General features: G+C 35.4%; 1 pseudogene; it reads left to right on the forward strand.

The window, feature by feature from the left end:
- Window positions 1-82,942: 82,942 nt before the first annotated feature.
- Window positions 82,943-83,436, forward strand: LOC120201996 (annotated as a pseudogene).
- Window positions 83,437-144,179: the final 60,743 nt, after the last annotated feature.

A 144,179-nucleotide genomic window follows, 5' to 3' on the forward strand; every position in this document is an offset into this window, starting at 1 on the left:
TACCTCTTAAGAAACAAATTAACATTCTTTCCTTAACGAGATCGGGATGGATTAAGGATAAGGAAACCGGGGAATGGGTTCGAACTTCTGCAACTACTCCGGGAGCTAGTTCTTCACAAGCTCCACCCGAAGCTGACGAAGATCTCGAGCTTGAGCAACTAATGCGAGACATTGATGAAGCTGAAGATGAACCTGAGCAGGCCGAGGAGTAGCCCGAAGAGCAAGCACAACAATCGACTCAAATGCCTTCATATTTTCAATCTTTTATGGAGACATTTGATTACCGATATGCGACCATGGATTCGCGCTTTAATTCTATAGAGTCCCATTTATCCACAATGGGAGCTCAACAATTAGAAATTCTTCGGGAAATGCGTGCAAATAATGAAGCAACCAACGCACGTATTAATGACCTCACTAACGAAATGGCCGCTATGCGAGCTCGTTTTCCTCCTCCTGATCCGGATATATGATTAAATGTTTTACTTTGTTTTCCAAACCTATTGTTTTAACATTTTGAATATTTTGGAATGTTTGAATTTATGGATGGTGTGAACTTATATGTTTGGTGTGATTTATTCATTATTGCATCATTTACATCATTATTAGCAATATGACCAATTTTACCATATCACATTGTTTATGAATATTGATTATGGAACTAATGGCTAACAGTTCTTGATTGTGATCTTAGCAGCTTATGCATACATATACCTAATCAATTGGCTTAATATTTTTCACGTTTATTTGAATCTTTTTGATTTAAAAAGGGGGAGAAGTGTGTTTTAAGTGTGTGTTTTTAAAATGATAAATAGGAGAAAAGTGTTAAAGTAAGGGGGAGTAATTTCAAAACTTGATTTCAAAATCTTAAAATTACTAAAATGTTTTTATATCAAAAGGGGGAGATTGTTGAAAACTTTTTGATATTTCGATATAACAAATTAAGTTAAATGAATTTAAGATTTTCCAAAATGATCTTCTAAGTATATTCGATATAATTATTCGAATATCAAAACATTACTCCAAATATTTCAAAAATCATTTTTAATCCTTACTTAAGTGTAAAATTAAGTTTTAATCTTAAAACAATTTCAAAATAATCTTTCAAAGTATTTCGAACCATTTCAAGTCAAAAATTCCAGATTGCTCAGAGGGAACCGATTCCCCCCCAAGGGGGTACCGATTCCCCTGAATGGTTTGGCTCCGAGATTTCCAGAATGCTCGGAGGGAACCGATTCCCCCATAGGGGGTATCGATTCCCCCTGTTCAACGGTCGAAATATTTGAATTTTACTTAAGGAACCGATTCCCCATAGGGGGTACCGATTCCCCCCACGCCAAACTGTTTTATTAATTGTTTTCACACTAAAACGGCTATATGATCTTCACTAATCACCCCAACGTTCAGAAGTGATTCAAGGTGTATTTAAACAAGTTCTGAAGCCCTTGATCAACAAGAAATCATAGAGAAACAAGAGAGAAAGCATCAAACACCAAGTTTGTGCAAAGCAAGCCAATTTTCCTTTCAATATTCATTTTGCTTTCAAGAACACCATTTGTGCTCATTTGTAATTATCTTTGAGTGTTCTTTTCTTGTTCTAGAATTGTGCAAACATCTTACCTTGTGAGGTTTTCCTTGTAGTTTGCAAATTTGTAATCTTCTCTTTGGGAAAAGAGTGTTCTCAAGAATTGGGGTATATTCTTGAGGGTGTTGTAAGGTTATCTCTTTGGCCTCAAAAGAAAGAACAAATTAGTGAATTTGTTCGAAAATCCTTAGCGTGGATAGCTAAGGTAGTGGACGTAGACTTTGATTGAGAAAGTCGAACCACTCTAAATCGATGTGCAAATCTTTTCAATTTTCTGCAAAAGCTTCCACCGAATTTTTAATTGCCAATTCACCCCCCTCTTGGCTAATTCCGTCGATCGATTAACTCAACATTGTTGTTTGAGGATTGTCAAGTTATGTTATTCAAAGTCCAATGTTTATATTTTGTTTTGCTTTTACATTCTGAATTGATTTCATTATACAAAATTCTATTTTTCCACGGCATCTCTATTTGCTACCACATTTCCTATCATTCCATCACAACATACATTTGACATTGCCTCAACATTTTCATTGGTACATACCATCACACTAACTATACTTAGATAAAGTAGTTCTTTGTTGTGATTAAACTTATAAATTTCCTCCAATCCCTGTGGATACAGTACTCACTCATCACCGTATTACTTGTTCGATTGTGTATACTTAGACATATTTCGCGTCCATATTTAGTACTCTCAATCGTGAAAAGTTATATATTATAACTCGGTTTGAACTTGAATTTTTTTTAGTCGAGTTAGGTTTATGAGATTACAACTCGAAGTTAATTCGAGTCAAGTTTTCAAGAGTCTAGTAAAAAAATTAGTTCTTCGAGTCGAGTCAAATTTCTCACCCCTAAAGCCATGTGTCACCGTTTGGTTCGAAGATTAACTCTCATAAAACGAATTGACTCGAAAAAAATTCAATTTCAAACCGATTTGTAAAATACAACTCGAATAACTCGAAAATTTTATTAATTAGTTGATTGATTTTCAAGTTTGAGTTAAGTCTCTAGACTTTGTATCATAAATGTATATCACACATGATTTTTTTGAAGAAATACACATGAATTGTATATGGTTATAAAAGATCATTTAAATTGGAATAAAATAATATCATAATATTATAAATATTTATAATTAAATTTAAACAGAAACTCGAAAATTTGACTCGACTCAACTCAAAAAATTTGACTATGCTCAACTCGAAAAATTCTACGTCAACTCCAAGTTGTAAAACAGGACTCGTCAACTCAAATAACTCAAATTTTTTTACTCGACTTGACTTGGCTCGATCGAATGCTCACCCCTACGTGGCATGACATGTGGCATCATTCGATTAGAGGACTAATTTATTATAATTTATTAAAAGTAGGACTAAATTGAGAGAATATATAAATAACAGGGACCAAATGTGTCATTATATCAAAATATTTAACTGTTGTTAATGGAAGTCAACTCGGGGTGACCACATTTTAGTTAAATAAAAACGAAAGTGACAAAGTCTTATTTAAATAAAAATGAAAGTGATCATATCTTATGTTTTATAAAATCAGTGACCAAAAGTGGACAAAACATAAACATAAGTGATTTTTCATGTAGTTAGCCCTAAATTTAATTAAAAATAACGCATTAAAGTGGACAATTTCCTAAATAACGCATTAAAGTTTATTAATTAATCAAATAATTTTAAATTATATAAGGACAAAACATAAACATAAGTGATTTTCCATGTAGTTAGCCCTAAATTTAATAAAAAAATAACACATTAGTTAGCCACTAATTTTATTTAAAATAGAAAATATTTTAAATTACAATAAAAATTTACAATTATAATAGTAAATTAAGAATATAATTAGGGCAATTTCCTATAATCATTGAAACAAAACTAGTAACTTAAAGATCACATAAGGACTGTACAAGGAAATATGAAAATCTAACTAAGAAACTCGTACAAAGATATATACAAACGGATATAATTGTATCGACAAACAAACCACAAAAAGAGATCAAACTACTGAAAGATCATTATATTTGAGCGACGTGAAAAGCTATCCACAAATGTATAATATATATCTAAATCCAATCTGAAGGTCCAAAGTAGAGAAGATCAACAATATAACAGATAAGAGTCATCTTGATAAGTTGTGGCTATGTCAAATCAACCCTTATAAAAAGATAGTGAAAATAATGGTCAAATGATCGAAAAGCGTACAAAAAATCAGAAGAAAATGTACCATAAAGGTAGATGAAAATGTGTCATACATGCGTACTTATTGAAAATAAAAAAATAAAAGAAAATAAAGATGTGATATGAAAAAATAAAAAGACAATAAAGAATACCGACAATCGATTACCAACAATAAAATTGATGTCGCATTCCATCAACAAATATGAAAATAAAAAGAAATGAGAAGTGTACTAATGAGAGAAAACTAAGTGAAAAAATGATAAAATTTTATTGATTTAATTGATCAAATAAATAAAGATAATTATATTATTTTATATTGTATGACTTCAAACAATAACAATTGTTTTGAGAATATAATATTTTTCTAGCCAATAAAAAATATAACATATTAAATATAATTTGAGAAATTATATTTGAATTCACAAAATTATATTTTATTATCATTTTGATATTTGAAGATTTTTTTATTTAATTTAATTTTTAAACTTTTTAATTGTTGTACATATTATTTTAACTCATTTTTTCCATTATAAAAATTATGTAATATTCTAGAAATATGATATATGACACATAATATATATTAAATCGGTAAAATCTCAAAATGTTCATAGAAATCCAAAATTTCTCATATTTAAAAAATGACATTTTTTTCATTCTAAATATTTTATGAGTATTTAAAAAAATGAAATTAGCATATATTTCTAGAGGGTAATATAGCTTTTTGTAAGGAAACAATTGGTTGAAATAATGTAATTCGCAATTGGAAAAGTTAGGATCTAAATTGAACGATTTTTTAAATACTAAATTATAATGAGAATCAATGTATCGTTTAACACTATCATTTTAGTTCATTTCATTTTTTTGTTGTATGTCCTATGGGTTGTTTTGTTACATAAAAAAAGATATCTTACTTGCGATGATCAAACCATTCTGTATTATGTAGAAGATACATTGGACTGATGATGTTTCAAGTTCGATTTATTATGTGTAAAATGTTGTACATTAATTAGTTTGATTATGCTTTCTATTTGTTAATTTTAGGGTTGTATAAATTTTACAGATTTGTGAATCAGGGTTGTATAAATTTTAGGATGTTTTGTGAAATTCGATAAAGTCAGTTTTTTTAAAAATATGAATTTTATTTAAAAAATTTAAAATTAGATTATGTGTCAAATATTGATTGGTTGATTAATTTTTAATAAACTTTTTAGCAATCATAATAGAATTAACCTTAAAATGATAATTTTGAAAACGTTGACAAACAAACTTTAAATACATAAAATAAATAAATAAAAATATAATTTAGACAATTATTTTTCAATTAAACATTTTAAAAAATATCAAGAAATACCCCTTTGGGGTCTCATCTTTATTATTATTTTCTTTAATTTTGGGCTATTTGAATATCAAAATTAACTAGATAACGATGATATTTATTATAGATCAACATGTTTTTTTCAATACAAAAGAGGAACAAGCAAGTTCAAGACACAATGATCATTCTCAGGTCTTAACGCAGTTGAGAGTACACCTGCAGGCTACTGGAAATAATGGATCGTAAATCCATGAGACCTTTGTCACTCTATTGCCCTTGCGTAGAACCTGAGAAATCTGCAGTTGCCAATTGCGAGAGAGCATTTCAACCATGTGTGGAACCATATGGGAGACCCCTTCCACACAGACACCTTGTTGGAGTAAGTGCATACACATCCTTACAATTCGTTTCTACCACAAAATTTTGCAAGCCCAACTCTTAGGCAACATTCAAACCCTCGTAAATGCCCCAGAGTTTCGCATCTAAGATAGAATAACACCCCAAGGCTTTTGTAGAACTCATCTCCTATCGAACATTAGAATCTCGAATGACATCTCCACAAGTCGCAAGCCTCGTTGACGACTTTCGGGCTCCTTCAGAATTAAGCTTTGCCCATCCAATCAGAGGCGATCTTCAAGCAACATTATTTCGATTTGCTCCTAGAAGCTCAGACTGGTGTGATCTTTGCTGAGCTAATGTATGGGGAGCCTCAGTGTACATCAGTCGACCATGTTGAACAACACTCTCCAAATCTAAGAACTCATGTTCAAAAATAAATTTGTTTCTCCGATCCCATAGGTACCAAAGAATTGATTAAAAAGAATATCTAAATCTTCCCCATTAATTTGAAAGTACTACGGGTCTTGGATATTGTTTGAACCCAGTCTTACAAATTTATGTGAAGGAAATCATCAAGCAACCCCTGCTTGTTAAGCTCAGACCATGTCAAGCTGACAACAGTACACTCACTGAGAATGTTAGACATGATCTCTAATGTTGACCCGCAATAGTTACACTTGAAACTATCTGAAATATGACGACAAACTCGCTTTCATTAGTCATAAGTAGATTATTGCAGATTAACCAAAGAAGCATTTTAACCCTGGAGATCCCCTAAAGTGTGATATGGTCATCCACAACCTAGTCTACATGGTATTCGAAACATCCAATCACAAAATATAAGCATTTGCGTGGAGAATCTATGATTTTTGTCCCACCTCTAGCCCGGATGATCGTCCCAGCCCGTCATCAGTGGAGGTTTCACTTCAGCAAGAGAGAGAAGTAAAAAATCCAATAGTAAATCATGAATATCCTCCCACTGCCAATCTTCATCTGAACCCACCGTAATTAGTGCTCGACTTAAGGGTCAACGTCACCCAACCAATTATCCTTCTAAAAATCAACATTTGCCCAATTTTCAAGGTTCCAAATAAGGTCAAAACGAACCTCTGGCCACACTACATCCAGCCCCTGACAAATGCGAGAACAACCATTTTGAAGTAGGAGTCTAGTAATTTATCGCTCAATTTATATTTAAAATGAAACGCCCGCACCCGAAGTTAGACTTTATAGAAATAAGTCGATAAGCTAACTTCGTAATGTTAAACCATGATTTGAGATTTAAATATAACAAAAGTAAATAAGTTTAAAGAAATTTTAAGATTATTTTTAATTCGGATTTTAAAATTATATTCGATTCAACCATTCAAAAATAGAAATTCTTTTTAAAGTAAAAAACTCTATATTTACTCCTTACTCTTTTTGAAAATTCAAGTCATATACTGGAAATAATTTTCAAACATTTTTACAAAGGGTTTCAGATCTTAATCGAGAAAAAATACAGATACCGCATCGACACCCGTTTTTGTCCGGATCGAAACTAATTTTTATTTATTTATTATTATTAACATTTATTTCAATTCCTTTGCAGGCCATTACAACAAGCCCAACCGGCCCCAAATTACATCAATAGGCCCAATCAGGCCAAACCAAAACAGAGAAGCACAATTCAACCGGCCCATACCAAGAGCCCAACAAGAAATATGGTCCAAACCCGGATTTTGCCCACTGCTAACACCATACCCCATCACTGTGCTGCCATACCCTGCCAATGTTGTTGCAACCCCGTATCATCACCAGCCGCCTACAACAACCATTCCCTGTCATCCCAACACTCCACGCAACAACAAAAATCAGCAAAAATATTTCTTTTTTATTTCTATCATGTAATGTGTATATAGCCCAAAGGAACCAAGATAAAAGGAGAGGAGGGCAGATTCGAATCGAAAAAATAGGGGGCAATTTCGAATCAAGGAAAAATCGGGCGAAGGGCCTTTGGATTCGAAACAAAAACAAATTGTAACAGGAGTTTTCCCCCACTCTTTTCGAGCAATGAAACAACAACAAATTTTTTTCTCTAATAATTTTTTTTCACATTTTCGAGCAATGAAACAACAACAAATTTTTTCTCTAATAATTTTTTTTCACAAATTAAAAACCTATATATATATATATATATATATATATATATATATATATTTGAATGAATGCGAAATAAATAAATAAAAAGAAGAAAAGAGATATGTTACCTTCGATGGAAGCCTCACTGGCATTAGGGGATCCCATTCGAAGATCCGAACGGTGAAGATGCGAAAAAAAAGATGGCGACCAACATACTTCAAAATGACGACGATCCAACGACAGAGATCGGAGCCCGAGAAAGCCGAACGTCCTTTGGCCATTTTGCGACGTTTGGAGTATCCCCTGGCAAAATGGACCCCAGATCTTGACTACCCGCATCAAGGCAAGAAAAATGGTGAAATTTAGTGGCCAACGACAATTGGCGGAGGCCCGGACAGTGGCGCAACGACCGACGACAACCAAACGACCAACAAAGTGACCAGAGTTCTAGAGAGAAACAAGAGATTCTCTCTCTAAAAAAATAAAATGAAAAATGAAAAAAATAAAAAAGGAAAAAAGATGATATTTACAGAAAAGTTTAGGGGAAATTTCACTTAGGTCCCCCTAAATTATGCATGTCTTTACAAAATGAACACCTATAGGGACTATTTTTGTAATTTACCTATTTCTTATGCATGTTATATATTTTTGGTTTAATTTATGTTTAGTTCCTATATGTTTAGGCGTGTTTTACATTTTGGTCATGTGTAGTAATTGTTTAATTTTTTAAAAAATATTTAGGGATTGATTTAGTATTTTCCCTTTTTATTGCCCAACAATAACTTTTTGGTTTATTTTATTCCAAGTCCCTCTACTTTACTCGTGTTTTTCCATTTCAGTCACTGATCATCTATTTAATTTATTTCTTTAATTTTGTGCTATAATTTGTGCTTGTTTTAATTTAGTCATTTTTATTATTCAAGTTTTTTCGAAATTAGTCATTGTTTTTTCATTATTTTTATTCTGGTCACTGTTTTGATTCTGTTTATTATTTTATTATGATTTAGATATGATATCTTCAATTTATGCTTTTTAGTCACCAATTGATTATGATTTGGCTATTTTTTTTTATTTCATTTTAGTCCCTTTCTCCTTGTTATCTTATTTTTATGATTATTTTAATTTGAGTGCCTTACTTTAATAATTTTCATTGTAGTCATGAATGATTGAAGTTGGTTTATTTACAATCAAAGTGTCTAGTTTGTAAAATATTTGCAATGATTGCCTTGATTACTTGTTGGTTTTATAGTTTAATCCCTGAAGTCACCATATTTATTATTTTGACTCATCATTTACATATTCACTAATTTCTTGCTAGTTGCAATATTTTCAAATATTATTTTACTTGAGGAATTTATAGAAGCACACCTTAACTAACAAGGAGTGTGTTTCTAAGAATTGTTCGAATAAAATAATACATTTTATATTTGAATGAATTTTTTATATAATATATATATTTGGTCAATATTATTTTGTATGTGGAATCCATGGAAATGCCCCCCTTAACTAACAAGAAATGTATTTCGAGAATTTTTTAAATGTATATTCGAATTTACTAATTTCAATATTTAGATGACGTATAATTGCTTAAGTGTCGATTTCAACCGTAGTGGGGGTGTTAATCCTTCCCCACGCGTAATTGACTCCCGAACATTTTTCAAAATGAATTTCTGGTTAAACGCAGATCATTTTTTATGTTTGAAAATTTTTTAAAAGGTATTTTTAGGTATTCGACTTACCTAACCCAAAGGTCGATGGCGACTCCAAATCCATTTATTTATGAATTTATTTTAAAAAATGACATTTTTCAAGATTAAGTTGGATCACTCCCCGCAATGAGCCCTAAAAAGCTTAAGGAAATTCCGAAAGCTTGGTGACTCCACTGGGGAATTAGAGAGTCAGGCCATAATTGATTATACGTCATCTTTGTGATTGAAAATGGTAAATCTGAAGGATATTTAAATTTTGATCCTTATATTTTGTTTACATCACATCATATTATACAACTTTTTTTACTATTATTGTACTAATGTGTGATATCCATTGTTTCAGATTCTGACTTTTTTTAGATAGTTTGTTTTTGGATCGAGGCGAAGGATTGTGAGTTTCCCCTCACACACGTTATAACCATTTGAATATTTAGGGCCTTCTAACTGTGCTCTGTCCCGTTAGGTAGGGGTGATCGCTACGCTTACTTGAGGAAAATTATTTTTCTCCGCATGGGCTTTAGCAAATAACCTTTGGGGTACATATGCCTTATGTTTACGAGCAAAAAATTGTGTTTCCTCAAATGGATATAGGGAAATGAATCCTGTCGAATTGAACTTGACCCGTTTAAACCTATAATGGGTGAGAATCGAGGGTCTGGCAGGCGCAATGGGGCACCGACAAAGGACAATTCGAGGACCCTTTTAGTAGTATCAAAACTCTGCCAGTTTCATACTGAAATTCTATATGTTGTTCTTCAAAAGTCACAAGAGGGAAACTCACTTTAACCTTTTCCTCGAATTTATTTTGCAAAAAACATGAGAATTAGAAGAGTATGCAGTTAGGTTCATTTTTTTCCAAATAATCCTGTGAACTAGATGGCATGAGGATAGGATTTATAGGGGTAGAAAACATGTATGGGTAGAAGTGTTATAAAAACATGTCAGGGTAAATACCATGTTGGGTAAGATCTTTTCCTGTCATAAATATTTATTCTATTTTTTGGTTAAGTGGTACTAACAATTTCTTTTGTTTTATCTTAATTTTATCTTCTTTATGTTTGCATTTGCACATCGTAACCAAATAAGGTGTTAATTCACAAGGGATTGATCGAATCAGAAGGCTTTCATATCGACATAAGAGTTCAATAACTAGATAATCAAGTTGATCGACAGGGGAAGAGCTCAAAGTTGATCGAAGAGTCCTATTTAATGAACGAATATCGGGATGATATCAAATAGCCAGACGATAGTTGAGTCAAGAGTAAGAAGATCCTTCGTGGGATATCAAGGCCGTTTTCTCTAGGAGAATATCACAGAAATGGAAGTCTAGAGATCCCATAATCACAATGGGTGAATTAAAACGAAGAAATGTGGGTCAAAACTTTGAGGAGTCCATAAACGACTACAGAGACAACATCAAATCGTAGGAAAGGCCTAGATCGAGTAAATAAAGAAAATGAAGTTTGTCTGTCTAGTATAAAGAGCACTTATGGTCTGATGAATGTTATTCTATGGTGGTCGTTTTTTGGGAATTAACACCTTGTGTATTTGTATTTGCATTCTCGTTTTGCATTAGCTTATTAATTTTACTATTTGCTTCTATAATAATCTTGTTATCTTATTTGTACTACCTTGTTTTTATGTTGCTTTTCTTTGCGCTTGCATCTCGTGATCATGACATAATCAAAGTGTTGATTTGTGAGTGGTCGTCAGAGTAAAAGGTTTTCATGATGGACAAAGGGTTTCAAAATCAAGTAGACTATAATACAGCTAGGGAATGACATCTTGAGGAAATTCTGAGGATAGTGGAAAGCTATGCATCCAAAGATCACATGTCTAACGAAGACTAAGAGGAGATAAGAGAGCAAATATCCAAGATGATGGATAAAATAGTGGCTTTGGCCAAAGGAAAAGAGACATCTACAAAAGAAAAAAAGAGCTCGATGAAAACAATCATGTGATGTCACATACACAAGGGACTACTTTAGAACAAGTTGAGTTTAGCCGATCTGAAAAATCACGCATAATCACTATTCACATCAACAAGTTATCTAGAGACACCAAGAAAATGGTGACAACTGTAGAAGTTAAGAAAGATGAAAAGAAGCCATGAAATCAAAACTCGTGGGCATTTGAGAGTATACTTACAACGTCAGGAGAAATAAACCTGAAGACTCCAATTCAATACAAATCCAACATCTTTTAGATCATGGAATCTTGGAGTTCAAGATGAAAGCTAACCTGCTTTGGTAACTGATTGTCTTGTTAGGTTGGAGCCAAAAGTGTTCAAAGGTAAGGATATCAGTGGGGGCATCCAGAAGGAAGAAGATTTACTAGGGTACGAAGTTCAAATGCGTCCCTTGAGGAGTATACAAAAGGGGTCACTAAATCGAAAAATGGTGCTGAACAATGGAGAAAAAATTGCAAGGTGCATGAAGGTCGAGCCAAGAAGTCCTCTCATGTTTTACAGGTTGCAGAAAAAAGACACAATACAACCATGGATGATTTGGAAAGATGGAAAATCGAGAATCAAGCGTTGGATATGTCCATAGCCAACATAAAAGCTTCATATCTGCATCACAAGTATGAGAATGATGCCAAACTAGAAGCCACTAGAGCCAATAACAAGGCATTGATGAGGATAAAAAAGGATAATGGAGATATTGGACGAGAACTTTTAACCACAAAGACTTTCTTACAAGAAAATATGAACAACATTGTCTACAGCTCTGAACGTTGACACAAAAGATGAAGGAAGAAGACGACGCCATGCAAGAAGATGTTGCCCAAGCAAGAAATATGGCTCACAAGTTGATTGATTTAGCTGGTTTTGCAAGAGAATTTAAGCATATTAACAACTCAACACCCGAGTATAAGAGGAAGTTAACTCGGCTTCTGAAGGAAAGAGATATGTTAGGAGTTAAGGTTATCCCTATTATGTAAAGTTTGTCTGAAATACCGAAACCCTTGTGTTCGATGAAAGTTATTTTAAGATGGTCACTCTGGAATGACACATTTTGCATATATATATTTGCATCACACATTTTACATTCCTATTCCTATATTTTCATATTCATATGTGCATTTTTGCATTGATACATTCACATATATATGTTATACTTTGTATAATATGTTTTACATCTTAACGTGCATTAATCACGGATACTGGTAGTAAATCGCGGAGAATCTTGTGACAGAAATATTGAAGGTAAATTGAGGCCACCTTGTTCATGCCTATAGAAGATTTGAGAGCTAGATATGAAGTTTGGGGCATGCCACTAAGAACTTTGGGTTACCGAAGAGCAAATTACATAATCTGATCTATTTGAGGTCATGATTTTTAATGAGCAAGTGGGGTATTAGATTGTAACAACTCTGAAGATCCAATCGAGCACCCTATATCTGATGAATAATAACGTATCCTAATTAGGAAGATATCATTTCATCTATCATGAAGCTTTATTTCACTTGTAGTGTCTTGTTTGATTTTGTTTTTGTTATTCATTTCTTTATTTACCTAAATATTTTGTAATAATGTTTGGTGATTGAACTTATGCTACTTTTAAGGCTATGAGCAATGAATCAAATTTTTAATCCATTAGTTCTTTGAGTATCAAATGAATTAAAGATTCTTCTAATTTTCAAGAATTATATATCTTTGGCAAGTGGCAAAATTAAACCTTTCATATCCCTTCCAAATCCAAAAACACAATTACTCTATCTTTTTTTCCTTAAATAATTCATGGTCATTTCCAAAACCAAGTTTTGACACTACATTTATCTGAGACTCCAAAGTCATACCTTTACCTTTTTTGAGACACCAAATTCATACTTTTACCTTCTCGGGTATAGTGGTTCTGGTTATAACACTACCATTCTCTATATACACGACTTCAAAGTCAATTTTTTTGTCTTTTCAGACACAAAACCATCATTTTTATACCAATAAAATTGGAAGGCCTCAAGTGCAAAATTTTCATTTGTTCATGAATCTTCCTGCAAGAAGAGACGAGATAGGGTATCATAAATCAACTGTTTGGAGAAAATCTTGAATAATTGGGGCATGATCGAAGCAAATAGAAGAATGATTAAAAGGAATAATTCAAATAATTCTATCATGTATTAGTTACATTGTTTTCATATAAATAAAAGTTAATCCTGAATATTCATCCCCCTGGGATACCTCTTTTGCAAGGACGTATGTGTATGAAATGATGAACGAGCTTCTTTCATTTATCTCTCTATAAAAAAGAAAAATATATCCCTTCTTGTCCACATTTGAGCCTGAATATTTTTATTCTGATTCAACCCAAACCAATGATCACTCTCCACATTGGGGGACAAGTTGAAGGATATCTACTTGCAGGAATAAAGATCGTTAATCCAGGATTTATTATATGGGAAAGTCTCCGTGAAATAAAAAAGAACCACAAGGCAGATCAAATGCAAATTTCTTGAAGATCAAATCTAGTCGATAACAATAAAAGAAGTTCCAAATACAAGAAACAAAAAGGATAAGAAGGTGCTTAAAGCAATTGGAGTCATATACTCATCCAATAAGTTCATAAAAAAATATAGAGATAAAAAGGAGAAAGAAGAAAATAAAAACGAAGATGAAAAAAAGAGAAAATAAAATAGAAAAGATAGAAAAAGAAAAGAGAAAATATAGAAGAAAAAGAAAAGAAAAGAAAGAGGAAAAAATAAAAAAAGAAAAAAGAAAAAGAAGAAAGAAAATAAATAAAGTATTTCAAGATGAGTGACTCATTGAGCCTCAAACCACAAGGTTGATCAAGTGCAATCATTTCAAAGTTTCAGATTCAACAAGAAGAGTGAGAAACACTGAAGATATAAGAAAATGGAGATGAACTCTAGGGTGAAAACCTAAGAATGGGCAATCTAGAGGGATCTAGAAAAAGCAAAAGAAAAATAAAAGACAAGTAACAAACAGATCTAAGTCAGACAAGGCAAGATTTAAGGCATCAAAATGAATTGATCATTGGTTCAATTACTCTTAAACACTTGTTTGTGCCTATTTATCCCTGTCTTTTGTAACCATGAGCCCTGGCCTATGTTACGTACCTGAAAAATCCATTCTAATCATACATGGATCTCTAAGTGAAAGAGACTATCTTCAGATTTCATTACATTTCTCATGATTAATTTTTTTATTTGCAAAAATTGGTTTTCTAAAATCTTTAATGCATGATAGGAAAAATAATAAAGGGGGGTTCAAGACGTAAAATTTTGAATAATGTCTTGAAGCCAAAGAAAGATTCAAGTTGAAAACCTGAAAGGGTGGTTCGAATATTAAATTGTGCAACTATGAAATAAGAGGCGGTCTTACAAACATCTTGATGAAGCAACGCACATCCCAAATGTGTTCCTGAGAGTTTGGAATAATGAGTATCTCTAGAAGATGAGCATAACAACCACTTTCTTAAGTCAATGAACACCCAAAGAGACATATATGCTATAATAAAAAGGCCAACCTGAGAGACCTTACCTTTTCAGAATCAACCTATACCTTAAATTTGTCAATAATTTTGACACTTGCCAATAGGCAATGATTGTTTTGAAAGATTAAAAGAGTAATTGACTTGTTTGATATTCATTAAACTCTTTTTTAAAATTTGCTTCAATTACGAGCCCATTGTATGGGACACCATATTTTTTAAAATTCTTCATCAAATGTTTTTCAAGTTTTGAAAATAAAATGAAGAAGAGAAATATTTTCAAACAAGACAATCTCTTTGGAGTAGATATTAGTAGTTGACACGTGTATCTCAAACGAAGAGTTCATGCTGAGAATCAGTGATGGAGTAAGAAAATGATAAATGCTATGGCATTTTTGAAGGCCCATATATCATCCTGGAATACAAGATCATTGAATTGATCATACATTTATTTTCAATGAGACATAAAGGTGTGAAGAATGAAAGTGGTGAAATAGGGACAATGGAGCTTACTATATATGATTGTTTTGCCTCTTGTCACAATATACAATTGCATTGTTCTGGTGATCGCCCATGCGTTAATGTTGGCAAGACAAAGCGTCCCACTGATCTTTACTCTTTGGTGTCCTTGAAACGCCATAAAAAAGCTCTGAACACCATGTAAAGAGATTCTCTGGTTGAAAATAATCTAGGCAAAAGCCACAGGAAATGATGAATGAGTTATCGAATGTTTTACGAACCAATAACTATGGTGTTGAACAAATATTGCGATCATGTAGTGTTTCCATAAATTTTAATCACTTAATATGAAGGTTATCTTCTATAACCCCGAGGTTAGAAGTGAAGAATGATGAAGATTTTTTTCCACGGAATGGGCGATAGAATTTTAGCAGCAAGAAACTAGTGGAGCCAACTAAGATTGAACGATGGGCTGTTGTTAAACTTCTCGGCACGATGTGATACAAATAGCCTTGATCAAGAGTTAATTAGATGTGGAGACATGAAAGAAATTAGAATATACCCTCCATTTGATGTATTTCAAGAGTCAAATCAGAATAGATGATGCTTTCCAGTGGATAAAATGGTTCAGGACATCCAATCCAAGCTTCCTAGAGCTCCATAGTTCCTTCTTTTTGTTTTACTTGATAAAGTTCGAGGTTAGAAATTGAGCAAACAACTTCAATTCTAATTGTTTCTAAGGTTCCAATCATCATCCTTGGTATGGATGTGTCTCATGGCTTTCCTAGACAATATGATATTCTATAAATTGTAGCGATGGCTAGCCTCAGGAAGTGACCTTTGGTTTCCCGCTACAAGGTGACAACACATGCATAGTCTCCAAAGCTTAAAATAGTGGACTCTCTTTTCAAAGATGAAAGCTTTATAGGATTTCTACACAAGTTTAGGGGCCAAAAAAATTGCTATGGTAAGAAGAAATTGACACAAGTCAAGAATGCAAGAGTGCGACCAATCAAGGATGAATTTTAGTACCCAAGTAAGGAAGAGCCACAAAAACGCCCACCTTGGGGCATGACCAAAAACCCATATCATGTTGAGATAACAAGGTTCAGACCAAAAAGACGTTGAGAATGAGTCTCACGATTTGGAGTGTCAGGAACAGATTAGGAATTTTAGTAGATCTTACCAGGTAAAGCAAATAATATGAGCATCAATTAACTGTAGAGTTCTGGAAAAACAAATCTGAAAGCATAATTGAGCCAATGATATAAAGGGGCATCAAGATCGTATTACTGACTGCATCAAGAATTCGAGATAGAAAACATTTTCTTCGAAATTCGAGGCAGAAAACAAATATCATAGGAGGATCATGCTAATTCCCAGATGATTGAAAACCTGATCTGACGAGTTGCTATAGGTTCTATGCAAAAATGACCAAGTGAAGGAAAACTGAGATCTCTACTTTGATGCGAGAAGAAGATTAATCAACATTTCTGCATACAATAAATTCACGCACTTACACATTTTTTAAGAAAAGTAGGAATTCAAGCCTCAAATGGAGGGAATTACATTAAGAGTGGAAAAAAACTCAAGAATTGAGGAGCCCAATATACAAAATAATCATTATTTTTGAAGTGGGGCATGTTGCCCAGCTAATGTGTTTTTTTAGAAACTAAGTATGATTTTCAAAGGTTTCTGGACATGATGGACTTTTTAAAAAACTAAACTTGATTTGCAAAAGTTTCTTACTTAGTAAGTCCTTCGGGCCATCCATAAGACCTTCGAGCATGATGTTTTCACTTGTTTTTCGAAAAATGAGAAAAGTTTCTCATTTAAATCTGAAAGTTGATTTTTTTTAAAGGTAAGAAAAGTTTCTTACCTAGTAAACTATTTTCAAAAATCAAGAGGTTCAACTGAAACTCAAGTCAAGGTAGATTTCCATGTTTTGTGGTGGCAAGACATGCTCCCACAAGGGAAATCACTTTCCAAAGATTATCCTTCCAAGACTTGCAGGTATGATGTTTTCAAATTCTCAAACAAATACTAACAAGGGTTAATGTTCAATTTTCATATTTTATATGCTTAAAGACAAGAGAAACAAATTGAACTTGATTCAACCTTCCCTAAAGAACAATGAAATGAATCAACTCCCCCAGATCTGATTTTCCCTCAAGAAAAAGTAGAACAAATCCTCTATTTTCAGATTTGATATTCCCTGAGTGACAGTGGAACAAGTCTACCTCGATTCAATCTTTCCTGAGTGATAGTGGAATGAATCAACTCCCCCAGATATGATTTTCCCTCAAGAAGAAGCGAAACATATCCTTCTCTTTTTAGATTTGATATTCCCTGAGTAATAGTGGAATAAGTCTGCCTCGATTCAATCTTCCCTGAGTGACAGTTGAATGAATCAACTCCCCTATATCTAATTTTCACTCAAGAATAAACATAACATATCCCTCTCTTTTCATATTTGATATTCCCTGTGTGACAGTGGAATAAGTCTGCCTCGATTCAATCTTCTGTGAAGAATTATGGAATGAATTAACACCCTCAGATCTGATTTTTCATCAGGAAAAAGTGGAACATATCCATCTTTTTCAATCTTTTTCAGGTTTGATATTCCCTGGGTAACAGTGGAACAAGCCTACCTTGATTCAATCTTCCCTGAAGAACAGTTGAATAAATCAACATTTCCAAATCTAATTTTCCCTCAAGAAGAAGCGGAACAAATCCCTTTCTTTCAAGATTTGATATTCCCTGAGTGACAGTGGAACAAGTCTACCTCGATTCAATCTTTCCTAAAGAATAGTGGAATGAATCAACATCCCCCTATCTGATTTTACCTCAGGAACAAGCACAATATGTCCCTTATTTTCAAGATTTGATATTTCCTGAGTAACAGTGAAACAAGTCTACCTCGATTTAATATTCCCTAAAGAACAATGGAATGAATAAATGTTCCTCTATCTGATCCACCCTGAAGAAACAGTGGAGTAGATCCAATATCATATTTCAAAGCACGGTTTTGACCGGACGAAAACTCGCTATTTCTTCGTCTTTGCCGCATTCTTGTTAACACAAGAATGAACAAAGAGGGGCAGCTGTCGACACCCATTTTTATCCACATCAAAACCAATTTATTAATATTATTAACGTTTATTTCATTTCCTTTGCAAGCCATTACTACAAGCCCAAATGAGCCCAAATTACACACACACACATATATATATATTATTTTGAATGAATACAAAATAAATATATAAAAAAAAGAAAAAAGAAAGGTTACCATCAATGTAAGCCTCACTGGCGTTAGGGGAACCCATTCGAAGATCAGAACGAAAAAAATGCGAAAATGAAGATGGAGACCAACATACTCCGAAATCGCGACGATCCGACGGTGGATGGTGGAGATAGGAGCCTTGGAAAGTCGAATGATCTTTGGCCATTTCGTGACGTTTGGAGTATCCCATGGTGAAATGGACCACAGATCCGAATTACTCGCGTCGAGGCGAGCAAAATAGTGAAATTTGGTGGTCAACGACCACCACTGGCGGTGGCGGCCGCCCGGACGACGACGCAACGATCAGCGACGACCAAACGACCGACAAGGTGACCTGAGAGAGCTTCTCTTTCTAAAAAAAATTTTAAAAAAGAAAAAAAAGAAAAAAGATGATGTCTATAGAAAACTTTAGGGGAAATTTTACTGAAGTCCCCCTAAGTTATGAATGTTTTTGCAAAATTGTCTCATGTAGGGACCGTTTTTTTAATTTACACGTTTCTTATGCATGTTATATATTTTTAGTTTAATTTTTGTTTAGCCACTATATGTTTAGGCGTGTTTTACATTTTGGTCATGTATAGTAACTATTTAATTTTTTAAAAATATTTGGGGACTGATTTAGTGATTTTCCCTTTTTAATTCTAAGCACAAACTTTTTATTTTAATTTCTTCCAGGTCCCTCTACTTTACGCGTGTTTTCCATTTCAACCACTGATCCTCTATTTATTTTATTTATTTAATTTTGTGTTATAATTTGTCTTTGTTTTAATTTAGTCATTTTTATTATTCTAGTTTATTCGAAATTCGCTACTTTTTTCATTATTTTATGCTGGTCACTGTTTGGATTCTGTTTATTATTTTATTATGATTTAGATATGATATCTTCAATTTATGCATTTAGTCACCAATTGATTATGATTTGGCTATTGTTTTTATTTTTATTTCATTTTAGTCCCTTTCTACTTGTTAACTTATTTTTATGATTATTTTGATTTGAGTGCCTTACTTTAATAATTTCCATTGTAGTCCTGAATAATTGAAGTTGGATTATTTACGATCGAAGTGTCTAGTTTGTAAAATATTTGCAATGGTTGCCTTTATTTCTTGTTGGTTGTATAGTTTAATCCCTGAAGTCATCATCTTTATTATTTTGACTAATCATTTACATATTCACTAATTTCTTGCTAGTTGCAATATTTTTAAATATTATTTTACTCGAGGAATTTATAGAAGGGCGTCTTAACTGACAAGGAGTGTGTTTCCAAGAATTGTTTGAATAAAATAATACATTTTCTATTCGAATGAATTTGTTTTTTATATAATATATGTATTTGGTCAATATTATTTTGTATGGGGAATCCATGGAAATGCTCCATTAACTGACAAGGAAGGTATTTCGAGAATTGTTCGTGCAAAATAACAACCTTTATATGTTTTTCTAAAAAATGATCATAATTTAAATGTATATTCGAATTTGCCAATTTCAATATTTAGATGACATATAATCACTTAGGTATCGATTTCAGGCATTGTGTGGGTGCTAATCCTTCCCCACACGTAATCAATTCCTGAACCCTTTTTCAAAACGGATTTCTAGTTAAACGCAATTCATTTTTATCTTTTAAAATTATTTTTCTTAAAATTATTTTAAAATGTATTTTTAGGTATTCGACCTACCTAACCCAAAGGTCGATTGCGACTCCAAATCTGTTTATTTATGCATTTATTTTAAAACCTGGCCTTTTCCAAGATTAAGTTGGATCGCTCCCCGCAATGAGCCCTAACAAGCTTAAGGACAGTTTCGACATTCTGATAATAATGTGTACCGATATAGGTATAAATAATAATGTGTAAGAATACACTGCAATATCAATACTGGTACCTATACTCCCTTTAAGTTTTTAACAAACACGATTCCAATAGGCTACTTTTGTATCGATACTCTTTGAGTAACGATAATTTAACTGGAGTATCGATACTCCTCTCTCACCAACGACTAGATTTTTGTATTTAATGCAGGCATTACCGATATACCAAGCCCAAGTAATATACTCAAGGCGTCTAGGCAACATTTATTGAGGGAAAATTCATCCCAACAACTCTATTAACTCCCACAACAACCCAAACAACTAAAATTGAATGAAAGGGTATAAAAACAATATTTCAAGTCATATGTGAAGTTAAGAGAGAATATAAATAAAGACAAAGCAATCATTTTTGAGCCAAAATCAAGTCAACATTCTTCAATATTATTTTTCCTTCAAAGAACACATTTGTACTCATTTGTTTTCATTTGTTGAGTGTTCTTCTTTGTTCTTGAATTGTGCAACACATACTTAGTGAGGTTTTCTAAGTTTTCTATTTGTAATTTCTTCTTAGTAAGGATTATACACTTGAGACTTTTGGGTATAAGTCTAAGCGTGTTGTAAAGTTACACCGTGTCCTAAAAGGTTTGGGCAAATTAGTGAATTTATTGAATCCTTAGTGTGGAAGCTAAGGTAGTGGATGTAAACTTCATTGAAGAAGTTGAAAACTCTAAAATTACTTGTGTCAAAATTTTCATTCTATTGTACAAAGATTCCATCAATTTTTTAATTTCCGATTCATCCCCTCTTGGTCATTTCATTAGTTCGATTGACTCTACAATTTGTATCAGAGCTAGAATCATTGGACGTTTCCCCCCTCTTGAGAAGATCCTAGAAGAGTCAAGTCATCATTCAAGTCAACCAGGGCCTCATCACCAAGTTTTTAAGTTATCAATTATTCCCAAACTATCAACAAGCCTTCTTACTTCAATAAAGCCAACTATGCCTATTTGAATAATAGGATGATGCTTTTAATCTAAGAAAATGATTTGGGAGCTTGGGGTATCATATTGAGTGGACATTCTACTCCAACTAGAGCTATGAAGGAATATAGTGAAGAAGAAAAGGGATTGTTCCAACTCAATGCAAAGACAATACACATTTTATTTTGTGCACTTGGCCCCGATGAATATGGGAGAGTTCATATTGTTCCAGTGCCAATGAGATTTGGGACAAACTTGAAGTTACTCATGAAGGACAACTCATGTAAGATAAACTAAGATTAGTCTTCTCAATCATAATTATGAAAACTTCAAGATGAGACCGGATGTGGATATTAAAAGTAGATTGATCGATTTTCGATTATTGTCAATGGTCTCAAAGGCTTTGGAGAAGTCATTCCTAATGAGAAGTTTGTTAAGAAGATGATCTATATTATTCCCAATTCATGACAGTCCAAAAATATTGCCATTGTTGAAGCAAAGAACCTAAAGACCCTCAATCTAGATGAGTTCATTGGCTCATTGCTTATTTATGAGATGATGGTGAAAGAAGAAAAAGAATAAGAAAAGAAATATAAGGAAAATAAGGAAATTGAAAAGAATAAAAAGATTGGTGTTGCTCTCAAGTCTACTAAGGAAGAGAGTAATTCAAATGAAGATGATAAAGAAATGGAAATGTTTTCCAAAAGAATCAAGAGGTTCATGAGATCCAACAAAGGAATGAGATTTCAAAGAAATGAGGGCTTCAAAAATGAATACAAGGAGAATGATCATATTATTCTCTATGATTGCAAAAAGCCTAAGCATGTCAAGTTTGAATGCCCCCAATTGAAGAAGAAGAGATCATCCAAGAAGAAACACAAGGCACATATAGCTACATGGAGTGATGATGAGTCCTCCAATGATGAAGAAGGGGAAGTAGCTAACTTGTGTCTCATGGACATAGAAGATGATTTTAAGGTAACCTCTAATTCATCTATTTCAATTTATTATTCTTTTTGATGAATTACAAGAGGCTTATAATGAATTAGCCTTTAAGTGAGCACGGTTTCTAAGCACAACAAAAATATTTCAAAATTGAAAGATGAAAATATTTTACTTTCTAAGACTAATCTTCAACTTGAAAGTCAAGTCAAAGATATGCAAGTCAAACTTGAAGAGTTAGAAAAGAAAAATCAAGACTTGAATAACTTACTTTCAAAAGTTCACGATAATCATAAAAAATTTGACGATCTTAAGGCTTCTTTTATCCATGTTGAGACAAAAAGATTTGAAAAATGTGAACATTCAAAATCCAACTATGTTAAAAATAGCTTTAATTATTACATACGCAGAGGTCCCAAAAGAACCTCATATAGAAAAGTTATTAGAAGAATATAGGTCCCCAAAAGACTCATTATTATTAATGATAAATGTATCCTTGAAAAATGGATACCCAAGGGGACATGATTGTTGGGAACTAATGTTAATGGAACCAAAAGAATTTGGGTACCAAAAATCAAAGCTTAATCTATGTTTGTAGGTGGAGCATTGCTAGAAGGGATAAAGAAAAAGTTCAAATTCATGGTACCTTGATAGTGGATGCTCAAGACACATGGCCGGTGATAAAAGCTGATTCTTGGAGCTTAAAGCTAAAAGTGGATGAGTAGTAACCTTTGGTGACAACTCAAAAGGTCACATTGAAGGGATTGGTTCTATTGGTAACAACTCTTCCATTCTTATTGAAAATGTTTTGTATGTGAATAGGTTGAAACATAATCTACTTAGTATTAGTCAATTATGTGATAAGGGATTCAATGTCTTATTTAAGTTTAATGGTTGCAAAATTAATAACATTGCATCTAATAAAATTATGCTTGTTGGTCATAGGATAGGAAATATCTATATGTTGCATCTAGATAATATTGATATTTCTAATGTATGCTTGGTTGCTAAGGATGAGCATGATTATTGGTTGTGACATAGAAAACCTGGACATGCTAGTATGAGTGTTTTACAAAAACTCGTTCAAGGTAATCTAGTAAGAGGTTTGCCTAAGATAAAATTTGTGATGCATGTGCTAAGGTCAAACAACAAACATATTCCTTTAAACTTATTTATGATGTATCATCTAGTAGAGTATTACAATTGATCCATATATATCTTTTTGGGCCTATTAGAACTACTAGCTTAGGTGGAAAACAATATGCATTTGTCTAGGTAGATGACTTTTCTAAATTTACTTGGGTTCTTTTCTTAATTAAAAAAGATGAAGCTTTAGAAAATTTCATCACTTTCTCTAAAATAAACCAAAATGAAAAAGGTTACTCAATTTTAAGTGTTAGGACTGACTATGGAACCGAATTTCAAAATCTTGGTTTTGATGAATTTTGTAACTCTAATGGAATTAGCCATACTTTTTCTGTCCATAACACCCCTTAACAAATGGAGTTGTTGAGAAGAATAAAGAACTTTAGAAGAAATGACTAGGATAATGCTTTGTGAAAATAATTTCCAAAGTAGTTTTGGGCCAAAGCCACAAATATCGCTTGTTATGTGATTAATAGAATAATGATTAGGCCTATTTTAAAGAAAACTCAATATGAAATTTTCAAAAATAAAAAGCCTGACATTAGTTATTTTCATCCTTTTGGATGCAAGTGTTTTATTTTAAATGATGGAAAAGATAATCTTGGCAAATTGGATGCAAAAAGTGATGAAGGAATTTTTTTGTTATTCTTTAAATTCTAAAGCTTATCGAGTCTTAATAAAAGAACTCTAATGGTATAAGAGTTCATGCATGTTGTTTTAGATGATAATCCCCTTTCGAGGAAGGATTATTGTGTTAATGATGATGTAGGTATAGTAAATCCAAATGAAGTTGGTGAATAATCATTTAAAGAAATAAAGAATGAGCAAACTTAAGATGTACTCAAGAATCTAACTCTAGATGAAAGGGAGATTTCATGCCCAATGAGTACCAACTATGTTAAAGATGGTGAAATTTTTTGTGATCCATCCAAAGGGGTAACCACTAGATCTTCTCTTAAAAACATTTGTAATTATGTTGTATTTATCTCATGAATAGACCCTAAGAATGTCAAAGAACCAATAAATGATGAATGTTGGATTATGACTATGCAAAAAGAGTTAAATCAATTTGAGAGAAGTAAAGTATGAACATTAGTTGAAAGGCCTGGTAATAAATCTACTATAAGTACTAAATGTGTTTATAGAAACAAACTAGATGAGAGAGGTAACATACTGATAAATAAAGCTAGACTAGTTGCTCAAGGTTACACTCAAGAAGAGGGAATATATTTTGATAAGACATATGCTCCTGTAGCTAGGATAGAGGCAATTAGAATGTTATTAGCATTTTCATGTTATCATGATTTTACTTTACATCAAATGGGTGTTAAAAGAATTTTTCTAAATGGTTTTATAAAAGAAGAAGTGTAAGTGGAACAACCTCCCAGTTTTAAAGATTTAAAATTTTCAAATCACATTTTTAAATTGACAAAAACCTTATATGGTTTGAAACAAGCTCCTAGAGCTTGGTAAATAAAGGTTTTCAAAAAATAAAGGTTGACACTACCTTATTTATAAAAAGTAAAGGTAAATATTTGTTAGTAGTTCAAGTTTATGTTGATGACATTATTTTTGGATCTATTAATGATAATCATTACTAAAAAGTTGCTTAGTTAATGAAAGGTGAGTTTGAGATGAGCATGATGGGGGCCCTCACTTTTCTTGGGACTCTAAATGAAGCAAAGGAAAGATGACATATTCATCAATCAAGCAAAGCACATCAAATATATGCTCAAGAAGTTTGGATTGGAGGATGTGATACCCCCAAGACACTCTTATGTGCTCATCTACAAAGCTTGACAAGGATGAGGAAGGTAAGTGTGTAGATCTTAAGCATTATAGGTCTGTGATTGGATCATTTCTTTATCTTACCATAAGTAGATCAGACATTATGTTTAGTGTTTGCTTATGTGCTAGATTTCAATCATGTCCTAAGAAATCACATTTACAAGCCATTAAGATAATCTTTAGATACCTTAAATACACTCATACTATAGGACTTTGGCATCCTAGAGACTCTAACTTTAGCTTACATGCCTTCTTGGATGCAGATTATAGAGGTTATAAATTAGATAGGAAAAACACCTCTGTTACTTGCCAATTCCTAGGTAGTATGTTGATTTCATTGCTTTTAAAGGAACAAAATAGTGTAGCATTATCAACCACCAAGGTGGAATACATTTCAGCCGGTAATTGTTGTGCTCAAGTTTTATGGATGAAGCAACAACTAATAATAGATTATGGAATTGATGTAGGAACTATTCCTATCAAGTGTGACAATATTAGTGTTATTTGTCTCACCAAAAATCTCTTCCAACAATCTAGAACTAAGCATATTGAAATTAGACATCATTTCATTAGAGATCATGTATCAAAGGAAGATATATTTCTAGAGTATGTAGGCACTTTGCATCAAGTAACAAATATCTTTACAAAACGTTTAGATAAGGAAAGATTTTGGGCACTTAGAAGAGAATTAGTTTTGACAAACCTACCTTGACTTTGTGTTTAAATATTTTATACACTTGTATGATTTTATGAAGAAAAAAATGCTAAATGACTTCTTTGATGCATGCAATTAGTTATGGGAAGTTTAGGACCTTTCATTAAAATTGATAAAGTATTCAAAGTATACTTAACTGTGTATTTGCTTGGTTGAACATATTTTCCTTGTTAATTTAGAGTTTCCTACACAAATTTTGATGCCCTAAAGTATGAATTATGTACATTGACCATTTGGTGCACTTTAACTTGAAATTCGTGCAACTTTAGCATTCATAGGTGTTTTGTTGTTAAACATTGTATGAATGAATGAATGCTTGTATCTTGGTCATAATTTTATGTCTCACATAGTCAATTATGTTGAATATGCTTAATTTGTGATAAAAATGACATCTTAAGACTTATTTGCTATAAGTTTTGACCATTTTGTTCATTTAGTATCGATATTGTTCATACAGTACGATATTGATGTTCATTGGTATCGCTACTGCTCATTCAGTACTGATACTTTTCTTATAATATTGTTAAGAGTATCGATACTCGATACCATCCCATTTATCTTATGAGTACCGTTACTCATTTAAATGAGTACTGATACTCGGGGTCAAACATGCTCTATAACTCTAAAAAATTCCCAAATTTCTTTAATTGTTTTAAATCCTAAATAATAGTTAGAAAAACCTCTCACCCCTCTCTCAAATCGCCACCATTTTTCATTGTTTTTGGATTGATTTTTGGTCAATTTTCACGTCTGTTGCCTATATTTCATCAAAATCGAGCTACATTTCCTCATTTCCTTCTCAAATCGTGATTCAAGATAATTTCTTTAAAACCCTAATTTATATTTTTATTTAGGTTTAAATCTTATTAGTTTAGGTTAAATTAATGAATGGGCCTTGTTCATACAACATTTTTGCACCATTATCTACGATTTTCACTACAAATTAACAATTTTTGGAAAAAAATTAATTATTAATTAAAAATCATTAACCTTATTTTTGTTCATACATATTCACTCATACAAGTATTTAAAACTCATTAAGCTCCTAAGTTTTATTTAATTTTCATTACCTTGAATATTGCAGACTCTTGATTTTTGGGAATTAATGTTAGCATAGTTGTGTACATTGCTTCGTTTTGCAGGTTTCTCTAACTCGATTTTAACCCAATATGTCTAAACGACCCAGTTCTTCCCGATCCCACCCTCCTCTCTGACCACCTCCTCCTTAAATTCCACCTCAAAATCCTATTCCTAAACCCGTTCCCAATCCAAATAGGCTTATCATTCAAAATTCGCGCTTTAATGAACACAATCACCAAAATATTTTGCATCGATAATTGTAATTCTTTGAGTCATTACCCCTTAAGGACGAGCGTATGCCTTATTTTCCACCATGACTGAGCTTAATTTCAAATATCTCTCTTAACTCTAATCTTGGAAATTTTACAACACCTTAAAAATTAAACACGTTTTCTTTCCACAACTTGTTCGTATTTTCTATTTAAATATTGTTTCTGTCGTAGATCAAACTCTAAATGCCACCATTAGTATTCACTCCTATCTCATGGGGCAATACATTCACATATATGTCACTACCATAGCCCAAAACTTAGATTTAGAGGATAAGGATATAGATAATGAGGAAAATACTATTGATTTCCCTTATAAGGTTGGTCATAGTGTCAATACCCTAGACATTCATTAGTGTTTCTTGCATCTTATTATCACTTGGTGGTTTCAACTATCCGGGGGTAAATTCTACGCCCTTCGTACCATTGATATTTGGTGGATTCATTGATTTCAACTTCATAAACAAATAAATTTTCCCCAAATTATCTTTGGTGAGATTGCCGAGGTCATAAATAACTTCCAATCTAAGAAATTCGATACAATTGTTTATGGTTGTCTTCTTAGCCATATCTTTCGCAAAGTTGGTATCAATGTCTCTCTAGATCCAGCTATTCCCCTATCCTCCTATATTGATATTAAATATCTTCATAAATCGAGATGGGAAAAGCTTGGGGCGACGTGGACAAGAAAAGGGAAGCAATTCGTATGCTCTGCCTCTAGTTCACCTCAGCTCAGGATGATACTTCCAATCTAAGAAATTCGATACAATTGTTTATGGTTGTCTTCTTAGCCATATCTTTCGCAAAGTTGGTATCAATGTCTCTCTAGATCCAGCTATTCCCCTATCCTCCTATATTGATATTAAATATCTTCATAAATCGAGATGGGAAAAGCTTGGGGCGACGTGGACAAGAAAAGGGAAGCAATTCGTATGCTCTGCCTCTAGTTCACCTCAGCCTCAGGATGATGATCAGATACGAGATGTCGATGATCCAGTGAACCATGTTTATATCGATCCCCCTCGAGTTGGCAGTGAGGATGCGAGTGCAATTACACCTTACTTCTATATATTCATGGAGACGATGGACATAAGGTTTGCTACCATTTAGTCTTACTTCATGGCTTTAGAGACTCAGGTTTATGAGATTGGTGCTAGACAATTGTCTTTGGATGCGACATATGTGGACTTCTGATGCGATATTCATGCTAGATTCGACACAGTGACAGATAGGATCGACACTCTTTCTTGCGACTTTGCTTCCTTTCACGCTCCATCGTTAGATCATGATCATCCCCAGTCGAACGCCTGATCACTTTTCCTTGATTGAATGTTTATTTTGTGATAATGTTTGGTATTGCATTTAAACTTTGTTGGATATTTTTTTCTCATTCGGTTGTGGATGTTCATTTTCATACTTTTATTATGGCCTTGGATTTTTATGCACATGGATGCTTATATTTGATATTTATTTCATTTTGGATGCTAGATATGGCTTATAATACTTGATATTTGAGACATGTTATGTTTTATGACCATGTTTATTGCTTTGAGAATATTATTTATGTTGACTAACCACGTTTGGTACGTTTGATCTTCACAACTTCTATTTATATCTTAATTTTTTATATTTTTTGATTTAACAAAAAGGGGGAGAAATGTTAGAGTAATGGGGAGTAGTTATTTTCAAGAAAATCTTAAAAATCTTAAAATATTTCAAAAGTTTTGTTATATAAAAAATGGGGAGATTGTTGAACTGTGCTTTGAGATTTTGATATATCAAAAGTAAATAAGTTTAAAGAAAATTTAAGGTTATTTTTAATTTCGGCTTTTAAACTTATATTCGATTCAGCCATTCGAATATAAAAATTCTTTTTAAAGTCAAAATTTCTATATTTACTCCTTACTATTTTTAAAAAATTCAAGTAATATACTGGAAATAATTTTCAAATATTTTTAAAAAGGGCTTCAGATCTTAATCGAGTCAAAAATCAATTTTTAACCTTGGAGTACCAATATTGTTCATGTGGTACCGATACGGGTACCAATACTAATGTGTAAAAATACACTCTAGTATTGATATTGGTACCGATACTTTCTTTAATTTTTTGACAAACAGGATTCCAGTAGGCTATTTCTGTACCGATACTCTCTTAGTATCGATACTGGTATAGATACTCTAAGTGGAGTACCGATACTCCTCTCTCACCAACAGCTATATTTTTGTATTTAATGTAGGCAGTACTGATACTCCAAGCCTGATCATCGGTACTCAAGGCGTCTAGGCAGTATTTATTGCGGGAAAATTCATCCCAACAACTCTATTAACTCCCACAACAATCCAAACGAATAGAATTAAACGAAGGGGGTATAAAAACAAGATTCCAAGTCATATGTGAAGACAAGAGAATATAAAGAAAGCCAAAGCAATCATTTTTTTAGCCAAAATCAAGTCAACATTCTTTAGTATTCTTTTTTGCTTTCAAAGAAAACTTTGTACTCATTTGTTTTCATTTGTTGAGTGTTCTTCTTTGTTCTTGAATTGTGCAAACACATTCCTAGTGAGGTTTTCTAAGTTTTCTATTTGTCACTTCTTCTTAAGAAGGGTTATACACTTGAGACTTTGGGGTATAAGTTTAAGTGTGTTGTAAGGTTACACCTTGTCCAAAAAGATTTGAACAAATGAGTGAATTTGTTGAAATCCTTAGTGTGGAAGCTAAAGTAGTGGATGTAAACTTCATTGAAGAAGTTGTACCACTCTAAATTTGCTTGTGTCAAATTTTTCATTCTATTGCAAAAAATTTCCATCTATTTTTTAATTGTCAATTCACCTCATCTTGACCATTTCACTGGTTCGATTGACTCTACGCATAAGAAAAACATCATTAAGGCATCATTCACCTTACCCCAAGACTACCTTGTTCAATTGGTTTGCAATCTTGTTCCCAACACACGAGATTCATTAATATTTTCTCATTCGAGTGACCTTAAATGAAATTTCTAGTTAATATCTCAATCTTTAAATAGACCCATTTTGGTAGGTAATAGGTTTGCATAGTATACGAGGGTAACGTGTTCAACACAGATTTAGCGAGAGTTACACGTTCCATAAAAGATAATGAATTCACTTTCCAACCAAGAAGGCTATCACAAATTTTTTGAATGAGATAGTTATAAATTCCCAGTGTGACTCACTTATGTAGGAGTGGGACAACCAGATACTTTCCTAAATCTTCAACTTGTGATAATCGAAAACCTCCACTAATCTCACTATAGAGATGTTCATCCACATTTTCATAGAAAAAGATATTGATTTTAGTGTGGCTTACTCGGTGATCAGAGCTGTCATAGAAGTCTTGGAGAATACGTTGAATTACATCCAACTACGTAAGTGATGCTTTTGTTAATAGGACTAAATCATCAAAAAAAATGTATGGAAAAGTGTCGACCCACCACGTGAGAGCGTGATCATGATCCAATTATCATTGGTAACTTTCTTCTGAATTGATTGAGCTCGAGTGCAAATATATAAATTTAAATTTATAAAAAATATTATTAGTTTTAATATCTTATTATTTTAATATATCTTATAATAAATTCAAAATGAATGTGTTTTGGATACTTGTTTTCTTTTTTTTTTTTTTAATTCGGTTAAAACGGTTTCCATATGAAAAAATTGAAACCGACTGAATTAAATATTTATTTTTTAACCTGAACCAAAAACAATAGTCCGGTTTGGATTGGTTTTTCGATTTTCTCGGCCCTAGTGTACAACATCGAGACACAACTCATGTTAAGTTGACTAAGGAGATCAGGGCAACCTGTGTCATGCAAGGAATCATCTATGAACGACCATTCTAAATGATCATAGGTTTTCTCCAAGTCAGTTTTTATGGCCATCCATTCCTTTTCTGTATTTCTTCTGTTGTATCGAGCAACAACCTCTTGAGCAATAACAATGCTATTAGTTATACTTCCTTCTGGCACAAATCTCGTTTGCCTTTCAGAAATCAATCTAGTAACAAAGGCTTGAGGAGATTAACCACAAGTTTGATAATAATTTTGTATGAAACAATGTAACAACCTATTGGCTAAAATTGAGATAGACTTTGGTGCCATATTCTTGAGAATAATAACAAGGATGGTTTTATTCATATCTACAGTCATCGATTTACTCATAAAGCATTCTCGAACTAGGTGACCACCCAACCAACCACATCCTAGTTTTGCTAGAAGAAAAAAGTATGAAACCCATCAACACAGGGAGTTTTCGAAGGATCTATGCTATAAACAACTTGTTGAATCTCTTCATCAAAAACAACTTCAAACAACATTGTGCTGGAACCACTCGAAAAGGAAAGAAAAAGATCATGGACATTGCATGTGTATCCAAATTCACTGTCACATGTGAAGAGCATGGAGAAAAAAATCTACTGCAAGGCGACTTAGCTCCTGTTGATCAGTGCACCATGTACCATCAACATGACTCAATGGTAAAATAATAATTTTCCTATGTTGGTTTCTTGCACAGGAATGAAAGAACTTTGTATTATGATCACCATCAAGGAACCAATTACATCGATATTTCTGCATCCAAAGACCCTCATGTTGTTAAAAGAGTTGTTCTAAATTAGCCTTTAACTTTACTTCTAAATCTGAGAGGAAGTCGGATTGCTTATATTGGAGTGCACAATCAATACCCTTAGCTGATTTATGAGCTTCTTCTTACGTTCTCCGATGAAAGCAAACACCAAAATATCACCCAGTTTAGCTTGGAGAAAAATTAGATTATTGGCCATGGAACTATTAGTAGACTAAGTATCCCAAAGTATGTCTTTAAACTCGGGATGTTGTTACCAGGAGAATAGAAAATGAAATAGTTTACTTTCAATACTCAAGTTCGCAAACTTTATGTGAAGAAGCAAAGGTTGATGGCTAGAACAAAGACGATCAAGATAGAAAATGGTTGAATTAAGACAAGTGGCTAGCTAAAAGAAATTGACTAGGCAATGATCTCTTATGCAAAGAACCTCGAGACCAACTAAAAGGCAATCCATGATAACCAATATCCAATAAAGCACTATCATCCATAAAATTAGCAAAACCATGACTACTACCCACTCAACCTATTACACCACTCGTCCTTTCATCATGTCGAAGGATTACATTAAAATCACCACCATTGAGTCGTGTACAGTTATTATCAGGATTGAGTTGTTCAAGTTGAGCCCAAAGGTATTTCCTAAAAGAAATACTCATACTATCATAAACAACCATAATATAGGCAGATCCTACGAACCCTGCCATTTGAACAAAACAATGGATGTATTGATTTAAAATGATTAAAATATCAACATGAACCTCACTTTGGCAAAGTAGCTAAATACCACCACTAAAACCCTGAGCTTCAACATCCACAGAATTTAAAAAACCAAGTTTGGAAACCACAGAATCAGCCTTAGAACCACTAACTCTAGTCTCTATAAAAGCTACAAATGATGGTCTACGAAAGGATAATTTCATGAAGATTTATCACCTACAATATGCTGATGATTTAATTATTTTCTGCGGGGCTTCCGAAACCTATGTCCTGAATGTCAAAAGGGTACTAAAATTAATTGAGCTCGTGTCAGGGCTGCAACTAAATTTGAAGAAGTGCAGAATTTTCAGAATCAATATTAAAGATGGGACAATCCGAAACTGGTCAAAACGTATTGGGTGAGCTATTAGAGTGATTCAAACTTATTACATGGTCTCCGCCTCAGTGATCGACAAGGTTGGTAAAAAATTGGTCGGATGTAAATCTTCAGATTTATCATTTGATGGCAAGATTACGTTGGTAAGATTAGTACTAACAAGTTTACTAGTTTATAATTCATTACTTAAAATGTATGTTGGGGTTTATAAAAAGTTGAATTGTTTACTTGTGAGATTTATATGGGGTGGATATTTGAAAAGGAATAGCATACATTAGGTTAGTTGGAACGAGGTGTGCAACCCCTTTTCGTTTAGAGGCCCTGGAATAGTGGATCTTGGTGCAAAAAACAAAGGCTTGCTTGGTAAATGATGTTGGAGGTTATGTAACGAACCTAACAGCTTTCGAAAACGAGTCATCGCATGTAAATACAACTATGATCAATCCTTAATTTTTCCTCTATGCTTGCAGAAGGGAGGAGAGTCCTGGATATGGAGGGAGATTTTAAAAGTTTATGTTGTGAAAACTGGCTAATTAACTCAGGAAATCAACAAGCAGTAAAGCAAATAAAGAACACAAGATTTAATGAGGTTTGGTACCTACGTCCTCGGGAGCGATGAGCGGTTGTTCTCTTTATTATTTGCAATAATCCAAAAATAGGTTACAATTATAGTATATAAGAGTATCCCGGTACAATTACAAAAAATATCCCGTATCGTACCGCGGGGCTTCGTCCCCACACCCCTAACTCACTTAATCGTAGCCCACAAATAGTAATGAAAATTCCCCAATGGACAGATGCTTGAGCGAAGTGAGCGAAGCAAACGTAGCTCCAGCATATGTCCTCCAACTGGTATATGAGTCATACCTAACAAATCTCCACCTTGACAAATATCTTGCCCCTTAGGAGATGAAATAGAAAACCAGAAGTTTATCAAACATCAAAGTGGGTTGGGCCACCATGCTTCTCTAGCAACTATAAACATTCAACAAGTCCAAGCAATGCATGAACTTGTTAGTAATAACTAGCTTGGTCAACATATCGGTTGCATTATCACTAATATGAACCTTCTGTAATAATATCTCTCCAGATGCAATCAACTCTCTAATCTTGTAATACCTCACATCAATATGGTTAGTTCCAGCATGATACACTTGATTCTTAGCCAAATGAATAGCACTTTGGTTGTCACAATGCAACTGAACTCCACCTTGCTGAACACCCAATGCTTTTACTAGTCCAGTAAGCCATAAAGCTTCTTTTGCAGCTTCAGCTGTAGCCATGTATTCTGCTTCAGTTGTAGGAAATGCCATAGTTGACTTCCAACATATAAGCCCTCCACCAAGAGTAAAAACATACCTAGTTGTAGATCTTCTATCATCCAAGTCACATGCATAGTCTGAATCCAAATATCCTACAACCAAAGGATTATCCTGCTGACTACCAAAAATAATTTCATTCCCTACAGTGCCATTCAAATACCTAAAAATCCACTTGACTGCTTCCCAATATTGTCTACCTAGTTTAGACATGTATTTAAAAACTTGACTAACAACATGAGCTAAATCAGAGTGAGTACATACCATTGCATACATCAAGCGACCAACAACATTAACATATGGAACCTTTTCCATGTCAACAACTTCCTTATTTGTCTTAGGACATTATTCTGAAGAAAGCTTAAAATGATTTGCCAATGGAGTTCTTACCGGCTTTGTATTGCTCATCTCAAACCTGCCTAACACTTTCTCAACATAGCCCTACTGAGATAACCGCAATTTCCTTGAGCATGTATCCTTTTGAATCTCCATTCCAAGAATTTTATTTGCAGCACCTAAGTCATTCATATCAAATTCCTGGCTCAATAAAGCTTTGAAACCAACAACATCATGCACATTCTTTGTAGCAATTAACATATCATCAACATACAGTAGCAAAAAATAAAAGAATCATCATCAAGGCTCCTAACATAGACACAACAATCATACTCACATCAATTGTAGCCAATCTTAATCATATATGAGCCGAACCGTTTATACCATTGTCTTGGAGACCCTCTCAACCCATATAAGGATTTCTTCAACCTGTAAACCAAATGCTCATGTCCAGCTTGAGTGAACCCTTCTGGCTGTTGCATATAAATCTGCTACTCTAAATCACCATGCAAAAAGGCAGTTTTGACATCCATATGCTCTAAATGCAAATCCCAACTAGCTAACAATGCAAGTAATGCCTTGATTGAAGTATGCTTAATCACAAGAGAAAATATTTCATCATAATCAACTCATTTTTGTTGTGAAAAACCCTTTGCTATCAATCGAGACTTGAATTTCCCCCCTCTTTTCTGGCACTGCTGGTTTCCTTTTATACACCCATTTGCAATCAATAGCCTTCTTCCCCTTAGGAAGACTAACTAGCTCCCATGTACGAATTTTCTACAAAGACTCAATCTCCTTAACAATTGCAGCCATCCATTTTCCTTTCTCCTGACTAGCAATAGCTCCTTGGAAAGTAGTTGGATCATCACTACTAATGTGAAGTGCAAAGAAGAGCATGTCTTCAAAACCCAATATGTTCGGAGCTTTTATATTCGTACATCTCTCTCTCTGTCTCTGGCTAGTTTATAATCCTACAAATCAATTGTACTAGAACCACTAGAAGTTGGATTAGAACTTTCCTCTCTCTCAACTGCTACTGGATATTGTTCTACATCCATCACTACCTTGTTTTGGGTTTGATGTGTCCTCTATTTGTGAGTACTATATATGGGTGCGGAAATATGTGCAAGTATACACAATCGAACAAGTAATACAGTGATGAGTGAGTATCGTCTCCACAGGGATTGGATAAAATTGATAAGTTCAATTAAAGCGCTTTACTATGTCACCTAAGTAAATTTAGTGATGTTATTTGCAAATGAAAATGTTGTGGCAAACTGAATGGATGTTGTGGAAATTGTCTGATGGTGATATGGTAGTAAATTTAGATGTTATGGCAAATTGAATTGTGCTGAGTGCAATCAAATGAAAATGTAAAGGCAAAATAAATTGTAAATATTGGATTTGCTTATAAGGACTTTAGACTCCCTCACACGACAAGCTACTATTGGAATGAGTGATAGGAGTTACTTAGGAAATTTATGTCTACTTCTCATAATGGTCTTACTTCTATGCCTTCTCTGCCCGACAGAGTTTACTAAGGATACCCTATGCTATCTCTAGTAAGGAACTCGACAGATTGAAGATGCCTTGGCAAAACCAGTTGGCGTTAGCTACTGCAGGGATCCTATTGGTCCAGATAAAAGGATATGTCTCGGCTATACCTTTTTGCGGCAGCATTAACATCTAAACTATCGCTCATACACAACTCCTTTTAGTCGAATGAAATCTTAGCCTTATCTCTAAGGTGGATTAGGCCTAGTTACTATCTAGAACCCCTTGCTTATGTGGTTCCTCCCTAGTTTCTCTCGAACACTAAGGATGTGCTACCTAGACATTCTCTCGAACACTAAGTAATCTCCTAAGGTACGGCTACTCTAGTAGCTCCTACAATCTTAAGGCGCTAAGCTTCATAAACAAAACAGAATATAACATAGAAAATAACCATTCATTAAAGAAAAACTTAAATATCCAAAATAAACTCCCACCAAATAGGATTAGTTCATGGTGGGGTTCGAAATAAGCAAGCACAAAGTAAGTTAATTCGTTCCTTACAGCCCAAAAGATAAAATATGAAAGCAAAGAGCAAAGGGTAGGAGGAAAAGCCTTCGATGTGCACTGCCAGAGCTTCCCTCAGCCACCACGAACTGTCTCAGCGATCTAGCTCCTCTCAGACGCCTAGTTCCCCACTCCCTCTAGCTTGTCAACAGAGGAATGCCGCGGCAAAAATGATTGACAGAAAAAAGAGAGATCTTTTTCTTTGAACTTTTAGGCTCTTGGCAGCTGTCTAAAATTCTCCAAAGTCTCTTTAAAAAGTCAGGCTTCATCTTCTATTTATAGGGGACAATGAACCTACGGTTTTGTGTTAAAATTACATTAGTACCCTAATGTTGATTCCTTTTATGTGAGACTCGGTGCAAAGATGGTAATTGGCCCCTCCTTTATGGCTTATTGCAGAAATCACGTTTTATGCCATGACAGTTGGCTCTTACTAAAAATATTTTATTTGACTTTTTCTGCCCAGAAATGACGTCCGAGTTGTCGTTGAAATCACATTTTGCTCAGTAGTCTCATCATGTCATGGCAATTCCCTTTTGCTTATCATTGCTCCCAAATCCTGCACATCATCAAACAAAAAACCTTCCCCATAAAGCAGTACTGATTACAAAATAAAAATGCCTCGGCAAACAGAATTCCACCACATTCAACTATATGCTCCTAAATGCATCTATATGATCCTATATGAGCTTTTAGACAGTCAATAACTTAAGTGAAAAGGTCCCAAATATGGCCTTTTTATGGAGTTATCACACTCCCAAACTTAAGCTATTGCTTGTCCTCAAGCAATGGATATTATTAAGCAAAATTAAAATACCATGGCAAGTTCAGAAGCAGAATAGTTATATGGGATAGAATTTCAGCCCTCAGAACATTTGGCTTCAACATGCAAGTCTAGTTTGAGAAATCAAGTACTGTCCCCTAGGGAAAGATTCTTTGTGTGGGTGTTTGCGTGTTTGTTTCCAGTCCATGCTTAACAAACCTAAAAATTTTCTACGTAAGTTTTCTTGTTTTGCCACGACATTTACAATTTTTACTCCCACATTGTTTTATTTTCCTTTTTGCTTTTTTTAACACTGCTACGAGGTGAGTCAGTCTATCACACCTACTATCCCACACTCTAGGTGAAAGGGAGCATACCTTCTACCCCCGAGCTAGTAAGGTAGAGTCATCCCATGACTACTTTCATTCACTCATATACCATAGCTGCCATTTATTTATTTGTAGTTTCCAGGAAATGCTATGGCATAGCAGAGTGTCCCTCTACAGATATGCCGAAGCATTTATTCATAATTTCATTTTTTTTCTTTTTTCTTTTTTTTCTTTTTTTTACAAAGTGGGGTTTTCATCGTTTATGCCAAGACATGCAAGAGTTCTCTTATAAAAAATTTCTATGTTCCTTAAGCATGAAAAACATACAATCGTGTATTCAAAGGTTTTAAAGAAGCAAGTCAAAAAAGCAAGTCCTAGAGTTGGTTTTTTCATCCTCAACAGTCATGTACATTCAATCCTAGCCATCAAGAATTCATCATCATCGGGCATCCTTAATTTATTCCAGAAAACCAATTCAACCACTTACTAATGTCATGTCATATTCATTCTACTAATACTATCATGTAATGATTTAAGAACCCTACCTCCCCCAAACTTGAGAGAAGCATTGTCCTCAACGCTAAATAAAAAATAAGGAAAAATCTAAACTACATGCTATGAAATTCAATGCAATGCAAGAAACCTTGACTTCATGCTTGTGGTGGTACGACAGTCGTGCGACGTGTGCGCTTTTGTAATTATGTAGGGCTGGAATGTTCAGAATATGATGCTGATATGGTTGAAATCTGGATGGACCCTAACCTTGCAAAGAAAAATAAAATAGTAAAATAAAAGGAAACTGAATAAAAACAGTAACAAAATAAACATTTATTTATGCACAAGAGTAATTCCAAAATGTAACGATGTCTTCAAGATGATTGGATAGTTTAGACATCATGCAAGAGGAGTGCATATTTGTCACACATGGGTGGAGCTCCTTGGTAAACCTTCAGGCGCTGGCAATTGACTTTAAAGATGGACCCATCATCCATGTTCTTGATATCAACAGTTCCATATGGGTAAACATAGAAGACTTTGAATGGTCCCGACCATCGTGACTTCAGTTTGCCAGGGAAGAGTTTGAGCCTAGAGTTAAATAGGAGCACTTTCTGTTCAACATGAAAATATCGTGACAAAATAATTTTATCATGCCACTTCTTCATTTTTTCCTTGTAGAGCTTGGCATTTTCATATGCTTGTGCTCGAAACTCTTCCATCTCATTCAGATAGAGCAGCCGTTTCTCCCCAACTAGTTGTGCGTCAAAGTTCAGCTTCTTGATTGCCCAGTATACCTTATGTTGTAGCTCAACTGGAAGGTGGTAAGGTTTTCCAAATACCATCTTGAAGGGCGACATTCCTAAAGGTGTTTTAAATGCCGTCCGGTTTTCCCAGAGTGCTTCATCAAGTTTTGGGGACCAGTCTTTCCTTTAGGGGTTTACCATATTCTCGAGAATCTACTTGACTTTATGATTAGACACTTTAGCTTGCCCATTTGTTTGTAGGTGATATGCCGTGGCAATTTTATGTCGCACTCCGTATTTCTGTAATGCCTTGGCAATTAGTTTGTTGTCAAAGTGGGTGCCCTCGTCACTGATAATGGCTCTTGGTGCTCCAAATCGAGTGAAAATGTTCTTGTGAAGGAACTTGAGCACCGTCTTTGAGTCATTCCTTCGTGTCGCAATCGCTTAACCCACTTGGATACGTAGTCCACCGTGAGTAAAATGTATAAGTTTCCAAAAGAATATGGGAACAGCCCCATAAAATCGATGCCCCAAACATCAAAGAGCTCTATATCCAAAATATTTTGTAGCGGCATTTCGCGTCGTCTGGAAATGTTCCAGTACGCTGGCATCTGTCGTAGGCCTTGCAAAATTCGTGGGTATCCTTAATTAGCGATGGCTAGTAGAAGCCTAATTGTAGGACCTTAGCAGCAGTCCTCGCACCTCCAAAATGCCCTCCATATGATGATGTGTGGCAATGGTGTAAGATGTCTCGTTGCTCCTCTTCGGGGACACACCGTAGAATCATTTGATCGGTACATTGTTTAAACAAGTACGGCTCGTCACAATAATAGAACTTGGAATTATGCAAAAACTTCTTCTTGCTCTGGCTATTCAATTCATAAGGAAAACACCACTAACAAGAAAATTAACAAGGTCAGCTTACCATGGAATTGTCATGGCATATAAAATTTTCTTGTCAGGGAATTCTTCTTTAATATCAAAAATGTCATGGCATTCTGAAATGTTTTCTAGCCTAGATAGATGGTCTGCAACCTGGTTTTCAGTACCTTTCCTATCAATTACCTCTAAGTCAAACTCTTGCAGGAGTAATATCCATCTAATCAATCTAGGCTTGGCATCTTTTTTGTTCACTAAGTATTTTATAGCTAAGTGATCAGTGTGAACTATGACCTTGGTGCCTATCAAGTACAATCTAAACTTGTCAAATGCAAATACCACGGCAAGTAATTCTTTCTCAGTGGTAGTATAGTTTAATTGTGCCTCATTCAAGGTACGGCTAGCATAATATATAACATGAAAAATTTTACCTCTACGTTGCCCAAGCACAGCTCCCATGGCAAAATCACTTACATCACACATTAATTCGAATGGTGTCGTCTAATATGGGGGAACCACGATCGGTGCAGAGATAACTCTTTGCTTCATCTCTTTGAATGCGCCATGGCATTTCTGATCGAACACGAATGGTTGGTTCTGTTGAAGCAGGGTGCAGAAGGGGCTTGGATATTGTGGAGAAGTCCTTGATGAATCGTCTATAAAATCCAGCATGTCCAAGGAAACTCCGAATGCCCTTGACAGAAGTTAGTGGGGCTAGCTTCTTGATCACCTCGATCTTGGCTTTGTCTACCTCAATGCCCTTCGTAGAAATTTTATGGCCTAGAGCAATGCCTTCAGTTACTATGAAATGACATTTTTCTCAGTTCAGCACGAGATCGGCTTCCTCGCATCGCTTCAGTACCTTTGCCAAATTGCCGAGGAATTTTTTAAAGTCGTCACCGGAAACAGAAAAAGCATCCATAAAAATTTCCATAAAATCCTCAACCATGTATGAAAATATGGCTTGCATGCAGCGTTGAAAAGTTGCCAGGGCATTACAGAGTCCAAAAGGCATTCTTTGAAAAGCATAAGTGCCATAGGGAAACATGAACGTTGTCTTCTCTTGGTCCTCCGGTGTGATGGCAACTTGATTATACCCCGAGTATCCATCCAAGAAATAATAAAATGCCTTACCAGCAAGTCAATCCAACATCTGATCGATGAACGGTAAAGGGAAATGATCCTTCTTGGTGGCCTTGTTGAGCTTGCGGTAGTCCATGCAGATTCGCCACCCGGTGACTGTGCATGTAGGTAGCAACTCATTGTTTTCATTTGTCACCACGGTCGTGCCTCCCTTTTTCGGAACACATTGGACGAGACTCACCCAAGAGCAATCCAAAATGGGGTAAATCACTCCAGCGTCAAGCCATTTGAGAATCTCATTCATCATGACTTGCTTCATGATTGGATTTAATCTTTGCTGCGACTATGGATTTACCATGGCATTCTTCCAGCAGGATTTTTTGCATGCAGATAGTTGGACTTATTCCCTTCAAATCTGTCATCGTCCATCCTAACGCTCTCTTATGCTGTGAAAAAACACCTAACAAACTAGATTCTTGGTTAGGAGTATGGCAGAGGAAATAATCACATGCAAAGTTTCATTACTACCCAAATAAGCATATTTAAGATGTTGTGGTAAATTCTTAAGTTATAGGGAATGAGCATGTTGTAATGAGGGCTTAGGAGGAATAAACTCTTCAAAATTCAAAGGTTCAAAATGTGTACCTGGGCTAGCTTTGAGGAAGCTAGCCTGTTGTTCCTCGATAGAAAAATCATTAGGCTCTCCAGCCTTTAAGTCTTTGAATAACCCCTCATCAGGTCCCAGCTGAATGAAATTATATTTGCAAAATTGATCTGCTTCTTTCGTGATTACTGTATCTGCTTCTAAAATGCTTTAGTATTCTTCAGAATCATCCATGTACTTGAGGGATCGAACACCCTCATGGTCAGCTCGCCCCTCTCGCAGTCGATGAGAATACGATCGGTAGCTAGGAAGGGTCTCCCCAAGATGATGGGTGTTGTGGCATCGACCTCACAGTCCAGAATTAGAAAGTCGACTGGAAAAACGAACTTGTCAACCCGCACGATGACATCTTCAACTCGCTCTTCAGGACGCACATGTGATTGATCAGCTAATTGTAAGATGATAGATGTGGATCTCACATTTCCTATCCCAAGCTTCACGAAAATTTACTTAGGCATCAAGTTCAAGCTTGAGCCAAGGTCACATAATGCCTTCCCAACAAATTTGTCTCCTATCGAACATGGGATGATAAAACTGCCTCATCTTGCTTAAGGATGAGTAAAATTCTTTTGCCCTGGCAATTTTCTCGTACTGCTCAGCCTTTCTTTTCTTGGTCACAATCTCCTTGAGGAACTTAGCATATATAGGTATTTGTTCCATAGCCTCTAGAAAAGGAACATTGATTTGAAGTTGACTCAGAATGTCAATAAACTTTCTGAATTGAATATCCTCGTTATGCTTTTTCAATCTTTGCGGAAAAGGAGGTGAGGGTCTGGCTTCCTGTACTGACGGGGTGAGAACAGAATTTGTCTTGGCATTTTTGTTTGCTCCCTCAGTCACTTTACTTGATGAACTCTCATCCTTATCCTCTTCCTCTGGTGTTTCTTCTAGCACTTCTTAATCATCTTGTACAGTCTCAGGGGGTGAATTATCCTTTGATCTTCCCCCAAACTTGTCTTAGACATTAATTCATGTACCACTTTATAGAGTTAGTACACTACAGTGCTCTTTGCCATGAGGTTTTTTGACATCAGTGTCACTAGGCAGATATTTTGGTCGTCATTCTTGTAATGTCGTGGCAATTTGACAAACCTGATTCTCCAATGTCCTCAGCGACAAACTGTGGCTCTGAAATAGAGCCCCTTGGTTTTTTATGGAGGTTGCATGGTCTTGCAGCATTGTCTTCGTTGTTGCTATGAACTCTTACATTGTGGCCTCCAAAGAACTGGTGTTAGATGAAGATGACCCTCCCTTGTTGGAATTATGCCATGGCATATTCGATTGAAATCCCTGGGAGTCATTGAAATTCTGCTACTGAGCTGGTTGATGAGCATTGTTGGTTCCTTGGTTTCCCCACAAAAAGTTTGGATGTTGACGCCATCCAGGATTATATGTGTTAGAATAGGGGTTGTTGTTTCGTCGGTTGAATTTGCCTACATAATTGATGGATTCTTGATTGGTCGGGCAGTCACTCTCATTGTGATTGTTGTGGCATAATAAACATGTTGAATGGGTTGTTGTGATTGTCGTGGAATAATAAACATGCTGAATGGGTTATCTTTATTTCTCTCACCTCACTTGGTTTTTACAAATTCTTCAGCATATTGGTGATAGCAGCAAGTTGGGCGGACACCGAATCCTTAGTGTCAAGCTCGAAAGCTCCATGTGATTTTCTCCCAAGTCCAAGCCTTGTGGATGGAAATTGATAATCATTGGTGGCAATCCTATCTAGAATATCAAATACCTCTGCTGGTGATTTGTCAAGTAAGGTCCCATTTGTCGATGCATCTAGCATAATCTCCGTGGGTGCTTTAACTCCATTATAGAACATCGCCACTTGCATCTAATCTTAAAAACCATGATTCGAACATTTGTGAAACAATCCTTTGTATCGATCCCAGCACTCATACATCGACTCGTCATCAGCTTGACAAAAAGAAGCAATGTAATTCCTCAGTTGGGTGTTCATGTTCAGAGGATTATACCGCAGCAAATTTTTTTTGCACATATCAGTCCACGACTCCATTGAACCCGCTGGAACGTCACTCAACCAAGCTCTTGCTCAGTCACGTAGGAAATATGGAAATAGCTTTAATTTCAGAACATCTTCGTGCACTCCTTGTTGGCGAAAATAATCGCACACCTCCAAGAAGTTACGAATATGTTGTCTAGCATCTTCATTTGGCATGCCCCTGAATTACCCTATGGAATTCAACTTAGTGAGCATGATAGGTTTGAGCTCGAAGTGGACTGCCTGAATTTCTGGTGCCACTATTCCAGGATTTAAGTCATCTAAGATCGGGTTTAAGTGATCACGAATAACACGAGGTCGGGCTGTATTCCCAGCATTTAGATTTGCCTCGACATTCTAATCTTCCTCATGACCAATGCCTTGATTTCTGATTTTATACATATTTGCACGTTGAACATGTCTTCTTTGCCTAAAAATCCTCTCGATCTCAGGTCCAATCGGTTCTAATGGCTCATTCGAATGTCTTCTGGTCATACACCGCGAAAAACCTGAAATAGATAAAGAAAATAAAAGGCAAAGCTATCTAAAAAAAATAAAAAGTAAGATAAAAATGCTTTGACAAAACAAATTAATTCCAGTTGCCAATCCCGGACAACGGCGCCAAAAACTTGTCCGCTATTTGGGAGTACTATATATGGGTGCGGAAATATGTGCAAGTATACACAATCGAACAAGTAATACAGTGATGAGTGAGTATCGTCTCCACAGGAATTGGAGGAAATTGATAAGTTCAATCAAAGCGCTTTACTATGTCACCTAAGTAAAGTTAGTGATGTTATTTGCAAATGAAAATGTTGTCGCAAAATGAATGGATATTGTGGAAATTGTCTGATGGTGATATGGTAGTAAATTGAGATGTTAAGGCAAATTGAATTGTGTTGAGTGCAATCAAATGAAAATGTAAAGGCAAAATAAATTGTAAATATTGGATTTGCTTATAAGGACTTTAGACTCCTCACACGACAAGCTACTATGGGAATGAGTGATAGGAGTTACTTAGGAAATTTAAGTCTACTTCTCAGAATGGTCTTACTTCTATGCCTTCTCTGCCCAACAGAGTTTATTAAGGGTACCCTATGTTATCTCTAGTAAGGAACTCGACAGATTGAAGATGCATTGGCAAAACCGGTTGGCGTTAGTTACTGTAGGGATCTTATTGGTCCAGATAATAGGATATGTCTCGGCAATACCTTTTTGTGACAGCATTAACATCTAACCTATCGCTCATATACAACTCGTTTTAGTCGAATGAAATCCTAGCCTTATCTCTAAGGTGGATTAGGCCTAGTTACTATCTAGAACCCCTTGCTTATGTGGTTCCTCCCTAGTTTCTCTCGAACACTAAGGATGTGCTACCTAGACATTCTCTCAAACACTAAGTAATCTCCTAAGGTATGGCTACTCTCGTAGCTCCTACAACCTTAAGGCGCTAAGCTTCATAAATAAAACAAAATATAACATAGAAAAATAACCATTCATTAAAACAAAATTTAAATATCCAAAATAAACTCCCACCAAATAGGATTAGTTCATGGTGGGGTTCGAAATAAGCAAGCACAAAGCAAGTTAATTCGTTCCTTACAACCCAAAAGATAAAATATGAAAGAAAAGAGCAAAAGGTAGGAGGAAAAGCCTTCGACGTGCACTGCTGGAGCTTCCATTGGTCACCACGAATTGTCCCATAGATCTAGCTCCTCTTGGACGCCTAGTTCGCCACTCCCTCTAGCTTGTCAACGGAGGAATGCCACGACAAAAATGATTGACGGAAAAAAGAGAGATATTTTTCTCCGAATTTTTAGGCTTTTGGCGGCTGTGTAAAATTCTCCAAAGTCTCTTTAAAAAGTTAGGCTTCATCTTCTATTTATAGGGGACAATGAACCTATGGTTTTGTGTTAAAATTATATTAGTACCCTAAAGTTAATTCCTTTTATGTGAGATTCGGTGCAAAGATGGTAATTGGCCCCTCCTTTATGGTTGATTGCAAAAATCACGTTTTATGCCATGACAGCTGGCTCTTACTAAAAATATTTTCTTTGACTTTTTCTGCCAAGAAATGCCGTCCGAGTTGTCGTGGAAATCACATTTTGCTCAGTAGTCTTATCATGTCATGGCAATTCCATTTTGCTTATCATTGCTCCCAAATCCTGTACATCATCAAACAAAACACCTTCCTTATAAAGCATCACCAATTACAAAACAAAAATCCCTCGGCAAACAGAATTCCACCACATGCAACTATATGCTCCTAAATGCATCTATATTATCCTATATGAGCTTTTAGACAGTCAATAACTTATGAAAAGGTCCCAAATATGACCTCTCTACGGAGTTATCATGCTGCAACATGACCTACTCGTCAAAGACCACATCTCTACTTATCACAACTTTCTTTGCAATCAGATCCCAAAACTTGTATCCATTGACACCTTTCTTGTACCCAAAAAAATGAACTTTTTGTACTTTGCATCAAGCTTTGATCTCTCATCACCCAGGTACATGCACATAAGCAGGACAACCAAAATATGTAAGTGGCCAAAATCAACTGCATTACTTGTCCCTACTCTTCTACAACCTTGCCACCCAATTATGCTTTCGGTGATCTGTTAATGAGGTAGCATGCTATGCTCACAACCTCTTCCCAGAAGCTTTTAGGAAGGCCTGAATTCAGTCCAATATCACAACTTTCTTTGCAATCAGATCCCAAAACTTGTATCCATTGACACCTTTCTTGTACCCAAAAAAATGAACTTTTTGTACTTTGCATCAAGCTTTGATCTCTCATCACCAGGTACATGCACATAAGCAGGACAACCAAAAATATGTAAGTGGCCAAAATCAACTGCATTACTTGTCCATACCTCTTCTACAACCTTGCCACCCAATTATGCTTTCGGTGATCTGTTAATGAGGTAGCATGCTATGCTCACAACCTCTTCCCAGAAGCTTTTAGGAAGGCCTGAATTCAGTCCAAAACATCTTTCCCTTTCATCTGATAACTTGTTTATCCTTTTTAGAAATCCATTTTATTGTGGTGTATTACGCAATGTAAAATGCCTCTGAATCCCATGTTCCTCATAGAATTTCTAAAATGTTAATCTGTATACTCTGTGCAATTATCAGTCCTCAAATACTTGATCTTTCTACCAATTTGGTTTTCTTCCTTAGCTTTCCACAGCTTGGACTTGGCCCAAACTTTCATAGAAAAACTGTCAGTAAATGTATCATAATACATAGATCCACCCAATGATGATTTTCTGGTAGGCCCACATACATCAGAATGTACATAATCAAGAATCCCTTCAATTTTGTGCTTTCCAGTCTTGAAACAAACTCTAGTCTATTTACCAAGAACATAAAACTTGCAAAAATCAAGCTTGCATCTTTTAACACCATGCAATAGATTTTTTTTATGTAATTCAGCCATTCTATGTTCATTAAGATGAGCAATACGCATATGCCATAGTTTTGTAATATCATTATATGACTCAACAGAAAGAACTCCACCTAAAACTGTACTCCCTAACAGTTTATGGATATTCCCTGCAATCATCTTTCCTTTCATCACATTCAATGCACCTTTAACAACTTTAATGGTTTCCCTATCCTCATCTTTTTTCTTCAATGCACCATTCTTATGCAAAGTGCCTAAGGAAATCATATTTTTCTTCAAATATGGTATATGCCTAACATCACATAATGTTCTAATAGTACCATCATACATCCTAATTCTGACTTCACCAATACCAACAATATAGCAACATATATCATCATCCAAATAGACAAAACCATAACGGACTTGTATGTCAAAAACCACTCCCTGTTAGGAATTATATGATAAGAACATCTTGAATCAAGAATCCATACATCCGTCAACTGAGTTGTCGAAAAATAAAGGATATCACCATCATTGTAATTTGAATTGTCATCATGTACCACATTCATATGTCCCGACTCCTTGTACTTGTAGCAATGAATTGTCTTTTTTCCCCTAGACTTTGATCTGGAATTTCTTTTTCCAGACCCCTCATTCTCTAATTTTCTTCAACGATCTTGATTATCCTTAATATATAAACTATCAAAATGAGAGCTTTCCCCTGCATTCTACTTTTGCTGGTTGTGAGCCAACAAGGCTTCAGTAATCTCTTCAGCATTAATTATTTATTTCCCATATGTAAGGGTAGTCATCATGTGTTCGTAAGAGGAATGCAATGATCACAATAGAATCATTGCTCTGTCCTCATTCTCAATCCTCACATCAAGTTAATTATTTGATTGAATACATTCACGTGCTCTGCCGAATCATGACCTTCATGCATCTTCAACCCATACAACCTCTGCTTTAGATACAATTTATTCGTTAGGGATTTGAACATAAACTGACTTTCAATTTTTTTTCCATATTTCTCCTGGAGACGACAAACTCATTATGTGATATATAACCTCGTCTTCCAAACATAATTGTATGGTTCCTACCGCTCGCTATTGTAGTTATTCCCAATCATCATCATTCATCAATTATGGCTTTTGAGGTCGTAAGACTTCAAAATTCCTTGTTGTGCCAACAAATCATTTACTCTTGTTTGTCATAATCTGAAGTTACCATGACCGTTAAACTTCACCACTTCAAATTTTGCACCTAACATAGTCATCTTAAACCTTGTTCTGATACCAATTGTTGTGAAAGCGGACTAATTAACATAAGAAATCAAGAAACAGTAAAACAAATAAAGAACACAAGATTTTACAAGGTTCGGTAATGTGCCTACGTCCTCAGGAGCGATGAATGGTTGTTCTCTTTATTATTCGCAATAATCCAAAATTAGGTTACAATTACAATATATAAGACTAACCCCAATACAAGTACAAAAATACCTCGTACCATACCGCGGGGGCAAAGCTCTCGTACCCCCAACCCACTTAATTATAGCCCACAAAAGTGACGGAATTGCCCCAATGGATAGATGCTAGAGCAGAGTGAATAAAGAGAACGAAACTGTAACCTAATGAAGAATAGTTCAATAAAGGATAATTTTCAAAAGAAAATGAGTAATGATTGCTCTATCCAATTCAGGAAGGATATTTGGATCAATGCTCGTCCACTTAAAAATGTACTTCTTAGAATTTATGTTTCATCTCAAAATAAAGAGGGGAAGATTTTAGATTTTGGATCCAAAAATAATTTGAATGAAATTGGAAAATACCAATTAGACGAAGGTTATTTGACTAGGAAAAGTCTCAATGAGAGGCCTTACTTAGAGTACTTAATGACTTTGTTGGATCTACTTCAAGTTCTAAATGGGTTAAATGGCTTGATTCAGGTGATGGATTATTTTCGACAAAATCAATAGCACTTTTGTTGAAGTTGATTATTACATCTAATTTCAATTGATAGAAAATTATCTAGCTCAACGTCGTCCCTTTAAAGTTGAAGGCTTTCTCTTGTAGAGTTATTAATAGAGAGTGTCAGTTAAATTAGAACTCACAAAAAGAAGGGTAAGGTTGGATTCGAACACATCCTGCTCGTTTTTTAGTTGTACCCTAAGTCGGTAGAGCATTTGTTCTTATCATGTGTAATACCTTGGAATGTATGGGCACCTTTTATGCCTTATGGGGAGTTTCTACAGTAGGGCATCATGATCCAAGAAGTTTTATGATATCTTGTTTGACCCCGATAATCAATAGAGATGTGTGGTTTGAAATATAATCCCTTTTTCAATTTTATGGATGATTTGGTCTTCAAAAGAAATGCCTTAGACGTTGACCAAATGATGTTCCTAGTTAAATTTTGAGTGGCCAGCTAGTTTAAAGTCAGTTCCCTGGTTCCCTGTTTCGTTTGGAGGAGATCATAGCTGACTCGACTATCACAGATAATCCCGATTAGGCCTGGCTCTTTGGTGTTGGCTGAGATTTTAAAAATGGAACATGTTATTAAATATTTTCTTAGAGTTTGACTCAAATTCAAAATGGCACAAATTAATTAATATATAAATATTAGGAAAGTAGGAAACCCAGTTTGGTTAAAAGTAGAAAACTTTATTAAAGTAGATTTCTACTTTATTTAGTTTTCCTTTGTAATCAAGTATATATCTCTATAAATAGATACAAAGGGTCAGGGTTAGAAATCAAGTTCTTTTCTTTCAACAAAATCCTCTTGTATTTTATTCCTTCATGTTGGTAAAATTCTTCTCCTCTGCCCATGGTTTTTCCCTTTTGGGTTTTCCACGTAAATCTTGGTGTTCTTTGTTTTTCATTATCGATCGTATTTATTTGTTTACCGATAATCATCGTTCCGATATTATAATAAATTGGTATCAAAGCTTCAGATTCAAGATTATGCAAACAATAAAGTGTGATATTCCATTGTTGGATCGAAACACCGGGTTTTCACTATGGCAAGTGAAGATCCGGGATGTTCATACATAGTTAGATCTCAACGATGCAATAGAAGGATTTGATGAGAAGCTGGTAACACAATGGATGAATAAGGAAAAAAATAAGGATCGTAAAGCTCTCTCTCATGTTCGTTTGCACTTATCAAATCAAATTTTACAGGATGTGTTGAAAGAAAAAATAATTGCATCTTTCTGGGTGAAATTGTAGCAACTTTGCATACAGAAATCATTGACCAGCAAGTTGCACCTAAAACAACGTATTTATTCGCTCAAATTAGCGGAAGGTTTGTCTCTTGAAGAGAACCTGATTGCATTCAAGGAAACTATCTCTGATCTAGAGACTTTAGAAGTGAAATATGATCAAGAAGACTTAGGACTGATCCTCCTATGTTCGCTGCCTCCTTACTACTCGTCTTTGAGAGATATGATCTTGTACAGTCATGAAACACTCACACTTGAAGAAGTTTACAATGGTCTGCACTCATTTGACAAGATGAAATATCTTCAATCTGGTTCCGAGCCTCAGATATATGGTCTTGTGATGCATAAATCGACTAGCTCAGACAGTGGGAGAAAAGGTGAAATTTTTTTCTGATAATAATAGAAAGGGTAGATCAAAATCTTTTAATCAAGGTAAAACTTGTTACTATTGTAAAAAGAAAGATCATGTTAAATCGAAGTGTTCAAGTTGCAAAATAAAATCAAAAGAGAAACTGAAGAGTAAAAATTTGGAAAATCTGGTGAGATCGGTATAGTAGAGGAGTACGATGACAGAGAACTCCTAGTTGCGGCTAACGACAACTTTATAACAAGTGATGACTGGATACTTGACTCTGGTAGTAGTTTTCATATGAGTCATAATCATGACTGGTTTGTGACTTATGAAGTTGTTTCTACAGGTGATGTATTTTTGGGAAATAATGTCCCTTGTAAAGTCATAGGTATTGGCACAATCAAGATTAAGATGTTCGATGGGATTGTTCAAACACTTGGTAATGCGAGACATGTTCCAAATTTGAGAAGAAATATAATTTCGTTAGGTACTCTAGATTCAAAAGGGTAAAAATTCTTCAGTGAAGGTGGAGCTATGAAAATTTGCAACGACTCTCTTGTGTGTTGAAAGGGCAGAGAAAGACTACCAAGTTTTATATTCTACAGGGTTCAACAGTTTTAGATAATGCAGTTGGTGTTTCATCCACGGTGTCAGATAACACTATTGAACAAAATAACCGTGGGTAAAAAGGTTATGTGAAGCAGAAAAGAATTCAATTTCGTGAACATAATGAGTTTGAAGATAGAACTATCATTGATGATCGGGATCGTGTTGTGCATGATATTGCTCGTGGTGAAACATTTGCGAGCTAAGTTGGTACTTATGATAACCATGTCAATGTGAAGATTAAATCTATGCCTAGAAAAAGCTTGCCCGTTATTGAAGATTACCCCTTTGAGGGGTGTTGTGTAAGAGGTGGAGAACTTGTTCGTTGAAGTGAAGAATTATTTTTTTGTTGATTTTGGGTGTCACATCGAATTTTGGTGTTTTGTCTCGAAACCTTGGCACTTTCAAAATTCGTGTCAAGGTAGAGATTTGTTAGAGTTTGACTCAAATTCAAAGTGGCACAAATTAATTAATATATAAATATTGGGAAAGTAGGAAACCCTGTTTGGTTAAAAGTAGAAAACTTTATTTGTTAGGTACTCTAGATTCAAAAGGATACAAATTCTTTAGTGAAGGTGGAGCTATGAAAATTTGCAACGACTCTCTTGTTGTGTTGAAAGGGCAAAAAAAGACTACCAAGTTTTATATTCTACAGGGTTCAACAGTTTTAGATAATGCAGTTGGTGTTTCATCCACCGCGTCAAATAACGTTGTTGAACAAAATAATCGTGGGTAGAAAGGTTATGTGAAGCAGAAAAGAGTTCAATTTTGTGAACATAATGAATTTGAAGATAGAAATATCGTTGATGATCGGGATCGTGCTGTGCATGATATTGCTCGTGGTGAAACATTTGTGAGCAAAGTTGGCACTTATGATAACCATGTCGATGTGAAGACTAAATCCAAGCCTAGAAAATGATTGGACTAGATCGGTGTCCGTTACTGTAGATTACCCCTTTGAGGGGTGTTGTGGAAGAGGTGGAAAATTTGTTCATTCAAGTGAATAATTGTTTTTGTTAGGTTTGGGTGTCACATCGAATTTGGGTGTTTTGTCTCTTGTAAAGTCGTACGCATTGGCACAATCAAGATCCAATTTAACATTAAGGTTTAGAGTAGCATTTTATACCCAATCAGATAATATCGGGTGTAATGGATGCTTATAATAGAGGTTCTTCTCGACTTTTAAACCCTTCAATCTCGTCATCCCTTCATCTCCACGACCCTTGAGCAATGACAGTTTCTCTTTTGTACGTTCAAGAACAATCACAACGGGATGTTCCCCAGTACGAATATTTTGTTCCTGAATCACAACTTGTGTCTCCTGACCAGTTATTAATGGTTCCGCATGTTGACCAACCACTCAATTTTGATCATCATTCTATAAAACCTCCTTTGCTGGCATTACAACAAAGTTCTTAGCATTTAAAGCTCTTAACGAACTGCCAGCACCAGTCGTATTTGCACATTGGATCGTGTACCATGTGACTCCCCAATTGAGCAATTTCATGCTTTCTCTTATTTTTAGAGGTGTTCTTGTTAGTTCGAGGTAAAGGGTCCTTCGACACCACATAAACCTGGTCAATATTTTTTTCACCCTCTCAACATCCAGTATGTCAAGAACCGTAAAAAAGCTATTATGGCGATTAACTTTATCACCAGCCCTTTATCTTCTTTCAAAGTACTTTTGTTTAACTTATCTCGTAGGAGACGCCGACGATTCGATACCATCATCCAGGGACTATAACAATGGTTTATTTAGGTCGACTGCCACTACTAATGATGCAAACTTTCTGTGTTCGTATTGAGTCAATTTTGATTACCTTTCCTAATTCAGCCATTAAAAAAACAAAACATAGATTTAGAATAGTACTGGTATGATAAGCCAGGCAAACGAACTTAAACAATAACCTATGACAGATGTTTTTCATAGTGGAGAAAGCCCAACTCCAAGGCTGGACAGAGAGATAGCTACCAAAGACCATCCTGGGGCCTCCATTAACAATTTAGTGCAGTCATTTGCACATTCAAGGCGAACAAGATAATAGTCATTCTCAAGGTTAACCAATTGATTAATCTTGTTACATAAGGCTCGATAACCAATAGATTTCCCAAGAAGCCTCACAATAATTGTTTGTCTCATGTTATGATCAATCGAATCATGCACCCGGTTGGAGAACTGTATAACTGGATATGGCCCACTCCGATCAACAACGTCCTCTTCCTAGATAGTAAATCATCATCACTAAATCCAACAAAATTTGTCCAATCATCTCTTGCAGAGCCAAAAACTGTTTCAGCAGCATACGTGTTTGATTACGGTGAAACACCGACGGCCTCCGAAGGGGAAGTCTCCATCGAACCTTCTTCTTCATCCATTAGTGCAATAGATACTGAAGGGCGATTCAGCAAAATGTTGTTGTGAACCTTTTTTGCTTCCGGTTGATTCGACAGAGCGATCGGAGATTCCAGTGGGGGCACAGTGACGCTAGCCGAAATCGTCGTTTCTTCATCCATTAGTGCAATAGATACTGAAGGGCGATTCAGCAAAATGTTGTTGTGAACCTTTTTTGCTTCCGGTTGATTCGACAGAGCGATCGGAGATTCCAGTGGGGGGCACAGTGACGCTAGCCGAAATCGTCGTTGGATGAATGGAACACTCGTGCAATAACTAAAGAAACCTTAACGGTACGTTTGGTTTACGAAATGTAAGATTACCAGTAGGAATAAAAGATTATCAGGGAATAAAATTACTGAAAATGTTGTATTTTGTGTTTGGTTGGTTTAGCAGGAATTTAAGATTATCGTGTTAGTTAAAGGGGTAAAAGATTATTAAAATGTCTATTTGACCAAATTATCCTTATTATATATTTGTATAATATTATAAGTTGAAAAATATTTATATATTTTCTTTAAAAAATTTAAATTCATAAAATTTATATATATTTTTTTACAAAATTAAAAATATTAAAAATGTTTAACGTAGAATTTTTTTTATTCAATGACAGAAGAAGAATATTTTTGAAAAAAAATTTAAGAGCATTTTAGTCCAAAACGCCGGTAATGTTACAATACCTAAGGGAAGAGAAATAATGACATTCATGATAATATATCCCAAAAAATCTACTATTGGTAATAAAACATTACCGGGAATGACATTCCCAGCCAAACCAAATGGGGAATGTGAATTCCATTTCGGAGGGAATCTCAGAGACAACAAATTTCACCGAAAACTAAAATAATAACTCATATTTTCATTCTAAATCCTTATTCTTTTTTAATGTCAACGTCCAATTTTCGTTAATTTTACATAGAAACATAAGGAGACTGTCGCAACCGTCTTTCGGTTGGGCCTGGAATTGGGCTTCGACTTGAATGAATTGGGTTGAGAGTCGTCACCGATCATTTATTTTATGAAAAATGGGTTGACCAGATACCTTATTACTTACCTGATCTGCGTCTTACCAAAGATATGTCGGATTCGCGTCTTACCAAAGATATGTCGGATTCGGGAGTCGGTTACAGTCAAGGAAGGGTTAGCACCATTGATCTGCCCTTTCGGTACTACGTAATTTCCAGTTGTCTTAAATTAAGAAAATCGTAACTTTAAATTAAAAGGTAAAAGTTGATCCGAATTATTTACCTTAGATCGATTGAAAATGTACCCCTTAAAAGTCAAAGAAAGTGTTAGGAGAAAACGAAAATAAATAATGAAGAAAACAAAAAAACGAACGGGACGAAGGAAGTAATATAAAATGAATGTAATTAATGTGTATAGAATATTACATAATATAAAGTAAAAACAATAAATATTAGATAAAAATATATATAACAAAAATAATAAAAATATATACATACTAACTAAATAAATAAAGTAAAAACGACGAATAAGTCAGGTAGATATAGATAAAAAAATAGTGGAAAAATATATATATATATATATATAAACATAAATATTGATATGGAATTAAGTAAATAAATTGAGGAAGAAAAATGTGTATAATAATAAAAAAGAACATACGTACATATATATAAATAAAAATAATAATAATAAAAGTAAAGTATTAGGAAGAGAAAAAAATAACGTAAATAGATACGTGAATAATAAATGTAAATAAGAAAACAAAATTTGGAAAAAGGACGAAATTATAATAAAAGAAAATTAAGGGATAAATTTCAAAACTTTTGGGGCCCGATGAAACCATTTAAAACGACGAGGGGCCAAAAGCGTGGTTTACCCTTTGCTGCACAGAAACACGCATGTCAGACGCTGGCTGGGTCGGGTCCCGATAGTCTGATGGGTTTAGTATTTGAGTCAAAATTTTCAAAAAATGCTTCATTTGTCATCTCCTCACACGAGAGCCTTCTCTCCTCTCCCTAACATTTCTCTGTAATGTTCTTAAGGTCCAAGAACAAGGGTCGTGCGCCGCCTAAGAATGGTGGCCACCGCCTCGCCGCTGCTCATCGGCGATGGTCCACCATGAAACCCGTTTCTTTAAAAGCCATTCTCTTCCCACAGCCCAAAAATCCCAGTAGATCTTCGAAAATCGCCTTGAAAAAAGGCAAATCTGGGAAATAGGTTTCGAAAATAAAGGCCTCACTTCGTTCATCGGCCAAAACGTTTTTTCTGGTGGTTTTGAAGTCAAACCTCAAGTAATACTCAACATGCAACAGTGAAAGACGAGTGAACAGAGGTAAAAGATGCTACCTTCTTTTATTTCCTTTTCGAAATTGTTACAAAAGGCTTCGAAATTGCTTGATATTTCTCTCAATATTTCGTGTGATTTTCTTGCCAAATTCGTATTATCAACCCTCCCCTTCTGTGTGTTGATTACATGGGTTTTTATAGCCTAAGAAAATCTATATTTAGAGACTGAATCCGAGTGAAACTCGGTTTTGTTGTGGTCGTTCGAAATCCCACTAACATACGTCGCCTTTGCTTGTGTCTCATATGCTTACGTGTGCTTTCCTTGCGCCGAGGGAACCGGTTTGTTGATGAAACTGGCGTGGAATGCGGTCGTACGATGTAAGGACTCCTCGAGCAAGGGCTTATGGCGCCGTGGAGACTTGGAACACTAGGGTTCTGGAAACCCTAGTTCATTGGTGGGAATATGTTTTGGGTCTTTTGTGGGTCATCAGTTTGGTATTTGGTCTGGGCCATCTGTTTAGGCCTGAAACATGAAATAAAATAAAAAATAAATAAATAAATAATAAAATAATAAAATATGTGTTTAATGTAATATATGGATGAATGTGAGATGGGATGAAATAACGTGTCTACAGCTGCCCCTCTTTGCTTATTATCGTGTAACGAAAATGGAGCAAAGATTAATAGACACAAAATTCATCCATATCGAATGTCCTCTGTTGTAGAGTTGAAATCCGATGTTGAAACTGATTTGTCAATTTGAATCGCGAAATGACTCCCTCATCGTGAGGTCGAGTTGAACTGGAAGTTTATGAGCACGATATCCTTCGTCGTGAAGTTGAAATAGAACTCAAAGCTTTTGGTGAGTGGCCTCTGAATCGTCTTCTGGATCAAGATACTTCGTTGTGAAGGTGGAAGTTGAGTCAGTTCGTTTGAGAAGTTGGAATTGGCTCTGAAATTGAGCAGTTGTTTGTTGACAGTCAGGCGCCCCTTCGCTGTGAAGTTGAGTTTGTGCTGTCTTGAGTCCAATATCCTTCGCTGTGAAGTTGAAATTGGCTCTGAAATTGGGAAATTGCTTATTGACAACCAGCGGTCCCTTCATCGTGAAGTTGAACTTGTGTTGTCTGGAGTCCAATATCCTTCGTTGTGAAGTTGAAATTGGGAAATTGTTTATTGACAATCAGCGGTCCCTTCGTCGTGAAGTTGAACTTGCGTTGTCTGGAGTCCAATATCCTTCGTTATGAAGTTGAGATTGGGAAATTGTTTGTTGACAACCAGCGGTCCCTTCGTCGTGAAGTTGAACTTGCATTGTCTGGAGTCCAATATCCTTCGTTGTGAAGTTGAAATTGGGAAATTATCGATTGACAACCAGCGGTCCCTTCGTCGTGAAGTTGAACTTGCATTGTCTGGAGTCCAATATCCTTCGTTGTGAAGTTGAAATTGGCTCTGAAATTGTTTATTGACAACCAGCGGTCCCTTCGTCGTGAAGTTGAACTTGCGTTGTCTGGAGTCCAATATCCTTCATTGTGATGTTGAAATTGGGAGATTGTTTGTTGATAACCAGTGGTCCCTTCGTCGTGAAGTTGAACTTGCGTTGTCTGGAGTCCAATATCCTTCGTTGTGAAGTTGAAATTGGGAAATTGTTGATTGACAACCAGCGGTCCCTTCGTCGTGAAGTTGAACTTACGTTGTCTAGAGTCCAATATCCTTCGTTGTGAAGTTGAAATTGGCTCTGAAATTGTTTATTGACAACCAGCGGTCCCTTCGTCGTGAAGTTGAACTTGCGTTGTCTGGAGTCCAATATCCTTCATTATGAAGTTGAAATTGCCTCTGGGTAAAACCTGCAAAGATATGCATATATGTGATGTTATGGATGTCTTGCTCTTAGGTATGCCTAAAATACATATGCAACATATGTTATTCTGGGCTCTGGAGAGAAATCTCGATCTCTGGTGGCCTGTCGTTGTTGACTCTTGGTTTAGAAATCTGATCTTGAATTCTTCAAATGTTTAAAATTGATGTTCACATTCTATTTTATTGATTTGGGAGATGCTCATCAACCATCTCAAGTATGTGCATGAGCCTTGATCGGCTTTTGGGTACCTGTACTTTTCAACGAATCTTTGTACAATAATATGCGATTATCTTTTGCAAAAGTAAATAAAACATTAGGTTTAAATCCAATTCAAGATGCACAAAAGGAATTGATTTTGAGGAAAGATTGCCTTTATTCATAAGGGAGAAGAAGAACAAATAATACGTGATGAATATTCTAGAAAATGAATACATGGTGAGGTGTAACTGAATGTCTCAGATCTCGACAATGTAGGCACTTCTGAGCTGAAAAGCCGTTTGGTGACCTTGAATGCAACCTTTGCCAAAGGATCTTTGAAAATGCGACAACGTTCAGGAGAGTGCAACATTTCTCTGATTTATTGAGTTTGTACAAGATTCATGTGCCGGGATGTTTCCACTATTAATATTCAAATCGCCCTTTCCGAGTTTTCAACTTGGACCCATCCTTGGTTGCAAGACGCCCTTTTGCGGGTTTTCATCTTGAACCCACCTTATTTTCCTTCCTTTCGTTTGTTTTTCTATTTTTTTCTCTTTTTTTTTTCTTTTTTTTTCAATTTAGGGCGCCATTTCGGGTTTTTACCCTAAACGTTTTTCTCTTCTTCTTTTTTTTTCAACGTAGGATGCCCTCTCGGGTTTTCATCCTAAGTGAAGTATTTCTTGACTGCATCCGAGTTGATGGGATGTAGCAGTTCAAGTCCATCCATTTCAGCCAGGACGAGGGCTCCTCCGGAGAAAGCCTTTTTCACAACATAAGGTCCTTCCCAATTTGGTGTCCATTTTCCTCGTAAATCCTTCTGGACTGGCCAAATCCTTTTTAGCACTAGATCTCCTTCGCGGAACATTCTCGGGCGCACCTTTTTGTCATGTGCCCGGATCATTCGTTTCTGATAGATTTGACCATGATGGATGGCTTTCAGTCTTTTTTCATCTATCAGATTAAGCTGATCATATCTGAATTGTACCCACTCTGCATCATCCAGTTTGACTTCTGTCAAGACCCGGAGAGACGGAATCTCGACTTCAATGGGCAGCACTGCTTCCATTCCATAGGCTAGTGAAAACGGAGTTGCTCCAGTCGAGGTTCGTACCGAGGTTTGATAAGCGAACAAAGCGAAAGGCAACTTCTCATGCCAATCTCTATAAGTTTCAGTCGTTTTCTCCACTATCTTCTTAATATTCTTGTTTGCTGCTTTTACTGCTCCGTTCATCTTTGGTCTATAAGCAGTGGAATTATGGTGTTTTATGTTAAACTGTTCACAAGCAGCATTCATCATCTTGTTGTTAAAGTTTGTTGCGTTATCGGTGATAATCCTTTCAGGTAGACCATACCGACATATAATTTCTTTCTTCAGAAACTTGCAAATAGTGGATTGAGTGACACTGGCATATGACGTAGCCTCTACCCATTTTGTGAAATAGTCAACTGCCACGAGAATGAAACGGTGACCATTCGAAGCCTTCGGATGGATTTACCCGATAACGTCCATGCCCCACGCAGAGAAAGGCCATGGTGACGTCATTACGTGAAGCGGATGGGGTGGAACATCTATCTTGTCTCCATAAATCTGACATTTATGACATCTTCTAGCATAGTTGATGCAATCGCTTTCCATTGTGGACCAAAAATATCTGCATCTCATTATTTGTCTTGACATCATATGTCCATTTGCATGTGCTCCACAAACTCCCTCATGTACTTCTTCCACTATCATTTTTGCCTCTTCAGCATCGACGAACCTCAACAGGACTTGATTACGGCTCTTCTTGTATAAAACCTCTCCTCAAGGACGTATCCAGCTGCCAACCTTCTAAGGGTTCTCTTCTCGGTTTCAGTGGTTTTTTTGGATAACTCCGATGCTTGATATATTGCAGAATGTCGTAGTACCAAGGCTTAATGTCTTTCACTTCTTCAATTTGGTAACAATGAGCGGGGTACTCATACGACTGCATGTTAATTGGCATCATTTCAGACTCCCCACCAGCCTTGAATGCGGCTGCCAAGGTAGCTAAAGCGTCAGCCATCTGATTTTCTTCTCTAGGCACGTAGTGGAAGGTGACTTCGTCAAACTCTTCGAGCAGATCTAGCATTAGTCTCCGGTATTCTAACAATTTTATATCCTTAGTTTCCTATTCTCCTCGGAGCTGATAGATTACTAAGGCTGAGTCACCATACACCCGCAAAGTCTTTATATTTTGCCCCAATGCAGCCCGAATTCCCAAGACATATGCTTAATATTCTGCCATGTTATTGGTGCAATCAAAGTTTAGTCTGCTGGTAAATGGGTAATGACTCCCTTCCAGAGAGATCAAGATTGCCCCGATGCCGTGTCCTAATGCATTTGATGCTCCATCGAAATGCATTCTCCAGGAGCTGTCTGTTGAGGTCTCTGCTTCTTCTAAAGATATGGCCATCAAGTCTTCATCTGGGAAATCAAAGTCCAGCGGCTCATAGCTCTCACCAGTTCTGCTTGCCAAAAAATCGGATATGGCACTGCCTTTTACCGCTTTTTGGCTCACATATTCGATGTCGAATTCAGACAAAAGCATCTGCCATCGGGCTATCCTTCCGGATAGAGCAGGTACACCCATCATGTATTTTAATGGATCTAACTTGGAAATCAGCCAAGTAGTGTGATACAACATGTATTGCCGGAGTCTTTTTGTAGCCCAGACCAGAGCACAACAAACCTTCTCAATAGGAGGATAACGGACCTCGCCATCGGTGAACTTCTTGCTTAAATAATATATGGCTCTTTCCTTCTTCCCGGACTCGTCATGTTGACCCAGGACACACCCTATGGAGTTCTCGAATATGGAGAGATACAAGAACAGAGGTTTTCCTGGGATAGGGGTCATCAGGATAGGAGTGTGAGATAAGTACTCTTTTACCTTCTCGAATGCAATCTGACAGTTTTCATCCCATGCTCTAGGGTTGTTTTTGGAAGAGGTGAAAGATTGGATCACACTTGTCGGTTAACTGAGATATGAACCGAGCTATGTAATTCAATCTTCCTAAAAAACATCGGACCTCCTTTTGTGTTCGTGGTGGAGGTAGACTCTGGATAGCCTTAACTTTATCAGGATCAACCTCAATGCCTTTTCTGCTGACTACAAAGCCTAATAGCTTCCCGGATGTCACCCCAAAGGTACACTCGCTAGGGTTCAGTCGTAACCAGAATTTCCTCAATCTCTGGAAGAGCTTCCTCAGATTCTTGACATGTTCATTCTCAGTCTGTGCCTTGACAATCATGTCGTCGACATAAACCTCGATCTCTTTATGCATCATATCGTGGAACAGGGTCACCATAGCTCTCTGATATGTTGCCCCCATATTTTTTAATCCGAAAGGCATCACTTTGTAACAGAAAGTTCCCCATATTGTGACGAAAGTAGTTTTCTCCATGTCTTCAGGATGCATCCTGATCTGATTGTACCCCAAAAATCCATCCATGAATGAAAAGTAGGCGTTCCCAGCTGTATTGTCCACCAGCGTGTCTATGTGTGGCAGAGGAAAGTTATCTTTGGGACTTGCCTTGTTAAGGTCCCGATAATCGACACACATGCGTACTTTCCAATCCTTCTTTGGTACAGGCACTATGTTGGCCACCCACTCCGGATATTTAGCCACTTGAAGAAAACCGGCATCAAATTGCTTCCTGACTTCTTCCTTGATCTTAAGGAGTATTTCTGGTCGCATTCTTCTCAGTTTTTGCTGCACAGGTTTGAATTTTGGTTTGATTGGTAGTTTGTGAACTACCATATCTGTGTCTAGCCCCGGTATGTCTTGATACGACCAAGTGAACACATCTATGTACTCCTGAAGTAAGACTATCAGGTTTAGTCTTGCTTCAGTCGAAAGAGCTGTACCGATTTTAACCTCCTTTAGATCTTCCTCAATGCCCAAATTTAGGATTTCGACCGTCTCCTCATGTGGAAGTATTTGCTTTTCTTCTCTTTCTATCATTCTCAACAATTCAGTAGGCAAGTTGCACTCATCTTCATTGTCACATTCATCAAATTCCCCAAGACAAATGGTTGATTCAAAATCCACCTCTGGATCAGGATCATCAGTGCCTATATTATCGCTATCTGGGGACCTGAAAGAAGCAAAAAGGTGCATGCGTGAGAGGATAATATCCCACACGGAACAGTCAAGAATTAAATTCGAGAGAAAGTGGAAATGAAGTACTGGAATGAAGGAGATAGATAACGAATTCAAAAATAAAAGAAAAGTTTGTTTGTCATGGAAAAAGAAAAATGCATCTTTTATTAAACTTAAACAAAATGTTTATTCACCCTTACAATAGATCACCTATTGCCCTGGGTAGGCAAATAGGGATAGTTCGAATATTACTCTGAAAGACTCTTGTAAACCACAGGTAGTTCTTCCACCGACCAACTGCTAGGCACGAACCCAGGTGGCAGAGGGCATATCCCGGATCTATCTCTGTTGTCATCATCTTCTGTGGTCACAGCATTGATGTTCAGATTTTCCAGAGCCGCTTCTAACTCGGATATGGTGGTCTCAAACACATAACCACCTGACTTGAATGTTCTGAAAAGAGGCGGGAATGTCATAGGCTTCTCTTGGAGTTCATTTCCAGTCAATCTGGCTAATCTTCTCTCCCGGTTCTTTCGGATCTCCTTTCTCTTTTCATGATAACTGGGCTGAAAACCGAGCCCAAACTGGTCTAATTTTGAAATAGGAAGGACAGGATTAATCCTTCCTTGCAAATATTTCCCAAAACCTCTCCCAGTTTTGGCGCCTCGGCCCAATGTTTGCTTGATCTCCATCTTTGTTCATTTGGAGAGTCGGGGTCTTGAAATCTTCTTTCCTTCCGCCACGAATGTGGCATTCACAAACTCCAAGGAGTGGAACGAACATTCTACTGCTTCCTCGTCTACTTCGATGTATGGAGCCTCCGTGGTCACGCTTGCCACGATATCTTCCTCAGCGTTGATAATTACTAAGGCCCCGTCAATAACAAATTTAACTTTTTGGTGCAACGTGGAGGGTACTGCACCTGCTTGATGAATCCATGGCCTTCCCAAAAGATAGTTATAGGACGGCATGATATCCATCACAAGGAACTCAACATCATAGGTGGTTGGTCCGATGGTCAATGGTACCTCGATCTTTCCGATTACCTCTCTTTTAGTCCCATCAAATGCTCGGACCACATTCTGACAAGCTCTCATATGAGAGGTATCTATTGGTAGCCTCTTCAATGTAACTAAAGGCATCACGTTCAGGGCTGAGCCATTATCGATTAAGACGCTTGGTAAAGCGTGCCCCTTACAGTAGGTAATAATGTGTAACGTCTTTGTTCGGCCTCTTCCTCCGGATGGAATCTCATCATCTGAAAACGAGATGAGATTATCAGCTTGAATATTGTTCACCAGTCGATCCATCTTGCTGACTGGTATGTCTTGTGGCACGAACGTTTGATTAAGGACATTCAACAGTGCTTCTCGGTGTGCTTCCGAGTTTAAAAATAGTGCTAGCATTGAAGTACGGGTAGGTAAGTTATGGAGCTGTTCTACAATGTTGTACTCACTGTGCTTCAAGATCTTGAGGAACTCTTTAGCTTCTTCCTCCTTTATAGGTTCATTGACAACTAGCACATCTTCTTTGAATGGCTCAAGTGGTCTTTGCCCCACTTTGCTATCGCATCCTTTGGAAGTACTCACCTGGCATTCGTACTTCTATGGCACTTGTCGATTGTCCTTGTATTGAAAAGGCCGAGGTGCTGTGATTACCACCTTGGCTGGTGTTGTTACTGTTATACCTGCCTTAGGGGTAATTATTAAAGGACTACCCCTACCCAATCTTCTGTCTGATGATTCTCCGGTGGCACAAACATCTGCTTCCAAAGAATCTTGAATTTCTTTGTAAAACTCCAGCTCTTTCTGGTCCATCATGAGTTGGACTAACGATCTGAACTCTGGGCAATCTTGCACTTTATGCCCTTCTTTGTTGTGGTAACAACAATGGTTACCATCTTCATTTTCTATCGTATCTGGATATGGTGCAAGAAGCCCTGCCTTCACCATATGGCTCCATACCCAAGCCAAAGGAAATTTGATCTCCGAAACACTCGATTTAATTTTCCTGCCCCCTTCGATAGTAACGGCATTGATTCCTGTCTCCTGATGATTGGGCAAGGAATTCTGGGCGACGTTTGGTGCTCCGGAGTTGAAAGTGATCCAATTCTTGTTACGCATTCGTTACACAAGTCTCTTGAATGCAAGACAACTTTCAATCGAATGCCCCTGCACAACGCCATGGTATTCGCAGTGAGCGTTCTCGTCATACTATTTCGGGTAAGGGGGCTTTATTGGATCCATAGGATAAGGCGACATTGCATGAGTGTCGAAGAGCTATTGGTATAATTCTTTATACGTCAAGGGAATGGGGTCAAACTGCTCCCTTTCCCTTTCCCTTCTTGGGTCCCTCTGGTTCTGTCTAGAAGTACCGGATGGTACAGCTGATGTGGAATTTGAACTTGAGATCGTAATCCCCTTGTTGACGTTGTAGGTGTTCATATTGTTGATCTCTCGCTCTTTGTTTTTCATGGGAGGCTTTTTACTGGAGTCTTCTCCCTCAATCTTTCCTTGTTTAATGGCTAACTCGATCATTTCACCGGCCACGACTAAATCTGAAAAACTCCCCGACGTGATTGCTACCAAATGCCCGAAGTAAGGTGCCTTCAGGGTCTGTACAAACAGCTTTCTAGTTTCCTTTTCATCCAAGGGTGGATGAACTTGCACAGATAAATCCCTCCATCTCTGTGCGTACTGTCGGAAACTCTCATTGTGTTTCTTCTCCAGGCTTTGTAACATAACCCGGTCTGGTCTCATATCGTTGATATGCTTATACTGCTCCAAGAAAGACTTAGCTAAGTCTTTCCACGTCTTGATATGAGTTTGGCTAAGCTGGTTGTACCACCGAATAACTGAACCGGACAGGCTCTCCTGAAAGCAATGGATCAGGAGTTGGTCATTCCCGCCATATCCTGTCATCTTTCGACAGAACATAGTGATATGGGCTGAAAGGCAGTTGTTCCCGTCGAACTTCTCAAACTCGGGAACTTTAAACTTTGGTGGAAGTACCAAGTCTGGAACTAGGCTCAGCTCCATTGCGTCCACTCCATAATAATCATGGTCTCCTTGGACCATCTTTATTTGATCTTCTAACATTTTTATCTTTTCTTCCATCTTTTTGGCTTTATCTTCCTCATCAAAGTCTGGGACATGATAATCATCCGGATGATCGTCAGGGATGATCGTAGAAGTTTGTATCTTCACAGCAGGTGCAACTTTCGCTTTGGTAACGAATGAGTCCCCGGGTAGTGCCGCTTTCCCTTTAATAGCAGATGAGTCCCCGGGTAATACTCTGGGTGAGATAACCACTTGCGGGGTTGATGGTATGGCCACCCCCTCGGAAGAAATGCCCCCTGATGCACTAGCTTGCTGTAGACCGACAACTTGGCTACGATTTGGTCGACCAAGGACTCCTGATTTTTCTTGATGGACTCCAGAGTACTTTCACTGTTCTGAGCCATCTTATCTTCTAGTTCCTTTTGAAGTCTTGCCATATTCTCTTCGATCTTCTCCATTCTGGCTTCCATTTGTCTCTTTTTTGCTCGAGTATTATGCGGGTGATGTGTATCTGATGCTTGCGGTGGTAAGCTCGGTGTCTGAGACATGTTCTGTTAGTTAATACGAATGTAAAAACATGGAAAATAAAAAATAAAAAAAAAACATGAAATATAAAAATGCAAAATATGCAATGTATGATGTATGCAATTTGGAGGCATTGATCCAGCAAAGTGTTCATTATTATAAATAATCCTTATTCAGACAAAAATGTTTTATCTTTTTAGAGACATAAAACAAATTAAAGGTACATTCGGACTAAATCCTCTAGACCCCGAACAGCTTCCAGTAGGTTGACAAGTCTCCTGCCTTCATCTGTCACTGGTTGAATGCCTTGTCGAACCACTCCAGCTTCCCTTGCCAGGCCGTGAAGATGACGGGCTGCTTTTTGCACTTGATCTAGGAAATCTCAGATGGTTGCATCTCGGGCCCTCACCCTTCGTTGTGCTTGCTCCCAACGGAAACGCCATTGTAATCCTCCGTCGAAAGGCACTATCTGCAGCTCGTTTGCTTGTCTCTTGAACCCATCTACAATAGCTTCTAACTCAGCTATTGTCTTGCCATCTTTTCCATGCTGTTTTTCTAAGTCAGCTACCCGAACTCTCAAGCGCTGGTTTTGATACTGACTATCTGCCAAGCGTCTTTGGGCATTTTTCATCTGTTCCTTCCAAGCTCTCTCATCAGGCCCCTCGAACTTCCTTTTCAGGCTATGAGCTTCGTCTTTCCAGTATTCGGAAGCCACTTTCAACTTGGAGTTATCTTTGACTTTATCTTGATACCCCTTTCTCAGGTCTTCGAGCTCAAAACGGACTCTTTTCTGTTCTCTTTCCAGTTTATCTGCTCGATCTTTCTGAGAGTCGGTCTCTAGCTTCCACTGATAGCGCTCAGCTTCAAGTTCCTTTATCCTCTGCTTCAGCTCACTATTCATAGCTTCAAACTCGGTCTTGGCTATCTCAAGCTCAGAAGGGACATGCCTGAGATGTTCTTCTATGGTACGGGTGTCCTCACAGTCTGGCACCGGAATATTGTCATTTTTCCTCAACCTTCGCCACTCCACATAATCAGGAGTAAGCATGCTTCTGGCAGTTACAACATCCATCCGGAATACTTTCCTCCATGAATCGGCTGCTTATTTGATCATCTTCTTATAGCTGTCACCGTGATACTCAAACTCTGACCTAGCTAATCCGCATGTTGCTGGGACAAACTGACGTGCCCCATATTGTCCAAGTAAGATCACAGTGTCAGAATCACCACATCGGAAAAGAACGTCGCTGAGGAATAACCAGGGGGCTCTCCAGACAATATCCCGGTCCTGAAGATGCGTAAAGACCTTCATCCATTTTTCCTTCGAAGCGCCTTCATGCCATTTCAAGGTGATGAACTCACCTAGAGGTGAATAGGTGGTGTTAAAACGGCGGTAGGCAACCCTGTTAGTCTTCCATAAGTGGATGTGAATCCAGACCTGAAGGTGCTGCATACACCCGGTGAATCTTCCTCCGCCAGTTCTTCGGCAATGGTTGAGAGATCGAAAGGTCTCGGCCAAGATGGCTGGTACTGGGTTAACTCATTTTGAGAGTTGCTCAAACAGTTCTACCACGACAGCATCAATGCACCCCAAAGCCTTCGGAAAGATAATCAAACCATACAGACCTAGTGCAAAAAGGTCTACAATCTTCCACTCATCAGGGTGATTTTTCATTAGTTGCTTTATATGGATCCATTCGATTCCTTCCCCGCTACCTTTGTGCCGGAGTCGATCAGTTACCCACTTTTCATCAACCCCTGCAATCTTGGCCAGTCCGTTCTTGAAAGGCTGACTCTTGATGTGTTTGATATATGCTCTCTCTAGTTTGATGCCTTCGTAGTGCAGTAGAGTAGTATACTCTTCGATAGTAGGCACCATGTCTTCCCGGTTAAAGGTGAAACAACTATATCCCGGGTTCCAGAATTGAATTAATGCTCGGAGTAGGGGCTCATCAGTCTTGACATGGAGCAAGAGGGCAATATCACCATATCGTTGGCTGAGCTTCTGCTTTCTGTCATTCTTCCAACTATCCCAAATATTTCGCAGCTCTTGGACATCATTCTGTTTCAGGCTGACAGCGGCGTGACTAACCAGCTCTGACACATAATTTCCCTGAAGACTGTCTCCCTTCTCTTTCTGAGTCTTCTCGGACCATAGTCGTGCCTCAGCATTTTCAATCTCTTGTATTACAACACCTTTGTCCATTAATTCGAATTATTTTGTGTATAACAAACACTTTTTAGGGATCAATAGCCTCTTGTAATGATGCAAATGCTAGAAAACAAACACAAAGGCAAAAATGTTAGTAAAATAAAAATACAAATATATAAAAAAAATGACGGAAGGAAAAAGCACAAAAAAAACATGATTAGGGTAAAAATATCCTAGGTTTTAGAACGTGGTTTCGGGGTAGGCTTTAATTCTTCATGGTCTCCCGGTTTAGGTTTTAAAAACGGTACCCGAGTTCTCCTTGTCGGTGCCCCCTTGGGCTTGCCATACCCTTAGTCCTAAACCCATCACAGGCTTGTGTGGACTAAGTTAAACTCGAGAGGACACATTCCCTTATGCCCGCACGGTGAATAAATTCACACGAAGACATAAGGTATATGAATCCTGAAGGCTACTTGCTAGGCCCGCACGGTGAATAAATTCACACGAAGGTGTCGTTTTCACCCTCTCTTAAAACAGGGTCTGGAGCTCGGGTTTAGAGCTTTAGATGAAAAAAACTTTGAAGGCTGAAATCACGAGAAAACGATTAGTCCAACTATTTACTCGAAAATATAATCAAAAGTAAGTAAAAATGATTGAAATGTTACCTTAAAATTTAAACTTACCCTTTTCGTTAAAAAGACAACTGGAAATTACCTTAGCCTGACTCACTTACCGTCCCCAGCGGAGTCGCCAAGCTGTCGCAACCGTCTTTCGGTTGGGCCCGGAATTGGGCTTCGACTTGAATGAATTGGGTTGGGAGTCGCCACCGATCATTTATTTTTTGAAAAATGGGTTGACCAGATACCTTATTACTTACCTGATCTGCGTCTTACCAAAGATATGTCGGATTCGGGAGTCGGTTACAATCAAGGAAGGGTTAGCACCCTTGATCTTCCCTTTCGGTACTACGTAATTTCCAGTTGTCTTAAATTAAGAAAATCGTAACTTTAAATTAAAAGGTAAAAGTTGATCCGAATTATTTACCTTAGATCGATTGAAAATGTACCCCTTAAAAGTCAAAGAAAGTGTTAGGAGAAAAACGAAAATAAATAATGAAGAAAACACAAAAACGAACGGGACGAAGGAAGTAATATAAAATAGAGAAGATAAATGAATAAAAAAATAAAGGGAACAAAATGAATATAATTAATGTGTATAGAATATATACATAATATGTAATAAAGTAAAAACAATAAAAATATTAGATAAAAAAATATATATAACAAAAATAATAAAATAAAATATATACATACTAACTAAATAAATAAAGTAAAAAAACGATGAATAAGTCAGGTAGATATAGATAAAAAAATAGTGGAAAATATATATATATATAAACATAAATATTGATATGGAATTAAGTAAATAAATTGAGGAAGAAAAATGTGTATATAATAATAAAAAAGAACATACGTACATATATAATAAAATAAAAATAATAATAATAAACAGTTAAATTATTAGGAAGAGAAAAAAATAATGTTAAATAGATACGTGAATAATAAAATGTAAAATAAAGAAAACAAAATTTGGAAAAAGGATGAAATTATAATAAAAGAAAATTAAGGGATAAATTTCAAAACTTTTGGGGCCCGATGAAACCATTTAAAATGACGAGGGGCTAAAAGCGTGGTTTACCCTTTGCTGCACAGAAACACGCGGGTCAGACGCTGGCCGGGTCGGGTCCCGATAGTCTGATGGGTTTAGTATTTGAGTCAAAATTTTTCAGAAAATGCTTCATTTGTCATCTCCTCACACGAGAGCCTTCTCTCCTCTCCCTAACATTTCTTTGTAATGTTCTTGAGGTCCAAGAACAAGGGTCGTGCGCCGCCTGAGAATGGTGGCCACCGCCTCGCCGCCACTCATCGGCGATGGTCCACCATGAAACCCGTTTCTTTAAAAGCCATTCTCTTCCCACATCCCAAAAATCCCAATAGATCTTCAAAAATCGCCTTGAAAAAAATGCAAATCTGGGAAATAGGTTTCGAAAATAAAGGCCTCACTTCGTTCATCGACCAAAACGTTTTTTCTGGTGGTTTTGAAGTCAAACCTCAAGCAATACTCAACATGCAACAGTGAAAGACGAGTGAACAGAGGTAAAAGATGCTACCTTCTTTTATTTCCTTTTCGAAATTGTTACAAAAGGCTTCGAAATTGCTTGATATTTCTCTCAATATTTCGTGTGATTTTCTTGCCAAATTCGTATTATCAACCCTCCCCTTCTGCGTGTTGATTACATGGGTTTTTATAGCCTAAGAAAATCTATATTTAGAGACTGAATCCGAGTGAAACTCGGTTTTGTTGTGGTCGTTCGAAATCCCACTAACATACGTCGCCTTTGCTTGTGTCTCATGTGCTTACGTATGCTTTCCTTGCGCCGAGGGAATCGGTTTGTTGATGAAACTGGCGTGGAATGCGGTCGTACGATGTAAGGACTCCTCGAGCAAGGGCTTATGGCGCCATGGAGACTTGGAACACTAGGGTTCTGGAAACCCTAGTTCATTGGTGGGAATGTGTTTTGGGTCTTTTGTGGGTCATCAGTTTGGTATTTGGTCTGGGCCATCTGTTTAGGCCTGAAACATGAAATAAAATAATAAATAAATAAATAAATAATAAAATATGTGTTTAATGTAATATATGGATGAATGTGAGATGGGATGAAATAACGTGTCTACAGAGACATTCATCGTTTTATTTTTATTTATAAATAAAGAACAAACAATAATGTATAAAGGGTAGAGAGTAGGGGTGTGCAAAAAAACCAGATTCGGTTGATCCGATCCGTTGACCCGATCCGAAAATTCAGATATCCGATCTATTTTTCAATTTTCGAATAGTTCAGATCGAGTATCCGAAATTTTTTTTTGGATTTCATATCGGATACGGATCGATCAAAATCCAATTTCGGATTATCCGAAAACTCGAAAAAATTTGGGGTATATTATTAGCCCAGAGCTGTTTGGGGTATATTAAACATTAGTAGGTTTCAAACCTTGTTCTGCCATTTATAAATATGAGTCTACTCACATAAAAATATGCAAATCAAAGTTGATCATGTACTCACTAAATTAACAAAGAGATGATAGATTAATACCAATAATGATAAGTGGAAAATTCCATTCATCATATACACCTAGATAGGCATTTCATTAGAAGCAAATATAAACTTTCATATTCAGAGAAAATGAAAAAGAGCAATTGTTCAAAGATCAAACCTGTGTTTTTCCTTCGAAGCACTGTTTGTTGCAATTAGCACCTGAAACAACAAAAGCCAACAAATGAGATCAAATTCATTTCACTAACTTGAGATCAAACCCACTTAAAAAAAATCAAAATCAATTAAACTAATAAAAAATTCAAAAGAAAGAACCCTAACTTAAAAACCTACTACAAACTCATTTCAGAGATTCTATTTTGGAGCCACAATTAAACTACAACCCATCAAATAAGCTCCAAAAAGAATCCAAAATCCACCCAAAAAAAGTACAAAAAAAAAAGAAGCCTCTTTGACGACAAGAAGCTCTCCGGAATCAAGATTCATGCCCATATAAACCCTGTCAAAGGCACCAGACCCAATCAACTGTCCTTTGCGCCATCGGATCAGAGAAGGAGAAGGCGACCGAGAGGAAGGCTTGGAGAAAACCCGTGATTTGCCGACGCAATAATTTATCTTTTCGACAAATGAATTTATCTTTTATTATGTTATTTTTTTTTTTTGCAAAAAAAAATAAATCTTCAGATATCCGATCCGAAATTTCGGATATCCGATTTTTTTCAGATCAGATACTGATCATTACTTTAGATATCCGAAATTTTCGGATATCCGAAAATTCGGATTAAATAATATCTGATATTCGATAATGCACACCCTAGTGGAGAGCATGCTAGTCAGCAATCGGCAAACAAGAATTTATTTTATTGGTCTTTTCCTTTTAAAAAGTTTATTAATTATTTTATGTTCAAAGTTTATTTTTCAAAATTAACTCCGACTGAGCTGGATTCTATTTTTTTTAATTAATCATTGGTATCCGATCTATTGATCGATTAATTCAGTTCGAGTAATGTAGAGGCGAGGTTGAACCTCCTAACCTAGTTTACTCCATTCACTATTCTAATTCCCTACACACAAATCACACTATTTATTATACTTTTATGATTTAAACTGAATCGGGATCGAATTTTTAGAATTTTAATATATTCTCAAGGGTAAATTACAAATTTGGTAACTAAATTTTATTATATCTCTTATTTCACTAATTGTACTTTTAATTTTTTTTTGATTTTTTTCATTGAGCTTAGTACATTTTGTTTTTTTTTTCCACTTAGTAGTTTTCTCACTAATAGTGTTATAAATGGGCTTTTATATAGATGTAAAATGATGTTCTGTTGGTGGAATTTTTTTTAAACAATATTGTTTTAATGTCGTTAACTATTTAATGATAGAGTGACAAAAAAAACAAATGTATTAAGTTCCGTGAGAAAACTGATCTAAGATAGGAGGCAAGTAAGAATTTGAGCCTAATCAACAATCAATCCTAAATAAAGGCAATTTTACAAATTATGATGTGATTGTATGAGGGGTTAATTACAATTTAGGTTATTAAACTATGGGTACGATTCAATTTGCACGATCTAATTAATTTTTTTTTATCAATTAGGTTATTAAACTTTTATTTTAATATCAATAGAGTCATTTGTTGTTAAATTTGAATAAAATGATGATGTGACTCATTTTTAATTGGGATAAAAACATATTTAATCCTCGCTATTTACATATTCTTTTAATTTGATCTTAATTTTGATTATAAATAATTTATACAATAAAATTACGATATATGCCATCATTTTATTTGTGAAAATTGAGGAAAATATCAATTGAGTTCAAGAGGAATCAAACTTGAGACTTCTAGAGAAAAAAACACTTAAACGTTACACCAAGTTGAGTATTTGTTTTATAGTTGACAAAAGTTATACTTTAGTTAAACTGTAGCTAATTCAATATTTTATTAAAAAATACAGATTGAATTTTGAGAGAATCAAACCCGAGATTTGAAATCTAAAGTAACACTTGACTATTGCACCAAGTTAAATAAATATTTTATGGTTAATGAAAGTTATTTAGGTTAAATTGGCTTCATCTAACATATTTTTACTTATAAACAAAATTCAATATTTTTTTCTTTATCACTGTTTTATTTTTAAAATTACGTATACGATAATTTAGCTAAGTCTTTAACCTAATTAATAATTTAAGAAATTTATATCTATATATAAACATATTCCTACATATATAGTTAAAATATATTTTATTAAAAACTAGAAATTAATATATATATATATATATATAATTTTTTAGAGAATATGCAACTCAATAAAACATGTAGAAATATGGTTATATACAATTTTTTTTTATTAATATTCAAATATAATTTTTTAAATTTATTTATTATGTTGAAAAATTAATTGAAAAATTATATATGAAATTATAAAAACAAAAAAATATGAAATTTAATCTAAAAATACAAAAACCTTATATTAAGTACAACTTAACATAAATATAAATTTTCCTTAAATTTTACTTAATATAGGCTTCATTTAAGGAATGTTTCTTCAAACGAGTTTTTTCAATGAGTTTTTCTACCGTAAAATCATCATTTTTTAGATTCTTAATTTGAGTCAATAATCACATTTAAAACGTGATTTTCTTTTTACTAAAAATGAGTTATTTAGAAATACTTTGCATTTCAAATGAAATTTTAGGTCAAAAACTCTTTCATAAGCATTACCAAACCATTCCTTAGTGTAATAGTTCACTGATAATCTAGGTTCATGTTTTCTTTAAAATCTTACGTCTAGTATGGGTGTTTAAAAAATTTGAAACCGTTAACCGGTATAACCGTTAAATTTAACATGTTAATTAATAATCATTAATATTAAACGGTTTTGATTAACCGAACTATTAAAAATGATGGTTAGCGGTTAATGTTACGAATTTTGATAAACAGTTAACCGTTTACAAATTATTTTTTTGAATTAATCACTGTATCTGATCTATTGACCGACTAATCCAGATCGTGTACTGCAGAGGCAAGGGCGACCCTCCCATCCCAGTTTGCTCCATTCGCAAATGCCAAGATTCGAACTTCTGACCTTGCTTAAGAGACCTAGTGTCTCATTCTACTATACCAACTAATTGTTGGTACAAATTAAATTTATAATTAAATTTATAATTTATTATTTTTTACACAAATAACTTAATATAATTTTCTATTATTTATAATATATATATATATATATACACATACATACAAATAACTTAATATATTTTTTATTTTCTTTTTTATTTGTTTGAAAACATATAAACATACTTACACAATATAATTATGTGTTTATTGTTAGGTACTAAGATATTGGGATATATATATATGCTTACACCGGTGTAAGTATGCATTAAGTGCTACATTTTTTTATTCACTTACACTAGTGTAGCATGTGTTAAGTGTTACACTTTTTTATTTTATTCACTAACACTAGTGTAGTATGTGTTAAGTGCTATACTTTTTTATGTTATTCATTTACACTTGTGTAAGTATGTGTTAAGTACTACACTTTTTGTAATATAAATTGTAAAAAAAATTGACAAATAACACGGTTAACTTGTAATTGAACCGTTAAAAATTATTAATATTTAGCAGTTAAACATTTTTAGTGGTTAAAAAATATCATAACCATTATAACAGTTGACCAGCCGTTTAAGTTAAACGATACAACTAACCGTCCATGAACAACCCTATCGACTATGGTTTAACTTAACAATAATATTTGTATTAACAATTAAACAAATTCTTAGTTTTGATATATAAGTATTTTTAAAAGTCTCAAGTTTGATTCTCTTCAAATTAAATTCATATATTTTTTAAAAATTTATACTAATGGGATGATGACATGTGTCGCATCAATTAAACTTATTGAATATTGTATTAAGCTTTCAAAACAATTTAGCCTTTAACCTCATTTTTCCTTATAAGTATCAACTCCCTCTCTCTTAATATTTTTTAAATAGTACGAAGTAATTATAAAATATTAAGAATCTTTTTATGTAAATGACAAAACACAAACATCCTACACAAACATCTTACACATATATACACAAACATCTTTTCATTTCCACCTTTTTGTCCAGGATAGAAGCATAATTTGAGAGTTTCTTTACTATTGTAACACCTCAAATTCACTCGAACTAAAAATATTATTGAATAAAATTAAATAATCAGATGATATAATTTTAGATAAATTATGATAATACAAATATTGTTTTAGAAAACATTCATTTAAATTTACATTTTCTTAAATGAAAAATTCTAGAGTGTACACTACACACACTACTAATATGATACACCAATACACATCATTAACTAAATCTTTCTAATTAAATAAATATGAAAAAATATAATGTATACACTATTAATCTTTTTTATTATTTAGTTTAAATTTTAATAGGAATATAATTTAATTATAATTTTTATTAAAAGTTATTATTATTTTTAAAATTATTTGTTTAGGATTAAATCGCTTAATTTATATAAACTTGTATATTCTTCCAAATAACAACCATCAAATCCAAATATCATCTTATGGTACTCTCAAGTAGGGGTGTTCAAAATCGGCCACTTGTATTTTCGAATACTCGAAATACCAGGTACCTGAAATTTTCGGGTGCCAAAATATCTGCCTGTGTCCTGACCCATTACATTCGGGTACCCGTAAAATTCGGGTAGCCATATTTTCGGGTTACGTGTACCCAATTCATAATTTTATTATTATTATTCTTTAAATTATATAATAATTTACAAATAATTATATAAAGAAATTCTAAAATTTAAAATTTAAAAGTCTATAATATATAATTCACATATAAATTTTAAAAATTTAGATTACATAATTGAAAGATAATATTTATTAAAAAAATATAATTAAATTTCAAATATTTTGAAGTTAAAATAATTATTTTAAAAAATAATTTAGATTGCTAATGTGAAATAATTTAAGAAATTAAAAATATAGAAGGTTGTGATGACAAAATGTAATAAATTAAGAATTTAGTTTATTAGAGTCAAATAATTTGAGAATTATGAATAAAAATATATAAAAGAAACAAGATACCTGGTCAACATGTACCGGTTAAGTAATATTTTATGACTCGGGCCCGATTTGAAAACCCAAAAAAGTAATGGGTTAGATACTCGACCCGAAAAATCGAGTATTTTCATTAAAAATACCTAGTATTTTTTAAACAGATGACGAATCGAATCAATTGAATCAAGTATTTTTGAACACCACTACCCTCAAGAACTCATCATAACTAACTGTAAGTATGGCAATCGGGTCAGTGGGGCTCTTAGCAATGCAATAAACTTCCATCTTACAGACCTTGGAGTTCTAGAAAACCCTCTCGGACGGACTATCCCATGCATTCCAACAACTGAATTTGCAGTCATCCGTTCTTGTGTATACTAATCATCGTCATGTGGAAAAATTATTTGATGGATTCAGTTTATTACGTCATCTATGGTCTAACCAATAAGATTCATTCGTTTTAAAGTAACTTTTAAATAAGTATATACTCCATATTTATATGTAGAAAAGAGGTGAATATTCACTTCAAAAAATGAAATGGATGAATTTTATTGATTAGAACCATAAACGGATTATGTGATGAGTCGAGTCCATCTAATAACTTTTCCTATTCCCGACTCTGAAATAGTAATTATCAAAACAAAACAATCAAATAGTCCAACCGAAAAATACGTGGCCGATGGGTTCCAATCCAGGAAAAGGCACATGAGGGAGCTGATTCTTTTCACCGTTAACTTCATTAAGAAAACCTCCTGCATTGACGATAAATAAATCCAAGGATTTTTTCTAACGATGTCAACATAATGATTTTGAACGAAGAACTCGAGGGAGACTAAAACATACTAAATATAGTTTGGAGCAGTCCTAAAATTTATAATTGAATTAACGATATCAAATGGAACAAGTGCAAACTTAGAATGATAATCCAACATAATGCTGAAATAAACTCTGTACCTTTAGCATCATTGATTGGGGTAAAGTTCAGTTGACTTGAGCCATAGAAAAATTATTGCATTTTCCTAGAGGTTTGTAAAACCCGTTCGTAAGTCCGGCTGGAGAGTTAAATAGCGACAAAATTACACACGAGATTGGGGACGAACAAGCATCGGCAGTCGTGATCAATTTGGCTGGGAAATACGAGCACGAATGACGACGACATGAATAATCGACGGATGATTGTATGAAAACCACGAACTGACTGACGTTTGATGAAGAAAAAGACTAATTTCCTCTTGATATAGTTCTCCGACAGCAATGTATATTTAAAAGCACGACTTTTTTTAGGATGAATAGAATTGTTGACTGTTGTGTTTGATGGTTGCTGCTAGGATGAATATACAAATATATATAAATTAAATGTTCTAATCCTAAATAAATAAAAATTCCTAAAATAATTATAACTTTTAATAAAAGTATAATTTAATTATATTCTTATTAAATTTTAAACTAAATAATAAAAATGATTAAAGAGAATAGATCATTATATTTTTTCATATTTGTTTAATAAGAACAATTTAATTAGTGGTGTGTATGATCGAGTGTGTTACATTATTGATATACAAATGTATCAGATTACTATGATTTCTACATGATATCAGATTAGGTTATGATTTCTTTCCAACCTAGATCATGCCCACAACTTCTTCCCCTACATCTTCTTCTCCTACTCCGGAGATCACTTCAAATCCAAAAAATCTTTCTGGTTCTGATGCTCAATCAGATTCATCTGGTCTGACTATCACCTGCCATTGATTGAATGGCAACAACTTTCTTGAATGGTCCCAATCGATTAAGATTTTTCTATTGGGTAGAGAAAGATTAGGTTACGTTAATGGTGAAATCAAGAAGCCTGCTGCGACTGACTTTGTTTTTGCTAAGTGGATGCGTGACAATGGTCAGGTTATGACTTGGCTCCTTAATTCTATGACCCCAAGTATAAGTAGAAACTTTCTTTTGCACACCACAGCCACTGAAATCTGGCGTGCAGTCCACGAAACCTACTCTAGCACTGACAACATTTGCGAATTATATCCCATTGAAGATCAGGTGACCACCTTTAAACAGGGAACCATGCTCGTCACTTTCTACTACAATACCTTTATCGCCCTTTGGCAGCAATTAGATTTGTATGCAAAGCATGATTGGGTAGATCCATCAAATGCTACCCTTTACCAGTAAATTGTCACTCAGCAAAGGCTTTTTCAATTTCTCCAAGGTTTAAACAAGGACCTGGATGAGGTTTACGACAAGGTCTTGGCTATTTCTCCTTTTCTATCCATTCGAGAAGTTTTTTCTATTTTCAAGAAGGAAGAAAATTGAATGTGTGTGATGCTTACTGATGAACCATATTCCCCTCCTGAAGGATTTGCCTTACTCACCCATCAATCATCTCTCACTTCCAAATAGAGGAGACCTTGGTGTGATCATTGAAAAAAGCCCGACCACTCCAAGGAGAAGTGTTGGAAGCTTCATGGTAAGCCTCAAGACTGGAAGTCCAAGAACTCTCACTATAATAAATCAAGCCTAGTTGTTACCACATCTATCACTAGCTTCACCAAAAAAAACAGATTGTTGAACTTCAAAAACTATTTGGAAAGTTTCAAGGGCCTTGATAGGGTAATCTGGTCATGAAAGAACTAGAAGGTAACCCTTATGCTACAACTTTTTTCTCCTCTCAGTTTATTTCTAATTGGATCCTCGATTCTGGTGCTATGGATCATATGACTGGTAACAAGGCTTTGTTTTCCAATTTTTTCCCAACCTTTGGTAAAGTTGTCAAAATAACTGATGGTTCCTTGTGCAAAATAGAAGGACATGGCATTGTTGTTCTCACTAAACAAATTGCACTTAAAAATTTCTCTTTGTACCAAATATGGCTTACAATCATTTCTGCTAGTAAACTTTCCACAGAATTGCATTGCTCCGCAATTTCTAATGATATTGATTGTACTTTGCAGGAACTAAACTCGAAGAAGATGATTGGTAAGGCTAGCTTGCAAAATGGTCTCTACATCTTCTTTTCTTCTCCTAAAACCGAGATCTCCAAATCTTTCACCGCTTTAGGAAAAATTGATATTGTTATGTTATGGAACTTTCGTTTAGGCCATCCTAGTTTCCAATACCTTACAAAAAATTTTCCTTCTCTATTCATTAATAAAAGGCCAAATTCTTTTTCTTGCAAAGTTTGCTCTCTTGCCAAGCATACTAAATCATCTTATTTTCCTTCTACATACAAGTATTCTCACCCTTTTGCTTTGATTCACAGTGATATTTGGGGTCCTTCTCGGGTGAAGAATGTTGATAATTGTAAGTGGTTTATCATTTTCATTGATGATCGCAGTAGGATAACTTGGACTTATTTGCTGAAAGGTAAATATGAATTTATTGGTTTTTTGCCCAATTTTATAACATGGTTCTCTCTCAATTTGGATATAAAATCCAGCTCTTTAAATTTAATGATGGCATTGAATTTTTTATAGGTCTTTGGGATATTCTTTCAGGTAAAAGGGCATAGTTCAAATTAGTTCATGTGTTGGAACCCCACAACAAAATGATATTAACGAAAAAAATAGGCACTTCCTTGAAGTTACTCATTCTCTTCTATTTACCACTAATGTTTCCAAATATTTGTAGGGTGGAGGGAGCCTTATTAACTGCCACATATTTAATAAACTGAATGTATAGTAAGGTTTTACAATTCTAAACACCTCAATCTATATTTTTGTAACATTTTCCCCATTTTAAACCTATATCATCCATTCTGTCACTTAAAATATTTGGTTGTACTGTTTTTATCCAAAACATTGCTTCTAATAAGTCCAAGTTAAATCCTAAGTCTTTAAAATGTGAATTGGTTGAGTATTATTCACTTAAGAAGGGTTATAAATGATGTCATCCTAATTCTATACGATTTTTTACCACTATGGATAAAATATTTTATGAGCATGATCCCTACTGTGGCTACAATTCAGGGGAAGACATGGAGTTTCAGTCACATTAGATATATCCTCCTAATCTTCATTCTCAACCTTCAAAATTGCCACCATTTTTACCTTTACCTACAGATTTGTCACTTGTGACTACTCCCATTGATTATCCTGTAATACCTATCACTAATTCACCCACACCTACTTTAAACCCTCTTTCTGAAAATACACCTACTCCCATTGAAAGTCTTCCAAAAACAACACCACCCAAAACAACTTCGTGTCTACACAAGAAAAAGAAAATATATCCCTGAGGCTGTTTTGCAATCTGATTCTTATCAAGAATTGCATTTGGGTCCTACTACCGAAATAGAAGAAGAAATCAGTAAGTCCACTTCTCCTACTCTAGATGACTTCTCTATTGCTATTAGAAAAGGGATTAGATAGTGCACCAAGCATCCTATTGGAAATATTTTGGTTATTTCATTGATGCCTTCTTTTCAAGCATTTACAACAACCTTGGATAAAGAACAAGTTCCCACAAGCATAGCTGGAGCTCTAAAGGATCAAAAATGGAGAAGGGTTGTTGAAGAATAAATTTTTTCACTAGAAAAAAAGGATACTTGGACCGTTACAGACCTTCCTCAAGGAATAAAAGGTTGTTGGCTATAAATAGATCCTTGTTGTAAAGTATAACTTCAATGGTAGTATCCAACGATACAAAGCTAGACTAGTGGCAAGAGGATTTATGTAAACATATGGGACAGATTTCACATAAACTTTTACACTAATGGAAAAACTTAACATTGTTCGAGTACTCCTAAGTTTGGCCCAATTACACCAACTTGATGTAAAAAACGCATTTCTTAATGGTAAGCTAGAGGAAGAAGTCTATATGAAATTGTCACATGGCTTAAAGTTTGTTGAAGGTAGCAACAAGGTTTGCAAGCTCAACAAGTCTCTATACGGGTTAAAACAATCACCCAGAGCTTGGTTCGAGAGGTTCACTAGAGTCATTCTTAAAAATGGCTACATGCAGTCCCTCGCCAATCATACTTTTTTCATCAAGGTAACTTTTACAAATAAGAAAACTATCCTAATTGTGTACGTGGATGACATAATCCTTACTCGAGATGATGAGGAAGAGATTAGCAATTTGAAGAAGTTGTTAAATAGGGAATTTGAAACCAAGGACTTGGGAAAGCTAAGGTTTTTCCTAGGAATAGAGGTGGTAATATCAAAAAAGGTCTTGTGATCAACCAAAGAAAGTATGTACTTGATTTACTTAAAGAAATTGGTTTTCTTGGTTGTAAGCCGACTGATACACCAATGGAGGCAAACTTGCGATTCAACAAAGAATATGGGTCCTTAGTAGACAGAGAGAAATTTCAAAGATTAGTTGGGAAACTAATTTAATTATCCTTGACAAGGCCAGACATATACTTTCCCGTAAATGTGATAAGTCAACATATGACTAATCCTACTAAAGAGCATATGATAGAATTAAATAGAATTGTCAAGTACTTAAAGAAAACTCCAAGACATGGCTTAACGTTCAAGAATACACAAGACAAAACTGTTAAGATTTTTACAAACTCTACTTGGGCCAGAGATCTCACTGAAAGAAGATCCACTGGTGGCTACTGCACTTTTGTTTGGGATAACCTTACAACTTGGAAAAGTAAAAAACAATCTTTCATTTCAAGTAGTGTTGAAGCTGAATTTAGAGCACTAGCATTGGGAATATGAGAAGGAATTTGGCTACTTAAACTACTAACTTGGCACTAAACAGGAGGTTCACTTTGAAGTTTTGTCTGATAATCAATATGCCATTCAAATTGCCAAGAACCCTGTTCAACATGACCAAACAAAGCATGTTGAGATTGATAGGCATTTTATTGTTGATCAAGTCAACAAAAAGATATCCACCCTTTCATACATTCCTTCAGAAGGATAGATTGCAGACATTCTTACTAAGGCTTTGCCAAAGCCTGTTTTAAATAAATTCCTATTCAAGCTGGGATTATACAATGTATATTATTCAGCTTGATGGTGAGTGTCAGAATTATAGAAATATATAAGTCGTTACCATCCCTTCAGTTAAGAGATTATGTAAATATTCATTTTTTACAATCCCTTATTTTAAGGTGTCATATCTCCTAGGATTAGTATATTTCCTAATTTAAAGTTTCCTAATTTAGATATATAATTTGTATATATAAAGATGCAATATGTTATATTGAATTAATAAGAAAATACAGAGAATTACTCTGATTTCTACAGGGATCACAACTCTCATTAATCTTAATTTTGCCAGCAATGAAATATCAACGAAACTATCAGATCTCACAGGATTAACACGATTGTAAGTGTTGGATTTGAGTGCGAACAAATTTGGAGAATTTCAAGAAGGGGAGAGAAGAATAATGCTGGTTAAATATTTTGAGGAGTCAAATATGTGATAAAATGTGTCATGTTATTAATTTAATGTATCACATCAGAATTTTATTATTTCAGTAAATGTTGTTAACGACGAATGATCGATGTGTTAATAATATTAATTACCTATTTTTTCCTTTTAAAACTTTAATAAAAAATGAGAATTTATTCAAATTTTAGTGATTGTTTGTATAATTTATACTAAATATTAAATCTCAATCGTGACAAATTTTCATTAAGATTTTGCAAAACACCATAAAGGCACTTAGTGTGAAATAATGTAGGTATGGTATTAAGTGATAAAAAGTTAAGTTCAATGGTGTGAGTGTGATAAAGCACCAATTTAATGAAATGTTCTGTGCTATCTGCTGTTAATCTAGAAACAAAATGTAAATGAAGTTGTAAAAAGTATTTCCTTTACGTCGATGCGCTGAACAAGCGGCTTCGTGTCGCCTTATCTCATCTTGTCTGGATCTACTTCTCTATAAACACCCAACGCCTTACGTGCTTGCCAAATGTCCGAAACGTGTAACAACTACAATTGATTAAACTAGAACACGTGTCGTAATACGTGGCAGCCTGGGAACTATCATTTGGGTCTTATTTAATGGGAACAATATCGCATTTCTAGCATCCTAGTTCATCAGCAAATACAATCTTTGATAGTAAAACCCTAACAGAAATATTGAAAATGCAGTCGATGAAGAATGCAGCTGCCTCTGCTAAGGCTGGCATGGAGAAGAGCAAGGCCACCATGCAGGAAAAGGTTTTGATTTATTTATACTTATTGAAACTCGGTGATCTTCAACTAACTGACTGATGATGTTTTAGGTGGACCAAATGAAGCCAAATGACCATATCGAAAAAAACATGGCCAGAGAAAGAAAAGAAGACAGGAAACAAGATGCAGAGCTGAGGAAACAGGAGGCTCACCATCATTACGCAACAGGTTGACATGCCGGTGGTGGTGGTGGTACCGGCTTCACCTCAGGCGGATACAGCAGAAGTGACACCGGTGGATACGGAGGAGGCGGCGTTCATGACATCAACCCTGGTGGTGGTGGTGGTACTGGCTTCACCACCACTGGTGGAGACACGAACCTAAGTGGGGAGCCTACTAATACTGGGACTAGAAGGAACACTCGGGGTACACAGGATGATCCTTATAATCGATCCCATTGAAGTGAATGAAATTGGCGAGTTCTTGTGCTCTGGGGTTGATTACTGTTATTTTTTTGTACTTTGGTTTTAAGTTGGTCCTGTTGTAATCTTAATGCTGTCAGTGTCAGAGGTAGTACTCTATATAAATATAAATAAAACTTGGGACTTTGTAGAAGGGGGAAAAAAACAAAGAAATGTGCTAATGAGTCAAATGCTTTGTTACTTTCTTTATATAGAATTTGGATCAGATGAAAACTTTTTAAAGCAATAAAATTTGGATTTAAGAGTTATTCAAACAAATATATAAATAATTCAGCATAAATCAAATAAGGAAAATAAATAAAAAGATGGAATTAGGTTTAAGATTTGATGACGATCTTGATGAGTTTTAATGCATCTTGTCTCTACGAGAATTTAAAAATTAAAAATATTGAATAAAATAAAAAAGGAATTCAAAAATTTAGATATACCAACACCATTTTAAGATATTGTCTTAAAAAGATACATTTAGATTAAAATGGAATAAAATTTAATTTATAAATTAAAATAATCATCGAATTCCAAAGAATAAAATAATTATTTACTATTTTATTTTTAACCTCGTTATTCAAAGAATAGAAGTTTTATAAAAAAAATCAATTATCAGATTATTTTATTTTTATTTTTTGTTAATATGTAACTAATTCTATTAATTTTTAAAATATTGATAAGTGAAAATGTGATATTTTAAAATTTTAATATATAATTTAATATGTTTTTTAAAGGCTAAAATTCAACTCATGATCTTTCAAAAAATATTTTTTTTTGAAAGAACATAATTTGTTTTTGAAAATCACGAGTTTAATTCTTATTAATTTTAAAATATATTAAATTTTAAACTAATAAAAGTAACGTCATGAAAATCAACAGAGTTCAACTAAATATCAGTGAATGGCGCACGTTTTTCTTCTAAATATCAGTGAATGACGCACGTTTTTCTTCTCTGGGCTCTGAGATTTCTGCGCTTGTTTTGATTCGACTCTAAGATTTCTGCGCTTGCTTTGATCGGATTTCTTGGGTTTCTCCGTTCCGTTGGTCTTCTTTCCTTCTTTTTCTGGGTTTCGCTTGGGGTTCATGGTGGACTCTCCTTTGGTGGGTGTAGGGCTGGCTGTTTATGAGACCACTGGTTTGGTTTTGGCAAATTTTCCGTCGTTGGGTGTTTATGTTGGAACGGCTTCTCTTTGTGTTGCTAGGTCAGGACCTTCTGATTCTACTAGTGCTATTCCTGGGGTTGGATCGGTTATTTCTAAGGAGTTGGATCGGTTATTTCTAAGGAGGGTTTGGTGTCTTCTGTGGATGGATTGGTTTCTCACCAAGCTGGGTTTGGGTTGCTCGCAGTTGGGGGGCCGATGGCTGCTGGTTTGACAATTCTCGAGTCTGGATCGACGTTTCCTGAGGTTGAATCGGCGAATCCAGGTAAGGCGTGGAAGTCTTTATTTGTTGATCAAACTTTGAATTTCTTTCCTCCGATTGGGAGGGATGGGTAGGTGTTGGTTAAGCCTCCTCAGGAAGTCTTAAATCTTGGGGGGAGGGATGGGCAGGTGTTGGTTAAGCCTCCTCAGGAAGTCTTAAATCTTGGGTCTCAATAGTGGTAGAGTGGGAGAATGCGTTGTTGGGTAGGTTTCTGGGTAAATCCCCAATTCTTAGCATTTTTAAAAGACAGTGAACAAACTTTGGGGCAGGGAGGGGCCTATCGAGATTAGGTTTTCGGCGTCTAATGTCTATATTTTTAAATCCCTTCAAAGAGGGTTAGAGATTGGGTTTTAGAGTCTGGCCCTTGTCATATCCAGCAGGTCATAATTCTAAGGCCATGGTTGCCAGGGATGACTCAAGAAGTGCTTAGCTTGGACTCTGCTTCGGTTTGGCTGAAGATGTGGCATGTGCCCTTGGAGTTATATTCCCAGCAGGGGTTGGGGTATATTGCGAGTGCACTTGGTAGACCTCTCTATAAGGATCGAGCTACTTCTATGAAACAGCAGTTGGATTATGCTAAGATTTGCGTTGATGTTGATGTTCAATTTGAACTTCCTATATTGATAGCTGTTGAGTTAGGGGAAAGAGATTGTGGTGTCGTGGCCGTCTTTCGGGTGGGTCTGAAATTGAGTTTCGATTTGAATAATTAGGTTAGAGTCATCATCGATCATTTTAAAAAATATTTAGGTTGATCGGATACCATCTTATCTTATCTGTGTTTTACCGGAAATATGTCGGGTTCGGGAGTCGGTTACGGTCAAGGAAGGATTAGCACCCTTGAATCGCTTTTTCGATACCAATTAATTTACCGGTTGCCTTTAATTGCGAAAATTAAAAATTGAAATTGAAATTTAAAAATCTGATTCAAATTACTTATATTCGATTTGTTTAAAATCACCCCTTAAAAAGTAAAAAATGTTAGATAAATAAAATAAAATAAATGATAAAATAAATAAAGAAATTTATAATATTAAGAAAAAACTAAAATTACAACTAAAGAAATAAATAAAATAAAGAAACATGAACAAAAATAAAATAGGCGAGAACAAGAATAAAAATAATAGTTATGATAATAATAAAAATAAAACAAAAAGACCCAAAAAAATGAAAATAAACAATTAAAAGTATATAATAAAAAATAATAATAATAAACAATATATACACATAAAAAATGATAAAAAAACATATATACAAAATTAACAGTAAAATATCAAAAATAAATAAAACGTGAAAAATGACTAATTTGAAAGAAAAATAAAATTGGGGGATAAAATTAAAAGTGAAATCAAGGTTAAATTTGAATTAAGGGACCAAAATGAAAGCTTACAAAAAATGAGGGACCAAAAGGGAGTTATCTCTTTTTTTGTTGGAAAACACATAGACCCTAAGTCGAGTTGGATCGTACGCGAGTCGGTATGATGGGTACACAAGTTGCATATAAAACCCAAAATCAAGCCTAAAAAGTTCATTTTAAACAAGCAACTCTCTCTTCACCCAAATCCTCTCAACTCTCTCTATCCCCGGTGGAAACCCGACCACCACTCTGGTGGCCAACCGTCGATAACCGGCGTCGAAAATCGCTCCGGACGCCACTGCCGGTAGCCGGACAAACCTGAAACCTCACCAAATATTTTTCTCGTCACTCTGAATATAAAATCAAAACCCAAATCAACTAAAACTGCTATGAACGTCTTAGATTTAGCCCGAAAGGTTTGGGTTTTACCTTTCTCGGTGTGTCCCTTCGGCTTCCCGACGAGAGCTTTCCTCTTTATAGCATCGGATGCCTTTTTGTATGGTGGGCTTCGCATGGTTTTTTGTGTATTTGTTTTGGATTTTTGGCTGTGGGGCTTCGGCCTTTGATTGTTGATTTGTATTTTTGGTACTGTGATGATGTTTTATTTTTGTGGCTCTGTTGTTGATCTTTGTGTTCGATCTTGTTGTGGGTTCGATGTTTCTGTTGGCAGTGTTTGTTACTGTGGTTATCTCTTGATGATGCCCTGATGGTATTTATATATCCCCCAACGGGGTTGTTTCCGATAGCCATGGGACTGTTCCCAGATATTTCAGACTGTCCGACCGTTCGTGTGACCGGTTATCCCGGGATGGGTCAGTCCTGGAATTTCGGCCGGACGTTTCGCACCTAACCCTTGACTTCCTTGACTATGTGGCGCTGACTGAAACAATGGAAACCCTACTTTTATTTTGGGCAAGGTCAAGCCCTGTTCTAGACCCAAACCGTGACTTGGGCTGCTGGGTCAGACATGCCCCGACTTGGCTCTGGACAGGGCCTAAAACAAGAAATAAATAAATAAATGAAAAGGGAAAAAATAAATATAAAAAGAAAATAAAAACCAATATATATAATTCTAAAATGTATTTCAAAATTTCAAAAAACATTTTAAAATTATATATTATATATATTTAAAACGTTTTTCAAAAAACTATATATTATATATTTTTTTAAATATTTTTAAAAACTATATGTTATATTTATGTTTTCAAAATATTTCAAAAACTATATATTATATATATGTTTTCAATTTTTTAAAAAACTATATATTATATAAGTTTTCAAAAATGTTTTCAAAACTATATATTGTATAAGTTTTCAAAAATGTTTTCAAAACTATATATTATATAAGTTTTCAAAATGATTTTAAAAACTATATATTATATATATATTTTCTAAAATGTTTTAAAAACTATATATTATATAATTTTCAAAAATGTTTTAAAAATTATATATTATATATATTTTCAAAATGTTTTAAAAGCTATATATTATATACGTATTTTCAAAAACCATTTGCAAACTATAATATATATATATATATATATATGTATATAAAATAAAATAAATATATGGACGAAAATAAGTGTCTACAGCTGCACCTCTTTGTCCTTTTTCGTGGAACGAAAAATAATACAAAGATAAAATGACAAATTTTCGTTCAGTGGAGTTGAAAATTGACTTTGATATTTCAATTAAGAATAACTCCCTATCAAATTGAGTTGCGGATGGCTCCTCCGTCGCGAAGTCGAGTCCATCTTGAAATGGTATGGAATTGAAGTCGTAGTTCAAAAATTGAATCAGAATGCGGCTTCTCGTTGCCAAATTATAGTCAACTTCGGTCACCCTCTTGGTTTTAAAAAAAATCGAGTGGAAAATAGTTCCTTAACTCCGCCATGTGGTTGGTAGACCCTCGAGCTGAATGAAATCGAACTAAAAAATCTTTGTTGACAGATAGCTTTTCTCGACTTAAGTTATACTGTCGGAAAGTAGTTGATAAGTCATCGAGCTGAATGGAGTCGAACTCGAAAGTTTTTATTGACAGATAATCCTTCTCGCCTTGAGTTATGTTGTACTGAACTTGAGAGATTGCCCCATATCTTCTTCTTGACTTAAAGACCTTGGCTTCAACCAGAAAGTAGTTTCTTGATGCTACCATGCGGTTGATGTATCACCGAGCTGAATGGAATCAAACTCGACAATTTTTGTTAACAGATAGCTTTTCTCGACTTAAGCTATGTTGTAAATTTGACATGCCTTTGAGTTGAGTGTAATCCAACTCGAAGGTCTTGATTGACAGATAGCCCTCATCGCCTTGAGTTATGTTGTAAATTTGATATGCCTTTGAGCTGAATGTAATCGAACTCGAAGGTCTTTGTTGACATATAGCCCTTTTCTCCTTGAGCTATGCTGTAAATTTGATGTGCCTTTGAGCTGAGTGTAATCGAACTCGAAGGTCTTGGTTGACAGATAACCCTTTTTTCCTTGAGTTATACTGTAAATTGGATGTGCCTTTGAGCTGAATGTAATCGAGCTCAAAGGTCTTTGTTGACAGATAGTCCTTCTCGTCTTTAGCTATGCTGTAATAGGCTGTGAGATAACCCCCATGTTGTTGCAGATGACTCATTTGTTGTGAATCTAAGTCAATCTAATAGGGCACGATATCCTTCGTCGTGAAGTTGAAATCGTAGATAGCTCATTTATCGTGAAGTTGAGCTTTGAGTTGGATATCTTTCGTTGTGAAGTTGAAATCCAAGTATTACTTTACAAAATTGGCTTCGAGTTGGATATCCTTCATTATGAAGTTGAAATCCAATCTTGTGTTGTATTGCTTTGCCAAATTAGCCTTGAGTTGGATATCATTCGTTGTGAAGTTGAAATCCAATCTTGTGTAAATTTCACCAAATTGATTTTGAGTAAATTTTGCCAAATTGGATTTGAGTTGGATATCCTTCGTTGTGAAGTTGAAATCCAATCTTGTGCAGGTTGCATCATTTCGAGTCCAATATACTTCGCTGTGAAGTTGAAATTGACTCTGAATGAAATTGGAAAGTTATTTGTTGACAGACGCTCCTTCGCTGTGAAGTTGAGCTTTGAATTGTATATCATTTGTTGTGAAGTTGAAATCCAATCTTGTGTAAGTTACGTTGTTTCGAATCCAATATCCTTCGCTGTGAAGTTGAAATTGGCTCTGAATGAAACTGGAAAATTATTTATTGACAGACAGCTTTTCTTAACTTAAGTTGTACTGTAAATTTCCTCTAAATGAAGGATGGCCTCCCTTCACGGGTCCAAGCTGATCGTAAATCTTTAGATGACTCCCCTTCACGGGAAAGCCCAGAGATAAATACTGTCAGCCAGATATCATCCGTCGTGGATTTGAAATCTGGCTTGAAAATGTTAACTGGAGACTAGCCACTCGTCGTTGAGTTAAGCTGAACTGGATTTATTCTGGATTAGCTCTCGAACCCGTCTGAAATTGAGTCTAAAATCTGTCGATCTTTCAATTGGTCAAATTGGTTGAGGTGTAGCTCATCGCTGTTGAGTTAAGCAACCACCATCAATTTCTGAATGTGCTTTTGAATCGAGTATCTTTTGTCTTAAAGTTGAAACTTGACTCTAAAAGCTGCAAGAAATTATGTATGCAAAAAATGATAAATGCGATGCTCTTAAGTATATCTAAGATGCATGCAACATGAATTAGTTATGTTTCATCTCCTAGATGGAGTCTAGTGCTTTTTCTGTCGATCTGGTCCTTGGAATCGATCATGCCCCATTTTCTTCTTAGGTTGTTGACAATGTCACAAGTTCTATCTGGTCTCTCGGACTGATTTTCAAGAAATTGAGATGCTCAAAGTTAGGTTTTGTTTATTCTTTCTTTAATAGAGGCAAAATGAGCCTCAACAACTTCAATGACTTTTCACATTTGAGGTTGTCCTGTTTGAAAATGTTTTTCTCCTTTATTTTATTTTAGGATTGAAAAAAAACATATGAGAATATAAAATTTTTGTAAAACATTGCCTCTTAAATCAGGCTCACAATCGAATCAAAGCATAAATATGAGTTCAAAGAATATCAAAAGAATCAATAGCCCTTTACTGCTTTCAGAGTTATAACTCTTTGACAAATGTCCAAAATTGATGAGTTGGTTTTAGGTTGGCTTCCTATTTTCTATTGTTTTGGCCACCAAAATGTCATTTCTTTCCCGATCCTTTTGAACATCACAACATGCCTCTATTTCTTGGCTTGGAATTTTAATCAGATGCGGACAAAATGACGCAACTAGCATAATCAATTACTAGACCTTCTATTTCGGTCCTCTGAAATCTTCCATTTATTCAAGCTTCGTAGGCTCCTCTAACAAAGGCAATGCAGAAATATCGGTCTAAAATGAAATTCCTGAGTGCTCGTGTGAAATTAACTATAACATGTGTTCCTTAACTCCCTTAGTCCATTTTTGCCGAAACTCCTTATTTCGATAAATTTGATTTAATTTGCCATTGTCTGGCTAGCTGAATTCATAAAGCCAGGGCGTATAACCAATTGCTCTAGAGGGACAGCTCAATATTATAATCACCTTTATCAGGCTAGCTGAATCTTATCCATAAAGCTAGGGAGTTTAACCAATTACCTTAGAGGGACAACTCAAGCTTTATTGTATAGATATTATAATCACCTTTATCAGGTTAGCTTAATCTTATCCATAAAGCTGGGGCGTTTAACCAATTACTCTAGAGGGACAGTTCAAACTTTATTGTATATATATAATATTATAATCTGGGTATACGGATCCAATTTCTTAAGTTTGTCAAGAAGAACCTGTTATAGTCTAAGTGTAGTTAAAACTCAAAGAATATCATCTTTAGAGTTCAATTTCCCACCGACTGACCTAAAATAGATTCACCTACTCGACTATTTCATCCGTAAAGATCATGATCATCATCGAATGTCTTCAAAAAAAATATAGTAATGTCATACACAAGAGGTGCCCCATGTTGTCCGCTCCTATGCATACCTAATACCAAGCCTCTTGTTCATTCCCTTATGAAAGAAGAAGGCTATATTGGTTCTTAAAAGAGAAGGGTATGGTGTTCGAGTGTTCCTTCTATGGTAAAATAAAAGATCATTATTTTTTTTAATCATGTCACAATGTCAAAGATCTGTAACTTCGATCATTTACAGAGTTTTTGATTCAGTTGATATTCAAAGAATTTCAAGTTGTAAATTTGGTTTAACATTTAACATAAATTCATTTAAAAATCCTTATAAAAAGAAAGTTCAAAAAACAAATTACAAAGAACAAATATGAGAAAGTTCGAAAAACAAAATCAAACAAGATACTGCAAAATGGAATAAGGCCTCATTATGATGCCCCACTAGTTGGATTAGGGCCTTCATATGCACTTGCTCCCCATTTCTCAACTGTTTCACTTGCCAGGGCTCCTTTTGATGCACCCTCAGACCTACTTCCTTGTGATTTATCAGCTTTTCTTTTCCTGGTTGGAAATTGGGCCCAAAGTTAGATCCAAAACGATTTTCCTTAATGGTGATGGGTTTGGATGAACCTCGAATGCATATTACAGTTATGACTGGCATAATATTCGTTAGGCCCTTTTAAGCTGCCCAAAACCCCTCTTGCCTTCAGGAAGTCTAATATAGGTGTTTGAGGTGTTTTCAAAGTTGCGTCTGTACCACTGATTCTTAAGCCCACAAGCCAATCTCGGACTACGTTCACGGAAGCCCTTTTGCTTGGATTTCTTTTCCGATCCTCTCATGCCTTATGTTTTTCGTGGGAATCCTCTGTTGAAGCAGTTTGAGGTGTCTTCTTGGCTGCATCTTCCCCATCCATTCTCAAACCCACGGGCCAGTCTCGGATTACATTCATGGAGGCCTTTCTGCTTGGATTTTCTTTTTCATCCTTTTGCGCCTCATGTTTTTGGCAGGAATTCTCCACGGAAGCAATGACTTCCGAGTTTTGGACCTTGATCCCTTTCTCTTCTACCTTGCACCCCTGAATCGCTTACTCTAAAGGATCTTCAGGGTTACTAGGAACTTTAACTGAACAAACTGGGGTTCCATCCTGGTTTATCCAAGGAATCTCCTTATAGGTCCACTTCTCATTCGGTGGCCATTGTGGCTGAACATATCCCGATGTAACCAATCCGGTTGTGCACATTTTTGAATGTAGATTTTTAAGTGAAAAATGGAAGGGAGGGAACTGAAAACCCTACACTTTCTTTTTCTTCTCATTTAGTCCCCGTGATGAGAGACTACTTGGCAATGACTTTATAGATAGAACTGGAGTGTCCTGACTGGATGATTGTAAAGGGTTATGACCTCTAATCATGAGAGGTTGATCCTTCTGGGCTTTCTTTGTCAACATTTGGTCATCTTCTATGACCTTCTTCTTTGAGTGAAGCTTATCTCTCACAAGGGAAATTTCATCCCTCATTAGCTATTCCTTCATTGTTGGCTCAGTGGCACCTTCTACAACCACATTTGGTTTTTGGAGTTGGCCTGAAATATCTGGCTCCTTAACAGGTCCTCTGGTCATTGGCGTTTCAGTTTCAGCACCAGTATTCATAGTTCCATCCAAAATGGGATCCACTAGCGGCTTCTCTCCATGGATCACAACATTTACCATGTCTATTAACTTAGCCATTTGTTCTCTTGATTCATTCTGAAATCTTCTTGCTTGATCGATCATATCCTGTTGGGTTTATACGAGTTGCTCTTGTATTTTCTCAATTTTACCGACACGTGTTAGTATCTCATTCATCGCTTTGGATCTTCTTACAGACACGCTTCAGGCAGGTAACTTCAATTTGCTTTCAAAGCTTCTCTTTTAATTGCCTTTTCTTTGAGCAGTGTATCCAGTGTTTTTTTCTTTCGAATGAGACATTTCTTGTTAGTTAATATAATGAAAAAAGAAAAGAAGAAAAAAATAATGCTAAATATGCAAGAATGTATGATGCATGAAATGTTCAAGGCATTGATAAAAAACGAGTCTGTTATTATAAATAATCTTTATTGGGGACAAAAGTGTTATTTCATAAGAGACAAAAACATCCTAAAGGTACATTCTGACTAAGTCTTCTAGACCTGAAACAGGTTGACTAGTCTTTTTTCTTCGTCTGTTACCGGTTCAATACCATGTCGAACCGTTCCGACCTCTCTGAGCTGTTTTTCGTAGTTGTTCCAAGAAGTCTCGAATGGTTGAATCGCTGGTTTTCACTCTCTGCTGATTCTGTTCCCTAATAGAAAAACCATTGGAGCCTTCCATCGATAGAAACCACCCGAAGTTTATTTGCTCGTTTCTTGAATTCGTCAACAATGGCTTCCATTTTCAACTATCACTTTGTCATCTTGTTCTTGTTGCCTTTGAAGGAACTCCCCAGGTCAGTAACCTTTTCTCGTCTTGCCCCTGTAACTTTTGTCAACCTGTTTTTGGAAAAGTTGACTTTTGATGCGCTTGGTGTAAACCCGATCCATTCTGGGTTTTTTCTTACCATAGCCGGAATTTTGAGCTTTTCATCTCTTGTATTATAACCCCTTTGTCCATTAATACAAATTATTTACGTTTAACGAACACTTTTTTAGTGGACTAACACCTCTTTTGAATGATGCAAATGATGAAAATAAAATGAAAGAAAACAAAAATGAAAAGAGCTAGTGAGGTAAGGATACTAATCAAAACAATAATGAAAATAAAAGTCATACCCCATATGATATCTACCCCGCATGCTTATTATTCCTACTCGGACATGATCTCTATCTCGCAAGTTGATTTTAAATAAGTCCTAACTGCATATTTTTCTAGTTCACATGATTTAAACAGAAAATAAAGCAGGAAATAATCTCAATGCAGCCTAGGGTTTGAAATGAGGTTTTGGGGTGGGCTCTAATTCCCTGTAGTCTCCTGGTTTAGGTTCTAAAGAAGGGTACCCGAGTTCTCCTTGCCGGTGCCCCCTTGGGCTTGTCAGACCCTTAGTACTAAGCCCATTACAAGCTTATGTGGACTAGTTAAACTCGAGATGATACATTCCCTTATGCCCGTACGGTGAATAAATTCACACGAAGACATAAGGTATATGAATCCCGAATGTTACTTGCTAGGCTCATACGGAGAATAAATTCTCATGAAAGCGTCGCTTTTACCCCCACTTAAAAACGGGTTTGGAGCTTGGGTATGAGCTTAAGATGAAATTTTTTTCAAAAATCTGAAATCATTTAAAAATCGTCAGTACAACTATTTACTTGAAAAATAATCAAAGATAAATAATTAGAATCGAATAAATAAATTAAAATTTCTTATTTTCTCTTTAAAAATACAACCGAAAAATTAATTATGGCCTGACTCACTTACTTATCCCAAGTGGAGTCGAAAGCTGTCGCGGCCGTCTTTCGGATAGACCCGGAATTGGGCTTCGACTTGCATAATTGGGTTAGAGTCGCCACTGATTATTTTAAAAAATATTTAGGCTGATCGGACACCATCTTACCTGATATGCTTTTTACCGGAAATATGTCTGGTTCGGGAGTCGGTTACGGTCAATGAAGGATTAGCACCCTTGAATTGCCCTTTCGGTACCAATTAATTTGTCGGTTGTCTTTAATTGCAAAAATAAAAAATTGAAATTTAAAACCCCAATTCAAATTACTTACCTTCGATTGGTTTAAAAGAACACTTCTTAAAAAGTAAAAAATGTTAGATAAAAAAAAGGATAAAATAAAAAAAAATAAAGAAATTTATAATATTAAGAAAAAATTAAAATTAAAACTAAAGAAATAAATAAAACAAAGAAACATGAACAAAAATAAAATAGGTAAGAACAAGAATAAAAATAATAGTTATGATAATAATAAAAATAAAAATAAAATAAAAAGACCCCAAAAAATGAAAATAAATAAATAAAAGTATATATATAAACAATAATAATAATAAAAAATATATACACATAAAAAATGATAAAAAAACATATATACAAAATTAACAATAAAATATTAAAATATAAAACATGAAAAAAAATGAAAAAGGACTAATTTGAAAGAAAAATGAAATTGGGGGATAAAATTAAAAGTGAAATCAAGGTTAAATTTGAATTAAGGGGCCAAAATAAAAGCTTACAAAATATGAGGGACCAAAAGGGAATTATCCCTTTTCTTCTCAAAAACACACGGACCCTAGGTCGGGTTCGGTCGCGCGTAGGTCGGTCTGATGGGTACACGGGTCGCATATAAAACCAAAAATCAAGCTTAAAAAATTCATTTTACTCATCTCAAAACAAAGAACTCTCTCATCACCCAAATCCTCTCAGCTCTCCCCATCCCCGGTGGAAACCCGGCCACTACTCTGGTTGCCAACCGCCGATAGCTGCCATCGGAAAACACTCTGGCCGCCACCGCTGGCGGCCGGACAAACCCGAAACCTCACCAAATGCTCTTCTCGGCACTCCGAATACAAAATCAAAACCCAAATCGCCTAAAACTGCTCGAAATGATGTAGATCTAGCCCGAAAGGTTATGGTTTTACCTTTCTGGGTGTGTCCCTTCGGCTTCCCGACGAGCTTTCTTCTTTGTAGCCTCGGATGCCTTTTTGTATGGTGGGCTTTGCTTGGTTTTTTGTGTATTTGTTTTTGTTTTTTTGCTGTGAAACTTCGACCTTTGATTGTTGATTTGTATTTTTGGTATTATGATGATGTTATATTTTTGTGGCTCTGTTGTTGTGTTGATCTTTTTGTTTGATCTTGCTGTGGGTTCGATGTTTCTGTTGGCAGTGTTTGTTACCGTGGTTGTCTCTTGATGATGCCCCGGTGGTATTTATATAGCTCCCCAACGGGGCTGTTTCCGATGGCCATGGGACCGTTCCCGGATATTTCAGACCGTTCGGCCATTCGTGTGACCGATCATCTCGGGATGAGTCAGTCCTGGGATATCGGCCGACTGTTTCGCACCTGACCCTTGACTTCTTTGACTATGCGACGCTGACTGAAATAATAGAAACCCTAGTTTCCTTTTGGGCTGGGTCAGGCCCTGTTCTTGACCCAAACTGTGACTTGGGCTGCTTGGTCAGGCAGGCCCCGACTTGGACTCTGGACTGGATCTAAAAACAAGAATAAATAAATAAATGAAAACGAAAAAAATAAATATAAAAATAAAATAAAAATAAAAACCAATATATATAATTCTAAAATGTTTTTCAAATTTTCAAAAAACATTTTCAAATTATATATTATATATATTTAAAAACGTTTTTCAAAAAACTATATATTATATATTTTTAAAAATATTTTTAAAAACTATATATTGTATATATGTTTTCAAAATGTTTTAAAAACTATATATTATATATATGTTTTCAAAATGTTTTTAAAACTATATATTGTATAAGTTTTCAAAAATGTTTTCAAAACTATATATTATATAAGTTTTCAAAAATGTTTTCAAAACTATATATTATATAAGTTTTCAAAATGATTTTTAAAAACTATATCTTATATATATTTTCTAAAATGTTTTAAAAACTATATATTATATAGTTTTCAAAAATGTTTTAAAAACTATATATTATATATATTTTCAAAATGTTTTAAAAACTATATAGTATATACATATTTTCAAAAACCATTTGCAAACTATATATATATATATATATATATATATATATATATATATATATATATATATATATATATATATATATATATATATATATATATGGACTAAAATGAGTGTCTACAGGTGGATATTAGGGTGGAGTTGGTTTGGGCTCCTTTGAGGTGTTCTCGGTGTAAGCTGTTTGGCCATTTGGAGAAGCGTTTAGTGAATAATGATTGTGTTAAGGGGAAGGATGTGATTAGTGTTGCTGGGAGTGGGAATGGTTTGGAGGGAAGGAACACGATTAATTTGGTTGATAATGGTCCTAAGTTGGCTATGGTTAGGGTTGAAAATGGTGTTGGTATTAGTTGTGGTAGTAGTAATGGTTGTTTGAATATTGTTTGTAAGGATGGTTTGAAGGTAATGCTGGTTGTTAGTGATATAGGAAGTGATTATCCTGTACAGGTGGTTTGTTCCCGGGTGTTGGTTGGGGGGATACTATTGAAGGTAGCTCTGGTGCTAGGGATGCTAATGTTGGAAATGTTGAATTGTCTCAAATGGTTAGTTCCCAGAATTTTAGTGGTGGTACTATAGGGAGCCTTGTTTCTAAGGATGTTGGTGTTGAGCTTTTGCATAGTCCAAATAAGTTTGTTGCTTTGTCTGACATCCCAGCAGTGGTATCTCCTAGGAAGACGAGGGCTGCAGCGGAGTTGTTGCAAAAGTTGAAGCCTAAGGGTAAAGGTAGGGTTGTGAATAAGAAAAAATAGGAAAGCAACAGTTGAAGCCTAAGGGTAAAGGTGGGGGTGTGAATAAGAAAAAATAGGGAAACAACAATTAAAGCCTAAGGGTAAAGGTAGGGGTATGAATAAGAAAAAAAAGGGAATGGATGGTTCGAAAGGTGGTGTTTCCCCATCTTGTTGATGATTCTTACTTGGAATGTTAGAGGTTGTAATGACCTCTCTAAGCAGAAGAGAATTCTTTTTTTTTTGGCAAATACGTTGAAAGTTAAATTTTTATGTTTGTTGGAGACTCGAGTTAAAGAATTGGGTGTTGAGCATTATTTGGTGGTTTATTTAGGGACTGGAGTTTGATTTCAAATTATTCTGAGGCAGTTAATGGTAGAATAGGGATTTTGTCTAGGGGATTGTGGCAGGTTGTGGAGGTTTGTAAGTCGGACCATCATATCACTTGCATCTTGAAAATTGGAGATGTGCAAGTTTATTTTTTAGTTACTTATGTGTGTAATGGTAGAGATGACAGGAAGCGTTTATGGAGAAGTTTAAGTGAGGTTTGTTCAGCTGTTGGGAACTATTTATGGATTTTGGTCGGTGATTTCAACGTAGTTAGGGGACCTCAGAAAAGTTCTGATTATGATGGGAGTCAGGGTGTTTTGGGAACTATGCAAGATCTGTTGGATTGTCTGGAGGGTATTGATGATATTGATCACCCCTTCATGAGACCCGTTTTCACCTGGTGTAATATGAGGGAGACAGTTCCTTTGTCTATAAAGTTAGATCGGGTTTTGGTTAATCAGAGTTGGTTGTAGCAATTTTCAGCTGCAAGGGTTGAGTTTCTTACCCCCCGATTGTTCAAATCATTGTCCTAGTAACATTGTGGTTAAGGCTTATATTATTTTTCCACCTAATCCTGCAATTTTTTTTCATTTTTGGATTAATCACACGGGGTATACGAGTATAGTTAAGGATTCTTGGGATAGACCAGCTCCAGGATGTCCTATGCAGGTTCTTTTTTCCAAGTTAAAAGAGGTTGAAATATTCACTTAGGAGCTTGAATAGAGAGCACTATGGGGAATTGCCTAGGAGAGTGTGTGAGCTTAGGAAGAAGCTGGAAGTTGTGCAAAAGCTTGTGTTGAATTGTCCTTCGGTGGAAAACATTAGTCAGGAAAGGCGGGTTGCACTTGATTTGGCTGACATGTTGCGAGCTGAAGAAAAGTTTTTAAAGCAAAAATCTAGAGTTCATTTCATTAAGGAGGGGATTAGAATTCGTTTTTTTTTCTTTAGGCAAGTCTATTTGAGATTTACCTATATGTACGAATTTTATCCAAACCCAGATGAAATAATCCAAATAGAATATATAAATTCAAATGAAGAAACCCTTATTTTTAACATAAGCTTCCCCATGGTGAAGTAGAGTCGAGCTTATAAAATTAAATGAAAATTGATGTAACATTTATTTCTCGTATTCATAAAGTGATAAGAGAAAAAGAAGGGTTTTGATGCAGTGGGATGTTTGACAAGATTGTTGTTGAGAGGTAACAAACGCCTGAAGGTATCTGCTTGTTGTTATGTGAAAAATTAAGGTTTTCTATGATGTGTAATTCCTGGAAGATTTTATGTTAGCATATTTAATATCAAATATGCTGCAAAATAGAATGTGGACTCTTCTAGAAGAAGCAATTCCTTGTTTCTTTCTCTGGCTGGTAGGTCCCTGTAATTTGGGGGGAATTAATGTGTTTCTCGTATTATTTTTTCTCTCAATGTAACCCTTCAACTTAGAAAATAAACCCAATGTGACTCTTTGACCAATTTTTTTACCGTTAAATGTTACAGTACTGGTGTGCTAATTCATAATGCTGATGTGGCAATCCACGATGCTGACATGTTATTCCATCTGCCATGTTTGAGTTACCCTGGAATGCCATGTCAACACCGTAACGGTCAAAGAAGAAAAAACATTGGTCAAAGGGCCACATTGGGTTTATTTTCTGAGTTGAAGGACCACATTGAGAGGAAAAAAATATCAGGGTCACATTATTTTCTTTCAAAAGTACGTGGACCTCTGATGCATTTTTTGTGTATTTTTAAGGACGATTTTCACTTTTCAAAGCCATATTACTATTGTGTAGGTTTGGCATTAGTATAAATTTCAACAATCAGAGGACATAAAGATTTTGAAAATTCTATTCTTAAATTTGATCAGGTGGCACCATATAACACGTACTACTCTAAGCTGGAAGTGCACACGACTGAAGTTGGCATCGAGACAATTTTCAATAGATGGGATGATACTTTGGCACTTGGAATGTTTGATCCACACGATTCATTATCTCATCCTGCAGGTGTTTCTGATGCTCAAGCTGAGTCGGCTACTCGACTAGATCCTGATCAGTTCACAAATTTTCTGGTATCTTGTGTGTTTTCTGGTATCTATGTATGTTTCTTTTACCCTTTTCTGATTTCATCTTGTTTGCACATGACAAACATTTCTTAATATGCAGATTCCAAACTGGGTTGAAGGTGGATCTACTGGATCCACAAAGGATAATTCATTCCCCTTCCCCGATGCCTACTTGCTCTCACAACAGAGAAATGTAAACGCACTAGGCCAACTGATGATAAAAATCTTTGACTTAACTGTCTTAGTCGGTTCTTATATGCATGATATAGGCAATGTTGTAATGTGTTGAATAGAATTAGTGGTTGATTTTATTGATCTTTAAAATATTGTATTAACCGGAATTTTGTGTCCTTGCTATTGTCATCAACAGCAAAAGAATTTAGTTGAGATAAAGCAAATGCTGAGAGAAGCTCCCCTTGAAGGAAACCTAAAAAGAGAATTGGCGTGCGCTCTTCATTCACACTTCAGAGACTGGTTATACGGTAAATCAATCATTTATACCACTTTTGTAAAAAGTTTGTCTTCATATTTCTATTTGTGGTGGTTTTATTTAGTGTTTTAGTGTATTCTCTGTAGTCATTTCTACTTGTATACTTGTCCAGAGTTCTTTTGATGATGTCATATGGTACGATAGTTTAGAGGTAGACAATTGCTTGAAAGAGTATAAATTAGTAAATTGAGGGTGCGTTTGGTTCACGGAATGTAAGATTATCAGTGGGAATGTAAGATTACCAGTGGGAATGTAAGATTACCAGGGAATAAGATTACTGGGAATGTTGTATTTTGTGTTTGGTTGGCTTAGCAGGAATGTAAGATTACCGTGTTTGGTTAAAGGAATAAAAGATTATTGGAATGTATATTTGACCAAATTGTGTTTATTATATATTTGTATAATATTATAAATTGAAAAATATTTATATATATTTTCTTTAAAAAATTTAAATTCATAATATTTATATAATTTTTTACAAAATTAAAAATATAAAAAAAAGTTTAATGAAAGGGTAAAATTTTATTTTAATCCCTGAACTTCATATAAAATTTTAATTATAGATTTTTTTAAAAAAATCTAAAATAATTTAAGGATAAATTTATAATTTAACCTTCGTAGAATTTTTATCATTCAATGATAGAAGAAGAATATTTTTTAAAACAAATAAAAATTTAAGGGTATTTTAGTCCAAAACGACGGTAATCTAACAATACCTAAGGAAATGGAGGTAATGACATTCCCGGTAATATACCCCAAAAAATCCACTATTGATAATATTTTTATTACCGGGAATGAGATTTCCGACCTAACCAAACGGGAAAATGTGGATTTCATTCCCATAGAAATCCCACATTCTTCCGTCCAAACACCCCTGGGTGTTGAAAATGGCAGCTTCTGGGAATGTCCGTCAGCTGTACTGCCTACAAAGTGAGTGAGTGATTAGATGAGTAGCGGTTTAGGGTTTCCATTTTGCCATTTCAACACTCAACAGGCTGGTAAATGAGAGATCACAGTTGCACTTTGTTGAGCCACACATGCAGGATTATATACAATTTCTAATCTCAAAGTAACAGTTTTTTTGGGATCAATAATAATAAATAATAGTAATTTCAGTGTAAAAAGATCATTAATTATGGCCTATATTTGGTAGGACTAGGCTCATGCTTATATCCATACATATTGCGATCATGAAAGTCAAACAATCTCTTTTAAACAATGTAATCAACAAATCACATGATTCAATTATAAAGGATATTCAAATTCCAAAGTGCAGCGTCCTTCGTCACTGCTCATTAGCGGAAAAGGATGTTCTGGCCACTCCTTTTTTTGCCTCAACATGGATGATTGCGTAAACAAATTTAGAAAAATAATTTATGTAAAATAAATTATATTTTTTAAAAATTACTTTATAGTGTTTAGATAATTTTGTGTAAACTAATTTCTAATATCTGGTAAGTTTTTAAAAATTATTTATTACAAATATCAAATAATATAAATAAAAGTATTTATTATATATTATTATTTTTAAAGTATTAAAATAGTTTATTAATAATATTAGTAAAATATTATTTTATAATTTTATAAATAAAAATATTAAGATTAATATTTTATTAAAATAATAGATATTTTATTAAAATAATAGATATTTTTTTATTATTAGTTACTTAATAAAATAAAAATATTATTATTATTATATTAAAAATATGATATTATATTATATTATAAAAATTATTGATAAATATATTGTGGGTGTATATTCAATACACCATACTTATATCCAATATAAATAGGAGTAACACACATGGGTAAGATTGTTTGAAGGAAAATGAAAAAAATAAGTAAAATGTAACATTAGTTAACATTATTTACTAATACAAAACAAACCTTTCCCTTCCCTTTCATGCCAGGGATAGGGGAAATGTTTCACCTCTTTTTGTCTCCAACCAAAATTAACAGAAAAAAATATTGAGAAGGCAGAGAACGAGTATCCTAAATGGATAGGTTCTTTTCTTTGTTGAAAAGAGATCATTTTATTACCACAAAGGGTGTTAGTAATGCTCAATCCCACATAGTGTTGGAAACACTATTGGGAATGGTATTTAAGGCTTGACATTCCACTTCCTTGTTGAGTGATAGAGAACAAGGGGGGCTCTCGCGCACCGCCGCCGCCGTCCGTCCGTCTCGGCACGGCACGGCTCGGCTCGGCTCGGCTCGGCTCGGCTCGGCTCGGCTCGGCTCGTGGTCGTGGTCGTGGTCGTGGTCGTGGTCGTGGTAATACGGAAAATTCTTGAGGAATTTCTCTTTGAAAGAAACAAATGGAAAATGTGAAAGATATCAACTGATATTTATAGGCTGCTGAGGACTGTTTGAATTTCAAATAATAACAGCTGAATTATTTTTTATCAGAAATTAAACAGTTTATTCCTAAATTAAATCAGAAACGTTAAGATGTACCTGGACTGATTTACAGCTTTGTACAGAGGAGACAAGCTGTTAATATCAGGAGTTACAGGAGTTACTTGATTTAATTCCAGGGGTTACATGATATAATTTCGGGAGTTATAACAGCTGAATAATGATACAATGAACCTGGACTATTTCTGAGTCAGGTTCATCTAGACGTTTCAACTGTTACAAATAAGAGGTTTAATCCTGAAATTTTATGGACGATTTTAACCCTATTTCTAGCCTATAAATAGAGAGCTATATTCAGCTTCTCAACTCACTCCAAAACATTTACAATTCACTTGCAAAGTGTTTTCTAAAGTTCTCTCCGTTAGTTCTCTCTGAGTGATTTCCGATCAGAAGTGCAATACCACCAGCAGTCCACTCCGGTTTCGGGTGTACGGAATTCGGAGCGACCGTGTTAACCTCGGGGGACGGTCCGCCTACTGCAGCGATTACACACATCGAGGCGAATTCGTTTCTAAGGCAGTGGTTCTTACCACGACACGGTTTACAAATCTGTTCTTCTTAATTACTGTTTATATTTTCAGTCAGTGCTAACGGTGTAGTTTTGCAGTTCATATATCCAACAAAGGGTACACCGGTGTATTGCTCAAGGCCTCATTAAACAACCTCCCTAACCCTAAGTGAAGGAAAAAGAATGCACCCAAGCAACGCCAAAACCAAACTGACTACAACTATAAGAACAAACTAAAAACCACCTATGATGAGAGCCTGTGGCCAGTTTAACAAGATGATCTGCTGCCTTATTACGACTTATGGGGATGTGCCTCGCATCGAAGTTTTCTCTTATAGTTAACTCAACAATCGGTCGAAGGATCCTCATCCATTTGGGGGAGATTAGCTCCAGGTTTTTCAGCCATTACACCACCGCTTCGTAATCATATTCTAAAATTAGATTAGCATAATTATGCCAGACAGAACCTATAAAAACCTTAACCGCATGTTCCATTGCTAGAATCTTAGCTAGCACCGAGGACCCGCCCCCAATTAGGATCGAGAAAGATATCAGAATGACACCATTAGAGTCTCTGAGGATCCCCCGATGCCTCATACTCTTATAAGCCTGCATTGAACCATCTACGTTAAATTTCGCATAGCCTCTTGAGGGGGAATCCAGACCGTAGAGGTTGGCACAACTTTCCTAAAGAGAAGAGCATCATTCACGATCGAGATTACAACAACCAAGTTGGCCAGACTAAAAGGGGCCGAAGGGAACTTAGCCTTCAGCCAACATGCTACCCGATACTTAACTAAGAAAACCAACTGAACCCTATCGAAGTTCTTTCCATTAAATACCACTTCATTTCTAAGGGGCCAAATCGACCAAATTATATTGTTTTGTAAGGGAATCTCAATGGGAGTAACGCACACTAGACCTGCAATAAATTAATAGGCTCCAAAGGAAGTGTTGTAGAAACACCCCACAGAGATAAAAAGAGACCCCAGACTTCCCACACAACCGTACAGGAGAAAAAACGATACTCAATCGACTCTGGGAATTCTAAACAGATCGGAAAGCAGGAATCCAAAATCATCACTCCTCTCTTTTCCATTTCCACTCTGACTGGAACTCTACGTCGGAGCACCCTTCATGAGAAAACTTCTACTTTGAAATGAGCAATTCCCACCCAGACATTTTTCTTCCAATTCAAGACTGTCACCTCCTTTCTACAGGCTAGATTCGACGCTGACCGAATAAACCTCATCACTAGAGCCCAACCATTTAACCCAATCCTACCGTGATGCCGAACTAACAAAACTATTAAGAGAACACAACAAGCCCTCTCATTGTTGTATTTCTCAGTCAAAACCATCCATCCTAAGCGGGATATTCCAAATCCACCCTGACTCGTTTTTGAGCCAAAGTCGGATATCAAGCCCTTTTTGTTAATCGCCAAAGCAAAAATCCTCGGGAACGACTCTTGAAGGGGCAATTCCCTAACCACTTATCTTGCCAAAACCTTATGTTTTAACTGCCTCCTACTTGGAGTTGAAAGAGATCATTTAGACTATTCTCTGCTCCCTCCCCTAAGAAAGTAGATTTAATACCACGCCACAACAAAGAAGCTCCGCGTGAGAGGGGCAGTGGGGGAAGAATGGCCTTTTGATCCAATTTATATTTCGCAATAGTAATTAGTTTCCAAGGACTGGACTTTTTATTACAAGATCTCCAACACCACTTACCAAGAAGACCAAATTTTTTGTCTGAGATCTACGAAACCTAAACTGCCAACTTCCACTGGCTTGCATACTTCCACCCAGCTTAGCCAATGGATATTATTTTTCCCTTTCGAACCGCCCCACAAAAACCTTGAAAGCAAGCCATTAAGCTTATTGTACACGGAGGTTGGTAATATGAAGAGAGACAAAAATTATGATGGAAGATTAGTTAAAACTAATTTTATCAAAGCAACTCGACCACCAAACGAGAAAGATATTGATTTCCATCCCACAAGTATGTTTTCCAATTTCTCAATTACTGGTTCCCACATCCAAGCAGAATTTTGGATTGCCCCAAGAGGAAGCCCAAGTAGGTTGAAGGGAATAATCCAGCCGCACACCCAATGGATTCTACCCATCGCTTTACCATGCCTTCTGCTATGTTTACACTAAACACCGTGCATTTCCTTAGGTTCAACTCAAGGCCCGAATCAAGTTAAAAAATTCTAAGAACTCGCTTCACGTTCTTAACTTGGATCTCTGAGACACTGAAGAACATTATTAGGTCGTCGGCATATTGGAGATGAGACATCACAAATTTCGAAGGACCTTTTCCAACTATACATCTAGACAGAAGACCAACCTTGACTGCTTTATTAATCATCATGCTTAGACCTTCCCCTACAATGTTGAAAAGCAACGACGATAAGGGACAACCCTGTCGGAGGCCATGAGCTAGATTGACGCTATAGGTAGGAGATCCATTAATAAGACCAAAATAGAAGTCGAGGAAATACAAGTCAGAATGCAATTATGCTACCTCAAGACAAAACCCATCTCCTCCAAGACCCTCATGAGAAAACCTCAATCGACCGTATCATATGCCTTCCTAAAATCAGTCTTAAAAACCACCCCCGGACGACCACTCTTCCTTTTCAATTCAATAATCTCATTGGCAATCAAAGCACAATCTAGGATTTGCCTTCATAGGATAAAAGCAAATTGATGAGCCTCACCAAAGATCCCAGCATTGTGCTAAGATGACTAGCTAACACCTTGCTTAGCAATTTATACACCCATCCGACTAAACTTATAGGTCTGAAATCCTCCAAAGCCTGAGGATTTAACTTCTTCAGAATCATGGAGATGAACGAATGGTAAGGCGTGGATCTATCACCTCCGAAATATAAAACTCATTGAAAAAGCCATACATAGGTCGCTTCATCCCTGTTACTCAACCAAGTAAACGATCCCCCTACCAAAGGTAAATCCACCAAGTCAGTTTATTGAATAAACTCCTGAAATACCCAATGACCCTATAATTGATAGAAGCATCGATCTTCTCCTCGAGTGGATAAATGCATTAAAATCCCCCATACACACCATGGAATTGGGTTGTTGATTACTAAGTCAGATAACTCACAAAAAATGCCTCTTTCTCCTCGTCTGTTGAAGGACCGTAAACATTTAAGAAATCACATCTAAGATATTTACCATGAAATATCCCAATAATGGCAACAAAACAACTACTTAAAATTCCGGTTGACTCCACAAAAGACATGGACTCCCAAAGGCAAAGAAAACCTCCTGTTATGCCTTCAGCCGGACTAAAGGCCCACTCCATATCCCCTGAACCCTAAATCCTTCTACATATGTACACAGTTACAGCAACCAATTTTGTTTCCTTAAAAAACACCATCTTCGCCTTTGTCATTCTAATTAGATTATTCCCAGCTCTAAGCTTTTCCCCTCTACCAAATCCTATGATGTTCCAAGTAACTGTCGCAAGATTCATTTACATTCGAACCAAAGCCTAAAGTCCTATCTCCTCTGCTTACAATCAGGTCTCCAACATTGTCTCCTCCTCTAATACGCGAAAATTTCCTGCCACCTTTGAAAGAAACTCATAACATATTACTCATTTGCCAGATCACTTCTACCTCCGCGTTAATCTCCTCATCAAACCCATCCTCGTGCGAATCGCAACTTGGGCATTCCATTTCTTCAAGAGATGCTCTTATTAACTTTCTTACCACTCTTCTGATCACAACTTTTGAGCCCGACGCTCCCCTTCTCTTGTATACCAGAATCGAATCCGGAGCTACCATGGATAGGTTTTGATACGAACTGCAAGTAAATATACCATCTGGGACATACTCACCTGAGCCCGAAAATTGTCTTTATTCAGATCCACCATCTGGTTTGTTAATCCCCAAGAGAGGCCCGTTTGGCACAACGCCTCTCAGACCCATAATAGCCAGCGACGATCCATCCTCCTCATATTTATTTAGATCCATTGAAATCTTGGAAAAGTATGGCCCAATTTCTATATCATTTTGTCCCATAAACCCGTATGTCGAGTGGTTCTCATCCACCTTAGCAGACAGAAACTGGCAGCCATTTAACCCCTGCCCCCAACTCATCAAGACTTTCTGTATCCGAAATCCCCTCTTTACTACAACCGCCCACATTGGAATCCTCATCTCCACCATGCACATACGTAGAGACTTTTTCATCATTCCTTGGGCCTACCGTCGCCGAGCCTCTAGCCTCTGTGGAGCCCGAAGCGACACAGACATTCACGTCCTCCGGTAGGCTTGGTTCGCCGATGGAGACCTAACTCTTGCCGGAGAGCCATTTTCTGAACCAACACCAACGCCGGAGACGACGATGTCATGATCGAGAGTCTCTTCTGAAGCCCAAAAATTAGCAAAATTCTCATTCTCTTCCTCAGGACCAGATGATGGTGATGCACTCTCAACCTCATGAACCTCCACCTTGATGACGAAAACTCTCCCTTTAGAACGAATTATGAACGAGTCTGGAATATCAAATATGCAGGCTACCCTAACGACCATTATCGTCGATGAAAAATCCTCAATTTCTCTCATAGTTCCATCGAACTCAAGAAACGATCCCCATCTGTCACAGAAGGCCGAGAAAAAATTTTGCTGCCACAGATGCAGAGGAACTCCTTTTAGAATACATTTATAAAAAGCAGAAACGTAACCCGACTTATCGTTGATATGAGTAATAAGCTTGAACTAGTAATCCCATTCATCTTCCTTTCTTTCCAACGCTTCTTCCAGTTCGCTTTCCGATCTGAAAGTAAGGATACATGAGTTCTTCAAATTTCCCCATTTAGCAAGCTTGGCGTTAATACCTTCATTTTCCAGAGCTCTCTGCACTAAATCAAAGTCGAAATTCTCTTGTATCATTCATGCTAAAGAGCACTTAATCCATTCCACTTCTTCAGGAGGAATCTGAAAGTCCAACACATTTGAGGCTTACAACTTATCATCCACCTGTTCATCTTCTGGGATAAAGCCCAAGCTATCCACAACTTCCTGGAGTGCTTCTTGATGAGGTTCACTATCGTTTTCTATCCATACCCTCCTATTTTTGCCTTGATCCCGAACCTCTCTCTGCGTTTCCCCACCATACTCCATTCGATTATCTTTACCACCTACCTGAGAATGCCTAGTGAACCTCGCTTTTGTAACAGAAATATTTCTGCCATCTATCTTGGCATTGTTCATCCCCTTATACCATTGTCAAATCAGTCTCAGAGGCAGAGCGAACAAAAGCAAAGTTAAAACCCTTATATTTTGGATTTTTTATACTTCTCGGGATGAAAACTTGCACCACTCTCCCATAATGGTTGAAAACTTCTCTCAGAGCACCACTCGACACTCTTTTGTTGAAATTATCTATGAAAGCGGTCCACTCTCGGGACTTGTAATTCCTCTCGCCGAAAAATCTCGTTGAGCCCCGTCCTTGAAAGCCTCGTTCTAACGCTCTTTTTTTAGTCATTGTTACCTCCTGTTGACATGTTGTTTTTGGTTAGACAACTTAGAAAGTACCCTCTGAAGTTTCACGAGTCGTTCCAAGTATAATGGAATAGTTCTTAAACTGTCATCTATACCATTATTTCGATATATGGGCTAACTATTCGAATCAACATTCTCTATAAAAGCAAACAGCAGATGGAAAACTGAGTACGATAAAAAAGAAAGACATCAAATTCATTAAACAAGGATGGATTATGTCGACTTAAGTTGGAAGTGCATTCTCAATAGTGACATGCAAGATTTATGAATCAGCGTCTTTTCTTGGTGGTGTAAGGGTAATACTCTGCCTGTATCTATTCTTGTTGTCCGACCTCCAGCATTGATCACGGCAGAGGTGACGGCCAATGCTGCTCCAGCAGAAATGGCTGTTGAGATGATTCTGCCTGCCAAGTGGACAACATTTCAATACATTTATTGAACATTACCTAGTAAACAACACAACTGATGTTAGTTTAACATGGAACAAGAAATCAAGTTGCAATTTGATAAATCACATTAACACAACTAGACTCCCTTTCATTCTCCTTCAAACCAAAATAAATTATATAATGCTTTTACCGCAAAAGGTAAAGTTTCAGACTCCTCCACTTCCTCTCTGTTTTCTACTCAAGGATTTTATCACACATCTTGATCAATTCTTATTGTCAGGTCATTTTATTCTGCCCAAACAAACAAGCAACTATAATAATGCATGATTCATGAATCTCAGAGAGACGAAAGTTAAAAAGCTTAAACCAAAAGGATATTATAGGAAAAATCTCAAGTACAGATTTTTTCTATTTACATGTCACAGAACTCCTACCACTTTTTATATAACTAAGTGAACATGTTTAAGAAAACCCAATGAGACCAAAAAACATCTAAGCATCAATGTAGAATATGAGTACAACTTTAGCACCATTGTTCGGATAGTGGTAGAAATCCTATGTACCATCACAAGCTTCAAATTTGAGAGGTAAATCTTTCTAAGAAACACAACATCTTCATATATAAAATATAATTTTCCTTTACCAACACGATAAAGAGGCCTTTTGATTATCTCATAAACTTTTTGTTGACATTAATATTTCATGACAAATATCCAAGCTATGTCAACTTTCTTAAATCGTTTCTCTAAAAATTAATAAAATCTAGTAACACGTTTTAAAGCACTAAATATTCTAGCTGCCTAAATAAGAAATTATCTTTGAAACCGAGAATAGAAGCCCCAGTCACAAAACCACCAACAACACCATTCACAAAGTCTTTTTTTATCCTATAATTCTGTCACGATCGGGGGAGAAGGGAGAAGAAATGAAGGACGCGAAGAAGAAATTGGGGAAAGTGAAAGTCGAATTGGGGATGATTTACCTGATAAGTGATCACGTGAGGAGCACGGGGAAGTCATTTACCTAACAAGAGAGCTGAAGTCCACAGCAGATCAGCTAGCACATTTGGTGGCCCAATACCTGAGGAAATAGCAGAATGGTTATTCAAGGACAACAACTGGCAATTAGTTAGATTTTGTGGTACATTGTAAACAAATAAAACAAGTACTGAGTAAAGAATGAATCAAGCATATTTTGAATGAATTCATATTTCTGTCATATTTATTCGACTGCTTCTCTATGTTTCTTCTTCTCTATTTCCCTAAACTATCTCAGTCATCACAAATTGGTATCCAGAGCCTTGATTCTGGCAACTTTCTAGTGGGCATGCCAAAGAAGAATCAGACTATGGCTGAAGTTGATTTATCTGGGCTACAAAAACAAATTGAAGATTTAGATGCCTTGGTGAAACAGGGTCAAGATGAAACCAATCAACCTAAATGGTGGGAAACGCAAGAAAATATAATCACTGCACTAGAGTTTAGAATGGCCACAAATCAAAGATATGTTGAGGAACTTTTGAAGATTTTGACTTGTAGAAAGGAATAACAGAACCAGTCTATTGATGATCAGGTACAGAATCCTAATTCATCTAATATGAGTGAAAAACAACCTATTAAGGTGACAGTGATTAATGATAAGACTAGGTTTACTTATAAACCTGATGAACCTGGAATCCTCAAGTCTAAACCAGATGATTTGCCTGTTCATTTGAATAGTTTTAAAAATGACAATAAAATGGGTGAGAACAGTGCTGTTAGAAATAATTTAATGGCCTTAGAGGTGGATAAAAGAGGCACATGGGGGTCTTCTAATACTTCAGGAGCCATGTGGCATAGACCAAAAATTGAGCTACCATTTTTTGAAGGAATTAATCCAAGGGGGTAGATACAAAAATGTCTTAAATACTTTTCTCTTTGTTGTATTGCTGATGAGCAAAGAGTGGAGGCAGTTACAATGTATTTAACAGGTAAGGTTGAAATCTGGTTTGATGGTTACATCATGCAAAAACATCATGTGACATGGCATGAGTTTGAGGCAGATCTATGTCATAGGTTCTGTGATAGAGCTTTTGTTGATATAGTGGAGGAATTTACCAAATTAGTTCAAAAAAGGGTATGTGGAGGAATACCAAGAGAGATTTGAAGAATTACAGCCCCACATGCTCTTACAAAATCCCACTCTAGGTGAAGAATTCTTTGTTTCTTTATTTATTAGTGGGTTAAGAGATGATATTAAACACAGAGTTAAGGCTTTAGACCCTAAGACATTTTCTGAGGCATACAGGTAAGCTAGATTGTATGAGTTGTCTATTGAATTTAAGAGTAAAAGATTGAGACCCTCTTTAAGCTCCTCGAGTGCTCTACCTATAGACCTACGAACGAAAACACAATTATGAACTTTGAGCTCACTAGCCTAGTGTTACACTAACAACAATGCCATATTAAAAGTGTTCATAAATGCTCATGCTAACTTATAGGTAATGAAGTGAGTATGCACACATACTCATGCTATTCTAGGACAGACATCATGGTACGGCTAAGGGATTACTGCATCTTGGAGCTCACATACCCCTTTAGTCTACGGGGGATGTGAATTCTGAATTCTTACATCGGATTCGACACCCAATTAAACTACCCCTTGCGAGTGCAGAGGGCTTGTGCAATAGTTAGTCTTAAGTGCCTTGTACACTTCCTAAGGATATCCAGATTATCTATACTTCGTAGCTAACATCATCTATTAAAGTAACCCAGATGTCCTTGCTATTTTCCCGAGCATCAAACAAGGTTAGTATTATGTCATCTTAATTAATGTTGTTTCTAGTTATACTTTGTCCATAATTAACGGCTCTCACTTGTAGCCGTATCTATATATATATAGGTGTTCTTGGGTTCCTCACATCAAAATCACTTAAAATTTGGGCTATTTTCTCAAATTCTGACCATTGGTATCTATACTGACCCTCCAATATAAATCTTCAGCTTTAGTATCATACCCTATATGAGTATTGATGCCAAAAATGCTCGCTAGATTATCGGTCTCAATACCAAGCCTGGGGGTCTCGAGATCGTCACCCTAGTATCGATACCCCATGAAGAAGTATCGATACTCCTACATAGAAAACCCCTTTTTCTTTCAAGAATTGTAGGGCAGTATCAATATTGTTCTTCCAGTATCAAATACTTTACTGATGCAGGGGGATCCGAGACAGATGATGCTGAGTTGTCAGATTGCACGTTGATGGCGCTGAGATACCATGAGTTGGCAGATCAACGCAAAGGCGGGAATTGATTGTGACATGTTCCTCATTGGGGTCGTTTTGAGTATGTTTCAGTCTTTTGGCCATAACTTTGGCTACAGGTGTCAGAATCGCGCATAAGACCCCAATCCGGAAAGCTCTTTTCGACGCGCACGCTCTCCACTCCATGTGGCCTTTTTTTCAACCTCAAATTCTGCCGTTTTCCCCTCCGAATCACTAGATTTAGTTATTTTTTACTATTTATGGTAATATTTCGATTGTTAATTAGGAAGTCAATTTAAATCCGATTTAGGCCGGATTTTTGGGAGATTGCTTATTTTATTTCGAATTTCAATTTAGAGTAATTTTTGGGATTTTGCTATTTTTGGCAAAATTCGAATAAAGACGATTTTTTTGCTATAACAGTCCGGCTTGTGGACTGTTTTTTGGAGATTATTGATTTTATAATATTTTATTAAACCCTAGAGACTTTTTTTCTCTGGTTTTTGGGCGAATTTTCTCTTGTGAATCATCTGTCAGAGCTAGCCTACAGGATAATCACTATTCTGTCTGGCGTCAGTTGGTGTCAGAGCTTCAACATCTTCTTGGGAAATTTCACCAGTTTCAATGGCTGGAGGTCGTGGTCGTGGTCGTCGTGAGCAGGTTCCGAATGAGGAAGCCCAACGCCATGATCGCAGCGTTCAGGATGTGATGATTGCGGATTTGCAGAGGCAAGTCGCAGAATTAACCTAGCGCCTGGCGGCGCAGGATTTCGAGGATCGTGAGGCCTCTGATCACGATACCAATTCCACTTTCGAAAACCCATATCACAATCGCGCAGGATTCCGGGGCGCAGGATTCCGGGAGCACCGTGGTCGGGAGGAGCGTCATGGAGACCTCGGTTTTCGGGTCGATCTCCCTGAGTTTTCTGGTACGTTACAGGCCGAGGGATTCGTGGATTGGATTAATGAAGTGGAGCGTATTTTTGAATATAAGGAAGTCCCCGATCGTGTGAAAGTGAAACTGATCGCCATCAAACTCAAGGGAAGAGCATCTGCGTGGTGGGAACAGTTACGACGTTCACGAGAAAGACAGGGCAAAGCCAAGATCACTGATTGGGAGAAGATGAAAAAGAAGATGAAGGGCCACTTCCTTCCCTTCGGCTACACGCAAACCTTATTTCAGCGACTTCATGCGTTGAGGCAGGGCGCGCGATCAGTCGATGATTACACGGAGGAGTTTTACCAATTGGTCGCCCGGAACGATTTATCTGAGACAGAGGAGCAGATGGTGGCGCGATATTTGGGGGGTTTACGCCAGCCCTTGCAAGATGTCCTCAGCCTTCATTCATTGTGGAGTGTTTCAGAAGCATACCAGCGTGCACTTGCTGTTGAAAAACAGCAAAACAGGAGACCAGTGATCAGGAGCGATCACAACAGTCGACCAGTTCGCCCTCAAGAGTCCCGTCCTGCTCAGCAGCCACCGCAGGGTAATTCTAACCCTACTATTAGATGTTTTCGTTGTGGTGAACAAGGGCATAGGGCGACTGATTGCAGGAAGCCTGCTAGTCAAAAGGGCAAAAATTTGTTGATTGAGGAAAACGTGGAAGACGAGACTGAGGAGATTGGCGAACCCGTGTATGACGATGATGAGACCGATGATGTACTGTATGGAGATGGTCATGAGACTCTGGTCGTTCGCAAGAGTCTACTTACCCCCAAGGGCGATTCAGGGGACGATTGGTTGAGAACCAATATTTTCCACATGACTTGCACAGTTGCAGATAAAGTCTGCAAAATGATCATTGACAGCGGCAGTTGTGAGAATGTAGTGTCCGAGGAGGTTGTCCAGAAATTGCAGTTGAAGACGGACCGTCATCCTAAGCCATACAAGTTGTCATGGCTAAATAAAGACAGTGAGGTAACAGTTGATAGACGATGCCTCGTGTCTTTTTCAATTGGTAGAAAATATTTTGATAATGCCTGGTGTGATGTTGTGTCTATGGATGCGTGTCATATATTGTTGGGTCGACCTTGGCAGTATGATCGCAGTGTCATTCATGATGGACGGAAGAATACATATTCCCTTAGCATCAAGGGAAAAAAGATTGTGTTGGCACCCCGGCGGGAAGGACTTACTCCTACCCCAGTAACCCATAATACTAATCTGCTTTCTATGTCCAGGTTTTTAGATGAGATTGAGCATGGCGGCGTGGTCTATGCCTTGCTACCTTGCGAGAACAATGCAGTAGACGTGGATACAGATTTACCAGTAGAGGTGCAGCGGTTGCTAGCAGAATTCTCTAACTTGATGCCAGAGGATCTTCCTCCTGGACTACCACCTATGAGGGATATTCAGCATCAAATTGACCTTGTTCCTGGGTCAAGTTTGCCAAATCGACCAGCATATCGCCTCAGTCCCAAGGAGGCCGAAGAGTTGCAGCGACAGGTGGAAGAGTTGTTGGAGAGGGGCTATATCCGAGAGAGTATGAGCCCATGTGCAGTCCCTGCTCTGTTAGTGCCAAAGAAAGATGGTTCTTGGCGTATGTGTGTTGACAGCCGAGCGATCAACAGAATTACAGTGAAGTACCGGTTTCCAATTCCCCGTCTAGATGATATGTTGGATCAGCTATCTGTTTCTAAGATCTTCTCAAAAATTGACCTTAAGAGCGGTTACCACCAAATCAGAATAAGGCCTGGAGATGAGTGGAAGACGGCGTTTAAAACGCCACAAGGGTTGTATGAGTGGATGGTCATGCCTTTTGGGTTATCCAATGCGTCCAGTACATTCATGAGATTTATGCATCAGGTCTTGCGGCCTTTTATGGGGAAATTTGTTGTAGTTTACTTCGATGATATCCTCGTTTATAGTCCGACATGGACTTCACACTTCGATCACCTCCGTGCTATTTTTGAGATGCTGAAAACGGAGTGCTTGTTTGTCAATCAAAAGAAGTGTTCTTTCTTCACTACTTTTGTGACTTTTCTTGGTTTTGTTGTGTCTACTGATGGTGTTCATGCAGATCAATCAAAGATAGATGCAGTCTTGGAGTGGCCCAGACCAAGAACCTTACATGACATCCGAAGTTTCCATGGCTTGGCGTCTTTTTACCGTCGATTCATTAGAAATTTCAGTACTCTGATCGCCCCTATCACAGAGTGCCTCAAGGGGCGTGATTTCCAGTGGTCTGAGGAGGCAGAGGCCAGTTTTCAACTGGTCAAGCAGAAGATGACCGAGGCTCCAGTTTTGGCACTTCCAGATTTTGACAAAGTGTTCGAGGTAAATTGTGATGCATCTGGCGTTGGCATTGGTGGTGTTCTGAGTCAGGCAGGTCGTCCGGTTGCTTTTTTCAGTGAGAAGCTATCGGGATCAAAGAAAAATTATTCCACTTATGATCTGGAGTTCTATGCCATAGTTCAGTCCCTGAAGCATTGTCGTCACTACCTAGTACAGAAGGAGTTTATTCTGTTTACCGATCATGAGGCCTTGAAGTACATCAATGGCCAACACAAGCTGAGTAGACGTCATGCCAAGTGGGTAGCATACTTGCAAGAATTCACTTTACGCTGAGGCACCAAGCAGGGAGTTTGAACCGCGTCGCAGATGCCCTGAGCCGTCGTACCTTACTTCTCACCACCATGAGTACTAAAGTTGCAGGATTTGAGACGTTCACAGATATGTATGTAGCTGATCCTTCCTTTGGAAGGATATTTCAGGAGGTAACTGAGGGTCACCGTCATGATTTTGTTTTGCATAATGGGTATCTGTTTCGTGGATTACAATTGTGCATTCCAGATTGTTCATTGAGGCAGCAAATTATAAGTGAACTCCATAATGAGGGACACTTTGGCCGAGATAAGACATTGGCCCTTATCTCTTCTGAATTTTATTGGCCCAAGTTGACTAGTGATGTGGCCCATTATGTGGACCGTTGTTATGTGTGCCAGCGGTCTAAGGGAGTTCTCACCAATGCGGGATTGTACACTCCCTTACCTGTTCCTGAAGCTCCTTGGTTCGATGTCAGCATGGATTTTGTACTAGGCTTACCCCGCACCCAAAGGGCCTCTGATTCTATCTTTGTTGTGGTTGACAGGTTTTCCAAGATGGCTCATTTTGTAGCTTGCAGAAAGACTATGGATACTGACCGGATTGCCCATCTCTATTTCAAGGAGATTGTGCGTTTACATGGTGTTCCTCGATCCATCACTTCAGATCGTGATACTAAGTTCATCAGTCATTTCTGGAAGAGCCTGTGGGGGAAACTGGGAACACAGTTGAATTTCAGTAGCGCCTACCACCCCCAGACGGATGGCCAGACTGAGGTGGTGAACCGAAGTTTGGGAAACCTTTTAAGGTGTTTGGCAGGAACGAAGCCGAAGCAGTGGGATTTGGCATTGCCTCAGGCAGAATTTGCCTACAACAGATCAAAAAACATAACCACAGGTTTAAGCCCATTTGAGATTGTCTATGGTCAGAACCCATCCGGGGTGTTGGACTTAGCCCCTATTCCACGTATAGGACGTTTCAGTCCTAAAGCAGATGAGATGGCAAAGTATCTTCGGGGTATCCATGAGCAGGTGAAACAGACCATTCATGAGAGCAATACCAAGTACAAGACTCGGGTCGACAATCATCGTCGTCAGGTACTTTTTGATGTTGGTGATTTTGTTTGGGCTGTATTAACTCGTGATCGTTTTCCTGTTGGTGAGTATAATAAGCTTAAGGATCGGAAGATTGGACCTTGTGAGGTCGTGCAGAAGATCAATGATAATGCTTACAGGTTGCGACTTCCCAGTCACTTGAAGACTTCTGATGTCTTTAATGTGAAGCACCTGAGTCATTGTTTTGTGGATCCTGATGACACTACTCTGAACTCGAGGACGAGTTCTTTCCAACCCGGGGCGACTGATGTAGGGGGATCCGAGACAGATGATGCTGAGTTGTCAGATTGCACGTTGATGGCGCTGAGATACCATGAGTTGGCAGATCAGCGCAAAGGCGGGAATTGATTGTGACATGTTCCTCATTGGGGTCGTTTTGAGTATGTTTCAGTCTTTTGGCCATAACTTTGGCTACAGGTGTCAGAATCGCGCATAAGACCCCAATCCAGAAAGCTCTTTTCGACGCGCACGCTCTCCACTCCATGTGGCCTTTTTTTCAACCTCAAATTCTGCCGTTTTCCCCTCCGAATCAATAGATTTAGTTATTTTTTACTATTTATGGTAATATTTCGATTGTTAATTAGGAAGTCAATTTAAATCCGATTTAGGCCGGATTTTTGGGAGATTGCTTATTTTATTTCGAATTTCAATTTAGAGTAATTTTTGGGATTTTGCTATTTTTGGCAAAATTCGAATAAAGACGATTTTTTTGCTATAACAGTCCGGCTTGTGGACTGTTTTTTGGAGATTATTGATTTTATAATATTTTATTAAACCCTAGAGACTTTTTTTCTCTGGTTTTTGGGCGAATTTTCTCTTGTGAATCGTCTGTCAGAGCTAGCCTACAGGATAATCATTATTCTGTCTGGCGTCATTTACTTAGGCACAAAAATGGCTCCTTGAATACTCTAACAACCCTATTGAGGTTCCCTAGCATTTTTTAAGTCTTATGTGAGTTGTAAGGATCATAAAGAAGGCTTGAAATCATACTAAAACATCAAAATGTGTAATCTACCATGAACATTCATGCAAGCTTTACCACTCTACTTAAAAGTTATAGATGCATTTCCATTAAACACTAATGGTATGTAAGAGTTGTAATTGTGTTTTCTTAGTTTCGTAGCTACTGGAAACTCTCTTAAATCACCCAAGAAGTAACTTTTCCTTGCCTTTAGTTTTTGAGCACTCGCCAACTTCTTTCTCTAGACAAGTCAAGACAAATAAATTACTAACTCATTTAAAATCTTGGGTTTGAATTAAGGATACTTCATATAACTCAAATTCCCTAGAAACGAGATGGAGAACCCTTGAACTCTTAAACCTCCTAAAAACCCATTTTATGAAACTATGACCAAAACTTACACTTAGGGGCTCAAATTGAAGCTTGGAAGATAGAGGTTATGATTCTTACCTTAGTAGGTTTAAAGGATTTTTGAAATTTTTAAAGTTTCCAACTTTGTTTGGGTTGGAGATGAAGAGTAGAGAGAATGAGACAAGCAATGGGGGTGAAAAAGAGGATGAAGGTTCAGACGTGAGATTATCTTACAATTAAGGTGGCGTTTGGTTGGATGGAATCCCTTGGAATTGGTGGGAATTGAAATCCATTTCCACCACTTTCCCATGTTTGGTTCAAGTTTTTCAAGGGAATTGGAATCCCTGATGGAATTCAATTCCCTTGTTGGAGGGAATTGAAATTTGATCATACTACCCTCATCAATCATTTGGTAACTTATTCATATATTGAATAAAAATATTTTTTTATTATTTCGGGTCGGGTTTCTAATTCATATATTCAGGTCGGGTCGGGTTGGGTGAAACTTTATTTTGGTCGGGTCGGATTGGGTTTTTTTAAGTGTGATATTCAGGTCGGGTCGGGTCGGGTTCGGGTTTAGGGTGAAAAAAACTGGACCGACCCGAAAATATATATAATTCAGGTCGGGTCGGATTAAGTCACTATTTTTATTAAATAAAAATAATTTTTTATTATTTCGGGTCGGGTCGGGTTGGATTTCTAATTCATATATTCGGGTCGGGTCGGATGAAACTTTATTTTATTCGGGTCGGGTCAGGTTTTTTAAGTGTGATATTCGGGTCGAGTCGGGTCGGGTTTTTTTAAGTGTGATATTCGGGTCAGGTCTGGTTTGGATTTAGGGTGAAAAAAACCGGACCGATTCGAAAATATATATAATTCGGGTTGGGTCGAATTAAGTCACTGTTTTTATTAAATAAAAACAATTTTCTATTATTTCGGGTCAGGTCAGATTTCTAATTCATATATTCGGGTCGGGTCGGATGAAACTTTATTTTGTTCGGGTTGGGTCGGGTTTTTTAAGTGTGATATTCGGGTCGGGTTTGGGTTTAGGGTGAAAAAACTCGGACCGACCCGAAAATATATATAATTCGGGTCGGGTTGGATTAAGTCACTGTTTTTATTAAATAAAAATAATTTTTTATTATTTCGAGTCGGGTCAAATTTCTAATTCATATATTCGGGTCGGGTCGGATGAAACTTTATTTTGTTCGGGTCGAGTCGGGTTTTTTAAGTGTGATATTTGGGTCGAGTGGGGTCGGGTTTTTTTAAGTGTGATATTCAGGTCAGGTCGGGTCGGGTTCGGGTTTAGGGTGGAAAAAACCGGACCGACCCGAAAAAAAATAATTTTACCTTATATATTTAAGAATAATTACAATAATACCCCTCTATATATAATTTTTTTCAATTAAGTTAATGTTTTTATTAAATAAAAATAATTTTTTTTATTATTTTGAGTCGTGTCGGGTCGAGTTTCTAATTCATATATTGAATAAAAATAGTTTTTGGTATATTTTTTTGTAACTAATTAACATATTCCGATTGGAATGTATCGAAATATTGCTATATCTTTTGGTAACTTATTAACATATTTTGATTGCGATGATTTTAACTTATAATGTTTATTAGCATGATTTTTATAATTTATTGAAATGAATAATCAATCAATAAAATAAAAATTTAATATTTTTTTAATTTTTTATAGTATATTTCTACATGTAAGTTGTAAAATAAACTAAAATAAAGCAAAAAAAAGAAGGGCAATTATGTCATTTTATATTACTGAAATCAAATTCATCTGACATGACTGCGAACCAAACAGAATATGGAATTGGATTCCAATTCCATTTCCTGCCAACCAAACAAAATATGGAATTGGATTCCAATTCCTACAGATTCCAATTCCTTCACAGATTCCAATTCCCTCATAAACATTCCAGCGAACCAAACGCCACCTAAGAGAATTCATCTTTTATTTTTAATAAGGGTCTAATTACTCTTTTGGTCCTCCAACTTTTAAGCCAAGGTTAAAAATACCCTTTTAATGCATAATGAGCCCAACCCAAGCCCAATTCCAATTCTAAATGGACTAAGCTCTCTTGCAAGGAACTTGGGTTTGCCCAAACTATCTTGCATTAACCCGAAACTTCTAACCTATGGTTTGAGGTGTTACACTCTTAACCTCTAAAGCTTGGAGAATCTCGTTGAGTTGCTATATTGACACGTGTGCGATGAGGCTTCCCCTATGGTCCTTCCATAGTTTTGCCTCCCCACTAGCTCCAACATGTTAGATGATGAAAAATGTAATGTCACTACCACCACTTTTCACTTAACAAAATTAACTCATCTTTTTGTAAGTTTTTTCTCCTTCCCAAAAACGTTCGACGTCAACCCATCTCCTCTTAAGTCCCCACCATCCATTCTCATCATTCATCAACACTCTTATAGTTAAATTTTTATTACTCGAAATTGAAATCACATGCATGTTTGCAATGTGTAAGAACTCAAATAGCCAAGAAATAACGACACCCAATGAATCCCCTTTTCTATTCCATTAACAATCTACTCCATTAATAATAAAACTCCATCCAAAACACTTGATGTGATCCTGCCGAGCACCATATTCAAACTGAACGAGTTCACAACTTTGAATTCGGTCAAAGTGGTTCAAAGGGGAGTTAATCACAATCTTAATTATTTCCTCAAGCCATTATTAGTATTCTTGATCATACACGCAACCCATGTTGTGTTTTCCATCTTTTATGATCATGTTCCTTAATTAGCATCCTACACTTTTCTAATCATGCTTAACTATTGTTATAATCTATGATGCACATCTTTAAATTAAGTTATTTAAGTTATCTTAAGTTCATTATATTTAGTTGTTTTTGTTTTTTTAAGGTACATTCAAGGTGCACCATAAAACCAAGTGGCAGTTCACGTCAGTCAGATTTCTGTCTGTTTTTTAATAGGTTCCGAATATCTTTAGCCTATGAAGTCTTCTTCGCATTTATTACCCTATCTCTTATATTTCTAACAAACTTTTAATCACATCAATCGGACATCGGGAGCTCTAGATATGTCCATATTACTGAAGATAGTGCAGGCAGGAAATTCATATGCGATTTACATTCAAGATGGCTAATGAGTAATTCCTCCACATATATATACTCCTCCAAAGGCATATGAAGAGCCATGATGTATTTCCACCCTCCATGAATCAATTCAATAGTGTGAACGAACAAGGATGAAGTATGAAACTTTATAAATGGCATGAATATTCATCCAAGGAAGCTAAAAGGACTTGTTCATATTCAAGGAGATGGATGTACTAAATGCAAGTTCATTCCCCACGTCCAAATGCATGTATGAAGCTGAATGGTTTCTTCACAAAGGGGAGGAACTTGTAGCATGCATGCAAGGAAAGGAGGGAAGCACCAAGCCTCTTCATTTCACCCATTCATGCATGACCTTCAAGCTACCAAGAGAGTCGAACCATCCTTCTCCAAGGGAGGTGCATTTGCGTGAACATTAAGGCTACTAAGGGGAAATGCATTCAGCCATGAAGAGTCCAAGCAATTAAGGACGGACATGCACCTGATTAAAGCCTTCACATTTATCTATATTGGCATACAATAGACCTAGATGAGTGATGCACATTCATTCATTCATTCACTTGTTTGATCTTAAGTTAATTATGAAAGGACTCAACAAGAGGGATCGAGTGGAAAAAGGAAAAGAGTGAGTGATAACAGAAGGGGAATCGTTAAAAAGTCAAAATTTATATTACCGAGTGAAACACGCGTTGAGTGAAATGAAATCAAGTTTCTTTGGAGTGGAATTGTGAGGTTTTTGTTGAGAGTGGTGGTAAGGTTTATTTCTTTTTCTTTAATTAATTTCTTTAATTAATCATGTCTCAAAGTCCTAGGGACAATAAAGGAAGACTAAATTTGTAACTACAAGCACTAATTGGCGAAATGATGCGAATGTTCAAAGATGAATTTGATGCATTACATGATAGGATAAATCATCAAGAAAGATCACTCAAGGATGTAGTAACATGGATCATAGAAGGAAACAACCCCTTCAACAAGAAGATAACATCCAAGAAAATTATGAAGAATAAATCCAAGAAGAAGTGGAATGAGTATCTCTACAAAGCTCAAGACGAATAAATCCAACCATTGATGAAAACATGAACAACATACAATTCAACATCCCATCTTTCTGAGGAAAGATCGATCCTGAAACATAACTAGAGTGGGAAAGCAAAGTGGAGCATGTTTTTAATTTCCATAAGTATTCGGAGATGAAGAAAGTCAAGTTGGCAACTATGGGATTCACTGACTATGCATTGATATGATGGGAACAAATCATTATCACTCGAATGAAAATAGAGAAAGACACATATCCACTTGGAAGGAGTTGAAAGGTATAATGAGAAGACGATTCATTTTTGTTCACTATCACCAAGATCTTTTTCAAAAATTTCAAAACCTTAAGCAAGGATCCAGAAGCGTAGGGGACTAATATAAGGAAATGGAAGTAGAAATTATCTGAGCCAACGTTGAAGAGGACGGCGAAGCTACAATGGCGAGATTTCTTTCAGGACTTAACCTGGAGATTGCCAATACTTTAGAATTATACCATTACATTGAAATTGATGAGATGGTCTAGATGTCTATGAAGATTGAGTGCCAATTCAAGAGAAAGCTTGTGAATCGTAACCCTACCATCTTAAAATGAAGCCAAAGTAATACTAAGAATCCTACCCCTGCTCCCAACAAAGAAGTCGTGGAATCATCCCGAACCAAGCCACAAAATATGGCTAACAACAAAAAAAAGCAGGAAGATGAACATTCCAGGGACACTTGATGTTTTAAATATCTTGGGAAAGGACACGTAGCAACCCAATTTCCTAACCAAAACACAATGTTGTTATTGAGGAATGGTGACATAGAATCTGAATGGGAAGAAGAAGATAAGGAAAAAACCAACGAGGAAGAAAAAGTCACAGTCGATAGTGAATCTTTAGTGATCAAAATAAGCTTGAACACGCAGTTGGTTCAAGAAGAAGACACCCAAAGATAGAAAATATTCCACACCCGTTGTTATGTGAATAACAAAGTCTGTTTCATGATCATTGATGGAGGAAGCTGCACCAATGTTGCAAGTACGATCATGGTAGAGAAACTTGGCCTAAAGATCATAAAACACCCTCATCCTTACAAACTACAATGGTTAAACAATCGAGGAGAATTAAATGTCAAAAAACAAGTGTTAATTCCTTGTTTGATTGGAAAATATCAAGATAAGGTGCTTTATGACGTGGTACCCATGCATGTTTGCCATCTACTCTTTGGGAGACCCTGGAAATATAATAAACACACAATACATGACTGCTTCACAAACCAATATTCATTAGGTAAAAAGTTTACTCTTGCTCCTCTAACTCCAAAGCAAGTCTAAGATGATCAACTAAAAATGAAAAAGAGTATTGACGACTTGAAAAGCAAGATAACACAACCCAGGGAGGAAAAGTTTTTTCCAACAATGAATTGTTCCAAGAATGTCCGTTGACAAGGAGGAAGATTAAAGATAGACCATCTGACAATCTAAAAGAAATAAACAGGGAGTACTCTTTGATCTCATCTCCAATGCTTTCTGTATACGAGAATTCTGACAAAACTACTTTGCAGGTTGAACTCATATCTTTTGAAAGACCAATAGGTGAGGTCATTGTCCTTATGGAAAAAGTGTCTTCTAAAGATCTAATGAAGCACAATACTATTTATACATCTACCTATAGCCTTTCTGAACAAATTGTCGATTTGGGAAATTGTTTCAAACAATGGGAGGATGATGTGATATTGTCAAACACCGTATTCAAACTGAACAAGTTCAACACTTTGAAGTCGGTCAAAGTGGTTCAAAGGGGAGTTAATCATCATCGTATTTATTTCCTCATGTCATTATTAGTATTCTTGATCATAAATGCAACCCATGTTGTGTTTTCCATCTTTTATGATCATGTTCCTTAGTTAGCATACTACACCATAGATTATAATATTATGTTTTCCAATTTTGCCTATCTATCGTTATAATCTAAGGTTCAAATCTTTGCATTAAGTTATTTAAATTATCTTAAGGTCATTATATTTACTTGTGTTGTTTTTGTTTTGTTTTTAAGGTATATTAAAGGTGCACACCATAAAACCAAGTGGCAGTTCACGTTAGCCAGATTGCTCTACAAATTTTAACAGGTTCTAAACTTCTTTAGGTTATAAAGTCTTATTGACATTTATTTTCCTATCTCTTATATTTCCAAATCACTTTGAATCGTATCAATCCGAAATCGGGAGCTAGAGATACATCCAGTTTACCAAAGATAGTGCAGGCTGGAAATTCATACAGGATTTACATTCAAGATGGCTAATGAGTGATTCCTCCACTTATATATACTCCTCGAAAGGCATATGAAGAGCCATGATGTATTTCCACCTTCCATGAATCAATTTAATGGTGTTAACGAACAATGATGAAGCATGAACCTTCATAAATGGCGTGAACATTCATCCAATGAAGATAAAAGGACTTGTTCACATTCAAGGAGATGGATGTACTAAATGCAAGTTCATTCCCCATGTCCAAATGCATGTATGAAGCCGAATGGTTGCTTCAAAAAGGGGAGGAACTTGTAGCATGCATGCAAGGAAAGGAGCGAAGCACCAAGCCTCTTCATTTCACCCATTCACGCATGACCTTCAAGCTACCAAGGGAGTTGAACCATCATTCTCCAAGGGGGTGCATTTGCGTGAACATTAAGGCTATCAAGGGGAGATTCATCCATCCATGAAGAGTCCAAGCAATTAAGGATGAACATGTACATAATTAAAGCCTTCACATTTATCCATATTGGCGTCCAATGTACCTAGATGAGTGATGCACATTCATTCATTCATTTACTTTGTATTCATCCTAGGTACTTAGGCCTACAAATATATTCGCTGTTTCATTTGTAAACACATCTTTTATCAATAAAAAACATCTTGTGAGTTTATCTCTCTTTCAATTTCTTTAAGAACTATATCGATTTAGCAAGTTTTCATACTTGTGAAGTTATTTTATCCACCTTGATACTTTAAGTTTCTAGATTTCTATCTAGTGGGTTTAAGTTACTTTTACCACCCCTCAAGTAAGTTTGTAGAGAAAGGGGTTATGTTACTCTAGCATGGTTTCTTCTTTGGCAAGCTTGAGATATTATCAACATCAACACCATCATTCATCTTCACCAGTGTTTTCATCTATCATCAACTTTCGTAACTACACTATGATCTTCCATTTTATCATTTCCATTATATATAAACTATATTTCTTTATCATTAACTATCTTAATTCCATCTTGTTTGTCTTGTTATAGATATACTTAAAGTCTGAGTCTATACTTGTTGTCTTTCCTAGATCGGGCAAACAACAAGGCTATCTTTCCTTCTTCATTAATAGAAGAGTGTAGGTCATCTTACATTAACACTCGTCATTTCCATGCTTTTACAATGGGATCTTCCTCCCTCCATTCTCCTTATATATATATATATATATATCAATTACCAAACATCAATCTTGAATCTATTTTAACTTATCAACATCTCTTATATATATATCTTTTTCTCTTTAGCATAAGGTGTTTTTTTTGTTGTTGCATTTTCTCACTTACACTCAGGGTTACAAGTTCCACGTTGGTGGTAAAGTGTTGAACCATACTTTGATATGCCAAAAATTAATTAATATTTTAAAGTAATTTTATGATTCTATTTGATTTAGTCATTCAAATATATATATTCTTTTTGAAGTCAAAAACTTCTTTTTACTCCTTAGTCTACTGAAAAATTGAGTTATATATTGGAAATGATTTTGAAACAAATTTACTAAGGTTTCAGACTTTGATCCAGTTAAAAATTATTTTTAAACCAACAATATCGATATTATAAGAACTGTACTGATACAGTTCATATGGTATCGATTCAAATAACTAGCAATTATAAAGAAGTACCGATATTGGTTATGGAGTATCAATACTCTTTTTGTTGTACAAATTCCAATAAGATGTTTTGGTATTGTTACTATGTTAGTATCAATACCAATATTGGTACTCCATGTGGGAGTATCGATACTCCCTTTATGTTTTTGAGTTTGTCAAAATCCAGTATACCATTTTGGTACCGATATTTTTTTAGTATTGATACTACTTATAACAGTAGTATTGATACTCCCTTGACCATTACTGATACTCCTTTTCCCTAACAGCTATATTTTTGTATTTGATGCAGGTAGTATCGATACTCCAAGCTCGAGTACCGATACTCAAGGCGTCTTGGCAACATTTATTGTGGAAAATTTTGTAACACACTGAATCTCGAGTTAATAGTTTCGAGTTAACCCGAAATGTTTTAGGTAAGCCCATTAGCCTTGTAGGAAAGCTTAGTCTGTTTGGAAGTTGGTTTGGGGCCCAATGGATGTTTAAAGGCATTTTTAGTCATAGAGCAAAAGAAGAAGGACTAATGGAGCAATTTACCCCATCTTTCAAAACAAAAGCTGAAATCCTTTTAATGTGGGTGATATTATCGGCTAAAATCTCTCATCTTTGTCTCCACAACTTTGTGTCATTTCATCATTTCTTTTCTCTTCAAAGAAACTAAGCACAGATTGAAACTTTGTAGTTCTTCAAGTCTTGTCTAGATTTTCAAAGGTAATAATTGTCATCTCCAACTTAAGAGCTTCAATTTAAGCTTTCGAACATAAATTTTTAGCCGTGGTAGCTATAGATGAGTTTTAGTGGGGGTTTAGATACCCCAAGAGTTTTCAATCTATTTTTGGAGGGATTTGGACCTTATGATATGTTTTTAATCCCTCAATGAGCTTTAAATTAAGATGTAATCCATTCCATAATCTTTGTATAGTGAAAGAGGTGAGAGAAAGCTCCAAGGCTAGAAGAAAGAAGAAATTGGTTCTTGGTTGATTTGAGGACATACGAAGTAACTAGGGAGCTAAGGTAACACATTCACAACTTCTTCATATCATTTTTGAGTCATTAGAATGCATCTAGCTAGTGAGTGAGGACTTCATGAAGAATGAATAGATATTCATGGTAAATTTTGATTGCAGATGTTAATTAACATGATTTTTGACCTATCATGACCCCTACTATCACATATAACACTTAATTAACATTTGAGCACCTCAGTGAGGCTTTAGTGAGTCTTGAGAAATCATTTTCGTGCCTAAATAGGGCATTTCTAGGCTTGAGTATTGGTACTGGATGAACAATATCGATATTATTCTTCATGCAGCCTAAAAAATGAGTTTTTAGACTAGGGGTACCGATAGGGGTGAGCAAAACCCGACTCGACTCAAAAAATCAAATTTTGAATTTCAAGTTATTCGATTAACTCAAATTATCAAATCAATTTTTGAGTTTGAGTCGAGTTGAAATTTTGAGTTACTCGAAAAACCAAAAAATTGACTAAATATTTTGATAGTTTTACGATTTAGTCACTGATTTCATTATTCCTTCAATTCATCCTTTATTTTAAGTCATTTTTACCATATTTGAACCACATGTTCCTAAACCATAGTAGAATACATACGTACTTTCAATTCCTTTTTTTGATAACAAATTTTATATTTTTATAGTTTTCTTATTTCTTAAATTCGTCATTTATTTTAAGTATTTTTTTACCAAATTTGAACCACATACTCCTATACCATCATAGAATAAATATGTACTTTCAATTCCTCTTTTTGATAAATAATTTTCTATTTTTCAATTTAGACCCTTAGTTTTTTTATAATTTTCTTATTTCTTCAATTCATCCTTTATTTTAAGTTCGTTTTTACCAAATTTGAACCACATGATCCGAAACCATCGTAGAATACATATTTACTTTCAATTCTTCTGTTTGATAACAAATTTTTTATTTCTCAATTTAATCCCTCATTTTTTATAATTTTCTTATTTCTTCACTTCATCCTTTATTTTAAGTCTGTTTTTACCAAATTTGAACAACATGCTCCTAGACAATCGTATAATAAATATGTATTTTCAAATCCTCTTTTTGATAAAATATTTTTATATTTTTCAATTTAGTCCCTTAATTTTTTATAATTTCCTTATTTTTTCAATTCATCCTTTATTGTAAATTTGTTTTTACCAAATTTGAACTACATACTCCTAAATCATCATAGGATACATACGTACTTTCAATTCCTCTTTTTGATAACAAATTTTCTATTTTTAATTTAGCCCATCAATTTTTTATATTTTATGTATTTCTTCAATTCATCCTTTATTTTAAGTCTTTTTTTATCAAATTTGAACCACATGCTCCTAAATCATCGTAGAATACATATTTACTTTCAATCCCACTCTCTGATAAAAATTTTCTATTTTTAATTTAGTCCATCAATTTTTCACAATTTCCTTATTTCTTCAATTCATCCTTATTTTAGGTTTGTTTTTACCAAATTTGAGCCACATGCTCATATACCACAATAGAATACCTATGTAAATTGAGTTTTTACTATTTTTTAACTAAAAATGTAATCTATCTATTTTCATTTAGTCGCTTAACTTTGCATTTTACTCAATTTGGTCTTTTGACTACAATTGTTTGCAAATTCTTTCTTCCCATCAATTCCTTGACTCCTTTATACTCTTATCAATATTTTACCCTCAAAATAATTTCTTTAAAATATAATATTATAAATATATTTTATAATTTTAGATTGTATATGATATATTAAATAACATTTTAATGTAAAAAGAATATAAAATATCTATATCTTATATGGTTAGAGAAATTCAAAAAATTAGAATAAATCCTTGCCATAATACTATAAATAATTATAATAAAATTAGTATTGAAACTCAAATAACTCGACTCAAATTTCTTAAACTTGACTCGACTTGAAAAAATTTCATGTTAAGTTCGAGTTGTAAAATACGACACGTTAACTCGAAGAACTCAAATATTTTACTCGACTCGACTCGATTGAATGCTCACCCCTAGGTATCGACACTCGATCATCGAGTATCGATATTGTTAGGATAGTATTGATACTCAGGGAGAAGTATGGATACTCGTTTTGGATTATAGATTCTAGTAGCCAATTGTGGTATCATCGAGTATCGATATTGTTAGGATAGTATTGATACTCAGGGAGAAGTATGGATACTCGTTTTGGATTATAGATTCTAGTAGCCAATTGTGGTATCGATATTCATTAGAGTATTGATACCAAGGGTAGGGTATCGATACCCACAATAAAAGTATCAATATTGATTTATTTTTCAAAATATCAAAGCAAATTTTGGTATCAGTACTCAGGATATTATTGATATCCCGACTCCTCAATATCGATACACTAACTAAGGGTATCAATATTACCCCCTTCTTCACAACATAGTTGTTTAGTATCGATACCCATGAACGAGTATCGCTACTTAGGAGTTAGTATTGATACTAAATGGCTTAATATTGGTACCATCGTACATTTTTGGGTAAGAAACCCAAGGAATTTAAATGTGAGAATTAAGGGGCCCAATAGCACCAATATACCTTTGAATAAAACATCAAGTGAGAATCACGATAAATTTAATTATAGATGGAAACAATATCAATTAAGTGACATAAAACTAGCCTTTGTTTGATTCTCGGGAAATGACTAGGATACCCAAGTTACTAAATGTCGATTGTTTTGTTGTATAGAATATCCAAATGTCTAAGCAAGTGCGCGAGGCACTTCTATGGCTAACTTGGGCTCGAGGACCGAATACTCACGAGGGGTGGGTTAGCCAGGTTTTGCTTCCAATGTAGAAATTTTGGATCTGTCCTTAGGTAGGCTAGAGGGGTGTATGTCCCGAGATTTGGCAACCCTTCGACCACACCTTGATGCCTATCCTAGTATAGTGTGTAGCATACATGTATACTCACTTCATTTATTTTACTTGTTAGTATGAGCATTTAATGAGCACATGTAGTATGGTTTAGTGTTTAGTGTGGCATTGGGCTAGTGAGCTCAGCGTTCGGAATTTGTTTCTGTGCACATGTTTTTAAGAGAAGCATTCAAGGAGCTTATCACGCGGTCGGTATTCCAAACAGTCTGAGTTGCAGAGTACGCCTTGAGTCTTTTCTTAGAGGACATGTATTATTCATAGACCTTATTATGCTTGAGTCATAACTCTATTTTAAACACTCATTTGTACTATTTTGATATTTGTATTTTGGTAGCTCTCCATTGTAAACACAATTACTTATGTTGGATTTATATTTTATGGAACAATATTTTAATGATTTTTTACAAAAGTTTTAAGAAAAGTTTTGGGTTGGCCAATACAGTGGTCCCATGTGACATTCTAATCAATTGAACTCGAGTCATTTTAATTAGGGTGTTCTAAATTTCATCGCAAGTATCTATTAACTCTCACAACTACCCAAATAGCTAGAATTGAATGAAAGGGTATAAAAATAATATTTCAGTTCCTATGCAAAGAAAATAAATCACAAAAAAAAAGCCTAAGCAATAAAATAGAGCCAATTTTAAACCAACATTCTTTAATATTCCTTTTTCTTTCAAAGAACAATTTTGAACTCAATTTTTTTCTCAAGTGTTCTTATTTGTTCTAGAATTGTGAAAACACATTCCTAGTGAGGGTTTTCTACGTTTATAATTTGTAATTTTCTTTTTGAGAGAGTGTCTCAAGAATTTGGGGTATAATTCTTGAGGGAGTTGGAAGGTTACACCTTATCCTCAAAAGTTGCTACAAATTAGTGAATTTGTGAAAATCCTTAGTGTAGATAGCTAAGGTAGTGGATATAGACTTTGGCTTAGAAAGTTTAACCATTCTAAATTCTTGTGTTCATCTTTTCAATTTTTATTTATGCTTCCACCAAAATCTTAAATTGTCAATTCAACCTTCTCTTGGTTATTTTCACCATTTGATTGACTCAACATAGAGATGGTTGGGTTGTCACTCCTTCTTAGAATTACAATCATTGGTTTTAGTGGAAAAATTTCAAATCAATGACACTATCTATAAACATATATCCATTTATATCTCCTTTTTTCATATATATTTTCTTAGAATTGATTATTTGATGCAGTCTTAAAGTACAAGAAAGGTCCAAAATCGATGTTGTTGGTAATAAAAGAAGATTACTTCACCTGCAACACTTAATACTCAATTCAGTCCTTAATGAAAGGAAATTTTGATGTATAGTGGTTGAGTGCACGTTTTGTATATGTTGAAGACGATACAAAACTAATTATGGATCTAGAAAGGAAGCAAGCAATCATGAAATAAGATAGGCTCAAATAAAAGGGTGATAGTGGTATATGATAGGCAAGGGTGTATGCTATAGAAGTATTAGATGAAGATGATGATATAGAAAAAAATAAATAAAGGGAATAGTTATGAAGGGTGATGGCTTGGCTATTGTGGAAAAAGTGATGGTATGGTGAAGATAGTAACTTAAACAAACAAAGAAAAAACTAGGCAATAAAAGAGCCTAATCTCAGGCGTTATAAGTTTGTTTAAGGGATGGTAACAAGGTCTTGTCCCCTCTAGTTATAATGAACTAGGAAACATAACTATCTATGGAAAAAGATAGGGGACTGACGCCATAAGCACAAACGCACTTGATAAATCGATATAGTTATTAAAGAACAAAATAGAGAGAAAATTCTCAATAAGGTTAAATTTAATGTAAATGGGAGACGCCTTACAACTAGCCAAGGTATTGACTGATATAGAAAATGGAGGGACATGGTCGAACGGTTACATGTTGGCACATATGTGTCTTTATAAAGATACATACTTATTTTAATTAATGTACATGTCATTTGCCTAAGTGATGGTTTGACTATCTCTTGAAAAACGTGAGGATGTTTTAGTTTGAATGAAGAGAAATGAGCCTTGGCTAAATAGTGTAAGTGCTTCTTCAAGTTAGCACCAAGATGAGTGGTTACAAGCTTATGCCAAATGATGATGCCTTTTGGTTGCTTAGGCGCCTAAATGAAGTCACATGGGTTGCACATGTTATAATAAAGTACATGAGTTCTCCTTGGTGTCACGTGATATCCACGCCTTGGTAAGATGATTATAGGTTCGACCATCATGCATGTTTGGCACATGATGTGTGCTAGGTGCTTAGGTAGCTAGCTATATGATTAAAAGCTAGGTAGACTCAAACTAACTAGCTAGTGACAATCCAACTATTCAGCTACCACCTCAGCTATCCTCTAGCTGACTTTGGTCCCCAGCTCAGCTACTTAGTCCTCAGTTACTCTTTAGCTAGTTTTAGATCTCGTTCAGCTCCTTCAACTACCTTTGAGCTAGTGTCCTTATGCTTGAGCTTCCTTTAGCTAAGATGGGTTATCCTTTGTTTCCTTTGAGCTATCATGAGCTTTCATAGCACGATTACTTTGTCCATGAGCTACCAAAGCCTTCTTTAGCATCCAATGCACCTATGTAAGACATGAAAAGAATATAATAAGTCATGGTTAAGCTACAAATACAATGAATGAATGTTGCCACATATGATATGTATGTAAATGAGCTAAGCATGAATAAATAACAAAATATAAACTAAATAAATATGTGGAATCATATGATATGCTATGTAAAGTACATGATAAGAATAGTATAGAGTCTATGACATACTATGACTAACCTAGCATAAGATGCATAAAATAAGTTAAGTAAATGATATAAAAATGGATGGCATAAAGGGTATGACATGGATTAATCGAACCTATCATAATATAAGGTATATAGATGGCATGGTAAAGTATGATTTTCATGGCATAGTAAACATGGTATAAGGCATGACATAAACCGTAACACCCATATCTCGTATACCTTTTCGTACACGAGATACAGAGGTCACATCACTTTATAAAACTTGTCATTTGAAAACCCGTAAAAAATTTTGTTTCTAAAATTTAAATTAAAACATTTAAATACGATCATAAAACAATCATCGAAATATACTAATAAAAATTCCACTTTTTATGCATTCCAAAGCATTTTTCTTTAAAGTCTATTACATGCCAACAATTGTTCAAAATAAACATGATTGTCTTACTGTTACTGATGAATCAACCTTTAATTGATGAAAGCTGCTGCTACTGCTACACTCCTTACGCAACTAATCTTTGACTTTGCCTACGCATGAAATAAACACATTAAGTATTTACTTAGTGAGACATAATATTGCAAGGATATTATGATTATACAACAGTATCATATGAATACTGAATGAAGAATTTAATTTCATCATTCATAAGGACCAGTTAACCCATTCTCGATTAAACCATAATTCTTTCATAGCCTCATAGAAATTATTCGTAATATGCCCATCATACTTATCCTTCTGTATATTCTTCCCTTTTATTCTTTATTTTTCCTGTGTACATTAAATGTGAATGTACTATACATATATTGCACCAAGATGCTAATTGATCATGTATCTTTTATAATCGTTACGGTAACACCTAAAATACTGTTAATACATCATTTTGTATTTTCTTTCGGTATCCTTTCATACTCGTTATGTTCTGTTTATGTTTTCTTTTATAACATCCATTCATACTAGTTATGCATTGTGGTACATTATATATATATAATTATATATCATCCCTTCATATCATTTTTATACCATTCATATCACAATACATGATAATTCCTTTATTCTTTTACCCAAAGGTAGTTAGTTTTTCATCTAACTTGCATATTTGACACTTTTCTGTCAAATGCACTACTAGTCCATTATTCTTATACTCAACAGTGTTTAACCGTTCATCTTTTACTCAATAGTGTTTGACCTTTCATCTTTTACTCAACAATGTTTAACCGTTCATCTTTACTCAACAATTTTTGACCTTTCATCTTTTACTCAATAGTGTTTAACAGTTCATTTAACTGGCATAATTGACACTTTTCTGTCAATTACTCAGTTAGGCCTCAAAGGCAGTTAGCCTTTCATCTAACTTGCAAAAATGACACCTTTATGTCAAATGCACAGTTAGGCCATTAATCTTGTATTTTAGAACAATTTCTACTATCATAAATATTCATAATATCAATGAACTCTCACAACTCATCATAAACACTAGTTTATATTGGTAGTGTTAATACCATCATTTCTTAACCCTTACTATAATTTAGGTGAAATGCATACCAACTACTAATACAAAAATTCATAAACTTATTATGAATTTCTTAGTTTTTGAACTAATTTGTATAATCCATAAGGATTAGATAAGTCCTTATTATTGAAACCAAACTTCTTTAATAATTCTTATCATAAACATCCTTAGTATTTCCAACATACCTTTATTTATCATTTTTCTTTAATAATTATTCGTTAATTTCCCTTATGGCATCCTTTCATGCCTTAATGCATCCGTTCGTGCCTTAACGAATCCGTTCATTCATTTTTAGTTATGGCATCCTTTCAAGCCTTAATGCATCTGTTCATGCATTTTTAGTTATGGCATCCTTTCATGCCTTAATGCATCCGTTCATGCATTTTTAGTTATGACATCCTTTCATGGCTTAATGCATCCGTTCATGCATTTTTAGTTATGGCATTCTTTCATGCCTTAATGCATCCGTTAATGCTTTTTTAGTTATGACAACATTTCATACCTTAATGTATATGTTCATGCATTTTTAGTTATGGCATCCTTTCATGCCTTAATGCATCCGTTCATGCTTTTTTTAATTATGGTATCCATTCATGCCTTAATGCATCCGTTCATGCATTTTTAGTTATAGATTCGGTTTGGAGCAGTTCATACTCTAAAACTCATTCGTAATACTCTTTCCATACATCTAATAAATAACATAGTCAATACTATAAAACATATATTAATTTAAACATGCTAATTTGAATCAATATAAATCTTCTTCATCTCAATAATTACAATAATGTACTCACCTAACTTTCATCGATATGTATCCAAAACGTAAGGCTGATTACTCCGGTATTTTACCTTTATCCTTAGTTTTTTTAGTCTCCGAAGTTTGGTTTTGATCTACTCAAGCATCCATTAAAACATGTACCATTCCCAAATGTTAGTATAACTCTTTAACCTTGTACTTTAAAAATATTCAAAATATCATTATCTCAATTTCTATAACAATTTCAACCTAATTGGTCGTTCCAAGATCAATAGTATCGATACTACTACCATAGTACCGATACTTCTATACTATGGTACTGATACCCTCTTTTGGTATCGATACCCATTTTAGGTTCGATGTTGCCTGGTATCGATACCCTTACAATGGTATCGATACTACCATACTATGGTACCGATACCCCTTCAGGTATCGATACTAATTTTAGATTTGATGTTTCTTGGTATCGATACCCTTACCATGGTATCGATAATAATTGAATCAGTATCGATACTACTCAGCTAATTCATCCCATTTTAGCCTATAGTATCGGTACTGTTCTATCAGTATCGATACCCTTACCTAGATTTTCCAGTTTTTACCCTGATTATTACATAAATGAGGTTAATTTTCGTTAGGATTACCTCCCATAATGCTACTAAACTCTTTATTACTTATACATACTAACTTTCCCTCATTTAATTTCTTAAAACATCTAGCATCCTTCAATATCATTTGATTCTAAGAATCACACCACATTTTCTAACTTGTTTTTAAACTTATCCATTGTTTCTAATCTCTCATTTACCTCTTTCACATGTCAAAGCTACTAGCAAACATCAATAAACACTCATATATTAACATATCATTTCAAAACTCAATTTCTATAATCTTCATTATTTCCCTTATCTTATAGTTTTAATCTCATCTAATCCTTTTTTAAGCTTCTATTATGCACAAGGCTTCAATAACTAACAAAACATACAAGGATAAACCATCAAATTGAAATCTCACCTTTGCTATAGGGGAGGGCTTTTCCACGGGGAAGAAGAAGAAAAAAGAGAGATGACTTTTAATAATTTCTTTTCCCCTTTCCCCCCTTTTTCTTTAATATCTTATTACAAATGAATTTTAAATTTATTTACCCCTAAAAGGACCAAAATACCCTCTTAATTCATCTATTGATACAATTTAGTTCAGCACACTATTACAAATCATTTTCTCATCTTTTACCATTTATTCAATTAAATCTTCAAATTTCAAATATTTTCAACATAGTCCCTAACATGATATTTGGGATATTACAATTCTTCCCCCTTAAGAAAATTCGTCCTCAAATTTAAAGACTTTATGCGTTTACCATAATACTTTCACTAGGGGAATCGTTTTAATACATGATTTCTAAATTTCTCTAATCCTGATCTGTATTGGTTCTTTTTCATAATTCACTTCTAATTAAATATCTTTATTTTCTACTTATAAAATTCTTATCCATAATTTTTTTTGTTTTTCTTTGTAATTCTCTTATCAGATCTAATAAAGCATTGGCTTCATGTTTAGTTCATCCTACAGTGCCATTTTCATTCAATGTTAATTCCACTTCCATAACTCACAAAACTACAAAAGGTTTTAAGCAAGTACCACCGCAATAATATTGACCTTTCCTGGAATATAATCAAAGATAACTTCATACACCTTTAAAGGTTTTACACATCTTTTCTATCTCAGGTTCACTCTTTTTAATTCCACAAGTATTTTAGGTTTTTGCATTTAACACAACTATAGTACCACTCATTATACTGATAATGACATCAAATCTTTTAAGGCAACTTTAATGCTGCCGACTCTAAATCATGCTTAGATAATTCCTCTTGTAAATCTTTAACTATATCGAGGCATATGCCATAACCTTACCTTTGTACATAAGCACCATTCCTAAATCGTTGATAGATGCATCATTAAAAACCACATAGATTTATTTGAAAAGACATCTATCAATTCCCGATTTTGTGAAATTATAAAAAATTTTACTTTAATTATTTGAGTATTTATCACATTAACCATAAAGGTTATGTATACATATCTTTATAACATCATTTTCTTCACAATCATTATCAATATCCCTTAAGCGATGATTTTTCTTTCTCACTAAAAACTATCATTTCCATAACCTCTGCATCTTTTCTGAAATAATCGTCTCTAGAGACAAACAACTTATATTTAATATGATTTTAACTTATCAAATGATAATTTCATCAAGTTCACTGGGAACAACCCCTGGAATCTTTATCAATTGTTTACTACATGTCCAACTCATCTTTGCACCATGACCCACTAGGGTTTACTACTATCATCTCACTCGAGATTAAGTTAAATAAAATTCTTTTATTATTAAAATCTTTCCTTTCCTTATTGAGAAAATCTGTGTAACTTTCCAGATCCATTTAAAATATTCTCGAGCAATTGAAACATTCTCTCTCAACTATGAAAGTCTAATTATCAACATCATTAAATAAGAAGACTTGACAACTTTGTAGCAATAACCTCCTAGCAGTTAATGCTAAACTTACACTAGTAACCAATTTACTCTTTTTCCTTTCATTATGAACTTGACACTTTTCCAAGTTCTCAAGAATTTATCTGGATTTTAAATAATAATCCATTGAAGCATGAAACGGGTAGTAAATCCATTTTCACAAATTAATTTCTAAAATAACTCTATTAGTTTCATAAAACTTAACATTTGTTCTTAAACAACTCATAATCAATTGATCCACTAACAACTCCTCTTTCTATAAGCTTTTAACGGTCAATACATTTACCGCTTATTCATTTCTTCTTACTCAAATTAACCATACTTTAAACACTTCAATTCCTCACTTAAGTATTTCTCAAAGGCTGAAACGTCGTTAAACGCTGGGGCATTCCTTCCACAGAATGAAGGAAAATCCCTTACAGCTTTTACCTTTCTAAGACATGATACTGAAGTCATGTCAGATTCTCTTGGGTTGATTGTGATCTCGACCTTCTTTTCAATATCATCTACTTTCTTACCTTTGTCCTTAGTTTCTGACATCTATTAGGACATACATAAGAATATCACTCAAGTAAATAAGGAGTGACATCAATCATAATTTAATTGACACCATGTCAGTAACTTTGACAATCTTAATGGCATGTAATCCTTTTCCTCAATTCAATTAAACTCAGTTTCGACCGAGAATCAGCTAAACCTGTAGCTCTGATACCAATAAATGTAACACCCATATCCCGTATACTTTTCTGTACACGAGATACAAAGGTCACATCCCTTTATAAAACTTTTGTCATTTGAAAACCCGTAAAAATTTTGTTTCAAAAATTTAAATTAAAACATTTAAATAGAATTATAAAACAATCATCGAAATATACTACTAAAAATTTCACTTTATATACATTCCAGAGTATTTTTATTTGAAGTCGATTACATGCCAATGTTTGTTCAAAATAAACATGATTGTCTTACTTTACTGATGAATCAACCTTTAATTGATGAAAGCTGCTGCTACTGCTACACTCCTTACACAACTAATCTTTGTCTTTGCCTACGCATGAAATAAACACATGTTAAGTATTTACTTTGTGAGACATAATACTGCAAGGATATTATGATTATACGATAGTATCATATGAATACTAAATGAAGAATGTAATTTCATCATTCATAAGGACCAATTAATCCATTCTCTATTAAACCATAATTCTTTCATACCTCATAGAAATTATTCCTAATATGCCCATCATACTTATCATTCTGTATATTTTTCCCTTTTATTCTTTATTTGCCCTCTGTATATTAAATGTGAACGTACTATACATGTATTGCACCAAGATGCTAATTGATCATGTATCATTTATAATCTTTATGGTGGCACCTTAAATACTGTTAATACACCGTTTTGTATTTTTTTGGGTATCCTTTGTCGAGACTTTAATTTGCCCGGCTACGAAAAACAAACGTGTACACAAATAAGTGTAATTGTCTCGAAAAATATGAGTGTTTATCTTTTGGCATAAGATAGAACACTAATTTGCAGAGTCACCACCAATCATTTAATGAGGTGTGATTGGCCACCAAAATGTTATGTTATTTTAATAAAATTCCTAAGAATAATATTAAAATAATATAACAAAGGTTTGCTTACCAGAGAACGAGTTCGGGCATCGGTTATATGTGGGGAAGGATTAGTACCCCCACAACGCCCAAAATTGGTACCTTTGCTTATTAATTAATGTATTTGCAGTAAAATTAATAAATTTGTATTTAATTTATATTTATGATCCCATAAAAATTAAAGATATTATTTTATACCAACAAATCTTTTAAAATATGTTCCTAATAAGTTAAGGAAATATTTTCATGATTTATTGCATAAAATAATATAACATAAATACATATAATGAAACTAATGATTAAAATATGAGAAACTAGGCAATAAAAAAGCCTAACCTCAGGCCTTATAAGTTTGCTTAAGGGATGGTAGACGAGGTCTTGTCCCCTCTATTTATATTGAACTAGAAAATACAACTATCTATGGAGAAAGATAAGGGACTGACGCCATAAGCATAAACTCACTTGATAAATCGATATAGTTATTAAAGAACAAAATAGAGAGATAATTCTCATGAAGGTTAAATTTAAGGCAAATGGGAGACGCCTTGCAACTAGCCAAGGTATTGACTTATATAGAAAATGGAGGGACATGGTCGAACGGTTACATGTTGGCACATATGTGTCTTTATAAAGATACATATTTGTTTTAATTAATGTACATGTCATTTGCCTAAGTTATGGTTTGACTATCTCTTGAAAAACATGAGGATGTTTTAGTTTGAATGAAGAGAAATGAGCCTTGGCTAAATAGTGTAAGTGCTTTTTCAAGTTAGCACCAAGATGAGTGGTTACAAGCTTATGCCAAATGATGATGCCTTTTGGTTGCTTAGGCGCCTAAATGAAGTCACATGGGTTTCACATGTTATAATAAAGTACATGAGTTCTCCTTGGTGTCACGTGATATCCACGCCTTGGTAAGATGATCATATGTTTGACTATCATGCATGTTTGGCACATGATGTATGCTAGGTGCTTAGGTAGCTAGCTATGTGAGTAAAATCTATGTAGACTCAAGCTAACTAGCTAGTGACAATCCAACTACTCAGCTACCACCTCAGCTACCCTCTAGCTGACTTTGGTCCCCAGCTCAGCTACTTAGTCCTCAATTACTCTTTAGCTAGTTTTAGATCTCGTTCAGCTCCTTCAACTACCTTTGAGCTAGTGTCCTTATGCTTGAGCTTCCTTTAGCTAAGATGGGTTATCCTTTGTTTCCTTTGAGCTATCATGAGATTTCATAGCACGATTCCTTTGTCCATTAGCTGCAAAAGCCTTCTTTAGAAACCAATGCACCTATGTAAGACATGAAAAGAATATAATAAGTGATGGTTAAGCTACAAATACAATGAATGAATGTTGCCACATATGATATGTATGTAAATGAGCTAAGCATGAATAAATAACATAATATAAACTAAATAAATATGTGGAATCATATGACATGCTATGTAAAGTACATGATAAGCATTGTATAGAGTCTATGACATACTATGACTAACCTAACATAAGATGCATAAAATAAGTTAAGTAAATGATATAAAAATGCATGGCATAAAGGGTATGAAATGGATTAATCGAACCTATCATAATATAAGGTATATAGATGGCATGGTAAAGTATGATTTTCATGGCATAGTAAACATGGTATAAGGCATGACATAAACTGTAACACCCATATCCGTATACCTTTTCGTACACGAGATACAGAGGTTACATCACTTTATAAAACATGTCATTTGAAAACCTGTAAAAAATTTTGTTTCAAAAATTTAAATTAAAACATTTAAATACGATCATAAAACAATCATCGAAATATACTAATAAAAATTCCACTTTTTATACATTCCAAAGCATTTTTCTTTAAAGTCTATTATATGCCAACAATTGTTCAAAATAAACATGATTATCCTACTATTACTGATGAATCAACCTTTAATTGATGAAAGCTGCTGCTACTGCTACACTCCTAACGCAACTAATATTTGACTTTGCCTACGCATGAAATAAACACGTTAAGTATTTACTTAGTGAGACATAATATTGCAAGGATATTATGATTATACAACAGTATCATATGAATACTGAATGAAGAATTTAATTTCATCATTCATAAGGACCAGTTAATCCATTCTCGATTAAATCATAATTCTTTCATACCCTTATAGAAATTATTCGTAATATGCCCATCATACTTATCCTTCTGTATATTCTTCCCTTTTATTCTTTATTTATCATGTGTACATTAAATGTTAATGTACTATACATATATTGCACCAAGATGCTAATTGATCATGTATCTATTATAATCGTTATGGCGACACCTAAAATACTGTTAATACATCGTTTTGTATTTTCTTTCGGTATCCTTTCATACCCGTTATGTTCTGTTTATGTTTTCTTTTATAACATCCATTCATACTAGTTATGCATTGTGGTACATTATATATATATAAATATATATCATCCCTTCATATCATTTTTATACCATTCATATCACAATACATGATAATTCCTTTATTCTTTTACCCAAAGGTAGTTTGTTTTTCATCTAACTTGCATATTTAACACTTTTCTGTCAAATGCACTACTAGTCCATTATTCTTATACTGAACAGTGTTTAACCATTCATCTTTTACTCAACAGTGTGTGACCTTTCACCTTTTACTCAACAATGTTTAACCGTTCATCTTTTACTCAATAATTTTTGACCTTTCATCTTTTACTCAATAGTGTTTAACCGTTCATTTAACTGGCATAATTGATACTTTTCTGTCAATTACTCAGTTAGGCCTTAAAGGCAGTTAGCCTTTCATCTAACTGGCATAAATGACACCTTTATGTCAAATGCACAGTTAAGCCATTAATCTTGTATTTTAGAACAGTTTCTACTATCATAATTATTCATAATATCAATGAACTCTCACAACTCATCGTAAACACTATAGTTTATATTGGTAGTTTTAATACCATTATTTCTTAACCCTTACTATAATATAGGTGAAATGCATACCCACTACTAATGCAAAAATTCATAAACTTATTATGAATTTCTTAGTTTTTGAACTAATTTGTATAATCCATAAGGATTAGATAAGTTCTTATTATTGAAACCAAACTTCTTTAATAATTCTTATCATAAACATCCTTAGTATTTCCAACATACCTTTATTTATCATTTTTCTTTAATAATTATTTGTTAATTTCACTTATGGCATCCTTTCATGCCTTAATGCATCCGTTCATGCATTTTTAGTTATGGCATCCTTTCATGCATTAATGCATCCATTCATGCATTTTTAGTTATGACATCCTTTCATGGCTTAATGCATCCGTTCATGCATTTTTATTTATGGCATTCTTTCATGCCTTAATGCATCCGTTAATGTTTTTTTAGTTATGACATCATTTCATACCTTAATGTATCCATTCATGCATTTTTAGTTATGGCATCCTTTCATGCCTTAATGCATCCGTTCATGCTTTTTTAGTTATGGAATCCTTTAATGCCTTAATGCATCCGTTCATGCATTTTTAGTTATAGATTCGGTTTAGAGCAGTTCATACTCTAAAACTCATTCGTAATACTCTTTCCATACATCTACGAAATAACATAGTCAATACTATAAAACATATATTAATTTAAACATGCTAATTTGAATCAATATAAATCTTCTTCATCTCAATAATTACAATAATGTACTCACCTAACTTTCATCGATATGTATCCAAAACGTAAGGCTGATTACTCCGGTAGTTCACCTTTATCCTTAGTTTTTTTAGTCTCCGAAGCTTGGTTCCGATCTACTGAAGCATCCATTAAAACATATACCATTCCCAAATGTTAGTATACTCTTCAACCTTGTACTTTAAGAATATTCAAAATATCATTATCTCAATTTCTATAACAATTTAAACCTAATTGGTCGTTCCAAGCTCAATAGTATCGATACTACTACCATAGTACCGATACTTCTATACTATGGTACTGATACCCTCTTTTGGTATCGATACCCATTTTAGGTTCGATGTTGCCTGGTATCGATACCCTTACAATGGTATCGATACTACCATACTATGGTACCAATACCCATTCCGGTATCGATACCAATTTTGTTTCTTGGTATCAATACCCTTACCATGGTATCGATATTGATTGAATCAGTATTGATACTACTCAGCTAATTCATCCCATTTTAGCCTATAGTATCGGTACTATTCTATCAGTACCGATCCCCTTACCCATATTTTCCAGTTTTTACCCTGATTATTACATATATGATGTTAATTTTTGTTAGGATTACCTCCCATAATGCTATTAAACTCTTCATTACTTATACATACTAACTTTCCCTCATTTAATTACTTAAAACATCTAGCATCCTTCAATATCATTTGATTCTAAGAATCACACCACATTTTCTAACTTGTTTTTAAACTCATCCATTTCTTCTAATCTCTCATTTACCTCTTTGACAAGTCAAAACTACTAGCAAACATCAATAAACACTCATATATTAACATATCATTTCAAAACCCATTTTCTATAATCTTCATTATTTCCCTTA

This window comes from Hibiscus syriacus, unplaced genomic scaffold (assembly GCF_006381635.1).
Source record: "Hibiscus syriacus cultivar Baekdansim isolate YM2019G1 unplaced genomic scaffold, ASM638163v2 tig00008145_pilon, whole genome shotgun sequence".
Taxonomy (NCBI): Eukaryota; Viridiplantae; Streptophyta; class Magnoliopsida; order Malvales; family Malvaceae; genus Hibiscus; species Hibiscus syriacus.